The 123087-nt window shown below is 42.2% G+C and overlaps 2 protein-coding genes across 2 annotated transcripts; one reads left to right on the top strand and one right to left on the bottom strand.

Moving 5' to 3' along the window:
- Positions 1–10412: 10412 nt before the first annotated feature.
- On the top strand, positions 10413–12728 carry rasl11b (RAS-like, family 11, member B). The gene is made up of 4 exons (XM_035176515.2): positions 10413–10707; positions 10820–10876; positions 10966–11042; positions 11589–12728. Exons 1-4 carry the CDS (start codon positions 10593–10595, stop codon positions 12084–12086), a joined length of 747 nt encoding a protein of 248 aa, XP_035032406.1. The 5' UTR covers positions 10413–10592; the 3' UTR covers positions 12087–12728.
- Positions 12729–13838: 1110 nt separating this feature from the next.
- Positions 13839–102654, bottom strand: scfd2 (sec1 family domain containing 2). The gene is made up of 9 exons (XM_035176514.2): positions 101722–102654; positions 101098–101266; positions 90036–90163; positions 83525–83700; positions 61098–61392; positions 26462–26607; positions 19715–19849; positions 16684–16803; positions 13839–14209 (listed from the first exon to the last, which is right to left on the bottom strand). The coding sequence occupies exons 1-9, from the start codon at positions 102533–102535 to the stop codon at positions 14117–14119; spliced, it is 2076 nt and encodes a 691-aa protein (XP_035032405.2). The 5' UTR covers positions 102536–102654; the 3' UTR covers positions 13839–14116.
- Positions 102655–123087: the final 20433 nt, after the last annotated feature.

The raw sequence follows: 123087 nt of genomic DNA, 5'->3' as shown, positions 1-123087 counted from the left end.
CGCCTGGAGACTCAAGAAGAAGAAGTTAGTGCGTTTGGCCAGGTGTCATGTTTCCATATACAGGTCAGATCTCGAGCCGATAAAAACCTGCATCCACTGCTGAGTGTATCCATTCCCATTGCAGACAAAAGCCAGATGTTAGTGGGTGTTTGTGGGTTTTTTGACCAATGGAAAAGGGACTCAAATTATACCACTCATAAATATAAGTCCCCTGCCTGATATTTTCCATCAAGATCCATGACTTATTCTCATATACAGTCAATGCTTATTCTCTGAGAAAGAGAACGTTTTGCGTTAATCCATACTCTAGTTTTTGCATAATCTTGCTTACAAACCAAACAACCACCACACAAACAGGCAGGGGGTGAAAATAAAACCTCAGGGTTTTTATCATCCATGTTCATGTAACAGACCCTGTTCTCAGCCTCCTCCATGTTGCTCCTCAACCAACCCTGAACGCTCCTGTTCTGCTCCACAACAAGTTTCAGTCAGTGAAACAGCGACAGTGACACACTAGCTGTGTTGTAATCACAACACAATACAGGGAGCGGAGAAGTTCACTGCCACCATCTAATTCAGGCAGCACTAGAAACTGTATCTGCATTTGTTATCACGTCTGTGACTCACAGCTAAATCAGACCGATGTAAAGCACCCACATGGAAAAGGGTCACAGAATAATGTTTATGTGACGTTCACTCAACAGTTTCACATTCAAACATCAGGAATAAACCAAGACCTGAGAGTGTCAGACGATAATAGCAGCAGTCAGGTTATATAAAGCACTAAACTACATCTTATCAACTTTTCACACAACTCACACGAGGACAGAGGCCTTCACACACTTTGCTGTCAGGTGATGAGTGCAGACTGTGGCTCTTCGTTTAGTTCTGACAGAATCTGACGAGAGAAGCAAGTCTCAAGTTACAGATGTTTTCATCTGAAGGGCCTCAAATAGTTAGAATAACAGGTCTCTGCATTGTAAGTGCTGACACATACATTCAAATTCATGATACATGAATAAATAATTCACAGGTAAGACCAATATTTCACGCGATAAGTTCAATTAAATAAAGAAATGATGCATTTGATGTACGGTTAAAATGACTTAAATAATAACTAAATCTGATGTGTAACAGGTGAAAGGGATCATAAATGACTAAAAATGCTGTTATCACATATGCATTAGTTTATATTATTACATATAGAATAGAATAGCTCTTTATTGTCATTGTTTAAAACAATGGAAATCTGTTTAGCAGCTTTTCAAGAAGTGTGCATGATGTACAGGATCTAAGGTTTTGTTGTTTGTGGTGCTCTGTGGCCAAGTTCACAGAGGGACTGCAGACAAAAACCAGGTGAACGATGTGGCATGTGTGCGCTCTCCTATTTTCATTTAAGTTTTGTTCATGTCTGAAGTTTGAACAGATGGACTTTCAAGGGACTTTTCAAGAACTTCAAACCTCTTTTCATGACACGTGACCAACGAGGGATTTATTCAATCTGTAAAATGTCAATTTGTTGTTTCATGTTGGCACTGAGCATCATTTTGTGTTTGCTTTTATTTTCCTGCCATGTGTCTTATAATTTATTGACATGGTTTGTACTGTGTTTATTCACATAGTTCTTACAAGGTGTATGGAGTTTGGTGTCATGGCGTTATGGCACAAAGGCATCAGAGCGTGACTTTATATGTACCACACAGATGAGACATGCCTGCGCTGTAAATGCTCATTTCAAAGAACAGCCCTGCGTGTGTTGTTGTGAAGAGAGCTACATTCATGTCACACATATACACACATGTGCATGTATTATATCCCCCGCACAGTCCCCTCATCTCCACAGCTCCAGATTCCTGTGCTGCCCTTCTTGCCCTCTGGATGCTCAGAAACATCTCCTCCTGATCACGGCCGCTGACAATAGATCTGTTATTACTGGATGTGGACAGTGAGCTGCAGTGGAGCCTGACCCGCTCTCCACTCCCGTGACCCACATCAGTTCACTCCTCCAGGTGCATGGCAGTCTGGAGGCAAAGTTTATTTTCTGTAGCACATTTCAACAGCAATTCAATTCACTGGGCTTTACATAAGATATGGATATATGTGTTGTAGGTGTCTTTACACAGAGCAGAGCTGGGTTTGACATTTTGATGTCACAGTGTAAAAGACCCTGAAACCAGTTTTTGTTGTATAACTGTGTCTTCAGAGAAAAAGAAAGACATTCAGAAAGACTGAATGGAGACGCACATGAGAGATTTAATAACACATTCTGATTTTATTACAGCAACATCGGTTAAATACTTGTAAACTGTAATCCATTACTTATTTCATATTATGGATTCAAAAAAATTACATTTGAAAAATGTTAACAATTACATTAATAGTTTTAATGCTTGCCTGAGGAGAGAAAGCAGGGGTATTGAAAAAAGAAAAATGTGACTAAGTGCTATACAAACAGAATAATAAACATGTGACTGAAACTTCTGCTGCACGACAGAGAGGAGGAGACTGAGTTCAGGTCATAATGAATGTGTGATCGTTTTCATTACCTCATTAAGACATTCTGCATTACGTACGGAGGGAAGCTTTGAAGCAATTGAAGTTAATAGCAAGCAGCCAGACTATGGTTTATAGGTCAAATCAGCTGTTTCACAAAACAACTTATAAACAGATAATAGAAAATAACTTTGAAGTGATTGGGAGTTTAATGTCTTCTCTTTGATAAAGGCTATAGTCAACTATTCACACCTCCTGCACCAAGTTCACTTGGACCAGAGTCAGTCAAGTAAATACAGAGAGATCAAAGAGACCTTTCACACTACAAAGAAGCTAAATCATCAAAGTAATTCACTTAGTGCACGAGGATGAGTTAAGATATTAGTTAGATTAAATCATCTCTGACATCATGGTGTCTGCAGTACAAAAAAACACAATCAAATACATTCATCTACACAGGCCACATTTAAAGCAGTGATCAAAGACAACATACACATATTTCAGTGTGGGTGGTGTAAAAGGCTTCGATGGACGGGGACAGAGGAGTGTTTCAAACAGCGGTGCCTGCTGAGGGGAATGAAAGGATTTTCTTGGGTTCATCTGATGTGCAGTGATACCATAGTGCAGGAGGTTTCCACACTGGGTTTTTATAGAAATATAACAGTCTCATTAAAATGTTTGAAACACACAGACATTGTGTTGAGCATGTTCCTTCTCCGCCGAGGTTCTGCAGGACATATATGCTCTGATTCAGTCAACATTTGTGTAGTTTCCTCTTCTTCTTCAAGATGCTGAGCTCCCCTCTGACGCATGAGCACAGACGAATCTTCTGTGTGAGTGATTATCTAATCTGCAAAAAGTGAAAACATGTTCACCTTGACTTTTCTCTCCTGCGTCAAACCGGACGAGAATCTGCCCCGGAGAAAAGAGAGGAGCTGCTCTGAAAACATGAACGTGCGCCTCGTCCTTCAAGCTCTGCCACGTATTATTTGTACGTGTGAACGCTCAGGTCAATTAGTTATTATGAGTAAAAGTGTTATCATCATATCCGACCACAACTCCTCTGTTTCCCCCTGCAGTGAGTGGGCGAGAAGAGTCACATCTCTTCATAAAGAGCGACTGGGGGCACATGATGCTGTTGTGGTCCTTCCTTACGAATGTCTGACGCACGTCTCTCTTCTTTTTTTTCTTCAGTGTCCTTGGTGCCAATTAGTTTTTTTTGCGAAGAGTACAGCGCGTACCCTTCAGCAACGCAAACACGTAACCTCCGTTATTGCCCCGAGCCGTTTGGCCTGTTTGTCTGTCCTCCTCACACTCTGTGGCGTCCTAATGGCCCAGCTACACACCACAGCTGCTCCCTGCAGCAGTAATGTCAGAGGGAGAGAGAGAGAGAGAGAGGGGAGGTCGCATGGGGGTCTTCAGCTATGCGTTTCAAATCTGACATTTCATCTTCTGCGTCAAACTAACCTTTCACTATGCACTTCCGCTAACGCACACTGATTAAAACACCCGACATTTTATTATTTGTTCTTTTACTCACTCACTCACACTGTGACGGACCCTCGCAAACGCTCTCCAGAGGGAGAGGTGACCTTGAGATGCTGGGAGGAGATTGGTCTCCGTCTGCCTCTGAATCACACACACACACACAAACACTCAGTATTCTTGCTTTGTGCGATGTCTGTGAGCGTAGATGCACAATTAACGAGCATACGCCATAGCATGGGAGTGTGTGTGGGTGTGTATCTGCACATGAATGCATGTGGCGCACTCGTGCATCACAGTCATAGATCTTCATAATGAAACATGTTGGGGGATCTCTGTGCAGCAGTCCACTGTTTCCAAGCCCGTCCTCAGCAAGTGCACACACTCAAGTGGCTTGGAGACTGGTTGCTAAGAAGATCATTGTGTGATACAAACCTCACAGTGAACATAAAATCATCAAAGCCCCCACAGCGCTGTGAAAAGGAGCAGGTCAATTATAGGTCATTGGGTTCGAGGAGCACCAGGGACGAAGTGTGAATCTCTGGATCAAAGTGCAGACTCCTTCCTCCCTGATTCTCCCGAATGACCACCGTGACTCACAGCGCTCAACCCACAACACAGGAAGAGAAGCCAAGTAATTCAGCAGAAGGATTAATAAAGTCTGAGCCGTCTGAAGAAGCACTTCTCACAGAAACACTTTCTGACCAGGACACAAGACCAAATACTGACAGCAGGCAGTTATTAACATTTCACAACAGGGCGTCTGACTGATGACAATCTTCTTTTGTTGGTTACCTGAACTGCCTGTTTCTCACCTGACTTCACACCAACCATCACAGGTCGTCAAACGGCCCCCGTGTTGTTGCTTTTTGTGCTTAAATGTGTGTCCCTTGTCCGTCTCGTCCGTCTGTCTGCGGCGTGTTGATGGAGCGTCCTCGTGCAACACAGATGCAAACAGGGCCGTGTATTCACTCTGTCAGATTTGTGGTCCCAGGTGTCTAATCCACCTGTGTGCGGGTTTATTCTTCCTGGGAGAGGTAGTGACAGGGCTGAGCCTGTTTGTCAGTCTGTGCACCAAACTTTATTCAGACTCGAAGACGTGTGATTGACAGACAGACGACAGACACACCTGTAAAAATAACAATTAAGTGTATTGATGTAGGATAATGATAATAACTGCAGGATAATGATTATATATATATATGTGACACGGGTGAACAAACTCAAACATTATCAGATATTGTCAAATCATATATTTGGCAGCTTATTTTCACATCTTCTCTTTCCTTTGTTTATTTTCACATATTCTACCCGTCAACCTGAGTCCGGCTGCACATGCAGGGCACCGTCCTGCTCCTCACTGGGCTGTTGTTACTTGTGAGCTGATGAGCCGAGCGAGGCCCTGCGTCATGCTGGGGACCGTGATGAGGCCAGAGAAGAGCTGAGGTGAGGTGGCAGAGCATCCAATCCAAATCACACGTCTCCTTTCCCTCTTTGTGCAGAGAACCAAAAGTTCTCCTCCATACCTCACACATCATTACACAGCACACACAGTTCTACCACACGCACATTTCTCATACTGTTTGTTTCATTATGAGGAGGGGAAGCAAGGGCTTGGCAGCATCTTCACCCTGGCAGCTCATCCACAAATCAACAGCCCAAGCTCTGTCCCCGAATCAGCCAGCGAGGAAGCTGTCTGTTTGTATTAAAGCACCACAGAGGCCTGAGACTGAACCTGGCTCTGCCATCAGCTCTGTTCAGGCTGAGCAGTAAAAACAGGCGCAGGATGGGGAGACAGGGCTCTGGGGAAAGTCTGTATTAGTGACACTGGCCCAAATCCATGAATGTGGACCACTGAACCCCATGTGCAGAGCAGCGTCCCCATCTGACTCTGTGTGCCTCTGTGATTTGTTCCAATTACAACCTGGGTCACTATGTTTTAGTCCATGTAGAAATTACATAATAAAAACATGTTTGTTGCCATGCAGATCTGAGCAAAGATAGTAATTTGTAAACAGAAATTGAAAGGGTTTGTTTCATTTCCAGAAATCCATGAAATTCAACATTTCCTCCATGAAAACAATTCAAGTTTGTTTATGTCGCTCCAGTCATATCTGTGAAACATAGTGGCATGGAATTGTGTCTCTCGGGAATCGTGTACACGTACAAACAGTTAAAAGTCAAGAGACATTTTTGAGTTATAATGATTTAAAATAATAAGAAATACGTGGCACTCAAATTCAAATAACTTTATTCATCCATTGAAATATAAATTTTTGTAAAAGTATCACTTCATATCATACACATATACACACAGTGGTAAGTGCAGCTTGTAACTGTGAAACTAATACATTAACAACAAAACAGTGTTGAAATGAATAGGGTTAAATATAAATCAATGAGAGTGATGGATGAATAGGAACAAAGCTGAAACTAGAGTAAACAACCTCTACCCCCTCTCACATCAGCACTTCCAGCTACTCCTCCACTTTAGATGCTTCAAAACAACAACTATGCTTGAGTCTAGTTTTTCCTTTGCTCACAGGTTTTGCACGTGAGCAGAAAAAACCACGTCTCCCTCAGCGCAAACAGGATAATCCCACATGTTTAAAGTCTTACCTCCAACACAAGTCTGCGGTCACATGCCATATACACGTTGGCACAAATAAACAGTTTGGGGACTGGCTTGTGCACGTCAGAAAGGAAAGTGGAAAGCAATTAGCCAATGTCACAGCAGAGATTAGCTGTGGACCGTAAACAGGAGAAGATTTAGACGTTTCCCATCATGCTTGTTAAGAAGTAAAAATGAATGTAAAAGCTCAGAGCTGGTTTTCTTAGAGGAGGAGAAGGTGTGGTGTTGGTGGAAACTATTGTCATTCAGAAAATAAAAAAAAAACACCAGTGCCATGCTGTTGACATTCAGAGGTATGCAAATGCTCCACCATGTCGGAGGGTCTCACATTTCAATAAGAAACAACACTAACCCTCCTCCTTTGTGCGGGCTTGTGCCGGCAGGCCAATACAATTTCCATTGCTCACTGGAAATGCAAATGTTCTTGTTGATATAAACAAATAAGTAGGAGAGTGTGAATGGATCTGCTCTTCACACTTTTTGTTGTTCGCATCTGCAGCAAAAACAGCAAGGTTTTACTTTGGATCATTATTTATTCGCTTATGAATAAAAACAAGCAATGCAGACATTGGAGGTGCTTTGGGAATTTGCACCATTAAATCAAGTTTATATTGAGTTGCAGTCCTACAGCTTTGAAGAAGCCATGTGGTTACAACAATCTCAGCACAGAAACCAGTGTAAAGTAGTTTGCTCCTAACAAACACCTTTACAAACAATGATTAAAGGCAATGAGAATGATAAGCATCTATCATGATACTGATAAACACATGACCATGGTTCATGAGGCTTTGCCCCCGGGCCTGGAATCCTCTAAATTGCCCCAGTTTCTCTCTGATATCCCAAATGACCGTCCTTTGTGGGAAAGGCCCCCGGGGGCGAGCGCCGGCCGTGTGGGCCTCCTCTCAGCTGCACTGTGAAAGGTGCGGCCACCTCGGGAAATCAGCCCTCACCTCCGTGTCAACAAGGACATCCTTCTGAGAACAGATTTCACCTGCCCCCCCGCCCCCCGCCCCCTCCCTCCCTCTGCCAGCCCCCAAATTACCTCGACATTCTTCTGTTTGCAGTGAATACCCCCGAACTCTCCCTGACAATTGTCCACTCCCCAGCTACAGAGGATTAGCCCCCCGTTTTTTACCCTCTGTAACCATCTATTGTCACCTCCGTGTGAGTGACACTCTGATCCCCAGTCAGGCCTTGTTCCGCTCTGTTTTAGCTCCACTTGTCAAAGGTATTTTAATTTGCCTGCAGCTCTGCCTCAGGGCACATCCACAAAAAAGGCCCAACTGTAATCAGACAGTGACGTTTATTAGGCTACATCCATACAACTACATTTTCATGTGAAAACAGTGTTTTAAGACCAAAACCATCTCTGTCCACAAGAAGGTTTTTTGCTCCGTATCAGTTTTAATCCCCGTCGACACTAACACGCCTGAAAAAGCACATCACATGAGTCATCATTACCGAAAACATCTCTGTTTCTGCCCGTACAGACTAAAATGCATTTCCAGAATCCGTAGCAGAGTTGATGCATGTTCAAATCGGAAGCGTATCATCGCCTCTCAATCTTTGTTTCTGTGATATAAAACAAGTCGCTCTCCAGCTGTCAGAAGCAGCCTGAAGTCAGAATGTGAGTCACTCTCCATTCCTGGGTCTCTTGTCTTTTAAATGAGTGAATCCTGCTCCTACAATAAAGGACAACATCCCACACAGACATCCGTTCTTTCATATGTCATCACTAGCCTTCTCGCCTGGTCTGTTTATCTTTCTGTTTTACAGAGACGCTGCAGCACGGGCGCAGATTACAAACGTCACATCGTTTAAAAAGACAGGAGCTTCAGCTTCACTCTCCAAAATCAAGTCAACCTCGGAGAAAACATTCAACACAACATCAGATACTGTGATTGTGGTATTATGTGCAGTATTTACTGAGTATTTGCAAGACAGCAGGCTGCACCATGGTAACACTGCGGAGGGTGGCGTTTACCACATTGGCTGTTATGTGGTTAGAGGGGCAGCCGCGTGTGAGTGTGTGTGAGTGTGTGTGTGTGTGAGTGTGTGTGTCTGTGTGTGTATACACCTATAGCAACCGAGTCTGCTCTTGGCCACTAATTTCATATTTCAGCGCAGCCACCTGTCATCAGCGCTCTTATCAAAAATACATACCAGAGCATAATCACAGAAGCAGCGGCTGCCAACATACCTCAGAGCACATGAGCACAAATGAAAGATGGGGGAGAGGGAGGCGAGCTGAAGGAAAGTGGGACAAAGAGATGGTGCAGGTTCAAACACAGTCGCTGAAATGATTCACCATGTGAAAGGTAAATTAATGTTTTCTTATGCTGCAGCAATTCACTGCTGTACCGGAGCTGATAGCTCTCACATCATCCACAGCGTGAATGAGCTCTTGTCACATATGTATATGTGTGTGTGTGTGTGCATTTGTAAAACAGCACCCCCTGTGTGGAGGATGCACATGTATAGGGGGCATGTCTGAACAGGTCACTGGCTACAGCACAACACCAGAATGGGATTCAGCCACATCCCAGTCCACACATTAACATGAAAACAACATCATCATAATAATAATAGGTTTTATCACCTCCAGCAAAGAGGGTATGATTTCACCCCTCTCTGTTATTTTGTAAGTAAGATTATAGAAAAACAACTGAGCAGATCAGCACATCACTTGGTGGAAGGATGGGAGACGAGGTCAGGGACAAACCCGTTCAGTTGTTGTGTGGATCTGGATCAGGGGTAGATCCAGGATATCTTTTACACTTTCTTTAACGTTGTGAGTTTGGGTGTTTTTCAACATTTTTCAGGGTTTTATTGTTTTACATTGTTGAATCAAAGTACATGTACAGAGTCCGGTGGCACAATCCGCCTGCAGCTTGAGCAGAGGACGGATGATTGTGTGAAATTCTTACTAAAGTTAAAAAATGCATCCAAAAAATTAAGAATGATTTAATGTTGTATTAACTTTGTCACTTGATATTTTGAATGAATGCATCCCTATGAGACAAATTGGGCTGAACCTTTAACTCCAGGCAGCTTCTGAGGTACAGTATGTCTGCAATATTTTTTCTCAATTCACCATAACTGTGAATATCAATTTTATCCTCCCAATATAAACTGCCTTTATTACATAGATACCAGTTGGAGAAAGGCCATTAATTGGGCCTCCCAAGATTTTTCAGACCCTTTTTTCATTTGAATTAATATTTACCTTTAACAGTAACTGACAGCACAACGGTCCGACGGCTGCTCAGAAACATAACGCCATGTTGGAGTCTGGAGTTTGGAGCTTTACTCATCATACGGTCTTTAACAATAAATGACGATCAAACCATAAGGAATAAATGGAATAAATGAAGGAAAGATAAATAAAGGGGGAAAAAAACGTTTATGTCACCATGACTCAATAGTCATTTGGGTTTGACCACAGAATAATAGATTTTGTTTTTTCAATTTTTCGCATATCTTTGTATGATATTATTATAATTATTATATATATATATATATACAGTATATATATATTTATTATCAGTAGTAGTGCTCATTGTAAAGCATCAGATGACCTCCTCCTCCTCCTCCTCCTCACCTGTAGACGGGTGTGTGTGGGGTCGGGTCCCCCGGCCTGAGGCCCCCCCCCGCTGCAGGATCGTCCCTGAGCTCGTGTTATCCACGTGTGGGCTGGAGCGCACGAGGAGCGGAGGAGGCGCGCGCGCGGGGAGGAGGGGTGTTGGGGCTCACCGGCAGCCAATCAGGGGAGAGCACCGCTCCAGCCTTATAAAGCCTGCGTGCGGCTATGAGCAGCAGAATCCAGTGTCGGTGATCTGTGTCTGTTCCCATCTCAGCAGCGGTTGTGTGTGCGCAAGGAGCTGGACTCACTCTGGATTACTGAACCTTTCTCGGAAGACCTGGAAAAGACATTTGTTTCGTTTCCTCTTTGATCCTTTATTCTCTTGGACTGAAAACCAAAATGCGTCTGATCCAGAACATGACGACCATCGCGGAGTGTGCTGCTCCCGAACACCCGGTGCCCAACAGGGTGATGAAGATAGCTGTGATAGGAGGCAGCGGGGTTGGCAAAACAGGTGAGAAACCGATATATACAGAATAAACCACTGTGTTACACTTCCATTGAAGGCGATGCATTTTGCCCCGCATCGTCATGTATTCTAATCCTGTGTCTTTGCCTCGTTTCAGCGCTTGTTGTGAGATTCCTCACCAGACGCTTCATTGGAGACTACGAGAGAAATGCTGGTGAGTGACTGAGACATGAAACCTGATGTGTGACACTGACTCTTTGATATCCTGAGACAGAGGGTCTAACGTTTCCTTTGTTTGCTCAGGTAATCTGTACTCCAGAGAGGTCCAGGTGGACGGAGAGCAGGTGACCATCCAGGTCCAGGACACTCCTGGTGCAGAGGTGAGATCTTTGCTCCTCTTCTTCTTCCTGCACTCACAGACACATTAGAGACAGTTTAGTTTCTCTGTGCTGACTGTCAGGCAACAGACGTGTGAGGGCTTCCCATGTGACAATCTGTGAATAATCCAATACAAGGATCATAATCTAATTCACTGTCTGACTGTGAAGATCATCTAAGCCTCTTCTGACCGGGCGTCAGTCCAATACTGAAGATGTGTGTGTATTATTTCCTCCTGAAGCACAGTCTCCATCAGTCTGGCCGTCTAATCTCCCATTTAGTTTAATGGATGTCTGAGGACAGAGTGAATGATACTGGTCCACACACACACACACACACACAGAGCCCCCAGTCACCCACACCTCTCTGTTCAGGAGCAGTAACTCTAAACCCTCCTGTCGGCCTCAGTAACATTCCACTCATTACAGAATATCTCTTACACAAAGTCAGGGAGCGTTCAGTCTTAATTCTGACAATGTAAAGTCTGATTCTGAGTGTGTGCTTGGTTGTGTATTAATTCCTCTCTCTCTCTCTCTCTCTGCTTCCAGATGACAGATAATGGAGTCAGTCTACCTGACCATGTTAGCTGCTCCATCCAGTGGGCCGATGCTGTGGTTCTGGTGTACTCTGTGACAGACCGCCGCAGCTTCGACCAGATCCAACAGCTGCACCAGCTGGTGACCCGCACCGGTGGCGCTAACGTGCCCCCAGTGATCCTGCTCGCCAATAAGGCGGACCTGGTGCACCTGAGGCGTGTAGACTCGCAGCAGGGCCCCCTGCTGGCAGGAACTCTAGGCTGCTCTTTCTACGAAGTGTCTGCCAGCGAGGACTACAGCCAGGTGCACGGCGCCTTCCACAGGCTGTGCTGCCAGCTCGCCAAGCGCCCGCTGCCCGCCTCCAACTCCTCAAACAACTCTGTCGGCGCCGCCACGGAGAAGCGGCGCTCACCCCTTATCCCCAGGCCCAAATCTCCCAACATGCAAGACCTGAAGAGAAGATTCAAGCAAGCGCTGTCTGCCAAGGTCAGGACTGTCACCTCGGTGTGAGCACAAGAAGTTGGAAGTGGTTCCGAGCAGCCACAGGAAGAAAGAAATTAAGAGGGCAGAGAAGATCTGCGCTTCTTCACTGAAGTCCTGTTCCAGCCTGGCTGAAGAAGACAGGAGTGAGCTGAACAGTGGTAACTCCTGTGTGGTGGGAGGCCGAGGTGAATGACCTCTGAGTTAGCAGGAGTCTGTCCTGACTACATGTGAGAGGAGAAGCAGGGAGGAGGCTCATCGTCCGTTTAGGAGCAGAGGAGACGGGCGAGGACACAGCTGCAGCCGCATGAGGTTGACTGATCCCTGAGCCCCTTCAATCACAAACTGTAAACCAAGCTCTCCTGGAAACAGCAGCTCTCAAGGACTCTGCTGCTTATTTTGAGCTGTTCTGCCCGTTGTGGCAATTCAGCCGCACGGCTCTGCTCAATGATGGTACAATTATACGCCAGCTGCTCCAGCCTGTGCTCAGTGCAGCTGGGTGTGTGGGGGGGTTGTATCGGGTCAACCAATGCAGCATGTAGCATTTAACATTATTATTATTATTATTATTATTACTGATGCACTTTATAAAAAAAAGACCAAAGGGCCTATTTTTATTTATTTGTTTAACGAATTCACTGTGTGTTCACAATAAATTGATGATGAATTTGACTCTGTCTCTGGGTTTTCACTTTGCATCTGTGTGGGGCATGGGTATTTTTTCAGAAACCGCAGCACATGTAGGTGGTATGTTACAAAACTTTCACTTTTAAGTCCCCTATGTCTATGGCCTTGGCTTCGTAAGAGTACGACAAAGAGATGACGCAGATAGAAGATAGGAGAGCACATACCTCCACCAAGGCCCAACAGTATTGAATTCAATCATCTGCACCAGATTTCACAAACACGCATAGAGTGTCATATCTGGCAATGTTATAGGAAGTAATCAAAAATTCCTGGATCCACACGAATATTTTAATGGGCTCTTCCCTGACCACATTCCAGATCCTTCCAAAAGGTTTTTATAGAAATCTTGCTCACATACAAACAAACAAACAAACAAACCAAAAGAACAGGGTTGAAAACACAAGACAGAAACACAACTGGGCAGCTCACGTTTTTCAGTTCTGCCAAAAGCCAAAAAACTTTCCGGTGTTATCCTTCACCGCAAGAAAATCAGTTCGACAAATGAAGCTGAAGAATGATCCTGAGCTGCAGCGGCAAAGGATGAGTTCATGTTAGTTTACTCAGGGACGACCTTGTTTTATTAGGGACTCTTCTGAGAATCGCGACCTCCCAGAACACGAGGACACTCTTCTCAACAATAACCTGAGTTTGTGTGCGTTACAGATCTGTTTATTTACGATGCAAAATCTAATTAGCGAACCTTAAATATCCTGTTCCCGATGGGTCGGTCAGGCCAGAGCAGAACACATGATTCATTGGGTAACTGTGCTCCTCGCCAAAATGTGGGAGGTGACTCGTGTGGAGAAAGACGGGGAGCCCAGGAGGCGTTAAACAAGCTCCCCATGTGAGCAAATTATCTGGCTCGCAGCAGACACCGTGTAACGACTTGTTAATTATTCTGTTTGCCACCATGAGATGAGGGTGAGAGGAGAGCGCTAACGGAGAGTGTGTATTCTCACCAGCACAGCACAGCCTCGCTCTCTTCACACCTCCATTGTAATGAGGTTCACACACGTGGCCTGATTCTAACGCACAGCCAGCAAATGATGTAGTGTGCATGCAAAAAGACGAAAAACCACACGTGTGTTGGAAAAAAAGGATTAGGAAGTTATATTTTTAATACTAGGTGCAAGCAGCATCTGAAACATACTGTTACTCAGAAAGATGAAGGATGTCGAGTGTCACACACATTTATAGAACATTTCTTCACTGTTTCCAAGAGAGATAATCTAATATCTATATTATTACTTTACAACTCTCTTTCAGAGTATTTCAGCCAACTCACACACAGGTTAGGAATGTTGCACTTGCTAATCAATCCCTTCATTTCCATTTTACAGCTTGTGTTTGTGGTGCAGGAGTTCTTCTGCCTTTCAGACCCCGATGTCAGGCGCCAGTCTTTGGGTGGCGAAGAGCAGCTCGGGGATATCGGTCGGCCTCAGCAATCTGGTGGACAGAACCAGCACCTGGAGCGGAGCACACACACACTCATGATGGTTAGAATGAGCCACAGTGTTTAACTTGAAGTCTACAGATGGAGCAGACATGAATTTAACAGTGGGAATTTCTGTTGCACTTTATTTCTATTAGGTGACATCTCAAAAATTATGTTTTGGTTGGTGATACTCGAACCACGATCTGACTCTTTGTCATTCAGAGTGTAAATGTTCATTACGGATTTATTAAGACATGATTAAATCAATCAATTAAGGATTTTATAACTCATTTTCCTGACAAAGCCTTGGATTAAAAAAGTCAAAATACATCACTGTCCACAACATTTTGCTTCCTATTCAATAAAGTCTGATAATCCACAAGCATGAACCACAAGCACAAGTCATCCTATATAACATGGAGATGATTTTACAGCTTTTATTACAATTTTGAATACTTGGTTACCAGGATCAACTCTGATTCGGTTTCCCACACTCTGGGGCACATACGGTATCTTAAATATAAACATTAAGTGCTTAATCAGACATGTAAAAGGGCTACTACAATAAAGTGAGAGGTGAATGTCTGAAAAGGGCTTTGGATTTCATTGTGAGAACTGAGAATTCAAGCTGTGCAAAGAAGCAAACTAATGTTTGACGTTCTCCTGTGAAGTCTGCAGGATGAAGGGGTTTGACACTCACACTTTGTGTGGATCTACACATTTTTAAATGAGCTGATGCACTTTCTTTAAAGGAAAAAACTCTGACAACAAATGTTCACGTATCTCATGATGTAAATAATGATATAAGTTCAGATGCCGATTTAAAAACATACATTTTGTGTTTATGAATGGCAGATTTAGAAGACTGGAGGTTGTTATCCGGCACATACTGTCTGGTGTGGCTTTCTAGTTTAAATTAGAACTACAGCTCTCTCATGCTGTATAACAGAGAAGCTCTGTTCTTCTGCAGCCGTGTTGCTTTAACTCTGGGTCAGCACCGAAATCTGGCAACGGTCCTGTTTGTAGTGGCAGAGTCTTTTTCTGAAGAATTTCGTCCAAGTGCAAGAGCAAAACGTAGCAGTTTGTTTTCAGAGGAACTTTAGGGGTGTCTGATCCACAGTACGTTGTGCATGTACTGTATGTGGTAAGGTAAGAGTGTGTCTCCTAAGGTCAGTGTGTGTGTGTGCGGGCTAGAGGCTTATTATACAAGCTCGTCTGTATTCAGTTTTCCTGATTACAGATGGGACACTTTGATCCTTGCAAGGCCTTTCATTGCCTCTGGCCTCCTTCTCAAAGCCTTTTATTAAGACAAAGCCACATAACCCCGCCTGATCTCCCTGTTTGTCCTCCTCGCCCTCCTCGCTCTCCTCTCACCCAGAGGAAACGCATTCATCTGCATGTTTTACATGCCGCTGTGGACTGCATATGTAATCAACACAAAACCGCTCAAAACACACGAGCAGGCAGACACAACATCTGATGCATGTAATCAACACGTGTGAGGATCAGACGATGCTCTCACCTGTTTTGAAGGAGGCCTGTTCAGTGTATGTAGAGCAGCGTTCATGTCTGCTCATTGTTTGCAAGGTTCAATTAGACATCTGTCTGGAGGTGGACACTTTGTAAACCTGTCCTCAATGTCACCTACACGGGTCAAGTGAGTCTCTCCTATGTTTTATCTCGATTTATGTTTTACTTGGCCAAAGACATGAATCGGTTGAATTCAACATCAGATCAATTCTTTAGATTGTTTTCAGCAAGAGGAGTTGCATTGGTGGCACCAGAGGTTGAAAAGAAGGTTTCTTTTAAATTGCCCATCATGCTAATGCAGTGGAGTACACACACACAGTACGCTCTATGATTACATCCACATACTCCATTTTAGTTGTAAAACACATCCCTGGGGCAACGTTTACGTCTGCCACCTACACTGTTTCTGGGTTTTTGAGAGCCTGAAACTGAGAAGTTTGGAAACACTGCAGGCCCTGTTTTAGTTAAAAGAAATCCAGGGCTACATTGCAGTCTGGAGGGGCAGAAACGAAGACCCTCGGAAACAATACTCGACTCTGAATATAAGGACAGGTAATATAAGTGATACAGAGCTAAAAGACTTGTGTGGACAGAGATTGTTTTAGTTTTTATAATGCTGTTTAGAGCCTTTTACCAATCCTGCCTGCCTGCGGAGGACAGTAAAAACTTTATGGATGTTTTAATGTACCACAGACACGGGCAGGATTTCACCTGGTGTTGCTAATGGTCAGTCTGACTGTGGCAGACAAGTGTGTGTGTGTGTGTGTGTGTGTGTGAGAAAAGAGAGAGAAAGAGAGAGAGAGTTTTTGCTATATCTATATAGTATAATTGTAGACTCCACTTTCTTCTTTAATAACATGTAATTTTCGAAATAGCATAGACACTAAAACATACGTCGTGCACAGGTGAGGTAAGTAGTTTGCTACGAGCTTCAGTCACCTGGTGGTGAAAGACAACTGAGTCTTGTCCACTCACCTGCGCCCCTGGTTTGTGTGTGGTGACAATCTCTTTGATGAGACGCAGCTCTGAGGGTGTGACCCCTCCTACCACAAAGAGGAGGAGCACGGGGTTGTCGCTGGGATGCGGACGACTCACCTGGAGATAACACAGGACATTGCGATGAGTTATTGTATTTTTAGGTTGATACTGTCCCCCATAATACACAAGTCAGTGACTTTGTCCAGTGAACAGTTTTATAATTTCCTCTCTTTGTTATTATCTGTGGTTCTCTGTGTCTTGCTGCTGAGTCACTGCCCAGCAGGACACATGATACTGAGGAGAGAGGACTCCATAAGGACACAGGTCACAGCATCACAGCGGACTGATGTCTTCTCAAGCTGGTGTCAGGATGGCTGACACGTGGACAGGGAGGCAGACACCCCCATCCCATTCAACACATGCAGACACAAACCAACGTTCCACATCACATGTTCACATGCACTCAGAAATGTACAAATGCAGCAAAAAAAATGGAAAAAACATTAACTGTCACTTAAAGATGCATTGTAACAGCAGGGTAAAGTGTGTGCTGAGACTCACTGCAGGAGAAGAATGGGTGTGCTATTATTTGTCGAGCGGCAACCTGTGAGTGCAAACCAAGCAATCAGAGCAGCAGGGGGGCGGAGCTGAACTGACAGTAGATGTACACGTGAAGCACCAGCAGGCAGGGCTGGAGCATGTCGGGGCTGAACAACATGTGTTTGTGGATTTGAAAAAAAACGTGTGAATAAATGCTCTCTGGTGTATTTGCTCATGTTAATATGTGGTTCCATCAGACAGATTTGCAGACACTAGATATCACACGGCATCGCAGACATGTGCTAGTAGATCCACCACGTGCATTGCAGCTGCCCGAGGCTGAACCATGTGCACTGCCATGGGTTACACTGGGAGGGAAGGGCTTATGGACGTGTGTGGTGAGGAGGTGTGAGCTGTGTTTGCCTTCGGCTGTAAGTGAGGAGACATTATAATAATAATAATAATAATAATAATAATAATAATAATTATGCATTATATTTATGGGCACCTTTCATGACACTCAAGGACACCATACATGTACAAATAATTAAAATAAAAACAGAGACACAACAATAAAAACAGACCAAACATGAATACAAACAATATTCGACAACAGAATAATAAAAGAACAAGTAAATACAAAAAAATTTAACTGAGTTCACCAATCGGAAAAGATGAGTTTTTAAACTAATAATCAAAAAGCAGATTGTACTCCATAAATGTGAGATGTCCTGGGACTTTAAACGTATATTTGCTGGTGTTAGTTAGACAGAGGTAGTGAGGCTGAATTGACATTTGAAGGAGCAGGAGCCAGTTCTCCTGTACAACCAGGACTCTGTCTAAACAAAGACTTAACATAGCACAGCCGACACACACAGAGAAGTTGGTAACAGACAGTTAAAGATGATATTTTAAGCCACAGTGTACAAGCTTTCAGTGGGTCATAATTCAAACTCGGGTCCAGTGTGTTTAGTGATATAAACCCTGGAGTATGCATAGGTCCTGTGGTTAAAAATAGACGTTTTATTGGGGTGTTTTATTGCATTAAGGGTGGGCACTGTGCTTCTATACAACTCTCCAACTTTAGGTTTATAGGTTTGTCTGAGTTGGTGCTTCCTGGGCCAACTTTCTCAATGTGTGTAAAACCAGGCCACGGTTACACAACCGCTCTAATTCCTCCCCCCAGGGTAATCATCAGTTTAAGCAGACCCATATGTGGGATAATCAGACTGTGGACAGCGATCTGCTTTGTGGTGGATATACATTACCCACAGGTCTAAAACATACATGTCTGTGGCCTCAATATTAGTGCAACCAAAACATCTGACCTTTTCGTTTTCTTCAGGTACATTTAGAACTTCAGAGAAACACATGACTGAAAGTCATATAAACTGATCATTCAATAGAGCAGGCTATTAAACAACAGGTGTGAAATTGAAGCCATTCTATTTTCTGCGAAACCAACTGCATCATTTGAAAAGACTAAACTTCAAATGGATCAATAAGGATGTATGGTGGTTTTTTGTTATGTAAATTCCAGTGTTGACCACTCTCTGATCACTTAACACTTTCTCTTCCAGTGTTTCTGTTCCTTTTAAACTTTTGTTCCAGGACCATTTATTGGGCTTGAGTCATCTGATGTTTATGTTTTGCACAACAAATAAATGGGATTCTTCAAAGCTGTCAACTGGTTTGATGTTTACATGCTTTTAATTGTTATTAACCAATAAGTTTGATTAAGGGTTGTGATGACCAGCGCTAAAAAGCTGCTTACTGCTTTGTCTTTAATCATTTCTTGTGAGTCCTTTTCAACATTCTAAGCACATAACTATTATCAAACTTCAGACTGTCAATTTAGCAGTTAGCAACTTTTTTTTCACTCCATTCACCAAAGTTGGTAATGTCATATAAGGATGACCCCAAGAGCACGACACATAGTTGTTCTTCACCCACTGGTTAAGTCCTTGAAATGAAGTCCATTATCTTCTCACTGGAACGTCCCATTGCAACCACATGTCACAGACCCTCAACAGTCAAATTTCATTTTTATCAACATAATTAAAAGAAAATGATACTAAACTAATATTGTCATTGTCCTTAGTGGGTAGATGGCAAAAGGGTTAAGAAGAGGTGACCCAAATACAAACACATCTTTGTGGGCTTGTTTATGTGTCCATGCGGGGACCTCAGCCTGAATACGCTGACCCAAGAGGACTTAATTGAGATGCCCATGAGCAGAGACGGCTTTTTGAAGGTTAAAGCCCTGTCCCAATTCCTCTCCATTGGCCATACCCTATGAAGTGCCCTTCGCTGGGAGTGTCCCCCAAATGCAGCCACAAGGGAGAGGGCTAGAAAATCTTCCCCTAGGAATTGGTTAGGGACACGTATTTAGTTGTGATGGTTAGAGTTTGGGTAAGGGGCTAGGAAATGCACTATGTCAATGAGTAGGGAAACAAGCTGGTGTGGATGTGTCTGAGTGGTTTCTAACCTTCATGAACATACTGAAGCCGGTCTTGAGCAGGTCTGTGAGACCTCCAGACATGTGTTCGATGTCGGGACATTCAAGTCTGTTGGGGTGGAAGACTTCCTCCAGGACCTGTCGCAGGAAAGGACGATACGTCGCCTGCAAAACACAAACATCACACTTGAACATAATGATCAGTGAACAATCAAAATATCTTCATTGACAACACTTTTATTTTTATGTATAGAGATGTGTTAACTAAAATAAATCAGCATATGAAGAGTGAAGAGCTGTTGAAGAGGTGTTTTCCAATAGCATGGCTTTGTTTCGCCTCTGTAGAGACAGTGGAGTTATAAACAACTCTACTTGACCAAACAGGCAGCTGATCTATGAGTCATTTCAGGAGAGTTTGAGCCCTACTGTAATCAGGATAAAAACATTACACTGCTGGATGTGGCTGAAATTTATATTTGATCAACCAAGGCCAGGTATTTAAGGGGATAAACCTAAATCCAGTACTAATACCCTTTAATGTTAGAGAGTCCTCTCAGTATTTCTGAACAAACCATTCACCCAATGATGAACATCATCCAAACTACCATTCTGCTTTTATCACTTTTAAACTTGTCATAAACTTGTATTCATTGCTTGCTCTCCAAGCCACAGGAGATGGTAAGACAGATTTAACCTTTAAGATAAAACACTTTAGAATGCTGGAGGGGCGTCATACTCCAACTTGTTGTTGACGTCCTGCTGAAAGATCCTATTTTTCACTTGCACACACATATTGGCACCTTCATATGACCATATCCTGCTTTATCTTCCCTCTTACTTCTCCAGTGTAACGAGCTGCCAAACCTTCACAATCACAGCAAGTAGTTACTTTTATCTCCTCAGTCTGACAGAGAAAAGCAGGAGTATCATTAAAATGTAGATGTCCTCGAATGAGCTGAACTGCAGAATCTCGACTAAAGCCTCATAAATACATTTTAATATTCCTCAAAGTTGATTTATGAAAGAAAAACACAACAGCAAGAGGGGAATCTGCCCTTTCTGCCCAGCTATCCAGGACATAATGTACCATTTATAGCCCTCAAAGCTCGCGGATCACGAAGCCGAGACAGATTTCTTTAAGGGAGTGAAGTTTGCTGTCCCAGATAAGACTTGGCAGAGATTTGTTTAAGTACTTTGAATATCAGAAGTCTTAAAATAGCAGGAGAAATATCTTTTAGTGCTGAAGCCCTAGCTGGATAACTTTTTACATGAGGCTACAGTTTACAGTTAGTTAGGAGTTGGTATGTAGCTCATTGAGGAGATATGTTGAACTGTGAGCAAACTAAGGAAGCAAAACTTTTCCTTTCAATGTTGTCAAAGGAACATCCGAGCACTCAGAAAGGACTAGAACCAAACTGTTGATTCAAGCATTAAATATACACCTACGCACACAATATAACCCAAATACCACTGTATCCAGGTGCCTCTGCCCACAGACACCCCCTCACCTCAGTGTGGAGCATCAGCATTTATCATTCCTACCAGAAGACTTGCAGCCTCCCACTCCTCTCGACCATGTGCCGTCCACGTTGTATAATCCTAATTATACAAACTAATATTTACATCCACCCACATGCCTCTGCTGCATTGGTCAGCTCGCACAAACTAAACTGGGAGTAAACACATTAGTGATTCACCTCTGGTCACACATGCACATAAACAACAGCATCACAGGCACTAATGACGAATCCAACCCACAGTCACGCTCACTCCATTTTCATCTGCTTTCCAAAAAGTTAAAAACAATCCCATCCCATCACCACTGCAAACACCCACATGATAAAAACAATATTACAATTAGTCACGATACCAGTGTTCCTCTTTGCACGCACATGGAAGCACACACACACACACACACACACAACAGTACCGTAAAGTGCTTTGAGGGGTCATCAAGACTAGAGTAAAGTGTAAGACCATTTACAATTTACACACACACACCAAGATGTTGAGCAGGATTTCAAACTGAATGAACAACTATGCCAAAAAAACATAGTACCAACCGAAGCCACCTCGTGTTTGTATTCTTCCATCAGTCAAGTACCAGTGATGCTTGTATTCTCCTGCAAAGATGCTAAAAATTCATACGCTTCTTCAACTAGTCAGCAGAGAAGATCGATACAATCACCACAGGGCCAAAGTGGGCATTGAAATGATCGGACTGTAAAAGGCCAGAAAAGTGTTTTTGCAGAAAATCATGTTTCCACAGTGAGGTTGTGAATATAAAATGACATTTGTGTTAAATTGTGTCCCTAGGTAACAAAAACTGCCCACCAACACGCATACTGCTCACAAATAAAAACAATATACTGTATCTTGTTTATTCAATTCATCCAAAAAATGTTGTGTAAAAATGTCAGCTTGTGATTTTTCCAGTGGTAATGTGTCAGACTATTTCTTGGTTGGGCGCTGGGTAACCTGATGGTGACTCCAGGGAATCACTGGTTTGCACAAAACAGTCAAATGATCCCTTTATAGTTAATAGGCGAAGATTATAGAGACAAAATTTGATTATCTTTCATTTGGTACACTGACCCTTTAGTTTAGCTGCAAGATTGCAATGACACTAATACCACTTTTATTTCTCCAAGTGAAGAGCTAGAATATTTGTATAATGCAACTTAAATGTATAAACATTTTGTGCTATAAAATCTAATCATCCCTAAAGTGTGACATTAACTACAATTTACTAATTACAACCTAAAGTTAGCCAATCATCTAGCCCTCCTGGCGACTGTTAAAAAACTAGCTAACACCAACTAATGGATATCATTTATATTCACTCCCAGGTCAAATGACTCTGCAGTAGACATGGTTTTTTAATCAGCTCCGGATCCGATCGACAGTGATGGAGACATGACACCTGGGACGCATCGGGGAAAAACACAGGCAATGGGAAAGGAGTCATTATTTTTTTTAGCAGCTTTACACGCGTTTCAAAAACCTGTGTATACCTGTTAATTTTGGTGTAACAGAGGTATAGCTAAGTCGTCTCAAACTACTTGGCTGACGGCTGCGTAACATGATGTAACGACTTTGTGAAGTCCGCCATCAGTAACATTTGATCATATGGTTTGTTACAAGTGACTGATATACAGTATGTAAACTCACCACTGTAGGAACAGTGGTTAGATAATCTTCAACAGCAGCCACAACTTATGATGTGCAGACATGCATGTGAGTCATAGCTGCTTTAACAAATAGCACTGCACTTCTATTCACAGTGTTCACAGTTCAACAGTGGTGGTAATGACTGATGTCTCCTGAAGCCATGTTTATGTGTTATATTCATGAAATAATGATCAATAATGGACAGAGCAGGCTAATAAATACAGTTGGCACATTACATCAGTACCCAATGCAGTTTCACTCTGAAAATGCTCAGACATAAGTGTTTGTGCTCGCCACAGTCTGTCAGCGCAGATGAATCATTTTCTTGTTACTGCGGCTTTTGATTGGTTATATAACCCTCCCAGTGTCTCGTTGATAATCTTAACAAGTTAAAAGGGCTGCGATAAAACTGCCATCGTCTCTCAGACAAGCTCCTCCCCTCCGCCGAGGTCAGTATCCATCAATTTGTCAATATAATCCCCCACTCACGTGAAACTGAAATCTTTATTGCTGAATCTTACAGTACACAATGCTCAGTGCAACTCATGCAAACATGCTGGAATAAAAACATCTGATCCCATTGACTCACTGCAGTGCGGACAGAGTGTTATTTCAGGATTTCTGTGAACAAAAGCAGCAGACACACGTGAGAGGTTGTGAACAATGTCAAAACCTCACACTTGTGTCTGAACCCGGGGGGCAGAGAGAGCAGGGAAAAGCTTCTGTTTGAGGAAGACATCTTGACCGATGTTTTCGGCTTCATGGGTGGAGGGGCTGCATACTGAGAGAGGCTGATGGATTTCTGTTTCTCAGGAACAGCCCGTAGCTGGCAGATATCACGCTGTTCTCCTTTTGTATGGAGCCATTTTCAGGATTCAGCAGGAACAGGGACAGACAGTTCTGTCCTGACGGAAAGCGTCAACACATTTTGACAAAGATAACAACGATGTTATGTTTGCAGCTATTACTCTCCTGCACTTAGATGGGGATATTTATGATAAAGCAATATTCAGAAATTCCAAAGTTTGTGAGAAATTCTAGTGTGTACATGTGTATTTGTGTAATCAGTTCCAAGACATTGTGAAATCAAAGTGCTTTTTTGAACATCGGAGTGCAGATGACAAACAGAAAACTCTGTTCCTCCTTTTCCTTCTGAGGCTGAACAGAAAAAGCCAATTTGTTTTACTAATTTGACATTCTGGTAAATTGTTTACTCCCTTTCCTTCCAAGAGTTAGATGAGAAGATTGATATCACCCCAGTTTATCTTAGTGGAAAAAGAACATATGCTTTTTTATGAAAGTCTAAGTCCCTGACGATTTCTTGGTCAGGACCAGTTTCCTAGCAACCAGCAGAGACTCCAGGAAGTTACTTGTCCCGATCTTTAGCTACGTTTTCAGCTGTTTTCAGAATTGAACTTTCATTTTGAAGAACGCAGCAGGAGATTGTCTGTTTCAGACATATTCCCAATAACAGGAAAATCTCCAGGGTGTTCAGGGGTGGCGCCTGGGTAGAGCTTACAGGAGGCAGGACATGACGTACAGCTGCACAGATCCCATGTTTTTGTTTACAGCACATCCACACTGGCATTGGCCCTTACTGCCACAAGCTCTTGAATCTCGTTGTCTTTCCAAGTAAAATCTGCTTTGGCATCTTTGACGTGTATGGCTCCTCTTTTTCATCCTGAGATATTTGTATTCTTTTTGTTTTCTTCAGTTTTTTGTATAGAAACATCATCACGTCATGACACGTTGGACATCTGCATTCTCAGATACAACTCATTTCAGGAGATTAGAGTTCAGTGCATGTCTGAAAGCAACTATAAGAGTCTTCTTAATCTTTTCATCTAACTAAGCAAGCATATAAACTTATTTCTCAAAATGACAAACTTTTATTTAAAATATTTCTGTATATTGCTTAATACAAAGTTTAATAAAAGTGGCTAAAATATGATAGAAATAGCTTAATTGCTCAGAGGACTTAATACATCAAACCTTATATTTCAATATCCTGCTGAACACTAGAGCTCCAACTCCTCCAATGACAATAAGGCTTTGTACCTCATGTCTTCATGACAGGATAAAAGGTTTATGTAAGAATTGTAGAAAGACAAAAAGAGAAAGGCATGTACATCCGGCTTTTGTAAAGCTTGTCTTCAAACTCATCTCTACTTGCAAGTATTTCTTTCCCTCTGCTGTCCGTTTCTTTTATACATTTTTTTTAATGCTGTGTATCTGGCGAGTAAAATCATTGCAACCTCAATAAAATAAAGTTTCTTGAACTTCCATCACTTAACCTTTATGTTCCCGGCCTGGAATTCCCCAATAAAAGCAACCAAATCAGAGTGAAGGACAGCAACGGTGAAGCTGCTTCTGCTGACTGTCTTTAAGAAGAGGAAAAAGCCCTTTCATGAGGACAAAGTTTTCAGAGGCACAAAGAGAAGCCTTCCTGAGTTACATAAGCTTCAAGACACAGACTGAAGACCATGAAGAGGCTTTCACAGTGTACTGCTTCTCTGCTACTGTGTGACGCACAGAGGAGGGACACAAACACGGCAAGGGCCAGAGGTCCTCTGCTACATCTGTGAGACTGCCTCAGCAAACAAAACAGGTAAATAAAGATGAAGCAGGAGTGATTAATGTAAAACTCTAACTAAATATTCAGTTTTTTTCCCTTTTGCCGGGGAATACTGATACAATGTTTAAGCTGTGACGGTGAATCACAGCTGACGTGTGGGACTTAGAAAGACGGAAGAGATGACAAAACAGAAATGTTGGATTTGTCTATAAGGGAACCACCCTAACAGCATGTTAATGTTTTATTGTTGACTATTTGTGTGTGAGTGGTCCGTGTATAACTCATAATGTGGGGACCTAAATCTGTTCACACAGTCACATTATGGGGTCTTGTCTTTCTTATAGCGACAAAGAAGAAAGTCTAATGTTTTAAGATTAGGTACAAGTTAAAGGGATAGTTCACCGAAAAATGAAAATTCCCTCATTATCTACTCACCACTATGCCAATGGAGGGGTGTGGAGTCCACAAAGCACTTCTGGAGTCTCAGGGGTAAACAGTGTTGCAGCTGAATCCAATACAATTGAAGTCAACTGTCCAATTGTCTGAAAGCCCCGACATTCATATTCGACTCGAAACGCCGTCATTTACACAATGTTTTTAGCCTAAATGTCCTCTGATAGCCTTCTCGGAGGTGAGCTAACGTACCCTCGGGCACAACATCGTGTGGCTACGTAGGCTAGCATCGCCACTTCCAGTAGTGGACATTTAGGCTTAAAACACGGTGTTAATTTAGTTTTTTCTGTTGTTAGAAGCGGCCGCCTGGGCTAAAACACCTGAAACTCCTCAAGTGTTTTGTGGACTCAAACACTTCACCCACCCCTCCATTGGCATTTCATTTTTCTGTGAACTATCCCTTTAAGGTTAAGTTTATGTTCAGGGTGAGTCAAGTAGTAACTATGGTTAAGGTTAGAATAAGTCTCAAGGAAATCAATGTAAGTCAATGTAATGTCCTCTGAAGTCATGGAGCCATGACTGTAAGAGTGTGTGTGTGTGTGTGTATGTGTGTGTGTGTGTGAGAGAGAGTGTCGTACCTGGTGAACTCCATCGCTGGCAGTGTAGACGGAGTTCAGCTGCTTGAGGTGATCTCTGGAGTGGCTCAACCCTCTGAGGGTCTCGAACATGTCCTCCATTGCTGAGTGGGCTCGCTCTGTGGTCAGCTCCTCTGGGTTTGCACAGCCTGACAACACACAAATACAAACACACACACTCTTACTAAACAAAAAACTGTCATAAAAACGTATCTGGATGATAAGACTGTGACATAGCGAAGGAAAAATCTGTGTATTTGTGAAAATGCACTGTAATGACATATCATTCACTTAAAATCAAGGCTAATCATGTCAGAAAACATTTGCATTAGCAAAACTCAGGCCCAAGACGCAGCATGTTGCATTTTGCAGGTAATTTTCTCAGCTGGGTGTGCACTGAAACCAATTATGAAGGTTAACGCACAGGAGCGAGAGGACAAGCGCGCCTTTATTCGGGCAGAAATGCTGCTGCCTAATGAAAAGCTAATGTTCCCTCCTTTCTGAAGAAGTGAGCAGGGAAGACTTGTTGTGAAATAAAGCTGAAATGACAGAGCATGAGATAAAAGGAGAGGGACGGTAGAAAACACAGCATAAGGATGTGAAAGAGCATGAAGGGGGAGAGAGAGAGGATGGAAGCCAAATGGACACATCACAGTGCTGCTGGCAAAGTAGGTCGTCTGGCACCTGAACTTCTCCCTCGTACGGCTGCTGCTCAGGAATGTAGCCGCCTTCTGTTAACAAGAAGGTCAGCTGCGTTGTAGAAGATATAAACCCAAGAACTGTATCAGCACAACGGGCTGCAACTAACAACGGGAACATTGATGACTCCGACATTAATGCAGCAGAAAACAGCTAATTCAAACACGAGGGGGATTTTTATTTACCAGTGTTGCACATTGATCTTAAAGGAACAGCTTCATATTCTTAACCTGACGACAGGCCTTAACTGGAAATTTAAGCTCTAACTTCCCCTCGGTCAGGAACTGTGAAGTGGGTGATGGGATAAGAAGATTAAGCTGCCGGAGCAACTTCCTGTCTATAACGTCTCACAGCACTATGTTGGCCCACTCTGTGATATAACTATTATATAATACTACTAAATTTCCTTCGGAGGTTTGGTTAAAACACAAATTACGTAGAAACCTAAACACAGTCCTGCACAACATCAATATAACTTGTACCTTACAAACGTAAAAGTGATGCCAACCAAATTAACATTGCCAGAGTTGACAGTCATGCTAGCGGCCCACAGTGATTATTTAAGTTAGGATGTTGGCAAACTCACAATGATGATACTACTATGCCAGTATGCTGGAGGCAGACCATGGAGCACTTTAAAAAGTGATGATTAAAACCAATTCTAAAAACAACTGGAAGCCGTATAAAAGGCTAAAATGGAGGTTACGTGATTGTTTTTTCTAATAGTCATGCAGCAGTGTTTTGTATACTTGAGGGCATGAGCGGGCTATGCCACGCAGGAAGGTGCACAGAGAATAAAAACAGGGAATCCTGAAGAAGGAGAAAGCAAAAATAACTTTCTCCAAGTCAGAGAAGGATTTGAAACAAAGCAATGTTGATTAAAAAAAGGTAGTTAATTAACGTGATAATCAATGGTTAGAAAAGTTAGAAAAGAATAGAAAATAACTTTGTTCGACAATTGTTAATGTGGACCTGCTGGTTGTGAAAGATAAGTCAAAGGATCACAGTTAGTACATTTTAGCCTCTAAACAAAATGTTATGGAAAAGTACATTGTAAAATACAAACTTAAAGATGATCTACTTTTTGCTTAGAAGCAAAAACAACATGTGAGCTGTCTCTGTTCAATCTTTCTGCACTAAAGAAGACAGAATACAATAAACCAGTACATCTCCATCGCTCAGTAACACAGAGTATTGGTCTTCATTGTCTCACTAAAAGGTACAGTTGGTAGAACTGCCATGCACTCCCACTTTCATTAGACTTATTAGGCTTTAAAAGTGAAGCATGACTTTGGCCACCACAGGGTAAACCCGCAAACTCTGGAAAACTCAATTACAGCTCTTACTTGAAGATTATATAACGTATGAGTTCGCATTTTACACAGTAGACAGTAATGTGAGTTTTCCAAGATAAGATCTAACATTCTCAGGACATGTGGTAAAATTCTCCATCTAAACATAATGATTCACTGACCGTAACATACTATAATCGGATGGACTGTCAGGGCGTCCATGTCCCTCTAAACTAAAACTGACCTGAATAGATACATTTGCTTCGTATCATCTTGCACATTACACGGACTTATGTGGAGGAACATATCAATGCCAGCACAGCTCGATAACATACACGGAACAACTCCATTTTGTCAGGTCTTATTTGTTCTTCTTTTCCCTTCCCCTATAGATGATATCAAATTGAGCACAGCCACTCGTTTGTTTGGAGCCTCTGTGTGGAGGAATGTGAAGTGTCTGGCCCCCGTGCTCTACTCCCCTGCACTGCCCTGGCTGAGAGGTAAACCTTTCTGAGGAAAGAAAACAGCAGGGCTATTTGACGGAGGTGAGCGTGAAGACTTAGTCAGATGTGGGTCTTATCTGTGCACACACCTGCAGAGGAGAAAGGCATCCTGCAAAACAAACTACACCTGATGTTTGTTTATGGGCTGTTGCATTGTCTAAGAGCTTTACGATACACGGCTGTGATAAATACAACATATGCATTTAGGTTGAGGCCAATGACAGGAACCGTGTGTCACAACCTACAGCTGAGGATGTGTGCATTCTCAGTGTGCTGGTGGTGTGCACTGGGTGGATAAATCATAAGGGCCGGGTGGGAGGAGCTCTGTTTGACTGCGTATCTGCCGTGAGAGAAGCTTGTTGACCTGTTGCCAAAGCAAACAAGTGAAAGCAACGTGTCTCCTTCTTTTGCTCTTGGATGTGGGCCGCCCCCACCCCCCCTCCCTCCCTCCCTTGAGGCAATCCTTAATTTAGATGCTGATCGAGGCGCTGCACACCCTGAGCGGGAGGAGGACCAGGTGCTGATCCGGAAACATCCCGCTTGGCTGCGAGGACAAACACCTGTGTCTGAATTCATCTCACGCAATGCTTACGCTGCCACGGCACCCATCATATTTGCACCACCTAACACCACACACGCTCTGCTGTCTGTCACGCAAATATGTCAACTGACTTCCGGTTTATTCAAATCGAATGCTTATTTGCCACAGCGACACGGTGGTTTCTAGTACAGCATCCATTCTGAACGATGATTTCAACTTTTCTAAAACCAATGCTGAGTATTTCTACATCATTCTGACAGGCAAACGCCATTTATGTCCACAAAACACAGTTACTTCCTGAGACCACTCACTTTAACAGTTGCCTACCTGTGTAGACAATTACAAAGTAATATCTGAGACTGACTCAGCGCTGCACTGAGAGGCGAGCGATGAGATCATTGCGGGGGGAGACGGGGGGACTGGAGAGAGCGTCGTTTGGAAAGGAAATGATGGTTGGTTTTCTTAATGAGATCTAACAAAGCCGGGGGTGAGCAATATTCACTAAGAGGAGGGTGAGTGTAACCTCTGACGCTCAGACAGATCTGCAGGAGCCAGCCAATCAGAGGAGCCCAGAGGAATGTGTCGCTATGAATAGAGCTGGATTGACGTAAAAATAAATGCAGACGGAAAAATGATGCAACCAAAGACAATGAAAAAAGGCCTAACGGTTGTAATTCAAAAACCTGCGACATCTATAACCTACATGTGCATCCTTGAAGTGCACTGTCAAATTGAAATGATTAGTGTGACCAGAGAAGAGCCAGCCTGATTCTGCTCTCACATTTCCTGACTGTATAATGCATAGATTATAATCCATAATCACAAAATTATGAATAAACATAATCCATATAACCCGCCTTCAAAGAAATTGCAGTAAAGTAAGGAAGTGTAGCAGTATTGTACTGCACTGATTATTATGCTACAAAGCAAACTCAGCTTTTTGAATGATAACATATATAATATATACATTTAGTTGATCTGACACAAGTTTTGCTTTTTGCAGAGCAAACTTTATTATTTTACAAAATCAAACTCATAACTACTGTCAAAGGGAGAAAAATATAAAAATATAACTTGAAATGATTCAAAATCTGTCTTAAATAACATCCTTTAACGTTGTGAGATAGAGCCTTTTTGGACAAATTCCCAAGGGAACAACTCATGAATCTTGATGAAATTTTTTTTGCAATTTTTGGGAAAACTTATACAAGTATGTGCCATTTGGTGCAGATCCAAATACAAAATCTGGATCTAGCAGATATAAATGTGGTTAGATAGAGGGGTACGTTTTTTTTTAAAGCTGATCTGGACAAAGGGGCACATCCAGGAATCACTTTCTGTAACTTTGCGAGATAGGCTCCTTGGCTGTGTGACAAACAAAGCAAAGCAAAACAAAACTTCAGTAGAGCATTTAATGTTGCACAACAATTCAGGAAACACAGACTGAAAACAAAACTTGTGTAAATAATGAAAATAAAGAAGAAATGTGGAAGTAGGAAGTCATTTGTGTTCATTAGGGCACCAAACTGTTATTTTACAGGAAACATGGTCTCTGTTAAATAACACAGGCAACATGAAATCAGAGAAAAAACACAGTCTGTTTCCTCAACAACCCTCAAAACACGGCAGCGACTCAACATCCATGCTCGACGCCGCAATCAAAACTAATCGCTCTGTACTTATCAGTGGAATGTAGACAACAAGACTACTTATAAATATCCTGGCTTATTTGGAAACCTGACTAAAAATTCTATTCTGGTCTGAGAAAAGAATGAGAGTACGTGCTGTTAGAGGGAGGAGGTGGGGAAGAGAGACAGAGAGACAGACAGAGAGACAGACAGACAGACAGAGAGGGAGGCATGCAGCAAAGTGACCCTCACAAAGACTTTATCAGATGTTTTAATCCTGTGTGGAATGCTGGGGAGGGAAATCTCTTCACTACTGTAGCTCAGGATGAAAGAAGAGAGACAGAGGTGGTGGGTGTCCAGAGCTAAATGCTTGTGATGCCCCCTCTCCCCTTACAAGATGTCACCATGGCAACCACACGATCTCTAGGTCAGGAGGAAGTCATCTTTGCTTTTGCTAAATTTAGCCAATAAATGGATGGGAAAATGAAAAGCAAAGATTCTGCAATTGGTTTGTAGATGGAATTAACCAGAGCAGGGCTCCATAAAACCATCCATATCATCCATGATGTGGAACTGTTAGTAATCTGAAACAGACAATTTTACATTCATGTATTACATCAAGGTGACTTGTATTGACTGATATTTCAGAATTATCTACTTTTGACTACAGGTGAATGACACAGTGTCATGTTAAACGTTGCACTTGAAAAGTCCCCCACAGACAGTATGTAAAGGTGGCAGGCTACCGGATAGGTTATAAACCATGGCTCCTCCAAATTAACAGATGGGACACGGACCAAACTAAAAAGTCAGACATGCAGTATACATCAAATATCTTTTTCTCAAAAATGTTTTTTTGGTCATTTTAAATTGTTCTTATCACAGTGTTAAAATATTCATTTCTCATGTAAGTCCAGAACATCTATCGACAAGACCTACTGTGGCTCCACACCATCATCAGCACTGCACAGACTGTGGCTCCAAGTGGCTATGCACCCATAGCCGTGATATTTTAGCTTAATTTTGTACAATGGGAGGAATTGGAGATGCGTCGTCCATCTTTATTTATAGTCAGTCCTCCCTAAATGAGTGTAAATAATTTGTCAGCAATACGTATTGATTGCACAAACACAAACTACCACTTAAATTCTCCTGCTAATCTGATTATATCATTCTCTCCACAAATGAAGGCCGACTGAGACGAGGGTTTCCATACAGATTTAGTGCAAATAATCACTGAATTTCCAGAAGAACTGCTAAAATATTGATTACTTCACATTACTTTCCATTTAATACTGTTAATCTTTTTGAGTTGACATTGCTAATTCTTGTACTCTAGTTGGTGCCTTGTTGCAGAAGGTTAAACAACCAAATTATGTAGTTAAAGGATCTTGAGTCAAACCCCAAATGGTAGAAAAACCATGTGGAAAACATGATGGAAATATGGCATTTTATGCTTGTTTCATGCATTATGAGCATAATAAGGGCCAACAAGGTGCTCGACACTGGAAAAACTAAGTGCAATGGCAGGCCGCAAATGCTCGATGACTGTAGTCAGTGGTTGGCTTGCTGTGTCAGCACACTTCAAGTAGTCTGAATTCCCGTGGTAAGCTTAATCCTCTTCAGAGAGGCCCGGCTGAGAGAAAACACAAGACCTGGTAATCTGGGCTGTTTCATAGACTCTTTAGGAAGTGTAGTACAAAGCCCCACATACTGTGCCACACACACACACACACACACACACACACACACACACACACACACACACACACACACACACACACACACACACACACACACACACACACACACACACAGAGAGAGAGATCATGCTATCAAGCAGTTAAAGCTCAAACCTCCCTCACTGCTATGAGACCTCCTTGAGACCCCCACACGTTTGGACTTTGCATTGATTTCCTGTCATTGTAGACAGCCTAACCAAAACCTTATCACTAATCTTAACCATGACCTCTTCATGCAAATTAAGATTTGCTTCATTAGGACTGAGCTTTTGGTCCCCATGAAGTCTACAGGTCCTGACAAGGTCAGTGTTTTAGAAATACATACAAATACACACAAGCCACAGCATGCCAGCATCCAAAACATCAGTGCTCCGCTGAATGGGATTAATCACTCGCTGAGGAGGGTGCGGTCCCAGCTCTGCCACTGATACATGGAGAGAGAACTTGTCATGGTCAAGAGTCGGCCACAGGCAGCATGACTGTGGGGAGTGCAGGGATCTGCATGTACAACACTGTCTCCTGAGAGCTTGGATTTCAGCTGGGTGGTAGTGTTATTGGATGGGCATGTGGGCTGCTCAGCGGCTTGGCAACGAGAAGCTTCAGATGTTGTGCTGTCTGTATCAAACATTCGGCATGTAGGACCCACCCACTGAGGTGGAACCTTGTCAAATGCCAGAGGGAGATCCATAAATAGATGAGAGAATGTGTTTGAATGTAAATGTGTGTGATAAATGTGGGGGGAGAGGCTTAAATCACAGGGTGCTGATCTTCTCAATTAGAGAGTGGCAGCCACTTATTTCCTCCTCTGACTTAAAGGGATAGTTCACCAAAAAAAGAAAATGCACTCATTATCTACTCACCACTATGCCGATGGAGGGGTGGGTGAAGTGTTTGAGTCCACAAAACACTTCTGGAGTTTCAGGGGTAAACAGAGTTGCAGCCGAATCCAATACAAATTAAGTAAATTGCTACCACTTCTTCAGTCGTTTTTTTCTGTTGTTTTATTCTGTCTGAAGAAGATGTCGCCTGGGCTAAAACACTGTGTATCCCTTAAACTCCTAACGGGTTTTGTGGACCCACCCCTCCATCGGCATTGTGTGAGTAGATAATGAGTCAATTTTCATTTTTTCGGTGAACTATCCCTTTAAGGTCTTTTAAAGCAGATAAAAAAAAACACACACACACACATGCACGTCTCTCTATAGTTGTGAGGTAACTCATTGACATTATGCATTCCTTAGCCCCTTACCCTAACCTTAACCATCACAACAAGACCAAACCAGAAACAGCTTGGGCAAATCCTGACGCCTCTGGAGACACTACATGATTTTCAAGATCAGAAAAAAGATGTCTGAAATACCATGGAAACTAACTGGTACTCACCTTTTTCACATACTTCCTAAAAAGCACATTATGGGCCCAATCTAACACCTTCTGCAAAGCTGCACCAAATTCTATATCCATTCAAAGTGGCTTATTTTCAGACTGACACAGTTGTTATTTCCCCATCTAGCACCAATGTTCTCAATACAGCAAATGCACTAATTCGTTTTCAAAAGGGAAGGTGAGCGTTCACTCTCATTGGTTCATTGCATGTTACATCCAAAACATACTGACTAAGTACAATCCTTTCTGCAATGCACCTGGTGTATTAACCCTTTTTTCCTGCTGTTAAATTAGCAAAAGTATATTTTGGTCCCACCCCAAACGCACTAGCCCATGAATTTAAGAGCAAGCGCTTAGATCGTAAAAAAAACAGCCCTCAGGATTTTCATATAAAAGTTATTGCTCACTCAGGAGTCACATTTTCCCTTTTTTATTTCAAATACCTTGATTATTGCCTAAAATAACTGATTCAGGACCAGTCTTAACTGCAGAAATGAAAACTTTAATCACTGAAAAATCTGCTCATGCTAACCCAGGGTTTACTCTTTGATACTGTTCCTCATGATTTAACCTCGCTGTTGCCTACGATCAGCGGGACTATCAGACAGACTAAAAGTCACTTTGATCCTTTGTGATCACAGTGCTGCGTGTGTTAGTGTGCGTGTTAATGGCAGTGTGTGTTACGATCAGGATGGTTACAGTGTTTTAAGCATGGTTTCCAGTCGCACCAGGGAAATCTGGCAAAGCTCAGAAAATGCCACTGACTGCAGACACAGACAAAATTACAACTCTGCACGCAATGCAACATGAGTCTCCTCCTTCATATGTGGTGGTGGGGGGGGGAGTGTGAGTGTGTGTGAGTGTGCATGTTTGTGTGTAGGTGCGAGACAGTGTGTATTATGGTGTAATGTTAAACAAAACAATTTCCACATCACCGTTACTGTGGCTGTCTGGCTGACTGGATATACAATGTTAGCTCTCCTGTCTCATGAATTTCTCAGTAGTTACAAAACTACATCCAAGTTGAACACACCGTGTTTTACCCCGTCTACTGCAAATTATTATTCAGCAGATTCCCTCGATACTCATACACAAATCATGCATACTATTATTGCACATATATCCCATTGTATGGTTACCTATTAAAAATGTAATGGCCTGAATGTTGTCGTCGTGGAGATTCTAAGGTGAGAATCAGACGATGAGTAGCTGCCAGGCTCTCACTAGAGTTCCTTGGAGGGACACTGCTATCAGGGGTAAGGACTTTATAGTATAGTTAAGTGTATTTTAAATGTACTAAATCATTCATTCAACACTGAACTGTAAGTGGGAGGCAAAGTGTAGAAAAGAGGGTTTAGCACTATCGATTGATTAATATAAATTCCTTGTCTCATTCCGCAGGTAACCTGTTTGCCCGCTGTTCTGCAGGGTTTCAGATATTTGCTTTTTTTTTTTAACTGGAACTACAATCCATTGGGATCCACTGGGAATATAATTCATATCTTATTTACATGTCTTGTCAGATAATGCAGTCCACACTTTGTAAATCAAAGCAACTACAATGCAATTCCAGACATCTCACGGTGAAAATATGTTCCCAAACATCTTTAAACTTTAGAAAATGTTTGTGAAGATTCTCAGTCATCCGTATTTCTAAGTGCTAGAAGGAGGAGGATTGACTTGCTTGCCTCTGTAGCTCTCAGAAAGAAGCTGAGTACACACTAACACACAGTTGGTAATGCTCAACCCGAGAAATAAAACACATCTTTGCCCACTTTGTGGTTTAGTGGAAACAAGCTGCAAACGCAATTCTGAAGAATTATTACCTCATAATGTACGAATGCACTACACATGTTTATATGTTCAGCCGACACTGTGTGGAGCAACATCAGAATTCTGTTTGAGTCGTGTCATTGGGTTTATGCATTTTTTATTTTAACTGTCCGTTAGCTCTATTTTTGGTAACTCTTAATGGAAATGTCAGAATATCAGGCTCTTGAGACGAAGTCGGCTGCCTGCTGATAAGGCTGATGAGATCGGTGGGAGTGAATCGATCAGAAATGATGAGCTGAAAGACTCTATAAATCTCTGTAACTAAGTGGGAACTGCAGAGCTTGGTACTAATTCTCTGAGGGTTTCCTACAACCAGCGACTGTTTTTACATCTCACATGTTTTTGCCCATTTAAAATGTGCCAGTTGGTGAGTGTCATCGTTACAGAAAAAAAAAATAAGAAGCCTGGTGGGAGATCATTCTTGCCCGATAATAAGCAGCGATATATGAACTTAACTGTCGAGAACTCAAAGCAGAAAAAGATGCTTGGGGTAATGATAACTCATATTTTGTCCAGTAGAGTGCGCTCTGACTGACTCCATTGTTTACAATACTATCAGCGCTGTCTGGAGTGCATATAGCAATGAGCACATCATAGCTGAGCAGACAGTGATGCAGAATCAAGCAGTGTCTTAACGCAGAGTTGCTAAGTAGTTTGTGAAATTGTGATTATTGTGGTAAAGTCAATACAAATTTTATTTTCCCTTTTCAATATAAAACTAAGAAAATTGGTCAATATATCAATATGTTTAAAATGGATATTGGCATTGGATTTAAAAATCTGTAGTGTTTGGGCTCTAATAAGAATCTTGATGAGAGCAGCTTCAAATGACGACAACATCAGGTTTTCACCTTTAAAACGTATCAATTACAAATCTGGTAAAACCTTTTGCAAACCACAATACCTTATTTTAAGAATGTGAACTTCTAGTGTAGTGTTGTGCAATCGTCAGAACAAGCATTAAGTTGGTAATCACTTCATACAACGGTATCGATTTTTTATTAATGCAGGTAAAATGTAACCGTAATCTAAAAGCAGGAAGGATTCAGCCAAACTCAAACTGCACAACCTGCAGTTAATAATCGCATGAACTTGTAGATAAGAAATGTTTTGTAGTTAAGGAGCTTAAACTCACTGGTAGCAAAGCTCTGAAAAGTATATGTGCTCCTGTGTACTTAGGGTGTCTGAGTTCATATAGCGCGTCACAAGGTGCTTATCTGGTCAGTCTGCAGGATTTATGTTTCTGTGGGAGAGAACGTATCCGACATGGCAACTCAATACCTTCACACGGGCTGAGAGGGCTGCTCTCGCTGTATGAGCAGAGTGAAGCTCATAAAATCTCAGGGTCTCTCTCTTTGTGTGTCTGCGTGCATTAAATTGTGTCAGCGAGCGTGGGGGGTACCTGAGCATATACACACCTACATGTATGTATCTATGAGCTTTTGGCAGCAGCTTTTTCCTGCTATGTGAGAACTTTAATTAACAGTGAATGTTCGGGGAGATTTAATTACCTTTTAGAAGCCAAAGGTATCATGCAATTGGCTGGCCATGAAGGTGTTACGTAACGAAGTAGAAGAAGAAAAAAAAGAAAGGAAAACCTAACACCTGTTTATACAACAATACTTACGTAAAAAATGAAAGAATGAAGTGATGCTATTTAATGTGACCTTGATGTAAAAAGTGAAAACTCAGAATCAAGAGATAGTTCAAGAGAGATACACTAGACAAGAAGAAGAAAGACATTTTAAAGAAATATTATTGTATAATAAGAGGGAAATCAAATCTGTCCCCTGACCTGTAACACTGCGGCCACAAAGCCGTCATGCTGTGAGCTTGTCAGACACAGGAAATCTTTCAAAATCCATGTAAATGACCTCAAGGAAAGAAAAACATCCCTCTCCAGTAGGCCAGGCCCTGAACCCAGCTGAACCTGCGAAGCACTGCCGCACAACCATACCTGCCTGTGTGTGAAGGAATGCCATTAGCACCGTGATGAATGAGTGTGTGTTCTCCAGGCCAGGACAGAGAGGGTGATTTTTTAATTTGGTGAAAAATGCTGTGTTTGTGCGCACAGACCTGATTAAGTGCGAGCTGCTTGGGGACAGTTTTCATCACTCCTCAATTCAAGACCATTCCTGAAGCCGGGCGTCAGACATCAGGCCATTCCACAGAGAAAAGTGCTCACAGTGTTTCCTATTTCTAATCTGACAGCAGGAGCTGGCACCATCTGAGCTCCTCCGACTGCTGACAAAGACCTGGGCTGTAGGACTGTGATGTGAGATTAGACATCTCATTTAAACAAGTTACTGTGAGCAGGCATGCCATCAGATAATCATGCTGGGTTAACCAGCTCTTCTTTTGTAAGGAAGGGCCTGTCAATTCTTCTAGCAAGAAAAGTAGGATAAGACTGCCCTCTAAAGGATGACGGTGACAGTGCAGACAGTAAGCTACTCACAGCACACTATGAGGGGGGAATAATAGCAGCTTGTTAAGAGTCAGAATAGAGCAGAATCAATAGTGTCCACTTTCACTGCCGGGCTGTAGTTCCTTCCATTGTCTAAGCAGAATAAAACTTTATTACAGTATATGTGTAACAGGTAAACCTTTATGAGCGTAGAGAGTATTCCTCCTGAGACCAGTAAACATGTTTTCCACTCACACAGAGCCCTCTGTTGGTCAAAGGCAGAGCAGCACATAGCAAAGTGTCTCATCAGCCTTTGTTCAATGACTATTACAAATGACAGGCAGTGAACATAGAGGGGTTCACTGCCTCTCGTTGTTGTTATTACATCAGCAGATGCAGTGCTGATGTAATAAGGCGGTTCAAACTTAAATGAATGTAAATCTAAATGTTCTGACTCGACTACTGTACAATCAACAACAGCGTAACAGGAGCAGTCGGCTTTTAACTGAGTGGTGATGTAGCAGAACGTGTACAAAACCTAAATTTCACTTCAATTTCACAAGACATTGCCTGACCTTGGCTGTATAAGATTCAAAATACCACATTGTCTACATCACTTGAACAATAAGCTTACTGTGAACCCTGGATGTACAAGAGCCACCTTACAATCAATCAAAACAGGGACGGACAGAAGTGCAATAGATGTGTGTGTAACTGCGAACATCAGCATTTACAACATTGATTAGAAGAAACAGTTTGTAACATAATAAAAAAGTGTATCAATGTTTAAGCATTTATACATAAGAAAATGTCTGATAGAGATGAAGGGAGCAGCAATCAACTTCGGTTCTTCAATGACAAGCGTCATACCCATGTGTGTGTGTTGTAATCAGTCGATGCTATGTTGTTCATACCATAGTAATGCCATTTCATAATGTCATTTATACTGTCTAATGACAAACTATTGATTTATCTAAATAAGCTGTGGATCGTGTCTCTAATCGTGCTTGTTACAAAAATAGTGTATTACTACACTAGACTTTATAGTGTCAAGATCACATTATTCACTACTATATCATCATAAATGATTCATATATTTAAGTTATGTCTATAGTCCTATACGATGCAGAGTTATTGAACTATGCTTGACATTATTGTTTGACTTTTAAATAAAATCACTTATATGATATGATGGGGAAAATGATCTGATCATTATAAGATACAGATGGTCTCTCTAGCCTTATTAATCAGGGCAATATCTCAGAAAATCTTTTTCAGACCATATCTTTTTTTGTTGATTTTGAGCTGGACCAAGTTTGGTGACAATCATTGTTGAGTTGCTTTGCACACGCGCACACACGCGTGCACACACGATTAAAAACAATACCATGCATGGTAACAATCACTGACGTTTGAATGCTGTTGTTTCATGATGAGGTCAGATTCTTGTTTGAGAGAAAAAGTACAGAACCCAGTCAACACACACCTGCACTGATGTCATACCGCTGAGTATGTTTACTAGTCTGACGTCTTCTTAGGGTCAGAACACTTGGTCACTGATTCCGAACAGGCCAGTTACATGGTGGTAACCAGTGGAATATCTCAACAGTTTTTGAAACAGCAAGACTTGAATAGCACAAGGTCATAAAGCCTAAAGAAAAGGGAGGTCAGAAACAAGGTTAAATATGAGTAAACAAGGACTTCCTCCCTGAGGGTAAAATCTGCACCTGGACTTCCCATTACGAGTCTGGAGTCTGCTCAGCACCAAACAGCACATGTGGCCCAGAGGAAACAAGCTCAGAGCACTGCTGCTCTCCAACACTGAACCAAACACACACACACAGACACACACACACAACAAGTTCTGGGAAAACGTACCGGCTAATAAGGGTTCAATGGACCACCTCCCCAGTTTTCATGAGTAACCATAGTTGGATTGTCTTCAGTAAAAGTGTTAACAAAACTTAACATGCAGCTGCGAACACACACACACACACACACACACACACACACACACACACACACACACACACACGCTTTACTGATATGACTCATCCACACGCATGTTCAAAATCTACAACTGACCCTACCATACCCATCTTCACCTTTACCATAGCCCTCTGTCCTTTCACCGACTCAATTCTGTTTACACTTGTACTTTTATCTTAGTGAGGACATAATGCACTCCCTAGCCGCTTACCCTAACCTTAACCATCACAACTAAATGCCTAACTCTTGCCTCTTAACCCTCAAACAGCCCTGCCTAATGCTCTACATTCAACAGTGGCTCCATCTACCCACAGAGAGGGTCACATTCATCTCCTATTATCAGCACCGATACCAAGGACCCGTCTTTTCTGTGCCAGACAGCATATGCTTTCTTTCCTTGTTTCATGTTCAACTTGTGTGCAAGACTGATGCATGTGTCCGGTTAAAACAACCTATGTTATCACCGTTATAAAGCCTAAAGACAAATGTTTGGCCTTTATAATACAAAAAGCTAGTGGGCCAATACTCATTCTTCATGTGTTTCTCTTTTCCTCCTCCATTACCATCCCACTAAGGTCTCCACCTGGTGTCTGTGTAGCTCTGCCATACACCGTGGGGAGCAAGACATTAATCAGAGGAGGAGCAGAAGGACGAGGGCAGGAGGAGGAGAGGTTGGCAGGTGTGTTCTGCTCTCCCACCATGTTTTCTCCAACCCATACCTCCCTTTTCAGGCTTTCAAATCTCTCTCAGTCAGAGGAATCATCAACCTTAAAGCCCCTCCCTCGTAAGTAATGGATCGTCCAGACGTATGTACGAGATTACACCAAAAAACTCAATGCAACAGATACTTACGCCTTATTTATCCAAATGCAGGTTAAAAGAAAACACACAAAAACATTAAGATTATTCAGACAGAGCAAGTGGTGAGCTGCATATGAAAAAGTCCTAAGTGGGGGGGCTTTTATTTTGACAACTCCTATGTCCTGGAGGAAAATGGCCTCTGTTGTGTTTGTTTTCCAAGGAGAAACATCTGCACATCTGTGGTGCAACATGCTGGGTTAGAGTTACAAGCTGCAGCAGTGCACAAGAACGCATAAACACATGTGCTCTGTCGACACACACACACACATAATGAAATGTAAGGATAATGTTAATCAGAAGATGATGCACTGTATCTCCGCTGCACCATACATTGGCTATAAATCGGACCTAATGTAAAACCCACATGTTTTATAATCAGATGAGTGGAAATTCCACAACACTTCAAAGTCAGCCTGAGGAATGTCGCCTAACGTCAGGGCTGCTGGGACACAGTGTGTGTCTGTGGATGATATAAGCTTCTCTTCAAGTCTATAGCATGGACACATTCACCGTCTTCTGGCTGCGATGGAATACTGTGTTGTATTACTACACATTGAGCCAAGAAGCCCGAGGCTCAAAAACAAGTCTTGAACAAATAATGTGTCAGCGCTAACATATTTCAATTGGCAAGGCGATCTGGTCTTTGTCACAGGACTGCTCATTCAAAAACAATAAGCACATTTAATCACCCTGCATTGATCTCTGTTGTGGTGAATGCTGATGAAATGATGGTGTTATGGAGATTTTCACATAAACCACAGAGACAAGCATGTTCTCTCAAAGAGTCATTTCCATCACAGAGAGGAACTCATCTGCAGCCTGTTCGGTTTCACACCTTCTACACCGATGCAGTCTTCAACACGGTCACCAGGGGGCACTGTTACACTGCTCACTGAACCCTACCACACACACACACTCGCACAAATACACACATTTATCAACCCCCACTTCCAAACACACTGCTGCCACGACTGAGCTGTTTTCACTCTTTCTCCTGAGGGAGATCAGCGTCACTTTTTCTTTTTTTTTTTTTTACTGCATCCAGCTTCTCCATCTCAGATAATACACAGAGGTTGTGGTCCAGATGTGAGGCACTAACTCTAAAGCTGCTAAAAACACAGTCACTTTCCCTTCTCCTCTGATGTCAATGTGTGTTTTCCTGTCCATTTTTAACCTCGACTACTACTCCTCACTTTTTTGTGGTACTTTTTTTTTTGCTGTCTTTTGAAAGTAATGACATATTGCAAGGAACCACGAAAACAGAAATTAAACTTTCTGCAAAGCAAAGTATTCTGTGTATATTTCAATTTCATGTGTTTAAAATGTGCCTGGCAACATAAGTTGGAATAGAGGAAACATAAAAAAAAGCACAGCTGAGGCAAATAGATTTGATTTAAACAGAAGAGAATTTCTGGTTAAGAGCAGTCATATCAATTCATCACAGCCAGTGTTTGACTTTGTTCTGTTCTTCAGCCGCCAGAAAACATTTCAGTGTAAGTGCAGAGTGCAGTGACACTGGCCCAAAATGTATACAGCCACAGCCTAAGCCTCCTGGATCTTCTCTTTTATTATTCTGGACCTTTCTTTCAATTTGCACTTGGTCAAATACTTGGGTGTGACAAGTGAGATGGATAAAGTGCAGCGTTTTTCAAACCACAGCAGGGAGGTGCTCTGCCTCAAGCTGAAATTGTGACCTGTAAACGGGCAATAATGGGTGAAAATAGAGGCTCAGTCGGCTTTGCAATAGCATGTGTCGCACATGCACATGTCAACACAGGTTGACATTAGAGAGAGACACTTTGGCACAACAGCAGATCTGGGCCTAAGCAATAAAGACAAGGAAACCGGATTCTGAAAGCAATAATAGGGCGGCAGAGTGGTGAAGTGTTAGCACTGTTGCCTCACAGCAAGAAGGTTTCTGGTTCGAATTGTGTCTTTCTAAGGGGAGTTAGCATGTTCTCCCTGAGTCTGCAGGGGTTTTCTCCCAGTACTCCATCTTCATGCAGATTAGGGTTCATTTAACTTGTCCATAGGTGTGAATGCTTGTTTGTCTGTATACGTTGGCCCTGTGATAAACTGACGACTTGTCCAGGAAGTACCTCTCCTCTCGCCCTACGTCAGCTGGGATTGGCTCCAGCTCCACCTGCGACCTGGATTTGTTGAACTTCGATTTATTTATTTTTATTTTATTTATTACATTATTGAAATTCACAATGTGTTCAACTGGCTGAATAAGCTTGCATTTAATTGTATAATTTCATAATCAACATTGTCAAACAACTGAATTGAATGAAATAGCCTCTTAGCTATTATTGTTAGGTTATTTTAAACGTACATGGAGGCAAACTAATTATTTTGTTACCTTTGGGCAGAGTCAAAAGTTTAGCTGCCTTTTCAGTCGCTCCTCGCATCTAACTCCTACCAAAAACAAGAACTTCACCTTTAAATGTCTTCTGGACAAAATAAGCTCCACAATCGTACGCTGTTGTCCTCCATACCTGCACAACAATCATCCTTTTAATCACACTTTACTATCAAGAGACATAATTAAAAACATTGCTGCAAAACCTACAAACCAACATATGGTTGAGGCGGTGTTGTGTTGCTATGTTTCACATCCGTTAAAGTAGAGAGAATGAGCATTATCCACAGGAGACAAAAACTGGCAGCAGGAGGACATGAAAGAAATACATATTATTAGGCAATATATGGATACTTTGAAGGGACCTATAAATGTCTGTGTGGTGTCATTTTTAAAGAAATATCTGTGTATAAAAAAAAGCCTTCTATATTCTACTAACTCAATTCAGAATATTACAAGGTAAGTAAGCAGTTTGGTTGACAAACATTCAATCTGTCAAACACTACACATATTCCACTGAACTGAAGAGAAATGTTAGAATAACCAACCAGACAGACCATAATATACAGACCACAAGTCTGTGTCGGATCAGTGGCTGAGAGCGCTTATAGCCTCATGGTAACTGCTCAGCCTCGCACACTGAGAAGCATGATAATGTGATAATGTGCATGGCAGCGCTGACTGCCCTGAGTGTAGCCTGGCTGCTCGGAGTCTACACCAGCGTGCTGTGAATGAAGAGCCGGAGGAGCGGCACGGCTCCAGGCCAGCCTCACTGCCGGGGTCATCACTAATGAACCGTGGAGCAAGGGTGGTGTAATTCATGGCAGGACATTATTTCCTCTGCCAAAGTCCGACAGATACACTGAGAAACCAACATACAGCAAGTGGTGGATATAACTATTGCTGCTGTCAATGAAGTTATGTTTTTGTCTGTTTGTCTGTTAGTTAGCAGGATTACACAACAACTAAAGGACGGATTACCTTGAAACTTGATGGAGATGTAAGGGTCAGGGATGAACCCGGTAAATTTAGCTGTGGATCCAGATCACTGTCTTTAACATTGTGAGATAAGAGGGCGTTTTTCAACTTTGTGCAGATCTAAATAAAAGTCTGGATCTAGTGAATTTAAATGTGATTTCATAAGGGGACTGTTGGGCCTTGGCGAGGGTACGCACTCTACTCGCTGCCATTCTAGTTGCTGCTGTTAACATTAAAGACATTATTACATCTATACATATCTCTTATATTATTTTCATTATAACTACCAGTCTGACAGAGCCCACACACAATAGTTGTACCACTGTTCCTGATCTCTCTCTCTTTTCTGTCCCCCTCTCTTCACTTCTCTCTCTTTTCTCCCTCTTTTTCCACCCACCTCTCCTCTCTCGCCCCTTTTCTCTCCCCTCTCACCCCAACCGGTCGAGGCAGATGGTCGCCCCCACACTGAGTCTGGTTCTGTTGGAGGTTTCTTCCAGTTAAAGGGGACTTTTCTCTCCACAGTCCCCAAACTGCTTGCTCATTGCGGGGACTGTTGAGTTTCCCTATAATATTGTGAGGCTCTCGACTGTATTATGTAAAGTGCCTTGAGATAATGTGTGTTGTGATGCGACGCTGTGCAAAGAAGGACCTTGTTCACACATATGCGAATGCCAAGCAAATATTGCGCGTCAAAGTTCTCCAAAGTTCAACTCCATCCGAATCCACGCTGAGATGCAAATGTTTTATTCGACCCCTTGCTTGTGCTGATTGGAAGTGAATGGGAGGCGAAGGTTGGTGTATGTATGACCGGGCCATAAAACTGTAACTCCTCATGGTTTGTGCATAATGCAGAACAGCGATCATAGTCTAATGTCTCCAGTCTGAGCCTAGACGCATATAATTACAAAAACAAGTAAGAAAGAAGCAGATGGATTGTAATAATAATTGTACATCACTCTTTATAAATTCATACATTGCTAGAGGGAAAGTGTTCAGCTACTTGGTTTTACATTCTCAACTCCTCTCCAAATAATGATGCATAATTAAGTCTCTATTAGTTTTATAAGCACACAGCCTCAAGTGCTGATCTGAAAACCTACCACAAGGAATATTTCTGAATATCAACTCATGACTTGAGATAATTAGGATGTTTGAAAATGATTATCCTGAGAGAAGAACACAAACACCTAAAGATATTCTCACAGCTATTTCCGAGCCGGAGCAGTTTGTCACTGCTCGGCTGCACAATCACTCCATTTTCAACCGAACAACAACTCGCACAAAACTTCGAATATAACACTTAAGCATTTCCACAGCCATCTTGTGCCCCTGACCCATTTCAAAAATCTCCATTTTGAGGGTGCAGCAGAGGGTTTTCTGTAAACGTACACCTTCTGAATGAGTAAGCACTTCCTGTTTCAGTCAGAGTTGGGGGTAACAGAGGGGGGTTACACTCTGAAACGTCCCATTCCCCCCACTCTCTCTCTCTCTCTCTTTCCTCCACAACTCCAAAGAAAGAAAAAAAACTCAGTCAAAGGCAGGATTTTCAGTTCACTTGCAGACTTTTAAACAAGCAGCTAAAATCTCACATACTTATCAAATTATAGAAAGGCTCCGTTACACAGACTTTATTGGCGCATACATCAAATTAATAGCCAATTGTACAACTACAACTGAAACTCTTGGTTCCCATTAAATTAAATAACATAAACAGAGAATTTCTTTGTTTCATCACTGAAAAAAAAACATACAGAAGATGAAGAAAGATAGAAGACAAAAATTTGTGGAGGAGGGGGACAGGACTGTATATTTACTGTGTGCAAGTAAAAAAGTCTTTTCAAAGCATCGACTAGTGAGGAAGAAAAACACTCCCACAAACGGACACACAAACGGACACACACACACGCACAAGCACACACGCACACACACGCACACACACGACAGGAGGAGGACAGATATAAGAGAGGGTGGTGCAACTGATGAAAAGACATGATTAACCTTTGATCTTTACTCTGTATCGTGCATGTATGTGTGTGTGTATGTGTTTGTGCGTGCACACAGGCCTGTCCCTATGAGTGTGAGCTAGTGTGTGTGAAGAAAGAGGGAGAGTGTGTGTGTTTGTTGAATGATAACTGTGCTATGTGCTCGGCTGCCCCCAGAGGAGACGCATAGATAATGTTGACGCTGCTCAGATCCTTTGATAGTGGCTGAGGGGGCGGAGGAGGAGGATGGTGGGCATCTGTGTGTTTGTGTAAAGTATGTGTGTGTGTTTGATGGGCAGGTGACATGTCTGTCGAGGTGTTTATGTAGCTCTTCTGGTCTAAGTTACACGCTATTCAGATATGGCGACTGAGCCGAGGACAGGAGAATTATTTGGTGTTTGACCTCTGGAACCAAGCCGACCCAGGACAAAGCACTGGAGTAAACCATGTATATTTAGTGCATGTCAAAATAAGAAGAAGGGAAACAAAAGAGGAAAACCACAAGTGTGCATCTGTGGGAAAGCAGAAACGCGAGATTAGTTTCTATACATGCTGGACAATGAGTTGTGTATTTGTGTGAACAAGTTCATGCTCGACTGTTTGTTGACTCTGCAGAGTCGACCCAGAGAGTACACATGTGATTGTGAGAGAGAGTTGCGGGTTTCATTTGATACCTGAAAGCCAAATAAACAACAGAGACCTGCCAGATTCAAACCCAGAGAAATAAACTGCACTGTTATCTGAGATGCTGGGTCTGCTTACAGGTTCATCAGTCAACACACCACAAGGCCAGACATATATACACACATCTTAACATGGACACTCTCACAATAATCTTTACAATTTAGTCATTTTGAATAAAATCGGATTCTTTCGCTGTAGAGTATTTAAAACTTGCGATGGTGTGAAAGGCGAGGACAAACTGGATGTAAAATCCACTGCGACATGACTTCTTTTCAATCACGGAGATGTCTTCAATGGTCACATGTCTTTGTGAAGGGTAAAAGAGGGGTGAGACGCAACAGAGAGCAGAGATTGAAGCCACATGTTGAGGCGCAGTACACACTACACACTACACACAGATTGATTAATCTCCAATGTCTTTTTCTTTTCTTTCTCAGCACAAAACTATGCACCAAAGCCAGAGCACACGACCATGTACTGCTCATATACTGTAGCACATGTATGTTTAATTTTTTCCACTTAATCTGCTTCTTTCAAACTCACACACAGCACCGTGACTCACACTCATCTACTCATTCAGACACACACCACTGTGCTGTGGTATGACTCACATCTTCTCCACACAGGAGAGTGATGAGGTGTTGAGCGGCGCTTTGCTCTCAAACTGAAGCTGCAGAGAACAAAGAGACAGAGACAAAGTCTTTGTCTCAGTTCTAGAAGTAAACTGTAACGCCACACAGAAAAACGGTGTGATCCCCCACTGACAACTGCTGTAAGAGTGGAGAAACTTTCTGATATTAGACAAATGGGACAGTAGCACACAGCAGGAGGGATGGGTTGTATCAGTGTCAAATCCCACAGTGAGGAGGAGGATGAGGCTGCAGACAAATGAGAAGAGTTTCAAAAATGAACTCTCAGATCGTGAGGGGCATCATGGGAACTAGAAACACAATGTCATACTAGACCACACTTGAAAAACTGTTTTCATAGGAACAATTTCTTCAGTAGAAAGTAGTTCCAGTTATGATTGTTCACAGGGGGGTCTGTGGATGTTCTGGAGTTACTAAGACATTGATTCTGGAAACAGAGGGCCTTTCACGTCACGTTTTAAATTTTTTACAGGATATGAGGGGCATTGTGGGAAAACAGGGATATAAAAGGACTATGCTACATATAAAAAACACTGCTGCAGGACCCACTGGCAATAGTTGTCAAAGGGGCTATTTCTTTGGTAGGTCCAATAAAAACTGTTCTGTGGTTTTTTCATTGTAATGTGGACACTCAGTGTGTTTACATGTGTTTATAGTCAACTGGAGTTGCATTCACAAAACATCCTGAGGCTAAAAGTGGCTCCTATGGCCAAGTTAGAAAAACCCTAACGCAGAACTCACATGTTTGTGTTGGAGGCTTCAACAGAAACGCTGCTAATTTACTTTGAAAGGGGGGACGCCATGTGTAGCTGAACTGCATTTTGGTTACGTTGCTCGCACTGCACAAGGCAGACGTGGAGCAGAGCTCAAATTTTCATCCAACAATGGAGGCACTAGCCAAAGAAATTGTGTTTAAGCGGAGGCAGCTGGATAACTTGGTATGTGTTCATCTGGTTGTGGATTTTATTCGCCGTGTACTACTCTTCATTATCACATTTGTAGCTAACATAACATATGTTTGCACAAAAGCCAGCTATGTTGTGTGTCCAGAGCATGAAACGGTTCCCATGATGATCAAGCATCAGGGACAACCCCTGTCAAGTGTTAACACAAGGCAGACATGTGGGATCAGCGTAACCTTAACTACAAAAAAGGGGCATCATACTAAGGATGCTAGCACTAGGATGGATTTATGCTACTTTCTTTTTCTGGCCTAAGAGTCATTAATACAACATTTTAGTGCTAAAAGTAGCTCCAACGTTTGAGAGAAATTGGGCCATTTTACAATCACTTAGCTGCTACATGTAATGGGCTTCAACACATCAACAATTTGAAGAGTTACGAAAATAGAAACATATAAAAAGCACATGTAGATGACATGCATGATAACAAATATATAATCAGTTCATCAACCCATTGAAACAACCGAGTACCACAGGAGCTGATGGTTTGTACAATTCTAAACTACTGTTGATCTGGAAAAATACACATTGGTGTGCTGATGAACTGGATGGCTCTGTTTTAATGATGTAAGCACATGATTTAAAGAGCGTGGCGCATGTAGGGTGAATCTAAATCCAGTGGATAAAGGTCGCTGTGCCAGACGCATGGTTCAGAGGGGTTGGACTTAAGTCTCTTACCTAATCGTGTTTTAGACGTAACATGCAACAAACCAATCAGAATGCAATCTCCCTTACTCTCACATATACTAATATGTATTTTTTCTCACATTCAGACCAATCAACTGTCAACAAATTACTGTGCACATAGAGAAGAGGTTCATTCATGAAAAGACACTTCACTAACCCTTCGCTTTGCTTATTTCTATAGTCAACTGCTAAAGGGGAAAGCTTTGTTAGTAATCACTTTTCATGCAGTTCCACTGTCTGTACCTGGTATTACATTCTGCTTATTATCTGTTTTCTCTGATGTGCTTCATTTTGTAGCAGCGGAATTTCTTGTCTGCTAGTGATGTGGTTTTATTTCATCCCTGTTTATATCATATTACAAATGTATTAGATTGTGTTTAGTTTCACAATAACAAACTAGAGATATTGAGGATCTCACACACATAAAATGAGATTAAAAATGTATAAATTAGATGAGTAAAATTAAGTAGGAATGTGCTTCTCTTCACACTGACACACACAATATTCACACTAAATATTGGCCCAGATTCCTACAGTGTAGGGCAACATTCTTTTCCATTATGAGAGCACTACAAACTCAACTCCATTCACCTCCACAGTATCAGGGGGGAGCCAGATGCCCGGACTAAATGAGAAAACATGTTTTTGTGAATGACCCTTTAACCTGAGGGAAAATGTTTAGCACACACAACTGCATGCTCCTGCAATAGTAAGAGAGGAGTGAACTATAAGAGAAAGTTGTGAGATGATAGTGAGCAAGGGGTGAGATAAGGTGGTGAGTCCCACAGACACAGAGGAAGCCTCCTATCACAGGAAGCTCCTCTTCCGAATGTCAGATCCTCCTAATCGCCACTCTGCTTCCTGTTTCAGTCCCCCAGAGCTGGACTACATCACACGGGCGCACAACGTTACCCACCTCCAGTTGGGATCATACATATACTTACTCATCTAGGCGGGCATCCTACTTAAACATCACATCCTGCTGGGGCTGAGGTCCACATCAAAGTGGATTATAGGGTGGAGGAGGCCGGCACTATGGTGACCGCCAGCAGACATACCACTTATTATTTCTGACCTTGATATGTTGACGCCACCCATGGATTATAGGAACATTTCAAAACTATTTGTATGCTCTTCCCTTTCACTTTCACACATAGAAAACACACATACACGTATGTAATCTGGTCAGTGACCAAATCACAACAGTCCAGCGCCTCCTGAACGTAAATGAGCTTAAAACTGAAGAATGTGTGTGTATCATATCCCAGGCCTGAGGGCTGACAGTGGACCCGCAATAACCTCCGCTGAAGAGATGTACCGCTCACCAAAATAGGTTAGCATAACACAAATAACACGCTGGACTCTTAATAACACACACACTCTTCATACACATCAGTCCTATAGAAACACACTCCATAAGCCTGTCATTCAAAATACACAATGGGCTAATCCGCTCCCACACATCCCAACCGCAAGCTGTCACGGATGGGACAGGAACTGAGTATCACAACTGAAAACATTTCAAGTTTGCTAGTTTTAGAGTTATTTAGATCAAGTGAAAGCGAAAGTGCGAGGCAGTGTGTGTGTGTGTGTGTGTGTGTGTGTGTGTGTGTGTGTGTGTGTGTGTGTGTGTGTGTGTGTGTGTTCTCAGGCTCTTGACTTGTGCTGTGGTGCTGAAAGCCCTAGCAGAAGACCGTTGCTCCCACCTGAGAGACAGATGTTTGTGTTAATGTGTGTGTCTGTGTGTGTGAGTCCATGTACGAGCAGACGGTAGAGTGCTAAACCTGCCACAGTAATGTTATAAAATAATGCTATAAAATGCACTTTAGAGCGTCTAATAGCACTTCAGACTTGAATAAAACTCTATAAGCCACTAAAATATTCAGATTTTATGGTTCTTTAAAAAGAATCCATTTATAATTCCACATGTTATTTCCCACATTAATTGTAACTCAGTATGTTTTACACAAGATCCGAATCAGACTTCACACCACTATTGCCACCTTGTCAATGTATTGTAATAAATAAGTGTTTCAATAAAGGCTGTGCACAACTGTGAAACTGTGCAGAATGAACACTTGTGAGGAGAAAGTGGAGGGAGGCGTGGAAGAGCAAACAGGAAAAGAGGAAATTAAAACCATACATCCCATCCTGGATATAACAGATCCCCTACAGTGGATTTTCTTTTGGATTTGCTATCGCAACACAACGGAGAGGGAAATTAAAGCGCAGCCAAGAAATAGTGAGTGTTTTCAATGTGGAGAACTGAGTTTGTGTGTTCTGGGCCAGGGACACTGGAGTGGGAGCTGGTGTACAGAGGAGAGCATACAATAGGGAAGTAGGGGTTGCTCTGGCCTTAAGGCGAGGGGCAACAGTTATAAGGGAGGTGTGTATATGTGTGTTCTATTGTGTTTATTTTCTGGACGGACTGTGTTTACGCTGGCTTCACTGCAGCAGTTCTATCTACAGACGGTCATTATCACCGCCCACGCTGCGTGGATGGCGGCGTTAACTGCAGCGACGGTCCTCTTCGCCAAAATGTTTCTCACCTGAGACTTGGCAGAGGAAATGTTACCCACTTCATTCATCCTTCCATGTCTTCATGTCTGGACCATCAGAGATAGGGGAGACTGGACGAATTTGATAGAGCTGAGATCATGGACACAGTGCAGACGGCAAGCAGCTGTCAGCATCAAAGAACAGTGGAGTGTGTAAAAGTGTGCGTGTGTGTATTGAGAGAGACTGAGTGGAAGAGACAGCCTGAGAGGACCAAGAAGAAGCAGACAGACCTCAGAGAAGATAAGATGCGATGCAGAGGCAGACAGAAAATGTGATGGAGAAATAGAAGGATTTAGGGAACTTTCACACAAGTCTTGTTTGGTCCAGACCTCCTGACTTTTTAAGTTTAGTCTGACCCAGAATTACAGGTGTGAAGGGTGTGAAAGGTGTGAACGGTGCCTCAGACGGATCATACTGAACCATGGTTCTGTTCGTTGTAGTATGAAAACATTGTCGATAGTTCTGACTCTGAACTGTTGCAGGAAACTTAGAAAGCATTAAATATATAGTACACGTCATACTAACGGGATAAGTTGTAAATAATGAAAATAAAAAAACTTTGATCTTGGTTCTGACCTTAGTCCAGACTTTCAGGTGTGAAAACACACTTAAATCATGGCAGCCATCTTCCCCAAAAGTCAGAGTGAGCCAAGTCCTTTACCACAGGTGGACGAAATAGCCTGAACATCATACAGTTAAGGCTGGGTAATGTACTTCATCACTTTTTGAACACCAACCGAGATTAGCCTGTAGCAATGAGTATTCAAATGTGGGGACTGGAAAGATGATGTTTAAAATACCTGCAGTCATGTGATTGTTGTCTCTCAACTAACACAAGACACATCAATTCATGAATCACACTTGAGCTTAAAGTTTTTGCGTGTCCCAAAGTGTCACGTATTGAAATCTGGCACTTGATCCAATTCTTATCCATGTCAGCCAGTTTAGGCCAAATTCCTGTACAGCTGCTTTGTGTCAATATAACATTCAACAGTGAAGCATTCAGGAGGTTTGGTCTGACAAACTTAAACAGAGGAAATGGTTTTTGAAAAAAATGTTCATTTCTCTCCAAGTTTAGTATTAACAAAAGGACTGTTTCGGCTCAATGGAATATAAAAGGACTCTGACCAGTGAAATCAGATTATATGACAAACTAAGCTAAAGTCTTAAAATATAGTTCAAAGTAGAAACTAGAAAGAAGAAAATTTATTGCAAGCTGATAATCATTATTGAAGGGGAATTATTATGTGACATTACTACCTCCTGTCCGCTTGTTGGTTAGTATTAGGATTATATAACAAACTATTGAACTGATAACCATGAAACTTGGTGAAAGGATGAGACATTGCCCAAGAAATAATTCATGGATCTCATATTTTAGATGATCGTTGACTCTCCTTGTATTACTTTGCTTTAACAGGTGAAAATTGGTATTTATTTGATGAAAAGGCTCATGGGAAGACTTCACATTTAAGTTTGGATAGATACTTTTTTTCTGAGGTTGTGACCTCTATTGTTGAATAAAGACAGACTCTTCAAAAATCAGTAATGATTTCAACTGCTCAAAGTGAAATCATCAATCTGGTAATACAGCCACAGCCCAAAACAAAAACTAATGGAATATTATGTTTTCATGCCAGAAAGCTCCCAAGTATGATTTCAAGTCTCGTAACTTAGTTTTCCGTAGTGGAGTTATCTTTTATGAATCAGACCAAAATGAGGCTACATGAGCTCCACGTGCATGAGTCAAGAGCCTCTTTGCTGTTACTGTAAACGAGTCTGCGGAAGAAGCCCATCAGCTGAGTCATTGTTTCACCATAGAGCACTGGAGATGAGGCACGCAGACCATTGGGTGATTAAGACAGACACAGCGGGAGCACCAGGCAGGAGGGACGGAGTCCAAACATTCCCTCTGACCCCCCCTCAGCTTGTAGGCCTGTGTCTGGTCAGCGTGGAGGTCAGCTGAGCGGGAGGAGCAAGGAGATAAGCCTATCTCTACCAACAGAGACTACGGGAAAGTGACCAGACATCAGACCACATGTAAAGAAAGACTCCTCTCTTCTTATTCCTTAGTATCTCCTTCCATCTGTTGGCTGAACCTGCAGTCCTCCATAGGGACACTTTGATAACACAGACCGTAACGTCCACATGATTTACGACCACCTAAAGACACTCGGAGTGGAGTATGACAAGTAAGAGACCAGCCAGGGGTAGGGAATGGAAGACAAAAGAACAGAAAGAAATGGGGGAAAATGGGGGAGGAGAGAAAATATGTGTATTTCTTAGCTTCTCTGCTATGACGGATGTAAGAGGAGAGGGGCTATTAAAAAAAGGGGAACGGGAGGAGGAGGCAGGGGAGTAGGGGGCGTTCCCCCTGGCTCAGGCCTTGATTAACACCAGGCCTCCTGACAGGAAATGACCCGGCCAGCTCCTAGCGCCAGGAGAGCTTCCATCTGGTGTTGAGGCCGTGGAGAAATCCTCCACCCGAGAGAACTCGGAACCAAACAGGGGAACTTCGGACTGAAAGAACAGCAAGTTTCATTTCCAGGACTCACAGATTAGTCCCACTGCTTGAATTGGACTCCAATACAGGAACCATAATTATGGTCCTGTTGTTTAGGGCCAAACGCAGAGCTGAGCTGCAGCCTTTTCACTTCAGTCATCAAAAACCACAATCACATTGCAAAATTTGATTGCCGGCTGATATCACCAAAGCAAGAAATGGAAATCTAGTGTGGACTATGAAGTGAAAGTCGGTGACGCAGATAAAAAAAATGGAGGAAGTAGCTTGAAGTAGGGGTGGGAGAGGGTGGAGAGAGCGAGGGGACAGTTTGGGGAGGAAAGCGGGTACATTAGGACAGGTCATCTTTCACTGCGGACTGGAATCCTAAAAGTAAACAAGTTCTTCCGCACCAACAGATAAAACACAGATACACTGTAAAAACCAAGTGGGTCTGGTAGAAAACAGACTCTCACACACCACGCTTTGTATACGCACTTATTAATGCATATTGTCAAGTAATTTGTTTCTATGGGCCATCAGACTGCAGAAAAAGCAGACGCAGAATCATACATCCAAAACACAGAATGGCCTGGAAAGACCTTGAAATTCTTTGTCTACACAGACTGTGAAGCAGAAACTTATGTATGCAGATCAAGAGGGATCTCTCCCCAAGAGGAGCCAAGGGAGTTTCCCAGAAGACGAGGGGAGAGAGGCGAGCGGGTAGAGCGTGCTGGCCGGACTCCTCTGAGGATGCTCCGTCAAAAGGGTCGCAGGCTGACCCCTGTCTGCACTGACACGTGTGCAGGGGCCAGGGGCCATGGTCTAAGCCCAAGTCCCTGGAGCCACTCTGTGTGTGAGTGTGTGTGTCCCTAGTATGTATTTCTGCCTTTTGCTGTGTCGAGTGCATCTGTGTGGGATCATGATAGTGTCCTTTTCATTATACAAGCCAATTCCCAGTGGAGATATAAGTGCTTACGAGCCTTTTATGATGTGCATTTCCTGTCATAAATAAGAGGCAGAGGAATTCTCTGCTGAGCGCTAACACACTCCATAAAGCAAACAGAGGTGTAAACTACACTCCGGGCAAGCTCTGTGAAATCTACCCGACAAAATGCGGCTACTGCTGACTGCTTTGGGAAATGATAGCTTGATTCTGAGTGACATGACCAAACATTCCTGTGTTTGTTAGTGCAAACAGAACTTTACAGTCCTACCTACACTTCAGTATCTGGCCGTCTGAACTCAAATGAAGCTCTTAAAAAAAAAAGTATGAAACACGTTTCATACTTTTTCATTTTCAAGTCATCATATCCAAGAGATTTCATCCGTTCTGTCTGCATTGTGTTTCATTGTGACATTGTCCTCTGTCTGAATGAGATAAACCTACGCAAGTTTTGACTGAGTTCTATTCATTCAATTTGAATACTGTGGGTCACCGTGACTTGTCAGATATGTTTAGTGTGGGTGAGAAAAATCTGGTGGATCAGTTACTGAGTCCTGTAAAGCCAAGTGCAACAGAATAACTGTTATCAGGACTCTGTGCAATTATCCATTCGTGCCTCCATCCAAGCAGTTTAAATCTTCTAGGTCAGTATCTATATTTTCAAGGGCAACGAGAGCAGCAAACGCATCTTTTGCTGTGTGTGTAGATGAAATGAATAAGAAAGGAATTGTTTGTGGATGTTTTATCACTGGGAGATTGTAGAGACGAACGGGCAACAATCCCTTACAAAGAGAGATTCTGCGCTATAAATATTTAATAGGTAGATGAGGAAAAGGGTATTGCTACTTCTGCATATGTAATAGAAAAACTTTGTACACGGATATGATGTATGTGCAGTGCAATGTAAAAAACTCCTGCAAAAATGTCCTGAAATGCACACTTTTTACTTAAATATAAATGTTTTACTTAAACGCAAAATTAACCAAGTGTAGTGCAAATTGATGTGAAGACATGTCTGTGTTAGTTTGAAATATTCTGCATAGAGTCTATGGGAATCTAAAGGAGAGAAACTACATGGAAATAAGGTGAGGCGGAGCTGAACATAGACAGATCCCCATCAGACATGACTAGTATGTACAGTGAGGTCTGAGACCATGGGAACGTGTCCCTAATCAATTGCTCTGAGAGTTCACACCTCCGCTAAGGCTAATGGTCTATCTCGCCACGTCAAGCAGTGTTTCCCATTCATTTTGTAGACTGTGTTGGCCTGGGGTTTCATAATAACATCCGAGATATCTAACTTGGTGTTTTGCTCAGTTGCTGCATTGTATAGCTGTGTGCAGCGCTATTTGCCGCGTGCTTGCTTGTGCACTCGCGCAATGCAGATCTCGCTCTCACGCAAAAACTTGTCTTTCACTCTGTACCTGCGACTTGGAAACTGTTGCACGTGAGAGCAACGATCATGTGCGTGCACCCCCGCTAGAGCCATACACTGAATGAATTCTGCAGAGAAAGTGAATCACCAACTTTGAATGTGTTCCTTCCTGACCCAGACCTCATCCTTCCACCAAGTTTCGTGGTAAAATGTCCTGTCGATTTTTGCATAATCCTGCTGACTAACAGACTGACAAACAAAGTGAAAACATAACCTCTTATGTTATTAAGGTAAAGTATTTTTTTATCTGCAGTAAGCAGATCTGTGATTAGTTGTCTCTGTATTTTAAGGGTCTCTCTCTTTCCTCCCTTCTTCCCCTGTGAGGACTGTTTTCTACTTATAATTGTCAGTTCATCTATTGACATGTTGCTCTGAGTTGTATCTATATATCTTGTCTCCCTGTTACCTACTGTCACTGCCCCTTTTGGACAAATACTGTAAGTACAACCCCAAATAGAAGAAAGTGGTACAGATACACGGTAACAAGGGAAACATATGGGGACCCCACTCTCTGCAGACTTGGGAGCAGACTTGGTGGGTTGCGAGTCTGGGAGTCTGATCGCGACACTGTGTGTGGCCCTGCCTGTGAACCAGGCCTGTCTGGCCCAGCAGTGCAGGGCTGATGAGCACCCAGTTAATTAAAGCCTGAGCTCCATGTCATCAGCTTATCTGATGAAGTGAACTAGAGAGAGCGATGCCACAGGCTGCTTTGTTCACCCCCGGGTTGATGGTTTTTTAACTCATATATGCATGTGTATGTGTCCCTGTGTGTTTGTGTAACATGGGAGGAAGCAAAGAAAGAGCACCAATTAAAAATAATTGGGACTAATTTCATAAACACAGTGCAACAGGGGGAAAAATGTTTAATCAGGCGCGATCATTAGACCCAAGTTATGCTCCACTTCCTCCCTGCAACCAGCTCGGTGCTTTAGGCCCTCAGAGAGAAGAGAGGGGTAAATGGAGAAAATGGGGAGAAATGGAAAAGGAAATTTAAAAAAACAAAGAGTAGAAAAGTTTGAGAAGTAGTCAGATGGAGAGCTGGTGGCTGGAGTTATGTATGATCCCTTTCATGTCCCTCGACTGGCCCGTATTGCTGTGCCAACCCAAACAGCCGCGTTGGGGAGGTCCGACTCTCCCCACTGCTCCCCCCTTCCTTGCCCCGTGCACACCCCATTGACAGGATGAATAACAAACCTAATGTGTGTCTGAGGCAGAGAGTGGGGACATGACATGAGACCAGTTCCACTTCAATTTCACATCTTGCTCTAAAAGTTAGTTTGTAGCCTTCTTCCCTTCCTCTGTCACTGCTGCCGCTAAATCACCATCACCAACACTGGAGATTTCACGTTCTCACGACTGGAGCTGTACACCCACACACTGACATAAGTACAGACAAACTATGATTCGTCATCTTGAACTAGCTGGATGTCCTAGGGTGAAGAATTTGGAACATTTGAGTTGGCCTGCTTTCTGCCTCGGGTTCCTGTACCCCATTCCTGGGAAAAGGACAGAAAAACTTAGGAGAGGGAGGGCGTTTGATTCTAAAGCAAAGAAAACCAAAATCCAAAAGGACACAAATCCATAAAGTCGTCTGAGGAACTCTCATTTTTTGCTCTTTCACGAGCAACAAAGTAGTTGTTGCCACAACTGAAATGAGGGATTAACAGTAAATGCTCTGAGCTATTTACAACCTGCACACATCACACACACCACCCTTGTACACCACAGACTTTCTGGCAGCAGCCAATCAGACTCCAGGCTTCAGGAGAGCAGTGGGTACCTCGTCCAATCCTATAGTTTGCTCTCCCTCAACAACGTTTGCTTACGACCAATCCGGTTCCTTCCACATGTGGTGTTGGCTGCGGAGCGTCTGGTTTAAGAGCTCATTTCCCAGTCCGCAATAAGCAGAACCATTTTCTTGGATAAATACTATGCGACCCTTTAATCAAAGCCATACACCGAGACAACAATGCACAGACATGTTCACTTGGCATGCATAGACAAACAAAGTGATGAGAAAGTCAAATTGTGAACACAAATGGGCACAACAAAGGTTTTTCTTGCCCTAAAAACGAAAAGCTGGTTAATAAAACATGAGGAGTCTGTTTTGATATACTCTCTTTTTCCCTGTTGTGATCACTTCTTTTTCTAAACTTTTCTATTGTCAACAAATCCTTTAATGCAACCATAACGGACAATGAGATCCTAAAACCAAGTCTGATGAACCTCACATCTCTGCCCCATAAAACCCAACTGTAATTCCTTTTTCTTTGAGGTTTTGCAATCTTAAATTCTGCTTTGACCAGGCATGTATATCCTTTACACATCCCTTTAAAGAATAGGTAAATATCCACCTTGTGGTTCAAGCAACAAACGGGTACAGACACATCGTTCAAAAAACACTGCATTCATTGAAATTTGATGCGGTTTGATGCTGCACTAATGGAGGTTGTTGTGTTTCTCATAGGCCCGTCCTGCGTCTTGTCCTAAACTCACTTGTCCTTATTTCTTCTTTGTGTTTCTGGCATTCTTCCCTGTGTATATTGTCTAGATTGTGTTTCCTCAATCTGTACGTGCATGCACTGTGTCTGTACGTGAGCGTATCCGCAGTGTGTTAGCTCAACTCGGGCCGCTTACTGTAGCCAAGGGGAACAAAATCAAAGAATTTGCAAAAACATTGTTCTCATGGCGACCAGGTTTTATTCAACGTCTGGTTTCCATTTGAGTCTTTTAATTGGGGAGAATGTCACAATCAATGTTTTACTCTGGATGCAGAAAGAGAGACGACCTCCAGTGTCATGTTACTCCAGCCGAGCACTTCATTGGCTGCCATAAAAACCCTAGCACTGGCACTCCTTCATGAACATACACACACACTCAAATTTGAAATAAAGGTGCACACGCTGCTGAATTCCTCTGAATGGGCAAGATGTGCACGTGTCCACACACACACACCAACATGCACTGTTTTTTCTGTCTAAAACACACCTGGCACACCACGACGGGGTAATTTCCAGAGACGTGTTTATAACAGAAAGTCAGGTTTTTAACATGAGCCACATCTCTCAGCCTGCGCCTGCCAAGAGGCCCCTGACGTCCAAACTGCACTTAGCCAAGTAGAGCAGGAAGAGAGAGAGACAGAGTGTATGATGGAAAGAGAGAGAGATTGTAAAAAAAGAGCATGGGGGATCAACAAACTTTATTAGTGCTTAATCTATCAACCCCACACAAATATACATATTATATACTATATGACCCTGTGTGCGATATAAGATGAAAACACTAACAGGGGTGTATTATTTCAGGGTGTGTGCTAAGGTACAGAGCGGGCAAAAACTAAATGTAGCTCTAATTATGAAGTATGTGGCAGGGGAGGAGATTGTGTGTGTGTACAGGCTCAAGGTTAAAGACGCTATTACTCTGGGAGGTACAGCCGGCTGTGGTGTGGAGGTAGACGGTTAATTCATCATGGGAGATGGCCTTGATCTGCTCCACCACACAGTTACCAGCAACGACTCACAGATGAACCGAAGAACCAGGACACAAACAAACACGCACGACGCACACACACACTGACGCCAGTGCACCAAAAAGAAAAGGTTTTTCAATTATCTGTATGCTTTCCAAATAAAACTCTTTGTCATGGCTGTAAAGAGATTAATATATAAGGCCATTTCTCTCTAACACTATTTTTCTCTCACACCTACCCAGTTGCACAAGTTGAAACATTCCCACACTCAACTCTGTGTGTGTGTGTGTGTGTGTGTGTGTGTGTGTGTGTGTGTGTGTGTGTGTGTGTGTGTGTGTGTGTGTGCATGAAAAAGTGTGAAACAAAGAGAGCAGAAGAAGGATGGGGTGTGAAGACTTTGATAAACAGCCTCAGCACTGGAGGCAAAGAAAGGAAATAAAGCTGTTCCCACTTTCTAACTTTACTATCCCTGGACCATCAGTAAATCTGGCAAACTGATGCTACTGGAAGTAATCATGAAGCTGTGATCACTCCAACTCTCGCTCACCAGTGAGTTTCTGGAGCAAGGGGCTGAGCTCCGTCTCCCGCGTGATGACCAGGGTGAGTGCTCCTATCAGGTCCCTCTCCAGCTTCTCCAGCTCCTCCTCCTCGCTGCCCTGGTCTGCAGGCTGCGCCTCGTCGGCCAGGGAGTACAGGTAGACCAGCAGGAGGATCAGCTCATCAGGCCCACACTCATCCTCCTTGGACCTTGACCCCGGGGCTGAGCTGTCGTCGCCTCCACGGGGCCGCATCAAGGGCAGCAGCTGCCTTAGCACAGTGGGGAAATCAGAGTCCCCGAGAGCCTGTGACACACAGACACATACAAATTGCTCTTATTACAAATTATTCATAAAATTATAACAATGACATTGAGCTGCTGGAAGTCTTAGGCTAAATAAGGCTAAATAAGTGAGAAATCAGAGTTTTTGTAGGAAACAGAAGAGCAGGACACAGAAAAGTTTTCAAAATGTTCTTATCTATCAAAGTTCTGCTTGATTACTCCTCATGGAAATTATGTCATATCCTTGAGCAAGGGAATTTTGCTGAAAGTCTGTTTCTCTCATGATCATAGTTTAACTTTTGAATTTTTGGAATCAAAGTTTGTTAAAACATACTCCAAGGCCCAAATTAAATTCAATGAAGCTGCACCAAATTTCACCCACTCATAGACATCAGTTTCCTAAATGTGCCGTTTTTTTTCCATTAAGATCCATGAATTACTCCCTGGGAAAACAACGAAGATGTTGTAAAAACACCCTATATTGCAAGGTTTTTTCAGCAATAAAATGTGATGGGTTCTTCCCTGGCCCATACTGCACTGTTCCAACAGGTTTCGTAATAATCCATCCAGTATGTTTTGTGTAACCTTGGTTCCAAACGAACATACCCACCAACCAACAAACTAATGGACAGGGGTGAAAACATAACCTCCTTGGCGGAGGTAATTAGTATTTTGCATTGTAATGCAAAGAGTATTTACATCATCTGATGTTACCTAATCATTAGTCAACATGCCTATTAGTTAGCTTCCTTGTTTCTGTTGTAAAAATAGTGTAAGTGGTGAAATTACAAGCAGTGTGAGTGAGCTCATCGTTCCATTCGCCAATTTTACAGCTTTGCAAGAGGATGAGGTAAAGCTTAATTTTGTTTCATTCTTCTGTTGGATTTTGCATGGGCACTGAACAGTTTTGTCTCCCTCACACATGCACGTACGCACGCACGCACACCCACAGTGGATCACAGGATACTGGCCACTCTCAGACCAAGGGTGAGCTCATAGGCCTATAAAACAAGGGCGTGGAGCTAATCTGTCTGATGAACAGCCTGAAAATCTAATGAAAAATAAGGCTGAAAATGGAGACAACGGGGTTGCAGAGGCAAGGGAGACATTGAGAATAAAGTAGGGAAGAAAATAAGTTGAGGCAGATACAGAGACATTACAAGAGCAATTAAGGTTGAGATGATAGTATGAAAGGGAATGATTGTTGACAGAGGACTGTATGTTTGTGTCGGACAGAGCTACAAATGCTCTGGATATATTTCACTTTAACAAGGGATTCCTCTGGAAAGAGCTTTGTGTTCCTCCCACCAAGACAAACAGGCTTTGAGAATGAGGGGCTTTGGACCCTGTGGGCCCACTGGGGGGATCCTGTGTCTGACCCAGAAGAACTCTTTACTGAGCCAAACACGCAATACAATCAGACCCAAAGATGGTGAGCCAAAGCCACGGCGATCTCTGATCTGATCTCTCTGAGGAGAAGTCGTCTTGGTGTGTGTTCACACTGTTCGCACTGTCATCCTCAGTGGCTTAAGTTAAAATTGTGAGAACAGTGAACGTGACATGAACAGATATACTTGAAGATGTCAGTCACATCCTCCTTATGTGTACAGTATCCCAGAATCACAGTCTTGTTCATTCCAACAGGGTCTCCTCCCTGCCTCAGACCCCAGCCAAACACTCACCCCCTGGGGACGTTCACACAAAGTCTTACCACACATTTTTCTTTTTAAACATTGTGAAATCAAATACCTCTCCAAGTTGCACTCGTTCGAGCAGCTAAACAATGTTTGGGAGCTTTCCCTTGCTCATGTTGCCGGTGGACACAGTGAGGGGAAAAAGACAAAGGACATTAAGGGTTTCTTGCTGAAAAGCAAATCGAAGATATGCTTTTTCTCTCAACTCTCACTTTAGAACTATTAATCTCCAACACTTCTGTCTGTACACATCCAGGAGGACGTTCATATGATCCTCCAGGTTCTCAAAGAAGCGTGTCCACTGCCAAGAAATTACAGTTTCATTTCATCGCACCCATGTAAGTTTGGCATCACAAGCTGTCAGTATGGGTCAGTGCAGGGAGGAGGAGCTGACAGAGGAGCCATGGGCCTCCACATCATTTGTCAAGAGGTACTTTGCTGAGAGCTGAAATAGCATTACTACTTTTATTTTAATGCTATCTTGCATGAAGCAAATATCTCTTAAAAGCAGAAAAATGCCTTTAATTATGTATAACCATCACAAGCACCTTGATATATAAATATTTAGAATATGACTTAATATATTATCATCAAACTGTAAAACAAAAGATTTTAGTTAAATTGGTCATTTAAAGTGATCATATCTTTTCAAATTCTGTTGCCGTGGACTTTTTTCAAAAGAAAGCAGTGCACATTTGTGCATCATCACATGTCGTTATGATCATGGTGTGGCCATGACTTGTGACCATTTCAAGTTAAGCCACACATTCACTGTAGTTAAAGCGAGGGTTGGTAATCCTTGAAAAGCAAGCAAGAGCAAGCTACACTTTGAAAATATGCAACCGATACATCCAACTTTCTCCCATCATCCCTCTCATCAAAGCTACACCCCCAAAACACTCGAACGTGATTCGCTCTGAAGGAAATGATCGGTGATGATTGATTTATTAAAATCAGAGTGTGTCTGTTCTGTCAGACAGGCATGAGACAAACGACTGAAATAAGCGCAGCTGAAATGCTTTCTGTGTTTAAACGCCCCCTAAGCATCCAAGAATCCACAAGACAAAAGGAAAACACAGACAACTGTCAATAAATGACCCCACAGATTTATGTAGGGAACTTGTCGGGGAAGTTCTGGTTCATGGTTGGGAAACCACTGGCTTTGAAAGCTACTTATCCATTGGTCAAACCATAGCAAACAGTTTTTAGATAAGATTGTTCATATTTGTTCAATGGAAAAGTCATTTTTGAAAGAACAATTCTTTATTTCTGTCTTTTTTGTTAATGGCTCCTTCTTTCATCATTGTACAAATGCACAACAGTACACCTTCCTTACTCCCACTGTAAGCTGTGCTGTTTGTGTATGTTTTCACACGTGAGAGGAAGCATGCACTATAAGTGGGTCCCTTCAGGAGATCCAGAAAAGTCAGCTGCAGGACACGGCGCCAGCGCAGGAAATGGAGATCTTTGGTAGAGAACTGAGACTGACCTGAGCGAAGCTGAGTGGGATGACTGACTAAAGCTCTTTCCAGCACTGAAGCTAAACCCAACAATGCCCGACTCATGGTGCTGGCACACACGCTCCCTGGAAAGATGTTGGACTGTTCACCTCTGGGAACAGCATGGAGCAGAATACAGCATGCTTTCCATGGCACTCTGGATAACCCAATCAGGCTATTACACTCAGATTGTGTGTTTTACTTGAGTAGTGATATAGGCTAAGATTAGTTTAAACTACAGAGCAATGAACTGATTGGATTTTGGGCCATCTGTATGAAAGGCCAGTAAATGTTTTTGACTGGTTCAGTGTTGATACAGTATCTATATGTCAGAAACAGAAATAAAGCATTTCAATAGTTAATAACAAACTCTAAAATAAGAGATGACAATAAGGAATTTCTTTACAAAAAAATTAATTTATCTAAAGATCATTATAACAAAATTACAAAGTAAATCATAATTTAATATTAAAATATATAAAATTGAAATGAAAATATAGAGGCTAAAAAGAGAAGATAAATGACTAAGTAAATCAAATATCTACTGGGATTTAATTAATTCATGTATATTAAAATGATGTACTTATTCACAAATTTATTTTCTATTATAATTATTTGTATCTATTTATTATTGATGAGTTAAATTTAATTAGTGAATATAAGTCCTATTTTTGATGCCCAATAAAATATCAATTTTTAAATCACTTTATAATTTAGAATATTTACTTACAGACAATTCTTTAACAAATGTATTAAATGCCTACTTCCATTGTAAAATGAGTTGATGAAATTAACTGAATTAATAAAATGCTTTAGTGCTATTACTATTGACACCTCTAGTCCTCCATACACTCTATATAACATTTGTATAATTTTACCTGTTTACAGCTTAATGCATCAACTCTGAGAGGAATCAGTAAAGTATTAGATTGAATATTATATTGAAAAATAGATACAGATTGAACAATACTGCTAGATTCATGCAGCATTAGGGTCCAGTCTAAAAACGGTGCATTTTTAGGGGCAGTGCTTGCTGCCTGAGCTGGAGCATTACCGCCGTAATAACAGGAAGCTAACGTTATTATTACAGACGATTACTCAAGGCACCAGTCCTGCTGCCATGCCCTAATGTGACGATTACACACAATTACAGAATAACAATAGAATTACTCTGTCAAAACACTGCTAATTTCAGAGCTTGCAATTTCTTTAAATAACTATAATTTCTTATCAAATTAAAACTGACTTCGGAAAAAATATAGAAACATACACATTCTTCGTTCTTGGAGGTTAACCTTCCAGCTGGATTATTGGTATAAGACCGAAGCATCATTGGCTTCTTGCACAAGACTTTGCACCAATCATAAGCTCTCTCTTGCATTACGTTCTGGCTTGAATCTATATGCCAGTGATTGACAGATTACTGTCTGGCAATCCCAACCATCCTGGGGTGCATAAAGGCTCAATCTCGCCCAATGACAGAGTCGGGCCAAACTCCGCCTCTGCCCGGCACAGCCTGAACAGGAAACCAGCTCCAGATGCAACCCCTGGAGGAAGGTGACTGTTTCAGATGTAGCACAGCTAACCAGGACCAGGCCCTGTTTGCCTCGCTCCCTGCCTGCACAATGAACCTTTTTCTGGGCCTCAGGGCTGGGGGAGGGGCCGGTGTTGGAGGTGGGGGTCCTTGTGGTAGCATGAACAAAGTTGCTATAGGTCAGTTGTTCAGCTGACCAACGACGCACTGGCCAGGAGTCACCTTACATGGACGTTAGACAGTTCTTCAGTACCGTAGCAACACAACCGCCCCCCCAAAAAAATTCATCTGCACACATGCGCTTCATTTGAAAATATGTAATCACATCCAGTTTGCATTCAGAAATAACAACATGCAAAGCTGGAAGGGATACAGGCAAACTTTTAGAAACAAAATACATAAATCTTGAAGTTAGAAGGCAGCGACTAAACTCTGACTGTAAATTATGTACAGCAAGCGCACTCTTGATTTGTAGTAGAACAGCTGGAAAACATGTATGTCTCCGCTCTCTGAGCGGCTGGCAGGAGTTTGAACATGTAAACAACAACAAAACTCAGAGCAAACTCACAAATGCTTCGACAAACATCTCATAAATGAATAACTGAGCCTGCCAACGCATTTGTGCAAGTACAGTATCTCAGCAGGGACACGTGCACATTGTAACCTGCGGTGATGACAATGATGGATCCTTGAGCTGGGTTCACCGGAAAAATTCTGTTTATCAAAAGACGGAAATTTGCCTTACTTGAGAGGGAACGGAAAAATCAAGTTTATCTCTGGCACTCTTTTTACTGCCATTATTCTGTCTTGTGTGAAAGGTGTGGACAATGCCTCAGGTCTTTAACAAGGGGAGCGGAAATGTGACTCTAAACACGAAGAAGAGCGAGTGAGCACACACGTTCAAACAGTGGAAGAACACCGGTTAATCAAATCACGAAACTTTGAGTAAAACTAGCTTGAATTTCATCCCCCTGTATCCACGTTTCTCTCTGTGTCGCTCACTTCTCTTCTCTTTTCTTGATGAAATAAAAACCAGATGATTTTTGAAAAAGCCCGATGGTTGTGTGTGGACACATATCTTTCAAAAGAACCTTTTCTACCTGATTATCAAAGAAGTTTGATTATCTTTTAACTGCTGACAACGACAAAGTAATCACATTGAGCTTTGTGTAAACTGTGGTGATAAAATCAAATGTTGGAAATGTAACCGTTGACTGGTCTGAGGCTGAATAACAAGGTGAGAAATTTAAATTTTGACTTTGACTTAAGCAGCTTTAATGTCTGTCAGTATGACCTGACGACTCAGCAAAACACTGCTTCAGTGAAAAAGGAAAACACACCAGGGGTTGTTTTTTACAACAAATCTATTAATACTCACTAAATTATAGAATGTACTGAATGTAGTCTACACGACCACAACTCTGTGTGTCAGGCAAATTGTACAAGATAAACACAAAAAGAAGAGTAGCCAGGTTTAAAAGGGAAAAACATAGGGGAAAAAGTTATTGCAATCTTAATTGATGGCTTGATTGATTGATTTGACAGATATTTGTAAAAGGAAAGAGATGGCATGCTAGACGGGCCAGTGCATAGAAAAGCTCTCAAAGGTAAGGTGACGCCCTGGTCTGGCTCCACCAGCCTAATCCTGATGTTATTTGTGGGACCAGCGAGACATAAATCTTTGGTTTTAAATGGGGCCTGAATTGCCACACAGAGTGCGAGGTGGGTCTGTTTTGTTTCTGCCCAGCCGAGCGGCCTGGTCACAGATCTGCATGCTGGACTGCTAGGAGAGAAATCAATGAACTCCTGCACATAGAGGTGCACAGCACAGTTGAAGGTCAGCTTCGCAAGAAGAGGCATGTTGAGCTTCCTCTCTGTCAATACATGCAAAAGCTTTCAATAGCTTTTTTAATTACTTTTTTTTTCTCACCATTTTTTCCTCTTGAGGCCACTGTCGCCACATGAATCTCTCTGTCTTATCTGTGTTTTTTCCTCCACCGCTCTGTGTGTCAAACGTTGGCCTGGCGCAGAGCTTCAGGGCTATAATTTAGAGGAGACGTGGAACCCAATCACAGACACAAACATACAGTCCGTGCACTCCTCCCTGTCACCGCCAGTCAGCCACATGCTGGTCACTGTGGCTGGACTATGTCTGCCCGGCACACGACAACCTGCCTCCTTATCACACTGAGAGCTGCAGCTCTTTTGAATCTCTGCTGAGCGAGATAGAAAACGTTGCTTTTAATGTGACGATTTGCACTAAGGCAGTACACTCCAAGTGTTTGGAAACATAAGGGAATTAATGAGCCTGTATTTTGCCACATCTGCTGCAACAGATTATGGCGCAATTCACCAGATGAGAGCTGCTATGCAGCCACAGACCCCAGGGCCGTGTAAAAACCTCCTGCACTTTTCTCACACTGGGAGAAACTGAATCGTGAGTAGACACACTCGAGGACAGTACATTACATCCACTACTAATTGACTCAGGAGGCTCCAGTAGGGAGAAAACATCCTGAGGTAAACAGACGGTTTCTAGACGAAGCAGAATGTAACAACTGCGAAGTTATCCGATGGGACCTGAAGCAAAACAACTTCGTCTGTGGCGATTGGCGTTACTCGGTTGTATTTTTCATTGTAGCCAATCAGAAACATGTTACGGACATATGACACGACATCACTTTTCTTTTCTTGTTCCTTTTTTTTCTTTTTAAATGAAGAAACTTGTGTGAAGCAGCCCATCTGATTCCAGTTTCTGTCTCACACACGGAGGGGAGGGTGCAGAAGTGGGGAGAGGGGGGTGATTAAGTTTAAACTGCACAAAGGAGGTTATTTCAAAATAAAAGTTTGACTTGACTGGCTAGGGAACAGCCTGAATGCAAATATTTAAAACGTGTTGTGCCAATTTTGTGTGATCCTGATCTGCTTTTGAGTTTGATTTATGAAGGGAAAAACACAATTTAAGTTTTTATATAAGCAAGTTTGCTGAAGTGGGAGATAAAGTTTTGCAAATTCAGTCCCAAAACCTAGGGGACACTTTAAGACATTGGGGGGCACTGTTGCACCGCGCCGATCCTGGGAGCGCCTGCACTGATTGAACCGAGTCTGTCTGTCTCTTTGGCTCCAAAACCCCATCCCTCCATCCTGGAGAAGGCTTCAATAGACAGGAAATGGGCTGAAGTTGAAGTGTTGGATATTTTTAAACTGTCAGCTCTGTATCAGGTGGGTCGCGGCTGTGCGATTGCAAATTCTGCATTGGCGACCTCAGCTCCGTCCACGCCGCTGTGTCTAACCCTGGGGGTGTCGTCGCAGGCTGCTGTGGTGGATGCAGGGCTCTGTCATGGGTGAGGGGTTTTTTTGGACGTGGAGTTTAAATAAAACATGGAATTCATCATGAATAGACTGAGAGCTGTGTCAGTGACGAGTGTACTCTGATGTGAGTCATTACTCTGGGGTACAGCTGGTACGCTTGCTGCATCTCTAAGGAGGAGTGTGTGTGTGGGTGTGTGTGTGTGTGTGTGTGTGTGTGTGTGTGTGTGTGTGTGTGTGTGTGTGTGTGTGTGTGTGTGTGTGTGTGTGTGTGTGTGTGTGTGTGTGTCGTGTTGAGGAGAAGCTTATTCTCTTGTACCACATATGGAAAGAGGCTTCTTCTCTGAACCCCACATTAACACCGAGGTCACAGACTTAACACTGTATTTATGTGTAAATGAAAAAGAGGTAACATACACATATGTTTGAAGGCAAAAGGGTTTTTCGTGTCATAGGAAGGGAGGGCAGTGTATTGCATGTGTTTTTCCTGTGTAAATATGGACTACATCGTAATCTGGACTGTCCCGACTACGTGTATCTCTATCATAGACACGGACAAACACGCCCACACACGGCTGCTCTTCTCCAAACATTTATAAAATCCACTCATTACAGACACGGGAAATGGAAAACAACTAATCTCCCTTCATTTCCCTGTACTCATACACACACCTGTGAGGATGTTGAGATGAATTATGCTCAAAATAGGAGACTTCCAAAACATGTTAATTAACAGGAAGAAAAACATCCCCAAAGACGAACAATAAGGAAAGAGAGAGCGTGGAAACATGGGAGTAGAGTTTAGGATGATGGGAAGAGAATGTACTAAGACCTCCACTCAGAGATCTTATCACTGAAGGGATGGTGGTGTGGCTGTGGTTAGTCCAATGATGCTCCCTGATGACCACACTGATTCAGGGACTGCATTTTAGGACCAGTTGTGTCAGTTGTGCAACTAGACTGTCCCATTTCAAAGGCTCCTCCAAATGCGTCAATGCATCCCGGAGAAACAAAGGCTCCAACGGGTGGATCCTTCTACAGGCAAACCTATCCCAGGATCCATTGCGCTTCTGTGACAACCTGTTTTTCAATGAGGTTATGGCGCTATGCAAGCAACGAGATCAACTTGACCGAACAGCTAACGGAACACATGTTAAAAAACCAAGGTGCATTAAAACTTTCTTGTCATGTCCAACTGCAGTGCTGTTGCTAGGAGACAGCAGTAAGTGCAGGACAAGCTGGTTACACCAAATCACAGAAATCCTCCGCAGACCAGACTGCCTCATTTCGGTTCAGCCCTCGCGGTCTGCAACCCATGAGGACCTCACCACCTTCAACAGTGATGATGTCACTCAGAGCAAAACTCTATCTATTAGTTAATAATCATCAACACAAATATTGACTGTCTGAGCCAGAGGGCTAATTTGATTGCTATAGATGTATAAAAATCCTAAAATGGTTAAATATAGATCTGTAAAACACACACGTGCACACGCACGCACACGCACACACACACACGCATTATTGTGTAAAAGCCACATGATAAACAGTTACAGGCTTATTCTCCTACCCCCTTTTTTACTGGAATCCCACGGTTCACACATAAAGGAGAAAGAAAATGGAGTTAGGAAATAAAAGCCACAGTCAGGGTAGTGGTTGCAGGGGGAGGAGACTTTCAAAATAAAAGTTTAGACGAGATAAAAAAAAAAAAATGTCTTCCGTTATTACAAAAGCTGTACTGTCCCAGATAAGACCTGAACCTTTTCTGAAGGTTTGCTCCTGAATGCATTTGTGCTGTGTAGTTAATGGTGTTTTTTCTTATATGTTATTATACAAAGTGACTTGTTTCTCTATGCTTTATGTATCAGAGCAGTGGACTGTGAAGAGAACGCTATTTGTGTGAGTAATCTAAGACCTGAGACGTGGTGGCATTCTGCACACACAGCAGTCCTCTGTCACACATGCATACCCTCCTGCCGCCGCTAACACAGGTTACGCTCGTCACACAGAAACACACACACACACACACACACACACACACACACACACACACACACACACACACACACACACACACACACACACACACACACACACACACACACACACACACACACACACACACACACACACGTAACAGAAGGTGCATGTGTTATGCTTGTGTTTACCAAAGTGTCATGGCGAGGGCTGCACACAACATGCAGTCAAGAGTGAAAGAAAGCACAGACATGCAGTGATCCTTCTGCAGACTACATGTCTGCACACTAACACCCCATCACCCTGCATGGATTCCATCTGTTACAACACTTTGAATATCGGAGGACTTTAACTGGATCTCCTTTTTGGCAATTTATTTGAGCATTGACCCACATTTCATGAAAGGGGCAGAGACCAATAACTGCAGAGAGTTGGGGGTCAGGATGGAGACAGACGGGGTGCATGTTTTTTTATGTGTGTGTGTGTGTGTGTGTGTGTGTGTGTGTGTGTGTGTGTGTGTGTGTGTGAAAAGAAAACATAGTGCGGCTCTGCTGACACTGGTTCGAAACACATGCTGAAATAGAACAATACAAACAACATCACCCAGGGTTTCTACTGCACAAACATTCCCAGAGCTTTAAGCCCACAGCTCAGCTAAAAACACTACGAGGAGGAGCAATGAGACAGGCCCAAACCATTAATACAGCCCCTCTTTGCCTTGGACACAATACATCCTTCTTTCTATTATTGTCTCCACTTTCCTATATCTTTAACCTATTCCCCAGAGCATCCTTTTCTCTTACACCCATCACTCTGGCCAAATTAAACAGTGTCCTAAACTCTTATGACGTGACAGAAAGAAAAAACTCACACAAAAGACAAACACAACTCTGAGAAACCCTAACTTCTGACTTTGAAAAAAAGTCTAAACTGCTATAACTCAAGAAACAAAGAACGATAACACAAATCAAATAAAATCACAGCTCCGCTGAGGTTTTTGAGAGAAAGTGTTGTACGATCTGGAGCCTAGATAGTGTTGGAGTGAGAGAGAAGGCATTGATGGATTGCTACACCAAACCCCATTTCTCTACCTTATTCCATCCCATTTCAACCCTAACTTTATCTCCCAAGGGTCTCGTGGATCATCCGCACTTCCCAGAATTCTTGGGTCACAAACTGTGTAACACTCATGCACTAAGCATCCATGTCAGCAACCGGTGATGATGTTTCTCACACTTTCTGAATGTTTGCATGGATAATTTCTCGACGACAGCACCTGACGCAAGGAGCTAAGAGGCCGCTCAGGGTGTTATACCTTCAGTCAGCGGGGGGTTCATAAATGCCGGCAGCTGTTTCCAACATGATTATCCCTGTCACCTTATTGGTCCATAACACAGGTGGGTCTTGTACAATAAAGACGACAGTATCTTTGACAATCTCTGGCCATTATTCTAAATTTAGGGTGACACTGTGCCACAGAGGGTACGACAATGTTTGAGTGGCTTCTCCGATAAGTAACGGTTCATGTCATGCAGTAAATCCTGAGACGCACACCGGCCGGCTCTGCATACACCGTGAAAACGTCTCTCTGCTCCTCATCCTCTCCCATCATGTCTGTCCTTCCTGAACAGATGGTAAACACATCGCTAATGCCTTGTCTGTCTGTTTGTCTGCCCTGTGATGCAGCGCAGAGCCCTCGCTGCTACAAGACGACTAAACACATCACAGTGGCAGAGACGTCCAACCTCTACAAACATCACCATGACTGTGGGAATCTCGATGTCACTGATGCTCTAAGTGCTAAACTGTCCAGACCGTACCACTTAGCTAATATTATTCATTAATATCTATTGTTTAAGGTGTAACTTAACATAACTATTACACAAGTCTGTAGTGGCCTCACACTGACAGCAGTGGCCTAAAGTAACTAAGTAGATTTACATAAGTCTTTCAGGTTTTGATATACTTGTACTTTTTACACTTTTACATTCACCCTGAAGATGTTGAATTGTGATTTTACAAATGAAACACTTAACGGATTCATACAAAAATGATGAGGATGAAAATATTATTCTTGAAGCCCTATATTTGACATTTTTAAATACAGTTATTTGGTTTTAATATTTTCATTTCTTGCCTGAATTGGTAGTTTTACAGTTTGCAAATATTAGTGCATGAGTAATAATACAAACTATTCTGTATAGTGTGGTATTGGTACTGATATAGGACCTGAATATTTCCTCCAGGATGGCCATTCATAAAGAAAAGTGTATATTAAAAACAACAGGACATGAGTTATGAACATGACAACAATTATAAAATGTTTTTAGAATAATATACAACAGTTAAATCATTGTCAATTAAATAACATGGTTTTTCAATATCAAATTCTACAGGATAGTTTTGAATTGTTCTGTTGAAAGATACAATAATTTAAACCATTTACCTTAAAGTATGACACTATGACATGATGAGCAATACACTGCTACTAAACAAGGTGTTTGTAATAGTTTGTCCACCCACACTGGGGACAAACAACTTTCTATAATTTAATGCAGTGCAACACCACACACTACTGCTAGAGTCAGCAACTCTTTGACAGTCTCAACACAAACTGAATATGATGAGCTTTACAAATGTAAGGTTTATTGCAGGGCTTGGTCACTAGATATCATCAGATTTAGGTGTACCTAACTCTTAACTCGGTGTAGCGTTTATTATAATTAGTCTTGTTTTATTCTGAAACGTGTGATGACCTATTTGAGCAATTGCTTATAGCTAAAGTTTTGTCTATTTGAAGAAACAGAAAGAGAAACAGTAAGAGCAGAGTCAGCCAACAGCAGACTAAAATGCAAACTTGCAAAAGTAAAAATTTGATTCTGCAGTTTAACCTCTGTATTGTTGTGTTTTAGGCAGGATGTGGAGAAGCGGCTGGTGCAGTGTGAACAGGGACATCTGAACTTTTGATCCTCGCGGCCAGATGTGCAGTTTAACGTGTAGTTTGTGTCAATGCTTCATTTTCCCTACAATCAGCTCCTAATAACCACAATAAGCAACTGAAACCTAGTTGAAAGCTGATGACAATTTCAACACAAACATGACCACCCAAACTGAACACACACACTCATCAAATCATAAACAGCAGAATTTACTATGCCTCTCAAACACACAATAGACACAATGTAAAAAGGCCGTAAACCTTATCACCGTTTATTAGCGCATGGAGTTATGAGATGAAGTGATGTTCAGACACATGGGGCGCTCACAACAGCAAACTTGAAAGAGAGAGCACACAGCGTCTTAAATAACAAAAGCAGGGGGAAAAAGTGGGGTGGAGAAGCTGGAGAGTAAAGAAGCAGGAGACTTGAGGGTAGGGGGGTGTGGGGGGCACATGGTGGCAGAGCGGTCTCCTCCTCCACCCCCCCTGTGTACCTCCTCCCGCTCATAATTAGCGGTTCGGCGTCGGTGCTCGTTTTAGGTTACTTTTATTCCTTTTTTCCACATTTCAATGAAAACAGCAGTGGGACAAACAGGCCCACATGTGTGTCCTGGTATATACCAAGCTTAGAACAATAGAGGAGGAGAAGCGGGGCATATGAGTTCACTCCAGATGAAAGCGAGAACATAGAAATTAGTGAAGTTTTCCCTAAAATGTCTGCAAAATCAAGTTTTCCTATTGGATAAAGTGCATAGCGAGGAGGGCTGGAACGGCTTAGCTCTGGCTTTAACTGGTATAAACTATGACAGGCAATGGAAATATTTTAACAAAACTCGGTAGGCATATGAAAATGCACTGCTGTCCAATAATCCTTATGTTCTGATTACTTCGGCACACTCCATGCACTCGCTTTGTGCCAAGTGTAGCTCTTTGAAAATACTTCTTTCTGTGAGCTGGGTTTATTAAACATGTGGGCTATGGATCTCTTTTTGTCATAATTGCACTAAACATATCCAGTATTTTGGCAACTGTTCTGAGGCATTTCTTACAAATCCATTTACAAATATTTTGTCAATGCGTACATGTTCACATGGGCCGCTCTAGTTTCAGTCTTTTGCAGGATGTTTCAGCATGTGGCTACAGTCTCTCTCACTCACTGCTGTACCAGATACAGTACACCCCTCTGCCCCCCAAAAAAGAGTGCACAGACATAACGAGAGACATTTCAACACATAAACACAAGGCCAATCATATTAACAATGAAAGATGAAAGTGTTAGAGGAGAAAAAAAGACAGATGCTTCAGAGGAGGAATCAGTAACAAGAAAAAGTAGGAGTATGGAACCAGAGGATGACAATAAGATATTTAACTGCCTTCAGACCCCAGCAGAGAAAGAGAGAAGGGGCCAGGGGGTTGTCTCCCTATTCTTTGCACACTTATGTCAATCAAGTCATTGGGGGAGCGGAGTGGTCTCACAAAAAAAAAAAATACCCCACCACAGATGATTTTCATTAGTAGCTCATACAAGATGATTCCAAGAACAACACAAGGCAACCTTGCCAAACACAAAAAGAAAAGAAGCTGTATCTACTTTCTTTCGTCCACGTTGCTCTGAACAAATACAAATTCCAACTCAAGTTGAGAGCTGAGCTCAAAACCAGATACAGCTAATGTTGTCACGAGAAAACTAGAATGGCACTCAGCAGAGCGCGTACCTGCACCAAGGTCCAACAGTGCCTTGAAATTGAATTGTACCACATCAAATTGCACTCATAGATATTAGTACCCTAAATATGATATTTTGTCATCAAGATGTCAGAATTATTTCTTAAGAAATTAACAAAAATGTTGAAAAAAGCTCTATCTCGCAATGTTTAAGACATTAAACATTGCCTAACCCTAACCCTGAAAAATGTCCACAAACAAATTATGGGTGGTTCTTCCTTGGCCCATGTCTCACCCTTCCAACAAGTTCCAATGAAATTGGTTCTGTAGTTTTTGCGTAATTCTGCTGACAGACAGACAAACGACAATGAAAACATAACCTCATTGGTGGATGTAATTAAAACTTAAAAAGGACAGGGACTCATATGCTCTGGTTACTCACACATAAAACTAAGATGCTGAAATCGCTCTGCTACAAACATTTCAAACATTTAACCATTTTAAGTTGTCCCTCTAGAACGAAAGGTCTCTGTAACATCAGACGGGTCAGAGGAAAGTTTTGAGTTATTATGGCTAACATGACATTTCCATTTGACACGCCAGTTTCAGAGGTGGCACACTCTCTCTGTTGGTAATAAAGACGACGCTGACCTTGTCATAGATACACATATGCAACAAATGGTGCGCTTCACCTGATCATACACTCAAACCACTTGGATTCAGCCTGTTGAGCTATGTAGGTACACATGGAGTCTTGCCCCAGGGAAGTATGGGTAATTAATGACAGAGCGAGGGTGGCAAAATCTGTCTCTGATTGACCCGGTTTGACCCTGCCTGCTTAGTTACTATGGTGACTGGTCAGTCTTGTTCCCTCTGGTTGACTGGTCGAATCCCTGGGGCAACAAGATGGTCTGGAGGGTGGGTATGGGTGAACAGAAGGGTGGAGAAGGAGGTGCAAACTGGGGTTTCAGATGGGTACAATTACACCAAAGAGGAGTCCTTGTCCCACCTTTGTTTCGTGACCTAAGGGGGGGTCACTCCTACTCCCCAACTAAACCCATTCAAGTTTTTGCCCATCCTTAGCAGTAGGGGGCACTGCCAATCTATCATGCTCCTTAATGTGTAAACCAGCAAAGATCTGGCCAAATAAAGAGAGTTCACTGTCCAGGGGCTCACAAGGCTGAGCATTCATCATCAGTCACCCAAGCACAGAGGAGTGTGAACTGTCGTGTCCATCTGGAGCGATACAAACTGGAGCAAATTTTCTCAACTGCAACTGTTTGCCGGAGTACTCATCATCTTTAACTGATAAGTCACAATGCAAACTATTTAATCTGGCTCTAAGCAGCACAGAGGAAGACACTCAAAGGTCCTGGAATGTGTCTCTGTCTCCATTTAAGATCAGACATTAAGACACAAAGATACATGTCCTGTGGGCTGTGACCTTCCCTGGCCTGTGTTCAGCAGGTAGTGACAAATGACCTGATAGTTAATCTGTCCTGAAGTCGAGCTTTTCTACAGAGAACAGAGAGCTTGTTTGTGACAACAGGAAGTTGAGACACTGTTAATAAGCACATTAAAGGATGCACATGCATGAATGCATGCATGCACACATGGCCGCAAACACACTTAGCTGCAAGCACATCTGACCATAGTTTAAGGGAAACATCAGGGAAAAAAATTAATATAAACAGTGAGCAGTGACCTGTCAAACTGAGGGAAGGTGTCGAGTGCCAGTCAAAGGAATATAAAGGTATGACGTGGTTCGTTGGCCAGCTCTTTCTAGGACACTAGGTCATTGTTGGGTCTCAAACCCCCGACATCTTTCCTAATGGTCAGCTTTTTTTACGGTCTTTCCTTGTTAACAATCTAAGGGTGAATGCTGGGCATTGTGGGATTTTTCCCCAGTCTGTGGTGTCTTGTTGGCGCATGCTCAAATGAATCTGACGCCAGCAGGCCAAGTCAGCCGACCACACTGACCTGACTCACCGGTGTCAGTGGAAGATCCCAGAGCCCCCCCCCTCTGATCCTGGTCCCTGGACCACCTCACCAAAACACTGCAGGATGACAATACAGCACATTGCAACAAAGATCTGAGATAGCAAAAGTGTGCTTAAGTGGAGAAAGCAGTGTGGATGATCTCCAAGAAAGATCAACATTTGCACTCTGCAAGAAAGTGTGAGAAAAACATTTGGCTGAGGCTGTGAAAAAACAATCACTGAAAATCCTACAGAACCCTCAAAAACACACATCTGTCAAAAAAACAACCGAAAAACCACCCTGGGCCACATGAAAAATCCTCCTGATGCAATGGGTTCTGACTCCACAGTTTAACAGCCGCACCAAACAATAGAGACCAGTACGAAAAATATCCACAGATGCGGCGAATGCAACCCTGACTCGCTAGAGAACAATGCCAAAACAAAAAGACTGCTTTAAGTAAAAATGTTTAGTGCATTAAACCTTTATGAGCTCATCCCTCCCTTGGCTTCAACATTCAAGGAGCTGTAGCTCTATAATTCCACAGCTATTAACACCAAAGCAATTCCTATAAAGTTTTAGTTCAGTGGGCTGAGACGTACATGTAGTAGAAAGGCGCTTATTAGAACATTTAAAATGCAGTATATGCAAATTACTTTTGTGCTGAGAAGTGGAGTAATTGAGGTTTAATATGAGTCGACGAGATGAGCCTTCTTGTATTCCTTGATTTTCCAGTGCACAGGGATTGAGCACAATCATGGCCAGCAGGAGGGCGGGGCGATTATGGATAAGTAATGCAGAGTGAGCCAAGCACCTATCTGTCATAGAGAAGAGAACTAATGATAACAGGAAGTGAGATGAGTTGGTGTTGCCCTCTGGCCCACCAACCCATCACCTCTGTTAAAAAGGTCCCCCTCTATAAACAGGCCTCTCTCTGCCTATTAAACAGATAGTACATTAGGCCTGAGCTGCGCAGAACAATGTAAACACAGCCGTCTCAGGGTATGAGCTTTGAGAAGGGGTAGGGGGGAGAGGAAGAGAGCTGTAGATGGGGGCTATTCCTGGGTCTTCCTGGGAGTGAACTCCCATCACCGCTCTTCTCTCCCACTGTAATCCTCTCCAACTAAACACAGGAAGGAAGAGATAGGTAAATAACTCACTCTTCTGATAAACCCGTCTTTTTTCCAACTCTGCAAGTTTTGGAAGGGTTATTATGCGTCAAAGTACAGAGCTGTTGACTTTTTAAGTTCATGTTGTACAGTACACAGTATACAGTACACAGTGTATATATATAAATTAGGCATATGTTTGGAGAAAAACTGAGATACAGGGAAAAATGTCCCTTTTAAAACAGAAGTACAACATAAAGTGCAGTTTGGAGATAAAGGATGGGAGCGAGACAGAGAGGCCACTTTGTCAGGAGACAGACAGGAGTTGATCCTGAACCTCCTGTGGTTCATTCGCTGAGGGGATCTGTGTTGCCCCAGGGTTGAGGAGGCTATAGAGAGGAATCACAGTGGCTGGATGAGGCAGAATGTGGTTCAAAAAGTGGATGGATGGGCAGACGGGCAGACGGTCAGTCCAGGTCAGTCCAGATGTGAGGCTGTAAAACAGTGGGGTAGTGTGGGAGGTCAAAGCTGGACATCTGAGGGCAGCGCCCCAGAGTCATTCACACCCCTTTGTTACAATCAGCAAAACACGGCAAAATCCCCCCCTGTGGGAGCCAACGGGGACACAGCAGAGATGGAGAATGTATGGGATGAGGGGACAGGCTCTATACCCTGGGGAAAGGCCAATTACAGGCTTACAGCCCCCTGTCTGTCTGTGGCATGCAGCTAAGATAAGAAGAGGTCGCTTGGGAAGAATATCAACATTTTCCTCCTCTGTCGCCATAAGAAATGATGCTAGCCAGGATCCTGACACAATGCAGACCTCTACAGGTCAGTTAATGCCCAAGAGGGTTTGAGGGATAGAGGTGAAGGGTCATGAGTCTTTAGGCAGAGGTGGGGGGTTAACAGACTAGATTATCAGGCTGAATACTTGTATGCAATTACTATATATACACACTGTATACAAGTATACATGACACAGCAGCATATACAGTAGATTTGGATATTATTGTATGTGAAGATAAATGATGAGTGAATATGACCAATTTAAAAAAAGATTCTGCCATGGAATTCTATTTTCATAAAATGAATACCAAGGCTGTTGGGTTTGGGTTCATTGAGCTCTATTTAAACTTATATACATTACATAGTATTACAAACTTAAACACAAATATACCGTAGAGACAGCGATATGAACCAGGTAGGCAATTTGCGTGACCCATGGGAGATGGGGGACCAGTGCAGACGAGTGCAGCTTTCTGTCTGAGCTGTGCTGTGACCAGTAATAATTTGGGGCTTGAATGTTTGCAGAGGCATGCCCTCGTAATCCCAGTGGAGGAAAGCAACAGGCTGGGGTGAGAGAGGTTAGCGCCTCTCTACTGCACTGCTGTAATCGCTCCCATGTTCAGTGACGTGGCTGCACAGACATTCAAAGACAATCCGGCTCTTAAAATGTCTGTCATTAGAAGAAATTTATAGCTGCAACTTGTTCCAAGTCAATTCTCTTTGGGAGAGAAGTACAGTAGCAGTGTGCAGGCTTAGCTTGGTGAAGGAGAGGCTCTGACTGGGCTGTTGATGGGAGGGCAGTGCGGTGCGCCTGTGATGTTCTGGGAAGCGGTGAAAGAGGGAGTCTGTTGCCTATTGCCTGGGCCACACCAGCGCTGACCATGTCTAGCAGACACATTCTCTAACTGTGGGCTGGAGCTGGACCAAGGCTACTCAATCTGCCCCATTCAGACCAAAAACCCAGTTACATGCCAGGCAAGCCAGGGCCAAGGGCAGCAGGGGTGGGGGTACAGATAGAGGCAGGGTGGCAGTGCCAGCCAAGAAGATATGTGGCCATTTCACATAAATATAAGTAGTATACTGTGGGGGTAATAAATCCAACTGCAGTATAAACAGTGTATATCAAAGTCCAACTAACATGTCAACCTGCATAACCAAAGCTGAGCCCAAATCTTATTAACCTCCCAGGTATATCGTCTTACTGGCAAAGGCAGCCATTAAAAGTCTGCCAAAGCACCAAACGTTTTCCAACGTCCGACATGGGTTACAGGATATTAAAGCACCACCTCATGAGTAGGACAATTCAGCTATGTCTCAATTCAGGGGCCACATACTAAGAGGCTGCAGTGTAGGACAGTCTAGTCGCGGTATACAGCAGTGTGCCAAGTACCGGGAACGGCAAGCAATAAGATGGCCAATGCTTGGATATCACACTTTAACTCCACCAAACAGCTAATGGTACACATGTTAGAAGACCAGACTGTCTCATCTCGGTTCAGCGTTTGGACTCTTGGCAGCCCACGAAATTGGGACACAGCTGTAGACTGAATACAAAATCCACCATCCAAAAAATGATGCCAAAATAACCGGGATAAATTACTGCCAACGTTGTACAGATGACATCACTCGAATTTTCACCCAATTTCAGTCATCATATAAGTAAATAAAACCAAATTTACCATGAAAATTAACATGTTAACAAAACTCAGTGTTATAAGAGCTAGCTAAAATGTTGATAATAATAATAATTTTATTTTAGTCCATTTTCAATCCACTAAAATGGAGAGGCGGGGTTGATGATCTATACTGCAGCCAGCCACCAGGAGCGATCATTGTGGTTTGGCTTCACTTTTGGGGACCTGTCCTGTCGTCCACTTCATATACAATGTTTGGTAAACCACTGTGTTGTAGTTTAAGTCACAAAATAGTAAAGACATTTTTATACAGACAAATCATTGGAGTGGAATGAACCAGGCCGGCCCATGAACTCGATGGCCCTTTGCCTCAGTACGGCCACTGGCCACTGTGCACCACAGACGAGCTGGCCTGAATAAACTCCCAGTGTCCACCACCAATGGAGTGTCCAGCTCTGCCTAGTGGTGCCCACAGCAGCCCTCACATACTCAGGCAGAGCAAACACAGCCTTGACCGACAGACAGAGCTGAAAGGCGTTTCATCCCGCCATTTTGTAATGTAATTAACTTCTCTCTGTCCATGTCGAAGCCAAAGCGTAAACCTTGCATGGAAATTAAATAAACACAGGGGGCACAGAGGACAAACAGCTCATTTCCTTTAATACCGCAATAAAACTCCGGCCCGTTTTGATTGCAAACACCAGCTCTCACATTGCGCTCAAGGCCTGATTATGAGATTTGATTCCTGAAGAATGCCACTTTGAATCTAGGCCAAGTGCTATGTATGCTATCCCAAAGCTAAATACAACAACTGTCTATTACTAACACAGTCACCATCAGTTTAACCAGACCCACTTATACCTGAGAGCACGGTCACCTCAGAAGCCTGATTGCTCTGAGACTGAAACTAAACAAAGTGGTGAGAACGTTGTACTTCGAATGATCCAGGTAAAGTGAAGAACCATGGAGGAGAGGATCAAAGTGGAGTCATGGAGTAAATGAATACTGGAACTTTAAGCCCCAAAGTCTTCTTCCTTTATTTAATAAACCAGCAATGGCCCCAGCTGAGGTCCAAGGTTTATGAGGTTGTTTTCAAATTCCAATTAGGCATGGGGCACTGCTGCAAGCTTGTTTTATTTTTCCGTGATTTAGTTTAATAAGCTCCTAAATACTCTGCTGTCCTACTGTTTACATTACAGCTTCAGGAATATGAAAAGACTCAATGAAAATAGAAAGGTAAGAGACAGGGGAATTGGCTTTAGCATTAGTTAGCTCATAGTATGGCGCTGTTTAGCTGGTTACCCTGGTGATACAAAGGGTTTAGAACACACACTGATCGCAGGTTAAGATCTGGAATAAGATGTTAGAGTGAGAAGTGATGACTTGCTGGTCTGTGTTTTGATTTATTCCTACAATCCAACTTTCCCTCATCTCCTCTGTTGGTGATCTCTAGCACACTAGCATTTTGACCTTTCAAAAGTCTAACACACGTGTACATCCGCCTCAGTCTGGCCTTGTAAACTAGATCCCTATATTTTCTAAATAACATGAGTGGAAATCTGGAATTTTTTGCGCAGTGTTTACTCGATCTGAATGTTTTCCCTACAAACACAACTGACCTTGTTTATGAAGGAGAGGAATCTGCGTATTTTCCTGTCTGTGTCAGTTAACACAACATTCTGGCCACCGTTTAGAGAACCACAAGTACCCACTTACCTGCAGAGCACTGGCAATAAAATATTTACCAAGGGAAAGATGTGAAAGAATAATCACCACGTTAATCACTAACTGCCAGTAAATATACAGTTTTTTCCTGAATTCTATCAGGGTGGCATGGTTTTGGAATAACTTTGAAAATAATGTGTACATACTTTTAGATAGTTCTAGATCTGCATTCCTTAATATTAAAAAGGTAATTGCATTCCTCAGAAATATTGTTTTGTAGATAAAGAGACTGTCGAAAAACTAATTATTTTGCCATTCACTGTAACACAAATGGACAATAGGTTTGTTTAAGATGAGGACGGACCTGCAGCAGCAGGCGCTCGAAGGCCAGGCAGGAGTCCCAGCGGGGAAGGTCGGGGTGGCGGAGTGTCTGGGCCGTGGCCAGGCCCAGCTGGAGCAACCCGCAGTGACTCTCTAGAGCGCCCCAACTGTTCCGAAACAGCTGCGTGTAGGAGCACAGCTGCTCGGGGGTCACACGACCTGCAAGCAGAGAAGAAGACACTGTTAAAATGTTATGTCATCAAAAAATCATCAATCAAAATTGGCAAAAGCTCATCACACAGTATATAAAGGCCACAATTGTACTCTGTATACTCAAACACATGCAAGCACAAATACACAATAACTCCTCCTGATGGGAAGAATGGAGTGTGAAAACAGAACAAATAGACAACCTTTCCCAAGCATAACAGCCTTTTTAATAACTATCATATACTCAGTTTTGGGAAGAGGGGGGGATGACTGATACCAAAGCAAACAATAATATTATCTTAATGAGCAAAAGCTCCCCAGGCTGGGTGAGAGCACAAGCCGTGCAGAGGTGTGTATGTGTGTGAGTGTGGCTGTGCCAGCCAGGAAGCAATACCCTTTATATGTGCAAGAGCAGGTTGAGAGTTACTGTCAGACTTTTCAGTGAAATGTTTATATGAGTCACAGTATATGACTAAACATCACTGAGATTATATATAAATGTGTGTGTGTGTGTGTGTGTGTGTGTGTGTGTGTGTGTGTGTGTGTGTGTGTGTGTGTGTGTGTGTGTGTGTGTGTGTGTGTGTGTGTGTGTGCATGCATTTAGCCGAGGTGCAGCAACACAGATAGGAGCTCTTAAGCGCCCTTCTTAAGTGTGACTAATACTGTAAATCAGAGACGTATTATTTATAGAGGCACCAGAAAGAGGTTGGACTCCTCACACCATTTAGGGACCCCCTCCCTCGCCCCGCCCTTCCCACGAAGATTCACAGAGACACAGGAAGAGTGGTGTAAAGGCTGTAAGGCGTAAAGGGGGTGTGTATGGTGGCCTGGAGGTACGTGGGGCTGTGTCAGGGGCTGGGATAGAGAGGGGGCACATTAACTCCCCATAAAGCCCACTTCTTCATGTTGATGTTCTGAACCAGCACCAGATGTGGGAGTATTTCCTGTTGGACTACATGGCCAGTGTTTTCTTTAGCGAGGCCAAACACATGACTAGAAGAGAAACAGACAGGCAGGATAAAAAATAGAGCGGAAAGCTTCATATTACTAAATACAATATGGAATCAAGGCACATAAAATGTAAAGAAAACACATTTTTTTAAACAGCAAAAGTGGATGTACATTTGTGAAATATTTTCCGAAAGGAATCGTCCAGGGAAGTGAGTACAACTAATATTCACAGTGGCTGATAAGTTAACCCCACAGCAAAACAGATTTCTGCAAGTCCCCTATTGAGAAACCTATTTTCCAAAGTGAGCTGAAAGATTCAGTGTGTTAAGTGGAATTTCGGGGGGGGAACAGAAGAAATGTCTACAAAAGGGAGTCAAGTTTCAAGTATTTCTAAAGAATAAGCTTCAGTCCAGAAATATTCCAAATCCTGAAAAGCTTTATTGTGAACATATCCCGTCATAAAAACTCCAGGCAGTTGGAACCATGGTTCACCGAGCTTGATATGCCAACCATAATTTAGAACCAGGAAAAAGGTCCAAAGCCAGGGCCAAGCATAATTTCACCTGAGATGAGGCAATGAGAACGGTTCAGTGTTAGGCCAAATGTGATCAGACTTTACAGCTCGGGCTGACCAGTTGGGATAGACTGGGAAAATGTTAAAGAAAAAGCAGAAAGAAGAACTCGCCACACAAAAACCTGTTCTCCATTACACAATCAAACAGCCCTGGCCGAGCCTTAGCTCTTATCTATGTCACTTAAGTTCCCTTGAAAAGTTCTGTGATTCCTCAGGCATCTTGTTGCCAGATGCAAAATGAAGCTCAGGGAGAAGATCTGTCAGCTGAGCTCTGGTTTCATAGTCGAGTGTTTCTGGAGTGGAGTAAGAAGCAGGACTGGAAAGGTTGTAATTCTTAGACTAATAAATAAGAGAGTACATGTAAGAAGACAATGCACTTCCATTTAATCAATTGAATTATGTACAGTCAGGGAACTGTAAGTGCATTTAATGACACGTTCTTTAATTTGCGGTGACTGAAAACATCAGTATGTTAAAAGAAAATATCTGTGTGTGAAGTATAATTTTTTCTGGTACAGTAATATGTTCAACTTCTCTGTTTTGTTCAACAACTGTGGTGGAAGAAGTATTCAGATCCTTTAAAATAATTACAAAAGTACTATTTAAAAATATTACCCATGCATTCAAAACTTCACATAAGTAAAAGTATTTATGTAATATCAGCAAAATGTAGTTAAAGTATGATAAGTAAAACTACTCCTAGTGCAGTAAAATGTTTTACTATTCAATCTGATATTTTTGGAGTAACATTACAACTGCAGAAATGTGTAGTTTCTATAACAATATAACATCTACAGCAGTTATATTTTACTGCTGTAGATGTATCTGAATAGGTTGAGCTCATTTAAGTACTTCATATACTGTTGAGTAGTTTATTCTCCAGCAATGTATACATCAACAGTTTTCAGCTTCGTGATGATGCATTTTCGGGGCTAATCCCAGGCACTTTTTAAAGCATATATTTTATATTTTGTCAACACATAAAGAAACAGTTAATCCTTCATTCTATCCCAAACATTCAGCATTAACGCATCTGGAGATACATTATTTAAAAAAGTAACTGAAGCTGTCAGATAAATGCAGTGGGGTAAAAAGTACAATATTTCCATTGGATATGTAGTGGAGTATGAGGTTGCAAAAATACCAATACTTATGTTGAGTACAAGTAACTCAAATGTGTTCTTAAGTTCAGTTATGGAGTAAATGTACCTAGTTACTTCCCACTACTGATACTATACAGTATAATACAGTGTTTGTCTTGACAAACGTGAACCCTTTCCCAATTTTAATGGTCCTAGAAGTGAATTTATTGCAGGAGCAGCAATAAAACAAATCACATTTTCAGTCCCATGCTATAAACTGTTGGAAGGTCTTGTCCATTTCAGACTGATGTGCAGAAGTGGCAATTGAGGCTCGGCCATGATCAAAGTCCTGAACAATGCAAAAAGGGGCAGGGGCCACCGGTGATTTAGTCCCGTTACTGGAAGATGACTTGCATTCGAGGTGCACAGGGTTAGTCAGAGGCTAAGTGATGTCTGCTGTCAGCGTGGAGCCGAGTGGTGACCTGCCTCAGCAGCTGGACAGCCTCATAAGTAATTCTACATGGATGGGGGACACAGGAAGGCTGAGAGATTTTTATTTATGCAGTCCAAGAGGAGGAAAGTCCTGAAACTTTCATTTGTGGATGCACGTTGGGGCTCCTTTCAGTACTGTACTGTGAAGAATTGGGAGAGCTCAGGGTAACAGGGCAGCTACATCGCCAAAACTAAACAGACTCTCACTAGAATCTGTCGTAGTTTTTTTTTTTTTATCTGTGGTTTCTCTTCAGTTACAAATGAATGTAAATGACTTAAGGACTGAAATTTGAGTGCAGTTGCTGGCCTACGTTTTGATGTTCACAAATTCTGACCTTATTAGTGACATTTTCTTGTTTTGGTACAGTTGTTGTGTTGTATACCTCTAACATAGAAGTCAAAAGCCATTCCAGCAGCTCTGTGACTGTACGTAGGTGCAGCATTACTTCATTTAAATCCTTATATCAATATGCTATCAATGAAAATGCTAACATGTAGACGTCTGGCAGTTAAAATGGTTGCCATGTTCATAAACATTATTTAGCACATGCAGCGTACAGCTAAGACTGATGTGAATGTCATTAGGTTTGCAGACATTTGGTAGTAAACAAAAGTGTTGGACAAAATTAAATAATAACCCGAAGTCTGAAATGTTATTTCAAATCACCATAAAGGAAACACATCACCATATTTTATAGCAATCTATCCAAAAGTCCTTGTGAAATTTCAGTCAAACCACGAATTTGAAAAAAGTCAGGGGCTCATCTAAATCTGTCCAATAGCTGTTGTGGTACTTCAGTTTGGATCATTGCAGGAAACCAACCAATGGAACAACATTGCTATGGCTAACATCCTGTGTTTGCATGAGGTATGTGTTAAAGTTCTTATAATCACAAATAGAGCTTGGCAATTTGGCCAAAACATGTTCTCAAGATAAACATGTTCATGTCAGTCAAATCCGATAATTATGACCATAAGCGTTGATCTTGAGTGAAGGTTGTTTTTTGTAAACTTTTGTTATATTGCAGTTGATGAATAATTATTAATATTGTTTTATCACTAAGCCCTAATCACAAATAATGTCTGACCTGATTTGAGACCTGTTCTTTTATTCATAAATGTAACAATCCATGTGAGAGGTTTAGGAGTGACTTGAAATGTGATGCTGTCAAAGTTGTTACATGAGCAGTGTGTATCATGTATGTCTCTAAGAAATGTCCAATTAAAACACATTAATAATGTCATCATTAACTGACTGATTGCTATTATTGCATAGAACTGTATAGAACCGTAAAGGTCCCAAAATATGTCTAATGTTGGCATGATTCTTTAACATTAAGAAGAAAAGCCATGAATCAAGTATTAGATGAAGTGCAAAAGCATTTTTAAAGAAACACAATAAATGCTCATTTGAAACTAGAATGAAATTACACTATTTCATTGCCCTAAATCTCAATATAAAAAAATTATGAATACAATCCCTGCTGTGAAAACTCCTAGAGCCGCACCACAGGAAGAGAGGCCCTGACAACACATCTCATTTACACTGGGCTATCAGTGCACACAGTACACACACAAACTGTATAAGCTTGTGATGCACGCATATGTATACACACACACATAAACACACGCGCAGATGGACAGATAAAAGCACGTTTACGGACGATGAAACCAAAGCTGTCTAACTTATTCCCCGCTAAGAGCAAAAACACCCAAGATAAACACTAAATGGACTCTGCACAACCAAATCTTTACACACACACACTCTCTCGCTCTCACATACAAAACACACAGCGAGAGAATTTCATCATCCCATTGTGCTATGGGAAACCTAACAGGTCATACTCCAGCTCGGAGAAATTGATTATTTTCTCTGTCTCTCTCTGGATGATTCTATCCTGTTGTGATGAAAAGGAGCCAAGTCGGGTCAGTGTGTATGTGAGAAGGCAAGGCTTGTTGTAGATACTGTATTTCCTAACCCACTCACTCTGGTTCCTAACCCACCAGAGTGAGAATGTAGGGTGGAAAATTCTACTCTCCTCAAGATTGAGTGGGCACTGAGAGAGCAGACAGGTATTAACGCTAAGCGTTTTGTGTTACTGGGTTCAGCCTGTTCTCCAATGAGCAGAGCATGATGGATTGAGATCTCGGCTGGTGGTACTGGTGGGTAGGGATGGGAACTGTGTGGGGGTGCGCCAGGAGCTCAGGGGACTTTGTGGAGTCTGGTCCTCTGCCAGTGGGGTATAATGGTTCAGTGTATGTGAGGAGTTTGACGCTGGTCCCACTCCCCCCACTTTTCTCTTTTTCTCTCTCTCGGCAAAGACATTAAGTCAACACGCTGTCAGTCAGCAGGCGGGAGCAGTTTTCATGCTACACCTTCTTCATCCCTTCTCACTTTTACTGTCCCTCCAATCTCTTTGTTATTTTTACTTTCTACGCTCTTGTTGTTGTGGATTTGTCGCCCTGAATTAGAAGGGCTGCTGCTGTTTAGCACGAATGTGTGAAAGTGTATGTAGTTGCTTGGCAGGGTGTGAGTGTTGTGTGCATGTGTGTGTGTGTGTGTGTGACCTCCAACATAACAACCTGCTTGTTAAAAGAGACAAGACCTTTTTTACCTCTTAGATTATAGGAGCCAAGGGACCACAAGGCTCCTCCCTTTTAACATCCCCTTTCAGTCAGATGCTAACCTGCATATAAGTCCGATACCTGTGTGTGTGTTTATGTACATGCAGTATATCCATTACTTATGTGAGTCAGAGGGTTAGCATTAAGGTGAATGTGCACAAGGGCAGGGTACAAGAGTGCATGTAATGACTTTATTTTTGCGTGCCTACACATATTTTTATCCCTGGCTTCAGCCCCTTTGCTTCATTAACAGACAACAAAAGTTTTCGAAAGCAGCATGTGTGCGCAGGAGCATGTGTGTGTGCGTGTGTGCGTGTGTGTGTGTGTGTGTGTGTGTGTGTGTGTGTGTGTGTATGAGTGCGTGTCAAAGAGCCAACATGTGGTTCAGATTTCCTCTGTGGCCACATGGGCAAATACACAGCAGAGATCCTGGATCTCAGTAGGAGGCGCTATGGTTCTGCACAAAACACTGCAACACTAACATGAACTTCTCTCCAAGAAAAATACCTTTTACTCATGTTATTCAATGTGAAAATTACTATTTATTTATTTTTAGTTTCTGTGTTTTGTGTGAATTTGTGTTTCTCTATGAGAAATAAGATGAGAACTCTGCATCTTACCCATGCTCATCTTGATTGGCAGCTTCTCCTTACTGGCCGCTTCCACCAACTGCCGCCGGACCTCCATCACCCCTTCTTTTTGCTTACTGGTCAGCATGGCCTCCCACAGTGACTGTGCTGCAGGTGACCTGAGAGGTAGAACAATCACAAAGGTCAGTATGGGGAAAAACACAGTAGTAGGAGTTGTGTGATTACTACCAAGCAAAACAACTGTTGCAATTCCTGCCGTGTGTTCAGAGCACGCGGGCCTCTGAATGTAAACACATGGACGTGATTGAGAGCTCATCTCTGTGATTGAGAGCCTGCTGGCCAGGGAGTGGTGACTCCCCGATGGGAACACTAACAGGAAAAAGCTGAAATTAGCGCAGGGAACATTAGAATGTTCTCAATCCACCTAAAGTGTCTGTGTGCCAACATTCCTCTGGACTTATCAGAGCTGTCCTTACATCAATGACACAGCAAGACAGTCTGGAGACCAGGGCTCCTCCCGATACCATCTCAGTCCCTGGTCTCATTATCTGCAAGGTTATGAAACACTGTGATCCACATCTTCGAAGGGAGAGACAAGACAAGGCATGTGGGTAAGACCATTACCATCTGCCATGAGCAGTGAAACAGCCCTTAGTCTTTTCATGAGAGAATCAAAGAGTGTCACTGAGGACCTTCACCATCATTAACTTCACAGAAAGTGACACTTTTTCTTATGAAATGTTCCCTGAATCTGAATTCAAGCTATGATCATATTTTACTGCTCTGTCTGTTTTTACTCTTGAATTTCTTGTCCTGATAAAAAGCCACTGCCACTTCTCCAGTCTACATCTCTCTCTCCGTCTCTGCCTTTGACAGCTACACTGAACAGCAGACATGATCTCCTCTGTTCTCTCAGGAGTGACCAGAAACTGTGAAGAGAAGGAGACAAAGAGAGCAAAGGAGGTAAGGACAGAGAGAGAGGGAAGGTAGGAGGGAGCTCGTTGACAAATCCACTTTGTTTTTCTTTCTTTCTTTTTTTAAAACTTTTTTCTTCTCTCGCCTTTTCTGCTTTCTAACTGCTGCCATGTGTTTAATATCAGATGTAATCTGTTCCAGACCTTGGGCTGGGGCTAGATGGGGAGGAGAGGGGCTCACACTGGGACGCCCGCCATCTTCACACTAGAGCCAGACACAAAGACCGGCAAACACAGCTCACCTCAGGACAACAGTCTAATGTAAAGGCAGATTACGGTAGAAAAAACTTTTTGGGGAGAAACAAGAAAATAAATCTGGTGCTTTGTGACAACCTGTTTGTTTGCTTAAACTGTGATTAAGATGTGAGTAATAAGTACTTCACTGTAGCTATTACTCAAGAGCTACGACATGGTGTCACTTTGGGAAAAATACTCTAGTTAATCAAACAGAACAACACCTCCCATGTACTTGACGCTTTTATACTATTACGCAAATCATAAATTCTCACATATTTGTCATGGCTGAAACACCAACAGTGTGCCTTGACCAGCAATATGTGAGCAGCCGTGTGTGTGTTTGTGATTGAGGATGCTTTAACCATGCATCGGTATATGTTTGCACACAACCCTGTGCATCCGTGTGTTCTTGGAGGACGGAGACCCTCGGCAGAGTGTCAATGAAATATGGTTCTCATTTGGCTCCTTGCCCACACTATGGCCTCCCTGCCGGCCTATTCCCCTGACGCCTTCCATGGGCCATTTGGTCAGACGAAGCCGAGGGGGGGTGTAAAGCTGAGCTGAGGGGTGAGGGGTGAGGTTTATACTGGCAGGGTGTGAGACAGGGTCCATAACCAGCCAGGGACCTTGCTGAGTAACTACCATACTATGAGAGGGGGTTGGGGGTGTGGGGTGCGTGTGCTTGGCCATCTGCAAGCATTAAGCGCAGAGTGGCTCTCTCTGCTGAAAAGGCTGCTCGCCTGAAGGGGGCACTCTTGCATTTGACTTTTGAAGCCAGTATAGCCAGTGTCCTCTCTGACATGCTCAGACAGGGTGAGTGAGAGTGTCTGGAGAGATTGGCCATTTGTGGACAAACTGAATTCCACTAAATTTGTGTGCGTGCGTGTGTGTGTGTGTTGTACCATTAAAAGGCAGGTAAGCACCACATACTGTAACTGAAGGGAGATGTGCGTACTACGTGAAAGAATGTCCACATATGTGCCTGTTTAAGTGTTGAAATACCTCTGGCCTTGTCCAAGTCATTAATGAGAGTTGGGGGTGAGGAGGGGGACAGTGTTCCTGGAAGCGAATGAGGCAGAAGAAAAGAATGGCTCAAACTGTTCTGACTCAGGATTTCTTAAAATTTACTCCCTATTCCGGTGCCCCCTCATCAACCCCCCTTCATGTGTACAAATACGTTTAAGTGTTTATTTCTCTACCCTCACTCCCACTGCTAAATTCAGCATTCATGACATGATTCAGAACCGAGTCATGTAACACACACGGTTGATGGTTCCCCCTGAGAGGAGTGGAAACATGTCTTTAAATGCTCAGCTCATTCAAATTACTTTATTTTACATTCTAGTATTTGTTATATTCGACAGATGTTTGAGACGTGTGCTTCTGAGAGTTCAGATGCGAATGTAATTTTGTTTGTGGTGATTCAAACCATCGAAAAATGACATTTAAAAGTTCAGCTCTTTCCAGACTGTCCCAGTTTCTCTGTTTAATCCACTTAACATGCTGTCGACAGCTTTCATGGGGAATATTTCTACTGAACAAACTAACTCCAATAAAACTTTGAGGTCTGAGAATTATATGGAGGTATCCAGGATATTGTTTCTGAGAAGGCATGTTGCAGTGACTGTATGTAAAAGTAATTTCTCAAAGCTTTGAGCACCTCAAGTGAAATTAAATCAGATACTATTGTACTGAGTGTTGGCAGAAATCTCATAAGTTAATATCTTCAAATGTCGGGAGCTGAAAGTTAAACTCTCTGCATAGTAAAACACAAGGTTGTCGTTTCCACAGGGATGGCAGGGACATGTCCTCCTCACTTCTCTAAATCATATTACTATACCCCAAACTTTTATATCTCTAGGTTGAACTTAGTATTTAAAATGTGAACATTGTCATCATATATGGTCCAGCCTCTATAAAAAGGAATTGATAACATTGTTAATATGCTCATCTTCAGGCATTGGATCGGAGCAATTAGCTTAGCAAGGAGCTTTACCTTTTTTCCCCTGGATTTTGCTGATGGGGTTGTGAGGGCCGTATGAAACTAAAAACATTCAAATCTTTCAAATCAAATAATCTAATGTGTATTTTTATTTAAGGACATTTACTCGACTCATTCCAGAAATGTCTGTCTGCTTGTGAACGCATATCGCGAGAACCGTTACTTGTCAGCTTCCCACTTAATATGTGTATTGTTAAGGATCCAAGTAAATTGAATTTGGTGCTATTTGGACATGCGATTCATGATTCGGAAATGACAACTGATTCTCTATTTCGGGGGGGGGGTTCTGCGTAACGAGTTGAGCTTTGCTGAGCTTTGAATAATCACGTGAATAGCTCTTTGTGCAGCAGCGGTGGTGCAGCTTCAGGGTTCCGTGGAATGAGTCCAGCAGCAGGTCTTTTCTTGCCACGGCTCAATTACTGAGGGTCACTTTTACAGTTTCAGAAAGACAACTGCAACCAGCATCACAACAGGACAATTAAACAGGTGTGTTTAGAACAGGCCCCACACAGGCAGTACGAAACAAAGATAAACCTGTAACTACAGCCTTAGGTCTCTATAGAAACTAAATATAATTTACGTAGTTCTGAGGTTCACATGGCATCACCTTTTTATTTATTTTTGTAGTTGTGTTTCCCTGAAACCAAACCTTAGCTTATCCGGTTGCCTTCATCTTGATGCTTGATGCTATCTAAGTTTTTGGATATATACAAAAACTTAGATAGCAGAGCAGCTCACAGTTCATAACTATTTGACACCACCTCTCTGTGTTTATCAGCATCTGTACAACATGACACAACCACAAACTTCAGCACTCCCCAGTGCATGCTAATGCAACCTTAATGCGATAGAGCGTGTCTAACGTCACACTCAGCACACTGCATAAACCAGCCTGTAATTTGTTTCCCAGTGCAGATGATTCAGATGATCGGAGTATTTTCCGACAGGCCTACATAGAACAGAAACAACCAACTAGAATTGTGCAAGGTCAGCCCCATTCCTCGCTGACGTAATTTATGGAGTGTCTTTAACGGGGCAAAAAACACTGCCGGGTTTCCTGTAAACATCCCAATGTAGAACAGGACATTACATGAGATGGAAAGGGAGAAGTGGACCAAAACCAGACCTGGCCTTGAGTGTCTGTATGTCCTGGCAAGAGGGACAAATGACCTGATGGATTTATGGAGAAAAAAAAAAGGAGGAAGAGGAGTTCTGCAGGAAGTGAGGAAGGGAGAAGAGATACACAAGAAAAAAAACTCAAACAAACCAACACAGACGTAACAGGAGCGCTCATTGGCATTATTCAGTGATGACTCCATGTATCGTTCTACTAATATGTAAAATACATTATTAACATCCTTTGTGACTACAATTTAGGTTTTTGAAGGAAAGAACACAGTTGATAACAATGAAATACAACAGAAGAAACCCTTTAAATTACATTAGTGTGTTAATTAAAGTATAGATGTATCATTTACACGGTAAACTTACATTTATACATTTACAGTGATAGTTTGGAAAGACTCTCTCCGTCTGTCTGTCTCTATGTGAACACATATCTCCAGCACTGTTCATCCTTATACTTGGCATGTGTATTATCTAAGGCCCAGGAATGTGCACAGTCAAATTAGGTGCGGACACGTGATACTTCCATACTAATAAACTTTGAATAAACAGGTGAGCAGCTCTTTGTGCAGCAGTGGTGGTGCAGCTTCAGGGTTCTGTGGACTGAGTCCTGCAGGTCTTTACTTACTCAATTTCTAAGGTCAGTTTTACAGTTTCTTTTTTACAGGCCAAGCTAAGAACCCGTTCCAGACAGACAGGTTTAAAACAGGCACCGCACTAGTTTGAAAAAGTGCATAACATTTGATGTTGGCTCCAATTGTAGAATACAGATGTGATATTATGTCAGTTATTCCAAAAATATAGGCAGTTACACAGGAGTCTCTTCCTTCCCTCATGTGTCTTGGCTTCTTTAACATTTCAAATAAAATCCAGCAGCAGAGGCTCTTTGAAGAAGTTGAACTGGCAGGTGTACGGTGCCGTCTATTGGGGAGTTTTATCATCTCACTGAGTAAATGTGCACATGCTCTTTTGTAAGTCTACGTTGTGCAGTGAAAATCAAATTACTGAGCAGATGACAGTATACAGGACTAAAGTCCTGATGGGAGCATGGTGACAACGTACATATTAATCTACATGACTGATGTGATGTGGCTTTCAAAAAGAGATTCGTTCTGCAGTGGAGGTGAAAACTGAATTAGGCAGCAGAAGAAAGAGAGACGGTATCATAGACGGACCAGGGGACATCATGGAAATCTGAAACACTTGTGGCTATAAGCTCCACTTTCTGACTGATAACAACTCTCTTCTGCAAACAACTGAAGTTATCTTTGACCTCTGGGCTAGGCTGATATAATCACTGTGACAAATTCTTAGATGAAAGTCTCCTGGAAAAACAGACAAATATGGCTCAGAGGGGGAACGGTGAAGGCTTCCACATTAAACTGTGACTATTTTAGCTTGAGCTTCACTCTTTGCAGCAACAAACAAAAAAACTACACAAGCAAAATTGATTCTTACTTAAGAATGGCAGTTTTATTCGTGAAATGAAAAGGCAATTGTCTGTGGGCATGACGACCTCTACTTCCTGTGTATTGAAACACACACACATACGATTGCACAGCTCTCCTTGTTAGGACTTTGCATTGACTTCCATTCATTGTTGACAGCCTTTAACCAAAAGCTTATCCCTAACCCCCCCCAATGACCAATTCATGCCTAACCCTAACCTTAAACTAACCATGATTCATATATTAACCCTCAGAAATGTTGTTGTGCCTCACACACACACACACTGTATAAACAAATTGCTTTTCCACAGACCAAGATTTATCATTGGCTGCAGGATCGACTACGGTGAGAGTGGGACATGGAAACTAGCGACTGTAAGGAACAAGTTTTCAGCCGGTATGGGAGATCATGTTATCAGTATGTAATGCAAAGATGTTGGTGAATCTATAAATCACTTGAAAGACTGTATCTTCATTCAACTGTTTATGCCACTGTTCACTATAAGTATAGAATGGCAAAACTATCTCTACACTATAAGGAACCACCACAGACAGAATGTGGCCCCTCGTCAAACCATCTACTTCATTGTTGGTGGGGTAACAACAGGGTTAGCAGTTTTCAGTTGTCTGTCATTTGCCCTCTCATTTCCACACTCTACTTTCTCTTCTTGTTACTTTTCCCACACGGCCTGAACACAAATAAGTGTGCACGTCTTTTTATTCATGCTCATATTTCCCAGCTGGGACAGAAATAGGTGTTTTCCCTCCCTGGTGCACACGCAGGATCTGCTGGGCAGATCTGAGGAGATGGCAGCCTTGCAGTGTTTTCTCATGGCAGGGTGCGGTCACTCTTTCTGCCTGGCTCCGGCTCAGCAGCTCCTGAGGCAGACCCAGAGCACCTTGGCCACCCGTACTCGGTTCTGCCCACATACACACACTCCTCACCACAGGTTTCAAGGTCCAAGGCAGCCAGATGATGGGGGTGCAGGGTTCAGTCTGACACTAAGGGAAACTTGGTGCCCTCTGCCAATGGGGTTCAGAAGTCCTACTCAGGATTAAAAAGGACTGTGCAGCCAAGCACAGCAAATTACACAGACTGGGCTGGATGGGACCTGACCATAAACACACGTACATACGAAAAAACACTTCCACAGGCACTTTCATCCTTCTACATACAGTATGCATAATGTACATCCAGGTACTATTACCAGTACGAGTAGAGAAACCTAAAACCTGCACAGATGTGTGTGTGTGTATGCGCGCCCACACATCCACACACAAAATACACTTTCTCTCTGGCATGATTACTAAAACCACACAGTCAAAGTCAGGTTGTCGGATCAGGAAAATTCACACCAGGTTATGAAAGACAATACGACAGTAATTGCAAAGTAAGTGTGGGGTCTTGCAGGGAGAGCTAGAATCAACAACCACCCACAGAATGTTTAAGACATGGTAATCTTTAAAAATATCCTGGAATTACTGAAGGAAATATCATACAAAAGGTCCAAATTAGGTCCCTACCTAATATTTTAAGGGCTTGAGTCGGTCTATATAACAAAACCTATCAAAACACGCTGTGGGTTTAGGCTAAAAATAGTTCAACAAATCATAGGTGTATAAACAGGCAGCAGAAGGGGAGTTATTACATAGACAATCAAACCACACGGAGCCAGGGTCTAGTGTTTTGCACAGCTCACATCATGCAAAAAAAACAGTCCCTTTTCGAAACGTGTACTTTGGTGTATTTTGTAGAATTAGGGGAGATTCATGCTTGAGGAAAGTACACCTCTAACAACATGCATTTACAGAGCCCTGTCTTGAACATATTAGGATGACTGACATAGACTGTCCGTGGCGAGCTGTGCACTTGAAGGCATTTAAATGAAGTGGGAACTCTTGGCTTGGTTCTTGCTGTGCCTCAGCAGCACTTCAATCTCCCAAACATCTGTGATAAGGCTCAACTAGGCCATCTGCTCAGAGATAGCACAGGCAATAACGCTCCCACTGATCCCGCCGGCCCCGATTAGACATGTACTCCGCACAAACACAGCACCCACCGCAGTACTTACTACACGTCTTCATCTATCTGTCTCCCAGCACCTGCTCGAGCTTGTGTACTATATCTAGATCGGTCATCTAAATGTTCTAAGATGTGTGTGCGTGTTTAAGTGTGTTTTTTTGGCTGAGACTCTTCATATTTGGTAAAAACATCTGGATCAATGATTGCAAACATTAAATGCTGGGAACTCAACATCTGCTCAGACTTGGCGTCTTTTATCCATCATCATCGTGCACGTAACTCTTTCCAATAGACAGACAGTGAGAGAAGATAGGCTTGTTCCGACACCAAAAGGCCTACAAGGTAAAAACATTTCATCAATGTACAGAAACTACTCACCTTTAGAACTAAAATAAATTGAGATATGCATTCATGTGTGTATTAGGTGTTTGGTTGAGGTGCCCCATACTTGACCCCTGCATCTGAGGGTCAGTGCAACCTCCCCCTGGCGGTGCACGCATTATCTGCTACTGTACAAGCTGTCTAAACAGCACGGACCAGTGAGAGTTAAGCGTGGTTCCAATACAAATGAACCACCCACCTATCTCAGAACAGGCCCTGCTGCATTCAACGTAGTGCATGTCTGAGCCTGATCATGAACTCAAAGCGGTCAGAAAGACTGCATGACAGCTCCGGCCACAAAACTCTTCTTCTCAGTCAAAGTCTTTTCCTCCTGTAACCACATGAAGGGGCAAAGCGGGAGTGGAACACATGATGTAGAACTAATCCCTGCCATGTACAACAGCCCCACCACAGGCGCCGAACACGTGCATCTGCACAGCCAAGACTCCAGGCAGGCTTCACTGAACCACGGGCACCTACTGCTGGTCATGTGCCACTCAACCCACTCAGTGGGGGATGGTGCTGGGTGGTGAGTGTATCTTTGTACATAAGTGGGTTGGACCACATGGAATAAGTGTGTAAAAAAGCATGTATGTATGTATACTGTGGTCATGTCAGCAGGAGGTATGGGTTCTTTTATGACCTCGGTACAAGTTGGTACTTTGATTTGATGATCTTTTATGACCTCTGCTCAGAGGGAAATAACAATGGTACGTACTTTAAATAGGCTGTCTTCATTCTAGTACAATACAAACTACATAACATATTTTATAAGGGATTTGAAAGGATTTGGATTTAATAACCAAATCTGGAACTGGAGTCAAATTTGATAAATTGAACCTCATCCTTGTCAATGGATAAAAATCAATAAAGCATTAACGAGAATGGCATTCAGAAGAGCGCAAACATCTGCCACAGCCCAACATTCCCCTTAAAGTTTATCATGTTACACCAAATCACACAAACTCATAAATATCAGTCCTCTACAAACGCCTCATTTTTCATCAAGACTCAAAAAGTTATTCCCTGAGAAATCAGTGGAAATGTCGAAAGGACACTATCTCACAAGTGAATCCACCTTCTGATCTGGATCCGCAGCAAAATTGGATGGATTCTTCCTAGAGTCGTGCCCCACCCCTCCACAAAATCTCATAGAAATGGTTCTCCAGTTTTTACAAACAGGGCTTAAAAGTTTCCTTTTGAAACCACATTCACATGAACTACATCTCGATTTTTATGTGGATCTGCACAAATTGCTCATACTCATGAATAGCAGTCACATGATATTGCCTGACATGGACATGTTTCTTTCATTAAAATCCATGAATTATTCTCTGAGAAATCCATGAAAATGATGAAAAACATCCGATCTCACAGTGACAAAACTAAATCACTGGATCCGCCCCCTAGTCCGGATATGCACCAACATTTTGTTTTAGTACAATACTGCTGACAAACAAACAAACAGAGACAAAAACATCCCCTCTTTGTCGGCAGTAATACAAATATTTGCTGTGCTATTAAACTAAACTCATAATTATGGACATTTTAATCATAGCTCAGTAGAGCAAACACAAGCATAGGGAGAACATGCAGAGACAGCACAGAAAGGCAGAAACCAGATGGTATATTTGAACCGAGGGCTTTCCTTAATAATATTTTTCTTTTGACTTAATTTATGTGGTATCAAATTAATTGGTTGTGATTAGAAAGCGAGACTTTCTGAGACAGTATACTTATCTGAAGCAGAAACTACAATAGACCTTTTAAAGAGCTAGGTCTTGCCCTCCTAATGGGAAGTGCAGCTCTTTGAGCACAAAAACTCACCTCTTCTCCCTGGAGGGAACTTTAATATGAAGCGGTTAAGGCTTGCACAGAAAAACATTCCGTAATCTTGATTGTAATTGTTGATAGGGCAGAGAGAGAAAAACATGCTCCAGTGTTTTTAATTTCAAAATCACCCAGGCTCCCCAAAATTAACAAGTTCCGTCTACTGGGACTCATTTCTTGAAAACACACGGCTTGACCTTGCTATCTGATCATATGTTAAAGGGATGGTTCACAGAAAAAATTGTATTCACTCATCTACTAACCACTGTGCCGATGGAGGGGTGGGTGAAGTGTTTGAGTCCACAAAACACTTTTAGAGTTTCAGGGGTAAAAAGTGTTTGTGACCCCTTCTTCTGCTCGCGTGGTGTCATCCAAATGTTCGGAAGCCCCAGCATCCACATTTGACTCGAAAAGGTGTCATTTACACCATGTTTTAAGCTTAAGCGTTGCTAGCGGAAGTAGCAATGCTAACGCACACCCCGTGCATGCCCTTGGGCGAGAGCTTGTGTGCAGGTTTTCAGGTGTGTGCATGAAAACGTGAATGTGGCTCCAGAGGAGAATGTCAAAGGACATTTAATCTAAAAACATGGTGTAAATTACGCCATTTCAATTAATTAATTAACTAATTTAAATGCGTATGCACACTTGGTTGACACCACAGGAGCAGTATTTTTTACGTTTGAAAAATTGATAACCAGTTACTAATTGTATTGGATTTGGCTGCAACTCTGTTTACCCCTGAAACTCCAAAAGTGTTTTCTGGACTCAAGCACTTCCCCCACCCCTCCACCCGGCTTAGTGGTGGGTAGATAATTAGCGAATTTTCATTTTTCGGTGAACTATCCCTTTAAGTGTCATATTGGGTCTAATATACACATTGAGCTGTAAAGACTCAAGCATTAAATGCATTGCCAAAATACTCTATTTGAAAACTTTAGTGGGGACATATAGATGAGGGTACAGTGCAGACATACAGGTGAAGCAGTGACGGTGTGTGCATAATATTATCAATAGTGGCGGCTACCGAAATGAATGAACATTCTAGAATTATGGTCTGTAGAGATGCACTCACTGGTGTTGTGCGAGACAGCCGGGGGCCAGGGTGTTTTGGGAGTGAGGGGTGCGCTGCAGACTGGTGAGCTCCAGCATATCCACCTGTACATCTGTCACATGACCAGGTAAGGGTTTGAGCACGGTCAGAATCTTCTCTGCCAGGTTGTCACCATGGTGACCAACAGCTCCTGAAAACCAACACATTGGGAATTTATACGACCAAATAGTGGAAATATATCAACATCAATTTCTGCATACATAGAGATGTCAATTTATATGTTGTAGTGTTATCATGTCTTTTCTCATGAATGTAGTTATTTGGTTGATGTGCTCTAATACACGTGGCATTGATTGCACTTCTGTCCGTCTTGGGAGAGAGATCCCTAACTTGTGACTCTCTCTGAGGTTTGTTTCCCCTGTTAAAAGTTATTTTTTTCGTAGTTTTCCCTTACACTTGTTGAAGGGGTACGGGCAGAGGATGTTGCACCTTGTTAAGCCCTGTTAGGCAAATTGTGATTTGTGAATATGGGCTTAATTTGATTTGATGATGCTAAATAAGGCCAAGACGTTTTGGATTGTGATGTGTATACAAAGTTTAAGATCGATGGGACACGATCTAGTCCAAAGGTTAGGGAGATTTCACCTGTAAGATCCATCGTTCGATCCACAAAGATGATCGACGCTTTATTAGGGGCTGTTTTCCTTCGACTCTTCGCTTGAGGGTGACTGGCCAGTTCTGCTGCTATGATGCGGCTCATGGGGCCTACAGAGAAGCTCTCCTCCTTGGTGCCTGTGGCCTCAAACATCGCATTTAACGCTGACGTCAAGGATTTGATTTCAATCTGCAGCTCAGCAGGGAGGCAGTTCATGTCTACATCGACCAGGCTCCCGAATCTCTTCTTCTCTGGTCGTTTTTCATTGATTGTCGCCAGGTCAGGGCCGAGCAGGGGAAACAGGTGGGCAAACATGGGAGTGAGGAGTAGCTGCTGTGACACGGGGGCGAAGACCACCGGCACGTGCATCACTTCAGCTGTGTAGTTCATGTTGCCCATCCACTCGCACAGCTTCTCCTCAAACTGCTCAAACACAGGGTTGCCCTCCATTTCCGCGGTCACCTTGTTGGCGAGCAGGTGAACGGAGTGAGCCACGGTGGTGAGGACAACGCAGTACTGGAAGTGGCTGAGGGAGAGGACGTCTTTGATGACGTCCACTGTCCTCCCCTTCAGCAGCGTGCTCACCACAAACACGGCTTTCGGCTCGTGGGCACCGCAGGCTTCGAAGCTGGAGAACTGCCTCACGTTTCGGGCTCCTGCCTCCAACAAGGCGGCGGCACCTCCGCTCCAGTGGAGAGCCTCCGCGCACTCGTCATCCATAAACACCACCGCCTTCTTCACCTTCGACAGCACTTTCTCCCACATGAGGAGCGGGAAGCGGGAGAAGTCCTCCGCGGTCAGCATTCTGCCGGTGAGCGGTGTGAGCTACACGCAAGGGAACCGAAGAGCTGTCATCTGCGGGGCACAAGCAAAACAAACACACGAGTCTCCCAAAGGTGACGTGGCGAGGCGCGCGTCGCAGCACAAACACGTCACTGTAGAGCTGCATCGTTGCTATGGAGATAAGCAGCATCCAGAGCGCAACTGCCAAGAACCCCTAAAGACGGTTTAATATTATATTATATATGATTATTTTCAAATGAATATAAATTACTGGGTCGCTATAACTTACTGTCATTATTACTGAAAGGGTAAGGAATACTTCAGAACGGCCATTTCTTAAAAAACATATACACATATTTTATGTCAGCAGTTATTTATTGTTACCAACAGTTACAGCAGTTAGCTTAATTTAACTGCTGGCTAACCCAGCACGAGGCAGCTTCTGACCAATGACAAGGCGCTGTCACTTGATGCTTCCATGGAAACCACTTGAACCGTCAGACTGGATCACTGTGGCGTGTGATCCATCTCTCCTGTTTTCCAATATGACATTTTCCACCGTTTGAAATTACCTGTTATTACTTTAAAATGTCTTCGGAGTCGGACTCTGAAGTTGTCGACGATATAGTCCAGGATGAAGGAGAAGAAGACTTATATCAGTGTAAGTTTTAACAGTCAACAACCGACATGTACACTAACATCTGGCACGTTCTCTCCCCTGTCATTGCAAACATGTTCTTAGGTACACCTAGCTAAAATTAATTTAGTCCTGCAATAAACCCAAGCTAATGTTCAGTTTATGTTTCACAGAGGTGTTGATTTCACTTTTTCAGTTTTAACAGATGAAGTCTGAGTTGTTATTGAACTATATTATAATTAACAGACATGTGTTATATCGCCCAGTCCATTTATATGAGTGAGGGTGTGTTACAGTAAATAACAATAAATGTCTGTAGTTCAATTGCACCACTACATCCTCCAAAATTATCACACAGTTTAATAAACACCTCTAAAACTATTTCAGTAACCGGAACAATATAAACTTTATGGAGGGAGGATGTATTGCAGGAGTCCTGTGTTAGACTGCAATCGTTTTAGTGGATCTGGACCTGACAAACTGCTAACTGTGTATTTGCGTTGACTTTAATTTTCCATCTTTTTCCTTCAGATATTTATGACTTGAACACCAAAGAGAAAAAGGAGAGGGAGGAAAAAGAAAACGTTCAAATTCCATCCAGGTAGGTTTATTAGAAAACCTTAGGACTTTTCTGATTCTGACACAACTCCGATGCACCACAGCTCCTTTTGTCCTCAAGACACAACCAGTGAAGGCCTCAAACAGCATTGTTCTCCCTTCTCTTTTTTTCCATCCTTTCTTTCTACCTTTGGCCAATATCATCATAGCCACATGCTCATCCACGCACGCACACACACACACACATACACACACACACACACGCACACACATCATTTAACATGGAGACCTGTGTCAAAAAGACATTTTATAGACCCCCCCCATGACCGCAAGGAAATGATGATATAATTCAATATGAGACTGTCATTGCAGTTCTTTCACAAAACTCATTAATCCTTCTCCTTTTTTGATGGAAAACATATTATAAAGTTTTGGACAAGAAGAGTTTGACAGGCCATTAATAACAGTGAGCAGTGAATAAATTCAAAATGAACTGTGGTCATGCTCATTTCCAGTAGAAACCAACTGCGTGGCTGTAATCAAGCGCTCAGATATAATAGACTTTTCACAGTGCAATAATGACAGTAGTCATTATAGCTGCACAATGCATGTGTGACAGCACCCTGTGTGCTGCCTGAAATGTGCAGTCAGTCATGTGGAGAAGTATTTTGATGCTCATTAAATCTGCTGCCAGGCGAGGAGTGTTTATTTTTGAACTGGGAAATGTGGATGTAAGCAATCACACGATTAAAGCACCAATTAGGTGAATGAAGTCATTTTCGGGACTTAAATTGAACACACTATAGGATACAAGTCAAGTGTCTTTGTTTTTGGTTGACTTAAAGCCCCTGATGTCTGATGGTTAAAATTACCCACCAAAAGAATCCAGAGGAAAGCTCACATGTTGTTGAAACGTATTTTACTAGTGCAGCGGCAATCGTAAACATACCTATTTGGAATGTGGTTACATAGTTACGCTGTTGTCATGATCGACAATATAATTTAAGTTGATGTTTCCCAGCCGTTGCTGCTACAGAGTGCTTGTAACCTGTTTATTTGAATTTTTGAATATTGAAGGAATCACATGCCCTAATTGCACCAAATTGAACTTTGAACTGCCTTGGGACTTTCACAATCCACATACCAAGCTTGGAGTTGATAAGATGAATGGTTCTTGAGCGTTCTACATGCAGACAGACCAAAATTTCTGGAATTATTACATTGTTTTTAAGGGTTAACGTTTATTTTAATCACAATCAGTCTGTTCCACCAGGTCACCTCTACAGTGATAAAGGTATGCCACTTCAGATGGGTTTATGGAGTTTGCCATCATCGCATAAAGTAAACGGTTATGGAACAATTTTTTTTTACAAGAACACAAAGTTATTCTCTGAAGAATCAGTGAAAGTGGACCTTCAGTCTGTGATTGTGCTTGAAAAGAGAATAGTCTGAGTGACGCACTGAACTAAATATAGCTGCAGAAATGTATTTCCAGTTATCATTATATCTATTGTCCCCTTCCTCTCGCCCAGTGTAAGCTCAGATTGGCTCCAGTCCCCCCTCCATCAACCACAAAGGATAAGCAGTGTAGATAATGGAATGGAATGTGATCACAGTATAAGCATTGTGTACATTATTGTACATATCATTTTTGTTACGGCACCTGCCAAATACAAATTATGTGTATTTCACATACAAGTGTATATTATTGTTGTGTTTATTCAGCTTTTTTATTAAATTCACAAGCTGTCCAAGATGATGGAGACAGTGACAATGACAGAGCTGATAAATACAAAGGTTCTTGTGTCAGCACGCAGCTATGCTTATGAGAGTGTGAACTATCCATCTTCACATAAACAGCATTGCATTTTGCAGCAGTTTCATTGTGTTTGTTTGCCTGGTAGGTATAAAATAATTGTGCATTACTTGTCAGGAATCTACTGAAACTACATATTTTCATAATAATTTGTCATATAAGCACTTTGTAACCGCGTTTAGATGAGTGCTGTACAAATAAAGTTATTATAAGACAATAATGGAAATTATGGTATCAGCACTAAGTCAAGATAACGTTGTTTGTCAGTGTTGGTACGCGTATTGATAATCCACGTGCTTTTCTTGCAGCTCTGAGATCTCACTCGAGTATCTGAACATTAATGCTGAAAGGAGGACACATGCAGTTGGTAAGTGCAGTATATGCTCCGGCAAACCTTTTAAGGATGACTCAGAGGACAAGATGACACATAATGCATCACAAGCACAAACACTAAAAGACCAGAGATGCTTTTATATTTCTTAATATATATTTATATATCTAACTTTTCTGTATTAAAAAATCAAGAAACACCCTATTTGAAATACAGATCCTTCGTAAAATAACCTAGGACAGTATGACACCTTATTTTGCACATTCCTAAAACCTCAATCATTAGTTGACCTCATTATTGAGATTATTACATCATTACGACATATCATTTCAATTTTCAATGCCAGTTCATTTACATTAAACATGTTCGGCTACTAGCATGGGAAATACCTGCAATGCTGCCGAAAAATGCCACGTCGGGCATCGAATCTATGCCCCAATCATATCTTTAAAGTATATTAGTTTCACCAAGATAAAATTCCAAAACAGCAGTTGTTCTGTTCTGCTATACTTGCAAGTAGCTTATTTTAGAGCAGTGAAGAAGAACTGATTTCTGGAAGTGTAGCGTTATCCTAAAATGTAAACAATTTCATAGTATTTTACGCTGGAATGTCACACACGTAAAATGGTGACGTGTACTGAATGCTAGACTTCAGTTTCAAGCTATTTAAAAATATATATATTTTTTTTATATTTCTTAGATTTATTTATTTGTTTCAAGTTATGACTCAAACTAGTTACTAAAAGAAGTGACATGGCATACATTCTCTGTGTGTATTTGTTTTACAAAGGGTTTAATTTCAGACAACAGGCCAGACAACAATGATAGAAATCATCACTTCCATAGAGTTAGTGGCATTCAGCTGATACAATACGTTGTAAAGGTTGTTATTTTTTTTAAATACACTGGTACCTGATCTGTACTCAGTATTGGCCAGTATGCAAAGTTAAGATATCGGTATCAGGAAGGGAAACAAGGCTATAGTAACACCTCTAATTTATACAGCACAATTCACATGACAAGGATACAGACCCAATTGGCTTTGAGATGAATAACAAAGATACACCACTAATACATGACGTGACTAAACATATGAGATGAAAATATATTAAATACGAGAATAGAGTATATTCAATTGTGAACAATTGTAATAAAAGAGAAAAAAACAAGATCAAAATAAAAACAAATTAGACTTGAAACATTATGGTAAGAATGTAGAACAATACAAATACAGTATTATATTAAAAAAGAAGGTGACAGAACTATTAACTCAGCAATAAAAAAAAAAAAAAGTCCCATGGTTAAAATGAACAGATAATCATCTACAATGATGAGTTTGAAGTGTATGTTTTCAGAAGTTGAATCCTGTCAAAGCTTTTACAGTTGGTGCTAAGATAAGACAAGATGACGATGCACTTCACAACATCAACGAAACGTCAGCACTGAGCACTGAGGCTGAGTCTCCAGAGGAAACGCCACAGAGCAAAGTTGGTAAGTAGTGGCGGTAGTCTGCAGATGTTGTTCCTTCTGTGTCCTCATTAATTATATGCGGACTTGTCTTTACTATGCTGTGTTCTGGTTTCAGGTTGTAACATCTCAGATTACTTTAACTATGGTTTCAATGAGGAAACCTGGATCGCCTACTGTAAGAAACAGCAACATTTGTGTGCAGTAAATGGAAAACCACCCTTTAAATCCGGGGTGAGAAAAGATATTATTGATACTAATATTTTCTTAAGACTACAAGCATCCAAAAATCTATAATGGTCACTTATAAAATGAGAAAATTACCTCATTTTCTCTTGATGTAATTTGAACTAGAAATTCCTTTTTAGAGGAGTTAGAGCTTGTTGTTTTTCCTCTTAGGTCCAGAGGGGGCGCACTGAACACAGAGAAAAAGAGCCCTTTTGTGCTCCTTCTTCCTCAGGCACATCATCCATACTCACTTCCAGGTCTGTAACATATTGTTCCCTTCTGTCATCGAGTGTGTATCCTCACTGCTCCAGCCCATATTCCATTTCCTGACCTAGCTCCGAGCTGCCAGGCCAGGGGAAGATGGCAGCTGGTTGTTTTTGTTTATTTGTGACGCAACAGCTATCAGACTGATGCCATCTGTTTACTCTGATCCTAAATGGGCTTAGGGTAATAGGGTTGTATTGGCAAGGGATCCCAAAGTGTTGAGGTAAACACAGACTTTCTGTTCATCTGTTGTAGGCCAAAGTTAAATTTCATAGAAGGTATGTAAACACACACACAGAGAATACTGTGAGATGACTTGTGCAAATATTTGGTTAAGAGGATAATGATAAACAATGTTTTGACAGTGAATGCTTTTCCAGAATTATTTACAGTTTTTTAACTATTTAGTTTATTCATTCAAGTTTCAGTTACAATCAGTGGTGGGATAGTGTATTTCCACCAGTACTGTACGGACTTGAATACAGTACAAATGGTATCATACATACTTTCAGGTATATACTTTTCTTGTGCGTCAGAATTTCTGTCAACTTTTTCCAATTTGTTACGTTTTACATCTATTGTCTTACTTTTTTTTTATTATTGAATACTGTAGTCATACTAGTTGTTGATTTATTGTCATAGATTAAAATCACCTCATCCAGCTGCAACATGAAAATGCCACTTACATTTGATGCAGCAATACAACAGACCCATCACAGGCCACACAGGCCACACTGCTGTCTTATGACTACTTGTGAAACTATGTTTTGCTGCTTTTCTCCTGTGGCTTAAGTGAAAAATTCCAATGCCGAACTTTTACTAGTAATGACTAGAATTTTTTTTTAACCTTTTCAAAGGGGGTTATATTTACACCCCTCTCCTTTTGTTTGTTGGTTGGTTGATTAGTATGTTTGCTTGTAAGCAAGATTATATAAAACATTGGAATGGATTTCTACGAAACTTTGTGGAAGGATGCAGTATGCAACAAATCATTCATCGATATTGAAGGATAAAAATCTGGCGTATTTAAGGAAGTGATATCTATGAGAAGTTTGGTGCAGCTTGATGGAATTAAACGGGACTGTTGGGCCTTGTCAGAGGTATGCACTCTACTGAGTTAGTTACATTATTGTATGGTATGTCTGTAATAGATCTCAGCAATTCCTCAATACTACCAAAATGGCTGTATTGAATTATTTTACATAAATTGGAGTAATCATAACATTTTCCATCTAAGTGCACAAAGTGTCTCTAGATAGAGGATATCAAGTGATTTTCAGATTGGAGAGCCCATTGAGGCAAATTTTTGATTTGTGTTTTTGGGGCTGACTGAATTAAAATTGATTCAACTTGACTAGAAGTGATTTAAAAATAACTAACATGGTTAGAATCATCTAAATTTAAGTGGGTCAGCGTTGTGTTGTCAAACTGCTCTGGCTCCAGTCTGTTTACATTATGGGGAAAGCTTTTAAGAGCAGCAGAGCAGGCAAGCCTGTGGGAGACAGGGCTGTTAGACTGGGCCCATGGTGCTTTACAGTCCAGTTACAGTCTCCCATCATTTATGTATACACTCATGAGCAGCAGATGCTTGTCATGTTAGTAAATAGCATCCATCCCAGCATGCTTCTTCCTTCTATTTATGGACCAGGTGCTGTATGCCTGTGAGTGCTTTTGCCCGTGCAAAACTGCCCCAATTCCCTCCCATTTGCTTGGATGGTTGATGAGGATGTTGGAGGGTCTGACTGGTAGAACTGGCTGCTTAATTAAAGATTCTACCCTTGACTATGATCTCCTCCAAGTTTGCCCTTCAGGGAAGGTCATGTGGATCTGAGAGCTCTGTGGCATCACCCTATGTGACAGGGCTGGATCAGAGTGGAACCACACACACACTGAACACACACACACACACACACACATACACACACACACACGCGCGCAAACACTATTATCCAGTGAAAGCTGACAGCTCAGTCTGAGGGAGTCTGAAAATGTGATGCTCAGTTTGAGAAGCTCTTGTAACGTTTATCGATCTGGGTGTGATTTTCTCCAGTGGTGTTGCCATGTCATATATTGTAGCTGTCCTTTTGGATTCAAGTGAGATTCAACCATTCTAAATTTGTTTTGTCTCAAAATACAGAATGGGAGATGGTCTGTGTTCTTATTCTTTTTTTTTTTCAAATCTGTTGTGTTAAAAGTTGTTCTATTTCAAAGCTGAAGTGAGCAAAAGAGACATTAGGAAGCTCTGAGCCGTCCCCTGTTGAGTTGCCTTTAGATGTTGTTGTTTTCCCTTTTTTTTCTGAATGTTCCTCTCTACTGTTGATTAAATCCTAGTGACAGAAAGGGGTTAGTGTCCCATCTGTATGTGTGTGTGCACACAATGGGGGTGTGTGTGGGGAGGGGGTGCTTAGGACTGTAAAGAGCTGTTTTGTGAAGAAAGCGAGATGACCCACATAAGGAGGTTTAATGCGTTAATGGACCTGGAGGGGGTTGTAGTAAGGACATGGGGAGTGAGATTAGGACAAAGTGATGTCCTGTTTAAAAAAATGTTATGTAAGTGCTCTTCCGAAGCACATGAAGGAATCATTTAAGGTGAACATGAAAACAGGACTTACCTTTAAGAAAGGCCCATCTCACATTTCTGCCACTGTATCCACATATTACATGTACAAATGTGATGTATTTGTAGACTAATTATTATAACATTCCTGAGCAACAGAGAGTTAAGAGCCACCATTGATGTGACTGGAGGACGACCTAGATCCAGCAGCAAAGTGAGAGGGCACCGATATCTCACTGATGTGGGAAATACTCAGGTAATGTGTGTGTCTGTTCACACTTGGCATTAAAATGCATCCTATGACGATGTGTGATCGGATCTCACTACCCCCCCCCCACTCTAAGCAAATAATCATATACGACATTTAAGTTTGCAAAGACCAAATGATATTGTTTTCATCCAGTTTGAGTTTACAGATGTGTCTGATGACAATGTTTGTGTGTGTGTGTGTGTCGGTATGTGGGCATGAGTGATAGAAGAGAGCAAGCGGAGTCAGGAGGGACTGAATGAATGAATGCATGCAGCTATAAAGGACGATTTTACCAATTTTAATAAAAGTGTCGAAAAGAGGACGTCAGACATCAAGGTGGTCCTTAATATTTGGGTGAGGACACATGTAAAAAACACAATGAAAAGATTGTGGCCAAATGCATCCCAGACCATCTCAGAATGGGGTTTGTTTGATCGCATCTCAGGATGCATTTAGATTGTGTTCAGACCTGAGCTTATCGCTGACCACTTGTGATCAGATCACTCAGGATGGATGTTGATACCAGGTCGGGGTTGAGGATACATTTGAGATCCAATTACACAGACCACATTTGGAGGTCTATTTGATCGTGCTGCTCTCTCCCTCTCACACCAACACACACATTGACAACTGATCCATCTATCTAGTTGGACTGGCTAAAAACAACATCATTTGGTCTTTGCAAACAGAAATGATGTATGCGTGTATTTGCATTTGGACCGGGACGTGAGATCCGATCACACATGGTCACAGGAGACACATTGAGGACTCAGTTTAATGCCAGGTGGGAACAGGCGTACTTAGAGCTGTCCTCTTGTGATTGGATCTCTCAGGACGGATGTTAATATCAGGTCTGACCAGGGCCAAAGACACTTACTGAAGCTATTATGTTTACCTTGCAGGTGGTTACTGAGATGTCCCCAGAGGAGGATAGATTTAACTATTATCAACTGAACCCTGTGCCCCATTCCAGTTCTCTCCTCACATATACCTCTACACCACGTAAGTCACCACACCACTGGGAAAAACAAACACCTACACACTGACCGTGCTTATGTGCATGCTCATTCACAATATCCTTACAATTAATGGACAAATTTCCCTACATATTATCATCTTCCTCCTCATCTGACGCTATTATTATGAACAGATGAGTTGTTTTTTACGGAGCTGGGGGAGTAGGTTTAAGTGAAACACAGGTTTCATGTGAAAAGAGCCCCAGGAGACCCCCCCCCTGTGGGCCACATCATGCTTCATGCAGCTGCACAAATGACTAATGGCAATCTGAGTGTGTGTGTTTGGAGAAGCTGCCACACGTGTTATAATAAATAATCCTGCAGAGTTGAAGGACAGAGGTGAGCATTGGTGAGTGTGTGTGTGTGTATCTGCTTGCATGGGTTTGAATTCAAAGGATGGATACGGGCCTTCCTGTTGTATAATCCAGGTGCGAGGAGTCCATCGGTGCATCCTGTTGATCTTTGAAGTGAATCAGACAGAAATCCAGGAAGTCTTCCTGGCTCAAGCTCACAACTGAGCACATGTCATATCTTCATCTTCAAAGGGTCTAAAATAGAAGTGCAGGGTTAGTCCCCCGTCTTACCCCCTCACACCCCCCCTGTGAGCCACACACTGCCCGGAGAACTCATGCCAGAGCTGCTAATACAACCAAAATATCCAACGCCATGTTGACTGCAGCTTTCAACAGAGGAGTCCAGCTTTGAAGTGTATTTGCTTAGCTTTTATCGAGGCCCCTCCCTCTTCTTTAAGTTATGGGGCCTGCCTCCTTTTGTGATGCAAATGTCTAACATGATAAAAATAGCCCCTGGTAAAGAAAAAAAAAAAGAGAAAGTGCTGGGCCAGCAGATTGTGGCACAAGAAATGTGCTGAACAGACCGACCTCAGGGAATGGAGCGGAGGGAAAGACGTGAGCTGCTTTCATTCCTTGGTTTGTTTTTCATTGAGGTCAGATTAGATGCTAAGTGTGTTTGATTAGTGCACAATTTGGAGTCCAAGTGCATCATTGCAGGGGTATACTTGTGTCATCTTTTAGCGCAACACAGTGTACAGCCAAGGGGAGGCTGTCTGCGGCTGTGCGCTGCAGCTCGGGCCTTCTGCAGCTGGTTGGTAGGTCAGTACAGTCAGTGTAGCAACACGGCTTGTACATGAGTGTCCTTTCATTTGGCATTGATACACTCACTGTAGATCGCAGCTGAGCAGATGTGCAGTCCTTGCTGAAATAACCATACGAACAGATGTCCTCTGATCAGGGCTGTTGATGAGAACCCCTGACCTCCACAGCTCTTATAAGTGTAAGCATCATTTAAATCAAAAGGGGGAAATCAGCACTTTGACATCTTAAAATCACCATTAGGTTAAAAAAAAAAAAACGGATTGGAAAATTGCTTTTAAGCTTAAGGCTTTTTCATCATTTCTGAAAACAGAATCTTAGTGCAGTAATTTTTATGTTTTGATCGTCAATGTGAAAAGTCGGCACCCTGTAGTGATGTTGCAGATTAGAGTTGAGAAACCCAGCGTTTTTTCTTTTTCAGGGAGCACATGACCAGCAGCTAATGACTATCCTTTAAAGCAAAGAAAACTCAGGCCTCTGCTGTAGTGCAGAAGGGCAGCATGTGGTCCGATGTGAAATTTTATCTACTCCATCTAAACCCCTCCAGCCTGAAGCTCTGTGAAATATTAGCGCGAATCGAGAGAGAAAGCCACGCAAGCACAATCGGCAGCCATTAGCTCTCGGCCATTAGCTGTCTCATATGCTGCCAAGCATGGAGCTCCAGCCTTCATCAAACACTCACTTGAGATCGCCACAGGTAGAAACAATTACTCACTCACGCTAACATTGATGAGATGCGTGTGGACAAGCCGATGTTTATTGTGCGTGCGTGTGTGTGTGTTTGTGTACACACAGTATATGCCACTACAAAACAAGTCCTGAGCACTGTCACCATGGGAGTAGATGCTTGAGGTTTTTCACTCACTTTTCAATACAAATCTTAAGTATTTTCCTCATATTGTTATAGATTCTTTATACTCTATGTTGTCTTATGCAATGAATTAAAGTATTTCTCGTAATGAATCCCCGTCTTATTGTTTACTCCTCTTTCCGGATGAATCACTCCATTGTCTTTTAGTTTGTTTTTTCTCCAAAAGGAACTGCCTGAAGGCCTTCAGCACCAGGTTTTCCTTTCTCAAACTGTTGGAAGTCAATGTGTGCATGTGTGTGCACGTGTCTTCCCTTGGGTGTCCAGGTGTCTGAGGTATCAAAGGCCTCTCTGGGTCAGTGCTCGGTGGTGAGCAGTTCAGGGCCTCTCAACTCTGTGGGACTCATATTTGAAAGGGAAGGAAGATGTTCTACATTTCAGTCACAAAGCAGGGGAGCCCGCTGCTCTTTTTTTTCTTATTCACGTCTAAACTTCCAGCAGCTCTTATTATTCTTGCTCCAGTTTCAACCATTCTTTGTGTTCTTAATGTTGGTGAAAACTGCTCCGAGCCCATACTCTTGTTGGGGGTCTATGTGGAAAAAAGAAGGGGATGTTATCCAGATGTGGCCGTGTGTTTGTGTGCTGGATTCCTCAAAGGGATGTGTGTGTGTGTGTGTGTGTGTGTGTGTGTGTGTGTGTGTGTGTGTGTGTGTGTGTGTGTGTGTGTGTGTGTGTGTGTGTGTGTGTGTGTGTGTGTGTGTGTCTGTGTGTGTGTGTGCATGTGTGTGTGATTTAGAGCTGATTTTGTTGCTCTCTCATGTAAGATGTGAACATTATAACAAGTGGGACGATGAGCTCTACAGCCAAGTGTTTGACTCATTCTGTTTTACTGATGGAGGAAAAAACAGATTCTTCATGTTAACATGCAGAATCTGTGACAAAGGACAACATTTTGGGGCTGGGAGCCTTCTTGTTTCTATCTATTTTTACCAATTACATTTGAGCAGGCTTTGGGTAAACAGTGCATGTGGAGAGCAAATGAGGTGGAACACATTGACTGAAATGCATCAGCTATCAGCTTTTTAATCTATCTGCGTAAACAGTTAGTGGAGATTAGTTTGTGATTTGTGTGCAGAAACATTTGACTTGTGGGATAAAACAAACTAGTCGGACTGTAAACAGTGAACAGTGAATGGAAGATGGCGTCTTGGCCTTGATATCTGCTATCTACACCAGAAGCCCCAAAATATTGGCTGTTGCACCAAGAGGCAAATTCCTTTTGGATATCTGATGGGCTCAGAGAATCTGTTGTTGGTAATGGGTGATGTTGTCGAATTTTGGGCTTTTGGTCTTGTTATGTGTTTCACATAGTAATGAAGAGACTTTGATCTTCCAACAGTTAATGTACCACTATGATATTTCCACATCCATCCATCTCAAACATGAGATCCACCTGTCTAATGTCTAATGTTAGCTAGACTGCCATCCCTAATGCATGTAGTCTGGAAACCTTTAGATCTTCACAAAGGTAAGTTATGACTGAAGCCATCTTGTTATGAGTGAATCTGATTTCACAATTTTGCATTTAATATGCAACAAATGTTTTAAATGAGTTTGCCATGATGCAACACTAGTAATTTTGCATGTATTTTGATGCATCAAAATAGTTGTCACCAATATTTTTTTGTTTGCTTTACACAATTTCAGCACACACCACACAACTCTAAGCATCTGAAGCCAAATGCTCCAATATAAATGATATTGCATATTGACTAAAGGTTATCCTTGATTATTTGTTCTTTAAAATATGGAGCAAACACATCTTGATTTCACAGTGAGTCTGACTATTGTCACTACAGCAAGTGACCAATTTAAAGAAGTTTGATCATACACATATGGTGTTGTGTGTTGTTGCGTGTCTACTCCCTCCCTAATGGCTAGCTGTTGAGATGGCAGCAGCGCATAGAGAACAAAGACATGTCAAACTGTGGAGAAAACAAAGGACGGAAAAAAAGGAAAATAACGCATTACAATGAAGCATTCACTGCTTGATTGTATATTTGTCGTAGTACTAGCACATTTATAACAGGGGTCTGCTCAGACCATGTCCGTCACAGACAACTGAGCTTAACTCTGCCAAGTCATACTGGAGTATGGGGCCGTCTAACACAGCAGTTAGTCCATCCAATAACAATCCTCACAGATGACTGTGGGAGCGAGAAGAAGGGATTTTTGCCATTTTTGTTTCAAGATGGATTACCACAAAACTAGGCAAAGGGGGGCAGTACGGGTTGGGAAAGAACCCATTGGAAATTGGTGCAGATCTGGATCATGGGGCGGATCCAGATTTTTTTCCCCACTTTCTTTAACATTGTGCGATAGGGCGTTTCTCGTTTTTCGGTGCTAATCCATTCAATAGATATATATCTGAATCAAAATCCGGATTTCGTGGATGTAAACGTGATTTCATAAGGGGACTAGTTGCACATGAAAGGATGTGATCCTGGTCACTGTCAAGGATGACTAAAAAGTAACGGTCCATCTTTTTTCTCCATGCAGCTTTCCTTTGGGAACGAGAACCCCCTGCAGTCTTCCCCGAAGCTACTTTGTACAGGTGAGCCCGGGTACTAGTGTGCAGTGTCTGAGGTGTAGGAGCAGGAGAAACTGCAGGTGGGATGGAGATAGTGTCTAAAAAAGAAACACCTATCTTTTGAGGGAGGCTTGATTCACCTAAAGACAGAAACAAATTCAGCAAACATTTTGGAAGGAAAGAAGAAACATCAGATATCATTAATAAAAATCAATATTAGTGCTGAAATAAAAAAAATAGTTGCCGTGGAAATCAGTTGCCTTTTTCTTAGAGGCAGTCTTGGTGACTCTCATTGGACATCAAAACACAACCTGTAATTAGCTTTTTGGACACTTCTGATTTTTCATCATGAGCTGGATCGGTTTTTATCACTGCACATTTTGCTCTGTTGCTGATCTCGCAACTGAGACAATGTCCAAATAAGGTAGAAAGTAAGAGAGCAACCTTGTTTGTGCCTCCAGTTTCCTGTTTATCAGTATCCAAGTCATCCCCCGCCCCCCTCCTCTTATCTATGTCACAACCTGTCAGCATCTCCCTCTTTTCTGCCATTAGTCATTTGTGCAGCCAGTTAGATAACGAGAGGACCACGTTGTACTCCAAGCTCTACCGCATTTTCTGAATGTAGCTGCACTCCTGTTTTGTTTGCTATGTAGCTTGTTTCCTCTGGATGTTGTCTGTATCCAGCTCGTCTCGATCCATCTCTCTGTTTGTCTCTGCAGCTTCCTGCCCCTTCATCTTTTTTTCTCTTTTCTAAATCCTACTCTTTGCCTTACTCCTAATTTCTGTCCACGTGTGACTGAATTCACTCTCTGCTCTGTCCTAAAAGATGGGTTTTATCACATCTCAGTCCATCTGCCAAATCCCCACATCCTTCAGGGACTTAGTGTTCCTATGAACTCTGCCAGCCATCTCCCGTTCGCTTTATAAATCATTTCCTTTTTAACTTTTCACACACACACACACACACATGTGCAGTGTCTACACAGACTGTCCCTGCCTTACTGTAGCTGCTCAGCCGTTGCCTCAGGGTAATTCTGGCATGATCTCAGCACTGGCCTTTCATGCTGTGTGGAGGGCCAAGGTCCAATTGGGCTCCCAACATCCATATTTAGTATTTAGTACAATAGTTGTGTTAATGTCTCAATGAGAGGCCTTTATGGAAGAGAAATAACAAAAATGTTTCCACACTGTTCAATCCAAAGCTATTTTTACTTGATTTTCATAGGAAAAAACCCTCCATGTGAAGGAAGAGGATTCAGTCGATTCAGTATAAAAATCCATATTTAGACATGTGTTTTTGGTGGATTAGTTTTACACAGTGCTGCTGGTTATACATGAAGAGACACATTGGCTGTAGCTAAAACTTTTACTCTCAAACATATTTAGTTCAGTTTCGTCAGTGAGACTGTCCAATACAACTTAGGAAATTTACTCAATAGTTTGATTTAGAACACAAAGAAACAGAAACAGTAACAGATCAGCATATTGAAATCCAGAGCTGATCGTAATGACTCTCCTCCAGCATCCATCCATCCATCCATCCATCCATCCATCCATCCATCCATCCATCCATCCATTTATGAGTTGCCGAAGGGCTAGAGCCAATCCCAGCTGACATTGTGCAAAAGGCAGGATACACCTTGGTCAGGTTGCCGGCGTCTCAGGGGGCCAAGTCTCCAGCTGACCCAACCCTACTCTGCATGTCTTTGGCCTGTTGAGGGGAAGCCAGAGTACCCTTCGGTACCCCTAACCCCCCTACCAGTGGGCCAATGTGATCTATTATTTGTAGGGTCATATCTGCTTTACAGTTTAAAATGAGGGCCACGGTGACCTAGATCTGAAATTAAAACCCTCCCCCCAATCAAAACTTAGGTGTTGAATATATATCAATATGGATTTTGATCCTGCTAGCGTTGGTACCCCGCATACAGTAGCTGTAGGTTCTAACCTGGCTGACCTATATATATAAATAAATAAATATATATATAATAATGCTCAGAGAAATCAATATATTTACCATCACCTACCTCTGATTTAGCATCAATGATCTATGCTTGTTTCACCCCCTGGATCAGCACTGAGACCGAGTCAATGTGTGAGCCCTGAGTAATACATAATACTTTGATGATGATCACAGTTATTATCCTTCTGTTAGGGCCTTGCCAGCAGCTGCATGCTCACTCACCCACACTCACTCTTCCATTCACTAATTTATTCTCCATTCACAAACAAGCCTCTGTGCAGCTCTGTGTCTCTGTTACACCAAAATAATATAATAATTTATAATAATAAAAAGGGAGTAATAGACCCAGTTACTGCAGGATTTATGGTGTAGTGTGTTTGGACCCACATCTGGTGGGAAGCAGTTCCGTTGGACGAGCTTCACACACAACCAGTGCACCTTCAGCCCACTCGGAAGTTTTCAACTGGAAGCGGGTGGATGAGCCACGTGGATGAGCAGAAGATCCAGATAGTATCAGTAATGTGCCCTCCATCCGTTCCTCGCTCCACCTTGACAATGAGCCAGTCACTTCAAACACTTGGAAAACGCAGATGTGCATTTGGAGAAGGGCTTTGATCATGCTGCAGAGCAGTCCACTTGTTTTTTATTCATTGATTCATCTGTAAATGTATCTGCTCATCAGGTTTCTGTTTCAGCTCCTTAGAATGAATCACAATTGGCACAACAGTTTGCCAGGAATAGATCATTCACAGGAGGGTTTATAAATACTGTAGTATAATATTACAATAATTCTATACAAAACTTTTTTTCAAATAAACTCTATGCCACAGAGAAGATATACTTAATATGATCTTTTAATCTAGTTTACCACATACAGATGCATAACACTGCTGTCCTCACATCATAAATCCTGTATAGATTTATTTGGTGGTTTCACTTGTAGTTAAATGCCCTCTGTCTGTCAATTGCCATTATATAAACTCAAATTGAGGCAGGTTTTCATGGTATATATTTGCTGTTTAATTGTATGTATGTGTGGGAGCTGGCTTTATATTCACACCATATGTTTTTTTTATTTTGATGTTTCAGTGGAGACTACGAAGAGATTCACTATCCCTCAACTTCACAATACCCAAGTTCATCAGGTAAAATCACTATTTCTATAAATAAACAAAGTTCCGAATTCATAATGTTCAGTGAAACAGCTTTATTGTACAGAGTATGATGCCACCTGAATATTCTTGGATAGTTACTGCGTTTTAATGGATTGCCGTGAACCAGTATTTATTTTATTTTCAATAGAAAAACCTTTGTTATTAACCTCCAGTGTGTGTGTACCTCCTAAATTTAGCATTTAAATGAACATAACAGTTGAAAACAGAAAGTAGAAGTTCCATTACTCATACATTGGCATGTTTTGAAAGAAAAAACACTGACATAAATTGGTGGCAGGTGCTCATCTGAACACACTGATGTGGTGAATGCTTATTTCATACACTGAATAAGTAAAATCGATGTCAGAACAGCTGCTGCTGTTTATGGTCTTCTCCAGTCATGTGTCTGGCTTGACTGTTCTTTCTTCGGGGTGTCATCTTCAATCCCAGGGAGTATGGCCTCCAGCTCCAGAAAGATCCATGTGGCCAACGCTGAGAAATGCTACATGTGGCAGGAGTGTGACAAATGCAGAAAGAGATCCAGAGAGCACGGCCACGATAGAGACTCTACAACAGTCAGAGAGAGAGAAAGTGAGAGATGGTCCTCTGCACACAAGAAGAAGGAGAGGAAGAAGGATCCTTTATTGTCCAAGTATGTTTTACACACACAGGAAATTGGACCTCCACATTGAACACATCTGTAACTATTGAGCACAAACACATTGAGAAAGCAGTGAGCACACACACCTGGAGAAGGGTGCCTGGGATGTTAGGGGAGGGGAAAGCACTGTTCTTTCACTCCCCCACCCTTCCTTTCTCTTGCCAGTTCTTCCTGCCAATCCAGGGATTCAAACCAGCGAACCTTTGGCTCAGTGCACTCTACTCTAGGCTCGAGCTTCCAGCTTCCCTCCAGGTGGGTCTCTGAGACTTGAAGTTATAAATACTCCTTATCAGTTCCTAGATAGGTTTATTTATTTAATGCATGTAATTCTCAAGTCTGTTTCCCTTTTTCTATATATTATGTTTAGGGATGGGTACTGAATTGTGTACTTATGAGGGTATACAGACAGAGTTATGTCAGTACAGTTGAGCATTGATTGACGTTAAATCAATTTGCAAGAGAGCAAGTTGAATCATCTGGACGAGAGCAAGTAGAATCTATGGAGAGCCTACGCAAGTGGCCTAAACACTAATAGTGCGCTAGTGTATCTGCGTAGCAGGCAAACTGATGAGACACCTGGTCTAACACAAAAAATACATCTAAAGGCTGAACAGTATACTATATTTGATAGCCTTAAGGCCAAGTCACGAGCAGCAGCCGCAGCTAACATTAGCAGCCAGCCTGCAGCCTATGCTGATGAAGTTGAACCCTCCCATTGACGACATAAAAACATCGAGTTCATGTAATACTTCACCATTTGGACAAGTTAAGGCAGGAGAAAATGTTCAATGTTTGTTTACTTGTACTTTGGTTAGCATTATCTCTTTCTTTCAGTTTACTGGCGTATTGCAAACAACTTTACGGTGCATATCGCCACGCACTGTACCTATTTTTTCAAGAGTATTTTACTGCAGGAGGTGAAATTACATTTTCTGGCCGTACAGAGAAAGCAAAGGACTGAAAAAAAGTACTGTTGGGTTCTGATACTTTATTTAAAGTACCGGAACTGGCACGAATCGATTCAAATGTGAACGGTACCAAACCATAATCACGTATTAAATAACACGGTGCAACCTCTGCATTCACACTTCCCGCTGCAGTGGATACATGTAAATATCTGCTGAGCAGCTGTGGCCTTCTGGATTAGGCAACATGCTATGTGTTGGTTCTAGTCCAGATATCCACTCTATTTTCACTCTATCAATATGTGTTCACTCACAACCTGCCTCTCTCTCTCTCTCTCTCTCTCTCTCTCTCTCTCTCTCTCTCTCTCTCTCTCTCTCTCTCTCTCTCTCTCTCTCTCTCTTTCTTCCTCACATACACATGCCTACATATACTGTATATGATTAAGAACTTTGGAGGAAAGACAAAAAAAGAAGTGGAGGTTTTCAGGTGAGTTATGACACGGTGTGCTGTGTATGGTGTTGGCACCAGTGCCTGGTAATATTTCAACATGTATGTGATGGCAGTTTCTGTAGGATCCTCTGAAATACGGGCTGCCTCAAGTGGCAGAGAACCAAAAACCCTGAGGAAACGTGTAGAGGGAAATAATTCAGTCGGGAAATGATAGTTTTTCCGTTACAGTGCACTTATCGTTTAGTTCTTAGAAAAGATACAAATGTTTTCTCCATCTAGATGTTAGTTTTTTTGGTGCTGTAAAATCAAGTCCCCAACAAATAATATTAATTTGTTTCCAGATCACATTGTGCTCTGAGTCTGTTGGTGGTGTCTCTCCCATATCTCCAGCTGATAGGTATAATATAAACTGCTATAACTGTTGTGAGAAAACATACAATTGGGAAGAAATGCCCACTATTGCAAAAGTAACATTGGACTATTGTGACAGGAATAAAGACTATTGCAAGGCCAGGAGAAATTATTGCCAGCATATGCAGAACTATTTTAGTTTTTGTGGTGCAGTGAGGGGGCGCAGGGTGCCGTGCACATGAGGGAACAAATCATTGTATTTGCCAACTACTACTAGGAAACAATTGAGTGTATACGCTTCTCTGCTTGGAGTTTGGGCCTTTCCTCCCGGTGGCTCACTGACAATATAAGTACCACTTCAAATTTCACTTAATGCCCTAATACCCTACAGTCTGACAGCCAGAGTGCCGCCGTATGTGTACTGAAACACAAACACCTTTCCTCCTCCTCACGTACTCCTCAGCTGACTTGAAGCTTATTTGGTGTGACAGGGTAATGCCCAATTTATGCTTCTGCGTCAAATCTACGCCATAGCTCCAGCATAGCCTACGTGCAGACGTGTACCCTATGCCGTACCCTGACGTGCACCTCCCCAAAAATGTAACCACGCGCCGAGGCAACGCAGACCACAAGAGATAAGTTCCGCTTGATAGCATCGCATTTACTGCAGACAGTATTTCCGGGATCTCCTGCTTTGCCTCACTGGTGTTAATGGTCGTACAGACCATCTCCTCTGACGTCTTTCTTTTCTTCTTTGCAGCGCTTTAAGAAAATGTAATTGCTCTTTATCAGCTCCAACTCCAACATGATAACTCTTGACATTATTCGGAAGTAAACAGAGTCTTAACCCAGTAGCATAGAAACGCTACTAAACGTTTTGGCTCCACGCCCACTAGCGTTTCGGAGGTGTAATTGCAGAGTGACCTACACACACCTACGCACAACTATGAATGATCACAAAGGCATAGCTCCGTGCGTAGGCTCGGTGCGTAAGCTCAGTGCGTAGGCTCCGTGCGTCCCTACGGCATAGCTTTACCACAGAACCATGAATCGGCCTTAAGCGTGACATTTCACTGGGACAGAGGACTCCTCAATACAATATGCACATGTTAGGTATCAGGGATACTCTTGCCCTTGACCAGGGGAACTTTCTTTAGATCAGGAGTGGGATACATCCATTAGATATTCACTGCCTATTCACTGAAAGTACATGCAGTACAACTGAAAGTTGAACTTAGCTAGTATAATTTCTCCATCTGCGTCTGTGGTTGCAGAAGCTGTAATACCTTTGATAACAATGAATCCCTCTGTCAGCGAGTGTTGGAGCTTCACTGTTAATTAACTTGCATGAAAATAAGTGCAAAATAGCAAAAATGACAAACTGAAATATCTCTTACTGTACTCTGCTCTGTTGAAATACACTGTTATGCTTCTCAGCACTTCTCCTACTTACT

The sequence above is a fragment of the Hippoglossus stenolepis genome, chromosome 14, assembly GCF_022539355.2.
Source record: "Hippoglossus stenolepis isolate QCI-W04-F060 chromosome 14, HSTE1.2, whole genome shotgun sequence".
NCBI lineage: Eukaryota > Metazoa > Chordata > Actinopteri > Pleuronectiformes > Pleuronectidae > Hippoglossus > Hippoglossus stenolepis.
Note: the sequence above shows the minus strand (reverse complement) of the source record. Positions and strands in the feature narration are given on the sequence as shown.

Excerpts from the sequence above, each read along its gene's own strand:
- rasl11b (XM_035176515.2), top strand. The coding sequence starts at position 10,593 with ATGCGTCTGATCCAGAACATGACGACCATCGCGGAGTGTGCTGCTCCC. Across the intron at positions 10,877-10,965 it reads AGACTACGAGAGAAATGCTG|GTAATCTGTACTCCAGAGAG; the intron begins GTGAGTGACTGA and ends TTGTTTGCTCAG. Across the intron at positions 11,043-11,588 it reads AGGACACTCCTGGTGCAGAG|ATGACAGATAATGGAGTCAG; the intron begins GTGAGATCTTTG and ends CTCTGCTTCCAG.
- scfd2 (XM_035176514.2), bottom strand. The coding sequence starts at position 102,535 with ATGCTGACCGCGGAGGACTTCTCCCGCTTCCCGCTCCTCATGTGGGAG. Across the intron at positions 83,701-90,035 it reads GCCAATCAAGATGAGCATGG|GTCGTGTGACCCCCGAGCAG; the intron begins GTAAGATGCAGA and ends CTCTGCTTGCAG. Across the intron at positions 14,210-16,683 it reads CACACAAACCAGGGGCGCAG|GTGCTGGTTCTGTCCACCAG; the intron begins GTGAGTGGACAA and ends GCTCCGCTCCAG.